This window comes from Seriola aureovittata, chromosome 14 (genome assembly GCF_021018895.1).
Source record: "Seriola aureovittata isolate HTS-2021-v1 ecotype China chromosome 14, ASM2101889v1, whole genome shotgun sequence".
Classification (NCBI taxonomy): Eukaryota; Metazoa; Chordata; class Actinopteri; order Carangiformes; family Carangidae; genus Seriola; species Seriola aureovittata.
Genome location: NC_079377.1, coordinates 8590703 through 8708769, shown reverse-complemented (window position 1 = coordinate 8708769; position 118067 = coordinate 8590703). Strand labels below are relative to the sequence as shown.

The following is a 118067-nucleotide window of genomic DNA, read 5'->3' as shown; positions in this document are numbered from 1 at the left end:
TCTGCTACTCTCACTTGCTGTTTGCTTCCAAGACAGCTGAGAGAAGGAGCCCGACAGCTCCCGGGAGAACAAAAACCATCCTGGGATCGGTTAATTCAAAGCGCTCAAGAGTTCCTAAAGGGCTGGGGCTCCACATTAAAGCTTTGGCATACTGAGAGATTACCAGTGAGCAGAGAGATCCCGGGCTGACTTCTACCAGGAGGAGGAGGGAAAACTGTGGGAGACACGTCACTTCTTGGCAAGCCATCAACGTTCCCAGGGTTCCCACACTTACTTAAGATACTAATGTTTAAGATCTTGCTTGGTGGAATTCAATTAGCTATAATCTGCAGCTTCGGGGACAAGGAAAGACATAACATTGGTCAATTTAAGACAACAGAAGGCAAATATTTACTCATGTTATAATTTATGAGGATTTTCAAGCCACAAATAGGCCACATACAATCAAGAATAAACAACAAGAACAGGACCACAAATAGAAAATTGTTGGTTTTATTACTGAATCAAGGTCAGATTTGCTATCAGGCATTATTTATAACATGTGGGACTGTATAAGAAACAGATGCACATTCAACCTTTACCAACATCGACACTCAATTCTATTCCCACTAATTTCCTGATGAACTCCATGATTTGTGAATATTATGATCAGCTTCTATTTAATACATTTATTACAAAGGATGAGAGGAAAAACATAAAACAAGGGCAAAAAAAATAATTACAAGACATTCCAGCTCTTTTGTGAAGCTTCACAAAAAAATGCAATCAAAGACAGAAGACACCCATCTGACAATTGTGCAAAATCTATCATAATCACGTCATAGAAATCTAGACATGGATCACACATCCTAATCACTGTAAACAACATTAGAAGAATACTCTTTCTGATGAGTCTTACATGGCACCAGATATCATTCAGGATGAATTAAGCAACTCAGTTTAGCCTCATTATTTTTTTACATATACAATTTAAAAAGTTGAACATTTTCATGGTTGTGTTTTTCAGCTCTCTGAGACCATTAATGACTCAAAGTTTAAACCTGTGTTTTCTCTGCAATGGGAGAGAAATGGTGCAGAAAAAACACACTCGGATCTCAAAGCTGCAGAGGTTAAAGCAGCATCCTTTTAAATTTCAAATAGTTTATCAATACTTGGTATGAACAAAAGTTATCACGGCTCAAATCGTGTCAAACATTTCATCCTGTTTCCCAAAGCTTTAACCAACACCTCGCATTGCAAATAAATCTCAACAGGCAAATGTATAACCGTTAAAATGAAAATAAATTTTTTTTTTTTTAACAGTGTAATTATGATAAATTTACATTTCAAACCCAACAGACCTATTTAGTAAAGTAAAACAAAATCTACAAATTATCTTTATTTTAAGCATGTTGAAAAAAAAAAATCTGCACTAATAAAACAAAAAAAAACAGTACAGGAAGACACAAAAATTTGAGGAAACACAAATATTTCAAATCAAAACAACATAAGGAGAAATATACCAGCACAGGTGACATTATGGCAACAGATGAAGTGAAAGTGCAGAGTCACAGCGATTTTGAATAAGGGGGAGAGATGAGGTCTGTTTACTTGGCCACATTCAGGAGGCACAGAGGTGACGCCGAAATTAGGAACACTATGAGGGAAATGCGGCGATCTGTCAGTGGAAGACCAAAATCAACAACCTGAATTTAAAAGCAAACGGGACAAAAAACACGCTAGTTGTGCATTTGTCTTGATGAAATGAAACGTCTTTGGGTCTGGATCCTGGAGGAGATGGGTCTTTGGATCAAGTGCAGACATACAGACAGACAGACAGAGGAATGGGTGTGTGGGAGGCTGACGCCGTCTGGTAGTGTTGTCAGTGATCGTTCTGGCTCAGAGAACGAGCCACAGGAAGGAGCATCTTTGGGGAGGTGAACAGATCGGCAGATAGAAAGCCGCCTGCCCACCTGTGGCTCAGTTTCCAGTATAGAGATCAACAGTGCTGGAGCTCAGTCCCCGGCTCTCCCTGAAATTACTGCCTCCCCGGGTCTGACAGAGAAACACGATATACAAGATAAGAAGTTTGAAACAGAACATTTAAACCTATACAGCAGATATTTAATCCAATTTGTACAAATTGCTCCTCACCTGAAATGGGTCATCACTGGTTTTGTTCAGGTAGTTCAAGGAAGCAGCTCGCTTCATGCTGTTGAATAGTAATATTAACAGTAAGAAAATAATGTTCATAGTGTCTGGGATCGCGCTTTACATAAAAAATACTGAGTACTCATGTAGCTGGGGAGGTTGTTTCCAAACCACTATGAGTCAGGGGAAAAAGTCATTACCCGAGAATGCATTTAACAGCCTCCAAAAGACATGAATTACTTCAACAAGAAGTATGATTTGCTTCACATATCCACTTTCCGTCATAACAGAGGATTTCTTCAGTTCTTACTTGGTGCTGCGAGGTTCAGGCGGTCCGTTGCCCTGTAGTTTCTTCACCAGCATCTCGCTGCTACGACGCAAAACGTCCCTGAGCTTCCCAAGAGAGCCGCTGCGCTGCAGGGCTCCACTGCCGTCCTGCAGATACACACACACACTCATCAACCCATCCATTCAGCACTGACCTTGCAAAGGAAAAGCTCAGAATTACAGGTCATTCCCTTAACTTGAATTTGAATTGTTACATATTTGTGTATATAAATGATTTAAGCTTTGAGACATGTTTTTGCATTAGATCTTGTGTAAATCAGTCCTGTTATAAATGGCTGTTTGCAGCCAATAGTGTGAGCATGAAAGCCTCACAACAAAGGTTCAAAAATTGAAATGTTTATCTTTAATAAAATCATAAAATGTTAAAAAAAAAAAACAATCAGTGAGATGGAATATGAAATAGCTGAAAGCTGAAAATATTTAGCTAAATATATAAATGTGAACAATGTAAATGTAAATATGTCTGCTGCTCTTATGTATGTATATAATATCATCCACAAGCAAATGTACCTCTGCAAAGTTGCACTAGTTGCATTAGAATCAACTTCATAACTTTAAGTATGGTTATTAGTGTGTGGGTCTCCTCGTGGTTCCATGGTCATGCTGAGTGTTATTATCCACAGTAAGTAGAACTACAACAATTAGTCCATTAATCCATCAGAAACTATTCTGATAGTCAATTAATTGTAAACTTACATCATTTTTAAAGCACAAATACTTTACTAAATGACTTAGTTGCAGTTTCTTAATTGTCAGAATTTGCTGCTTTTCTTTGTCTTTTATCACAGGTTCTTGAAACCCAGGAATGACTTTGAGATGTCACCTTGGGCTTTGGGATATTGTGATTAACATCCGTTACTATCATCTGACATTCCATAGACTAAATGGTTAATCAGTTTATCAAGAAATGAACTGGCAGGTTAATAACTTATTGTTAGTAGCAGAATGAACCGTTACCAAAACCAGAGATTCTCCTCAGACCTACATGTGTCAGTGTGTCACAGAAATGTATCCAACCATCCATTCATCCTTACATTAGAATCTACAGTTTCTAATGTAGAGGCTATACCAGCTATACTACATGGCGTATGTTTTAATGAGCAACCAAGTAAGAAACACGCTATGAATACCGTCCTCTGGCTTTGGAGGGACACCAAATGGAATACTGTATTTACAATGTCTAGGGTGTTAAATTATGCAATACAGGCTCATCACCAGCAGGGGGAACTGTGGGTTAGTCTGAGGATTTAGACAGAGCTACCAAAGATGAAATATTCGCAAACCACCGAGTGGCTCTGCAGCCGCTAGCAGAGATGAAACACAGAAGAATCACTGTTTCCACTGATGACACATTAATACAGACGTCTCCATCCGGTGTAGAGAAAAGACAAAACTTCACAAATGAAAAACTTTATTTGAGAATACCAACAAGTGTTGATGCAATAATTTTCACAATGCAGAATGGTAAATATGATGCAGTCCTACTTACTAAGATAGTGCTTATAGACCTTACCATTTATGTTCTTCCACTTTAGGAAACTGAAGTCACACTATATATGTCAAGAATAGACAGTTCAATAAATAAGCATTCCACTAACACAACAATATTGTCATAATTATGTGATGAACATAGTCAATTCTTTTGTTCAGAGTTGCATTAGAAGTATAGGTGTACTCATTGGAAGGAATGAAGAATCAAGGCAAGTAGCATACTGAAAAGCCGTATAGTGAATGCACTTGTCAAATCTATGAATACAGCCTACAATTACACTTCCAAGATATTAAAGTCATTTTACATTCAGTTAGTTAAACATCTGAAATAAACATGTTGATCTTGAGGAAACACTCGCACTGAACATTTGGTGTCTAAAAACATGATTCACCAAAGTGACGATGTTTACTTGCAAACAACTGTGTAAGAAAAAAGGCAACACACCCCATTAAGCTTTGTGTTCAAAATACAGTATCCATAGCCAGAGAGGGCACTGTGACTGTACCACCAAAACATACACAAACACACACTAAAACTACTGTGGAATCAAGGCTTCCATTGAATTAGAACATTACTCCTACACCAACAAGTAAAGGCAATCCTGGGCATTTATGACCATTATTTTGAAATCTATTATTATTTAGCAATCTTTCAGGTGGCCAGTATCTGTGCTAGATGCTCTTGCTGGCTTCTGCTGTCATACTGGCTTCACAGCATCAGCCAACGTTGCTAATTCCCTTTGTAAATGCGAGCTGCACTCTACATACTGTGCCAGCGTGGAGCCTGTGTGAACACTCTAGCAAACCAAGGACAAGGAGCAACTTGAAATTAAATTACCATGGCAACAACAGCTTGATGTGATCTGACCAATCTGCTGTAAGCTTTGGCCTAAATGATGCAGAGCATTCTGGTCTTTCACAACAGGTAAACACAATAGCATTGTTGACATACTACTGCCTTTATATTCAGCCACAAAATGATCAAAAAGCATTAAAAAATGTAAACAAAAAAATCATACAAAATTAAAATGAATAGGAAATATATCTATAAAAACAAAAATGGCAATGCTCCCTTCTCATTTCCTGCCAACTAGGCTGAAGATGTTAAAAGGAAATTATGGTGAATATCTTGATTGGCATGTGTAACTTTACAGTACCATTTTAGGCATTTGATCTCAGGCATTAGTTTAAACAGAAAACGCACATAAATGAACCAAAAGAAGAACAAAAAAAACAGATACTACAATGGCTAAATACAGGCAGGTTGGAAGCTAGCTTTGAGGTCAAGAAGAAACAGGCCGAGAGTGCTCAAGGCAACAAACAAATTCAGGGTGAGACCAATGCAGAACAACCGTGGAACTGAATTTATTTTGTATAATATTCAGTCTAGTATCAGTATCCTTTAATCTGACTGTGGGTTGGAGTGATGTCTGGAGCCTAGTCTGTTGTCGAAGGTGACACTGAACCTCAAAATCATCTTTCAGCATTTCCTCTGTATGTTTAGCCTTTTTCCAATAATTTATATTTCCAACTTTAATGCTCTCCTTTCCTGCCAAATAAATCTACTATACACCTATGAAAAATTACAAGTGGGTGTTGGAGAGAGGAAAAATGTGCGAGTGACTTCCTCACAGGGAAAGATTACACACCCAATGACTTTTTCAATGTTAAGTGAGAGAAAGAGTTGAAGTAATGATTTCTGACATGGAGGGCGACACAGGGTTAGTGAGAGGGAAGGATAGAGAGAGTGAAAGAAAGAGAGGGGAAAACAGAGCAGAGAGATGAGAAGACCAAACGTCCCAGCAGCTGTCAGTTGAACAGGGGACAGGGGTGACAGCCAGGATGGGGGCTTTCTGAGTCTTTGCTGGAGGGGGCGCCGGGAATGGTAGTCGGTTTGTTGGGACAGAGAAGGCCAGAGGGAACGACAACACACATCCTTTTGCTATTGTGTTGGGGAAGGAGAGAAGGATGGAGGAATAATCTTGATGGCTTAGGCCTGATAAAAGAGAAAGAGAGAAACAGACAAAAAGACAAAAACAGCACACATTGTAAGATTAAGAGCTCCGGGGTTGGGTCATCTATGCAAGACACCTACACTTTTCTACAATAAACTGCACTGACTGTCCAGCACCAGGTTTATGTATGTGTATTAACAGCTACAACTTGGGGTCTGGTTATAGATTTTTGTGAACCCCAGTTGAGGAATACAACACAAACAAGCTGCGTTTCTCTGAAATTTTGCAGCTGTTTAAGGTGCTGCACTAAAACAAGAAGCGGGTCAGTGATGCAGTCGGTTGGTGGCTGCAGTCACTGTGACTCAGCTATTTTTCTTTCCTCTCTCGCTACCAAAAAGTCTGAACTTGGCACACTGCACCCATCAAGTGACTGTGCACTGCAGATGTGAGACATCTGCAAGCATCAGCACTGAAATGGCCATACTCATATAGCCATTACACTGACGATAAGAGGGACTGATGTTATGAATAATATCTCTATCTAAAGCACTTTGAATTCAAACGTCCTTCGTAAAGTTTAGCAGTTTAAAATTTCCTAAAGCCAAATTTGCATCTGATGAATGATGAGAACATAATCCTACTACTACACACTACATAATAATACTAGCCTTAGCTTGCCCTATGTTGTATTACCTTAACAGATGACTAATGAACTAATTACCTAGCCTATTTATTACATCACTACATACCAACCCACACAAGCGTCTTGTGTGGAATGACAGCTCAAGAGGGAGAGTACAATCCACTGAGTGAGAAAAGGAAATTTGATTGACAGGCTGATTGGTTGCCATGGCAAGAGTAATCAACAAGGAAGTAGGTTAGTGACGCATAGAAAAAGGAAAAAAGGCAAAGGATGAAATCCAGGAAACATGCAAACTAACAGGCAGCACATGAAAGCGTACAGCACAAAGCAGTTACAGACACACAGACACACACACACACACGAGTCAAATCATGCATTTTCACGCACATACATATTACTAATTAAGCTGAACACAACCACAAATTTGCTGACAGCTGTCATCTCCTCGCTGTCGTCTACATCCACTGGTTCAACACTAACCAAGTAAGTGAGTTCCTTAAACTAGTACCGTCTAAATGATTCCATAACAAAAGAGAAGGCATTTATTCAAATGCGTAAATTTGAGTATGTAAACCACATCTATATCCTCAGTGACATATCAGACTTTCTGAGAGCAGCGTGAAGACATGTTCAAGCAAAGCTTTACAGTATGTGACTGATAGGTCACTTTATCTCTCAGCAAACATCTACACAGAAGCAGACAGCAGTTTACAAGCCTATTTTCTAACAAGATAGCTAGGTTGTATTTACATATGTTTGCAGCTTTGTAGATGAATGGATGGATGGAAGTTGTTAAACTTTTAGTCAAAAGCTCAAAAGTTTTGTGACAATTTCGCTTTCAGAAACAATCTTTAAAAGCATGAGAATGTCGTGAGTATATTGTCTGTTTTGATCGTGTGAATTTCATCTCTACTTTTTGTGGCTGTGATAATGAAACGCTTGCACACAAGCAGTAATCCTCTGCATGCTATCACATGTTTCAAAGACAGACAGGTGCACACTCCGATGAATACACATGCCGTTGCGTTTGTTGGAGTGAATTCTGAAGCGGTTTGGAGTTGCTGTGTTATGCGTATGAACATGTGTGTGGAGAAGCATTCACACTCATACAACAGCCAGCAAACATAAACCCCACCTCTCAACTAAATGTTACTCATTCAGAGAGCAGCAGACATCAGGTTAACAGACATTTGTCAAACGTGTGAAAACAGTGAACACATATGGTCCATTAGTGTGCATGTTAAGGGGGAGCCCAGCAGGCTGGCATGGCTACATGCATGTTTGGACTGGGTGTGTGCAGTGAAGGGCGTGGCTGCACTTAAGTGAGGGGAGAGGCACAAGCTCAGATGAGGCATGTCTGCTGGCACAGTCCTGCCCTCTGGCTTATGTAACTGTGACCAGAGGGCTTCTTCAAGCTGGGACACAGCTTTAGTAGCGTCTGTTTAACTGCAAACAATATCCTGTTTTCAGCACCAGCCCCTTTAATAACAAGGAAAGGGATTACAAGTCCAAAGGGAAGCATCGTGCAGAAATAAAACCTGTACGGTGGAATGACACTAACGATTGTTGGTCTGGGGGAAACACAACCAGGATGGACATTATAATGAGGCAATAAAATGGCAGAATGAACTGCTGTGAATCAACTGCCCAGTATACTGCAGAGAAGGACGAGCGTCAAGGATATTGGGAATCCTGTCAATTGTGTTTAATGGGGGAAACATGAGGCATCCTAATGCGGATTTAGACACGCTGCATCTTTTGAGTCCCACAAAAGCAAATACATATTTCATATGTTGCCAGGCTGCCACAGAATGAGCTTGTGCCTTTTTGTTACCACTCCACTTGTGCAGAAGCATTGCCAGCAAAACAACAACCACTTATTAAAAACAAAGCACTAGAACTTCATTGTCAAGCAATGAACAACATAAATGTGAACTTCTAGTCCAAAGCAAACTCATGCTGTCAAAAACAACAGGTCAGCATGCCAAGACACTCAATCAGCTTTACATTTTTAAAAATGGATTTCCTGGTTATCCTCATGGGAAGGACATGGTGATGTGCATCTACTGCGAGCTGATGGACTGGTACAGATACAGTTCACTGAGTGCAGCCAAACCAAGAACTGGGAATAATCTGCTATTCTACTGATGAATTTTTAAAGTAGATCGAAATCATTTTGTGAGAAAGCAGGTGCAGTTCAGACTTCACTCAAGTTTGGTTTATGATGATGTGCAACACTGACATCATAAAATGGATGGCTCCTATAATCTAGATAGAGGAGCCAGAGGACTTCCTAATCATCAGTCCACATCAGTGGTCTAATCTTAAAAACAAGAGTCCTCTTGTCTCACCTTTCAGTTTAGATAACAAATCAGTGTATTTTATTATGAATTCTATTAATATATGGGATGGAGTGTACCAGTCCACACTCCCTGTGATATTACAAACACCACCTCGTTCTTCCACTGAGGTCACTGGCCATGTTGACTCAACTATAGTGGATTTGTACTCACCCCGTTCCACTCCACGCCCATACTCACTTCCTCGCCAGTCTCAGAGCCGCTCTCATACTTAACGCTGGTCAGACTATCCCTGCTCCTCCGCCTATCGCCATCTGTGTCCTTCAGGATCTCCACCATACGTGTCTGGTGGATGGGGTCGATGCCCTGATGGAAACAACACACAGGTACGACACACAAACAAACATATTACAGTCAGAGTCAGCACAGAGGTAGACAGTAGCTAGTCGATATGGGTGATAGTGCAAAGTTATATGGAGGAATTAAAGTGGCTTTATGTTTCCTGTCTCCTTTAATGCATTGACATTACTGTCACAGCATCACAGAGACAAGGGGACATTTTAAATGACTGTGAGATGGGAGTGATGTTAGGGGAGAGAGGTGGGGGCTCTATTGGGGGGGGGGGGCTATCAGTTGGAGACCACTTACTGTGTTGCTCTGGATCCATAGCAATGTAGAGAAAGGGAAAGAAATATCATGAGATTTGCTGACCTAACACGGGGCACACATTTCAGAATTGACAAAAATAGGACCTGATAAGCTATCTGCATGCAGAAATGGGCATTTTCAGTTAGGAAATGCTGCTGACCTGCTTGCGAGACCTCACTGCACACTCTTCCAGGGTCTCAGCAGCCTCTAGCTTGCCCTGTCGGCGGTACAGGGCACCCAGGTTCCTCAGGGTGGTGTTCACTGTAGGGCTGGACACAGAAGAGATACGTACACTGAAATTTACTCGAAGGTCAAACGAGGAACAGTCTTGTCTGAGCAAACTGATACTCTAAACCCTGGAGGATTAGGAAAGCTATTTATAAACTAATCCTGATTTAGTCACATATCTGTGAAAAATAAATTAACAAATTCTACAATATACTGAATTCACACATTGATAAAACAATAAATCTAATGTAATTCCATTTCTGGACTTTAACAAGTGACTTTATTTATAACCAAGCTGTAAAAACAGGCTTATCAGTCTCTGCCTCACCTGTTGACTTTGCAGGCCTTGTACCAGCCTCCGTACTCTCCGTAAGGAGTGTTGTCTCTGTGCTTGCCCTGGAAGTAAATAAGGGAGAAGAGGAAGAAAAACAAGTGAAGGGAAGCTGTGGTTTAAACTGGATCAGCAGCATTTTTCTGATGTTTACATATAACTATCATTTGCCTGATTGGACTCATATTGTGTGTGTGAAGGACAATATCGTATTTCACGTTGCAGGAAGTGAAATACACGGACCTGTTTTCTGCCATTTCACAACCTTGCATGAGAAGAGCCTTATTGAATTTAAAACGTTTTCCTTTGCTCTGCTCTTGTTCAGAATGACATGGAGATGATTACACAAACCCTCTCACCTTACTCATCTCCTCTCTTTCCTCTGCATGCATCCAGATGGGCTTGTTCTCAGCTGCAGACAGACACACAGGAGAGGTGGTCTACACACAGTACAACAGGACTGGAAAACAGCTGGACTGGTTGTCCTCAGACTGACGTTTTATTAAATCCACGTACACTCATGTTCATCTTTTTTGGGTTGTATTTGGCTGAAGACACATCTGAATGATAAATTAACCACAGTCTGTTTTGCCCTGAAGTTTAAAAATATCAACACTGGCTGAATGTACAAGATAGTTGTTAATAATATAAAGACTGATTGCGCAACATCTGTTCCTGAGCTTCTTTAGTAGAAACAGTAACATACAGTTTGTGTTTTAAATCTATAATAAGCATTTTCCAGACTTTCTAAAATAAAATAAGGATATAAGTGTATAGATCTTAATACAGAAAACAGTATAAATGCAATACAGACAATCAATACACAACTTGTTTCTCTCATAAATAAAAGTAATATAGAATCATTCTCATCACACCATTTTCACATACTTAGACTAAACTTTAACATTGTCAAGTAGTCATTATTATGCATGAATGTATCATGAAACCCACAAACATATTCATCATTCACGTTCATCATTAATGGTTACTGCTGTGTTGCTTCCCTTTAACCTTCAACTCACCAAGAGGTTTCAAAAAAAATTTAAGCACAGACTATTGTCAGTTTAAGAGAAATGAAAAACGAACCTCTCAGAAAAATGTGAGATGCCTTTGCTCAAAAATTGTCAGAGCAGTGCATTGTGCCGAGTCGCTTTCAGTCTTTTGGTGGAAAGCCAACAAAAAGCTTAGCTTAAACTAAAAAGAGAAGAAAAATTGCGAGAGCTCATCTTTCAGAGAAGTAAACTCTTTATTTCTTCAAACAGTTTCTGTAAAGATTCCTCTGAATGGTTGAGGTTGGTAACCTGCTTAGAACATCGTCCACTTTTTAATCACCTGTCCGTCACTGACTCTGCTCGCTGGTGTGAGACAACAGCAGATAGAGCATAAGACAATAGTGGAAGGAAGTTGAAAACAAAAAGCAAATCTAGTCTCTATATTCTGAGGGGCAATGTACTGGAACTCACCACCATGTTTCTTGGGATAACGTGGTATTTATTCAATGTGTTTATAGGTTGATTGAAACAAGAACCTTCCATCATATAGAAATCACCTTTTAAACATGTGCTGCCATATACTGTAAATCGTAATATCTACTTTGAGGCCTTACCATCAACAGATCCAAACTCTTTCTCATGAGCACGAGTCAGAATCTCTTTGTACAGAATCTCAGCCTCCTTGTATTTCCCCTGTTTGAGGAAGCAGGATGCCTGAAGAAGAAAAAGGAGCGAAAGCACATTTTAGTGTTGGATCAAATGGGCCTATTGACTCCCAATGTGTCCCCTGAGACAGCAAGAGCAATCCGTCTGCATATTTCACCTGCACACTGTGCTTCACGTAAAACAATATAGTACCACAGAGCCTCCGTTACTGTCTCCACGCAGCCTTTCAATCATCAGTGAGACAGGACAGAAGCAAGAAGGAGGGCCTTGGAGAGCTACAAGAAGCAAGTCAGCAGACAATGGTATCCTATAAGCAATGCTAAATGAAACAAAGAACCCTCTGAAGATGACAACTCTTGTACTGAAAGAGTAAAATAACATTATATTCTGCTGCCTTTCATAATTTTTAGTTACAAAAAGTATGTTGAAAAAAAATAGTGGCTCTTTTGTCACGTCAGGCAACATCAGTTGAATACAAAAAAATTTTGAATCTAAAACTAAAAGACATTTTAGTAGAAGCTTTGTAGGCAGAAATTAGCAACACCTCCGCAGGGACCAAGCTCAGGCTGACGGAGTGATTATGGTCACAATAAGTACGCTGTGTTTGCCTTGGCACATCAATAGAGACTGTAGTTCTTGACGAAATGAATAGTATAATGAATAGTGAAGGGTTTGAAAGGAAAAAGATGATGTGGTATTGGTAACTTATTTCTCACCAGGTTGTTCTTGGTTTTGGCCACATTGGGATCATCTGGGCCCAGCCTGCACTCGTAGATCTCCAGGGCACGGCAGTAGTAGTACTCCACCTCTTCATACTTGCCCTGGTTCTGACACAGCAGAGCCAGGTTGTTGAGCTGTTTGGCCACATCTGGGTGGTCCTTCCCCAGGACCTGATGGAAATCAAGATGTTTTTTAAATGTTTTGAATTAACATTTCCCTTTGTGCCTCAGAGCTTTCAGCTCCCTCCTGCATCTTTCCCTTCTGTACCTCCACCTCCTCTTGCTGCTTTTGCCAGGCAGCACGTCTGCCTGCTGCAGGCACTCAGGAGATCTAATAAAAGGTTGGCTGATCAATAGAGAGGGTACGGAATAGAACTTTCAGGCAAAGAGAAATCATTGTACCCTGCTGAGCTCTGTAGCTTTGTCATGCTTCCTATATGTCTCTTTCCTCGCTCCCCCAACACCTGCTATCCATTTTCAGCTGTGCTCTCAATTAAACCCTCCAATTCCCCACCGACATGGAAACGGCCCCCAGCGGAAACTTCACAGACAATTTAAGAAAATCATTTGCTCTTTTCCCTATTTATAGTCCGTTTTCCGCTGGTGTTACTTTAGGTCCAACTGACATTTTGGATACATTATCACTGTTAATTACTTTATTATAATGAGCTAATTGTTCACTGGTTTAGCTGTGCTGTGGACTGCTCTACTGGTTCAATCCAGGGATGTGGCCTACCTTTTCTCTGATCTCCAGAGCCCTCTTACACAGAGGCTCGGCCTCCTTGTACTTCCCCCTCTTTCCATACAGCACAGCCAAGTTGTTCAGCGTTGCAGCAACCTGTACATACAGAAACAGAGAAAACCTGAATAAGGCCACTTTCTTTCTTGACTTTGCTATTGTACTCACAGTTCAGCTTCACAGTGTCAAAACTTAACTGACCGTTGTCTAAAGGCCAAACACAGTCATAAAAATGTATGTTGTTCCATCAAGCAGTCTTTTCAAAAAGCTCAGGGCCACCTGAATTGAACAGGGTGGTAGTCACCACAAAGTCACCTTTGTGTTTCATTATTGTGTCTTGAAGATCAGACTGAGTGACAAAAATATGAGGCAAAGTGCAAATCCCACGGAGCAGCAGGGACTAACACTGTGCTTTCATAGCTTCCTTTAGGCTTTTAAAGCTGTTTTGGTGCCACACTGTAACTCAATTCTTACAAATCTGTTCACGAAGGTAATGAAACACGCAGTATGTTTTAATGCTTTCCTATTGATTGTTCTATTCCAAGCATTTTGTGATTTGGTTCATGGACGTGTGAGCAGATATTGAGCAGTTGCGATGGATTATTTTCAAGCCTGCAGGCACATGGTTAAAAATCCATACTTTAATAGCTGAATGAAGTCCCTACAGTCTGACTGAGTAGCACAGTAAATACAGTAGACTGTGCGGTTATTGCCTCCCTGTTGACAGAGTCTTTAAGCAATGATGAACCAAGACCAGATGACCAATCTGATCTATCTAAACACGGATGTGTCCACACGAAGATACAGTTGCCATGACAACGGTGGAGTCTTACAGCAGGATGGTCTTTGCCGAGGGTTTTCTCCCGGATGGACAGAGCATCGTTGAGCAGATGGGCTGCCTCTTTGTATTTGTTCTGATCCCTGCATGAGTGAGAGGGAGACACAGGATGACATGATGAGACGGAATGTTTCTGATTCTTAGACAAAATTTGTGTCGAAAGGAAGGCAACACGACACAAGTCAAATAACAGTAGAACTAGCTAAAGCTCATGTACGGGGGCTTTTCTGACCTATAGACCAAGGCCAGAATGTTGAGCATGGTGGCCACGTCAGGGTGGTCGTGTCCAGAGGTCTTCTCCAGGTCCTCCAAAGCCTGCTTGCAAAGGGGGACGGCCACCTCGTACCTGCCCTGGGAAGCATACTGGATCACCAGGTTGTGCAGGGTTCTCAGACGGGCTGGGATCTCGTAGCCTCCCTGCTGGGCTGCAGCCACGGCCGCACTGTTGTGTTGGTGCTGCACTGTGGGGGTAGAGAGGCCGCACGCACAGGGCAAAGGTCAACTTTGATGTCAAAAGGAGAAAACTCTGACCTGATTATATCACTAACTACATTTGCATGCACACAATACTGTGATTTCAGGAAATAAGATTATGGGGATAATTCAATTAGTGTTTAATGGCCTGGCGCAACATTACCTCCCCCAGTGTACTGGACTTAACAGACAGTCAGGTTAACTGACTCAGGGGGCTGTGACCGCGTATAATTGGACTAATATCAAACCAAGTGTGCTAATTGAGAACTTTACTGAGGAGTTTTTTCTAAACTAGATTTTTGCATTTAATCAGAAACATAAGAGTTGTTTTGACTGGAACAAAAATGTTACATGTTATACTTACTAAGGCTAAGTCTTAATTGTTTTACTATTCCAATAATGTAATACGCATTTGTGTTATTCACATACTATTAATACATTTGGATAAACATGTATTAATATCTTTTTACTCTGAATGATAACTATCATTTTGGAAGCAAAATCCTGTATCACAGAGAGGCTCTGTTATTAGCTTTTATAGTCTTATGGAAGAGCAGAATTATAATGTCATGTTGAATTGCTGTATACTGTTGTTCTTACTTCCTTGGCCATGCTCCTCTTCGTCATTGGGGAAGAGGTCGTCCAGGGTGTCCTTCGGTGTTTCTCTGTCCTTCTCCTCCTGCTGAGAGGATGAAACAGACCTACAAGTCACATCCTCTGACAGACAGCAGGAATAACGGACGACAATTCAGAAATCAGCCAAATCAGATACGCAGAATAAACAATGAGAGGTAACAGACACAGCAAAGAAATTAAGAATGAAAAGCATGTTGATCTGAACTCCTTAAAGCGACCGTACACAACAAAATATCTGTCTGGAAACTTCATATTTATATGATTATATCAAAGTGGAGACACAACGACCATCAGAGATTTAATCTAACACTTGGCAACAATGGTATACAGAGGAGTATTAGGCCATTTATACCAACACATTCAACACTGCATCAAAATATACTTTATATTATGAGCTCATTATTTCACTTTGATGAAATAAATTAGATTTTAAGGATAAAGTGAAAGAAAAGATGTATCAATGTGGCCGCCTGCTAAAAGCTGGAAAATGGAAAAGATGCTTCCGGAGCAAGAACCAGGCTACTGGTATGATGGATTCCTGCTGAGTTAAGCAGATAGTGTATAGAGGCTATTACAGCCTCTTTTTGTGACTAAGTATAAGGTCAGAATGTGTAATGATTCATCTCCCCACTAGCTCAATGAGAACCTGACCGGAAAGGCTCATTCCTGGAAGACCATACAATTTCTTGTTCCAACAGCTCCTCTATTAGATATCATTGACAGATTGCTGCCTTTTACAGTTCAATCAGTGCTTTCAATGCATTTCCAAAATAAAATTGTTCCAACTTGGTTCATAGCCCAGGATTCTTATTAATATTTTCTGGGTTTTTCTGTCCCATTTTGCTTATGATAACTAATGTGATCTCATTTCCATTTCACTGCAGAGGTTGAATAATGAATGAAACTTGAACATAGTCAATTGTATTTTCCAGTCACAAGGAACAATAGATTTTAAAGAGTCCTGTTATGATGAGGACATTCTAACCACAACACAAAACAATGGTAGAATATAATACCTCAAAATGTATCAACCCAATCTCACAAAAATACATTAGCAAGGAATAATCTGTAGATCTGTAGAGGGGCTTCAGTTTTGATAAAGCTTAGCATCAGTGTACAGTACTTACAGTGGGTGAGACATCTTCATCGTATTTTTTGAGTTGGTTCATGAACTCCAGGTGCTTCTTCTCCTCCTCCAGCTGGGCCACGCTCTGCTCGCTCTTCTGCAGCTTCTGCTGGGTGTTGGCCAGCTCGTCCCGCAGCCACTGGTTTTCCTGGCAAAGCCTCCTCACCTGTGCACGCAGCTTCTGCTTCTCCGACTCCACCGCGTTCAAGTGGTTGGACAGGGCCATCATCACCTGGGATTGAGACGGCATTGAAGAGCAAAGACATTTAACAAGGACAAACTGTTGCAGCAGCAGCAAGGTCTATGGTGAATGAATCATAATCACCACACGAGCTCAGTATAGAATGAGGAAGCAGAACCACCCAAAGTAGAAGGCAGTAGCACATGGCTCTGTGGGTTCAATTATACAACATGTACTATATTGTTAGCCATTCTCTCTTTTTCTGTCAATTCTCATATTAAAAACTGTAACTTACTTTATTTTACAATTTCTTTTTTGCTCATATCATCGTAGTGACCAAACTCTATCTACTCATAAGCAGTTTATTTTTCCTCCCCATACTTCTATCACCCCATCTTACCTGTGCTTCTCCCAGGCCCAGTTCAATCATCTCCACTGACTTGCGGAGTAAGTTGGACTTCTCGTGCACCAGGTTGGCCTCTTCATCCTTCTTTAGGCACTTGATGGTCTCCAGGAGGCTGTGGAGGATGGAGTTGTGCTCATTCTTCAGGGCCTCGAGACCCTGGATCACCAGCTTGGTGTTGGAGATGATCTCCTCCTGAGAGAGCTTCTCGAGCTTCTCTTCCCGTGGATACACCATGGTGGACATCTTCTACGCAGCTCAGGGAAACCTGTAAAGAGAGAACGGACGATGTGGCTCAAGCTTAACCGAAACCCTCACAACATTTCTCACATTTCTTTCTTACTTTTCCTCTCTTTAATTGAAAGTGGCTTCTGTTGCAAATGATCTTTTATATACTATAAAACAGCTAAGGCATTCTCTGCTGGAGCGGCATTAAAGAAACCACTCTCCAGTCTCAGTTTAAAGATATCAATGTCCGACAGTGTAGAGCCCCGACGGTAACAGACACGTGTCATTTCTGTGCTAGGCCAATAAGATTGTAGCATGATGCTCCTGCAACATGACAGCCATAAAAGGGGAAATTAAGTTGTGTTTTATCACTACAGTTCAGATAAGGGATTCAAATTTCATGAGTGAGATAGGTCAGCATTTTTTTGAGCTGTTAACTAAGCTTAATTCAGAACGTAGTCAGTAAATAAAACATAAATTAAAAACACAATAATGCAACTGAGTGTGGGTGAATTTCTCAGCTGCAAGTGTTGAATGAATAGCCACATACAATTTAAAGACATGCGTAGAATGTCTGGGAAAGCTGAGGGGCACAGGCTAAAATTATTCTGGGAGGAAAGACTGCTGGGATTTGGCACCTTTAATAAGTTCTGGTTGGGAGTAGGACTGCAGATTGCAGCGTAACAGAGGGCACACAGATGCTGCAGTGTTGTGCCTTCTGGTGCCAACACTTTATCCAAACAGAGGCCTAGCTGGCTGCATGACTGTATGAAGAGTGAAGGAGAGGATGACTTGACAAAAGCCTCAGTAATACAGCTCAGCAGCTGGTCAAGTCACAGAAAAAAAAAACAAAACAAAAAAAAAACATCAGCGTCAATGATATTGTATTCTCAAGAAATGTCAGCCCTTTGGTGGGCGTACAGAACATGTGCCATTTTCCCCAAACAGTCTGAAGATAACCTATGACTCACTGAGCCACGTCAGTGCTGGCTACATCATGCAAATGTCAGAGCAGAAAGCGGCCCTGCCCTTCCAACTCGGCAATGTTGAGCTATTGCATTCTGTATTTTAGCAGCATCAGTGAGGATAAGGGGTTAAGGATGAACACCAGCTGAGAGCCACCTGTCTGGAGAAAAATATACTACACCATTAGTGAGCCACTCCCTGCTTTGAAATTGTCTATTAAAGCGGGGCAAAAACACAGCTGAAATAACTGCAACAAATAGCTTTTTTTTTTAATGGTAACAACAGAAGAGAAAATAGCAGCTCTGTTAAAAACCAGTGAAACATTTCTTCAGTGTTGAGTGAGGGCGAATCATTACTGGGTTAAGAATCAAACTACTTGAGACATCACAACATGATCAATAAATGGCTGCAAGGACCGATGATTTTATGACTGAAAACAATTAATTGTCAAAATGACTGCTGATGAATTTTCTGTGATTAAACTAATCGTTGCAGCTCTAATTGCTGCCAACCTTAATTTGTTAGCTTCATGTCCTAATACCTCTTCGTACACAACATTTGCTTTGCTTGTGTATTTTCAGCGGACCTTGGCTCGGCTTTACAGCTGACACTCGCAGTGGCAGAAACACAGACAACAAACCCAACTGGGTCTGTTGCTGGTATCCAGTAATTATGCCCCCCCCCTCTGTGATTTTATGCATGTCACATCATGTAATCACAGCTGGGCTCCGTTGTGGGGGTGTTATTTATGATGCTAATGTATTTCATGATGGACACTAGACAAGCAAACAGGGAAGTCAACTAGAAGCCAAGTGGATGTCAGACGGCCTGTGGAAATTAGCTTTAGTCAGGATGACACTGGAGCCTGTGTACCACCAGCTGGAGGCTCTGGGTTGGCAGAAGAGCAGCAATGATCAATAATAAAAAGTGTCAGATGACCTAACACTAATGAGAGCATGGAGACATCTCTGCTCTGTCAGGTGAAAACCTCTCAACCAAAAATTTTATTGGTTTTCCATTTTATCCAATTAAAAACTTTATTTATTTAGTTAAATGTCTGAATTCTCTGTGTTGTGAAGGAAGACATTAAGTGTGGAGTGAGCCTGAAGCAAAGCTGGTAGCATCTTGTTTAAGCTGTTCAAAGGCTGAAGCAGTGCTGACTGATTTATACTGAGCATATTAGACTGTAACACTGAACATCTCTCATCTGCAATTTAGTGCTTTATTGCACTTCATGTACAATCATCCCTTTCCTTTCTTTCACAGGAACAAACAGGAAACCAGCAGCAAATTCACTGAGACAGTGAATCTCTACAGCGGTGAGCGAGGTGGCAAGATCCATTTAGCATTTTTTCATCACATCAAATGACCCCAGTCTGATGAAACAAAGCACATAATCAATTGAAGAGTAAGATACGCTTGATTTGAACCACTTCAAATGTTTTCAGATCAGATATATACCTACATCAAAGTCTACCAAAAGTGTGACCTTGTATTTGCTCCTAGCATAAAAATCCTTCAACATAAAAAAAAAAAACATAATCAAGGCCAAGTACTCAAATAAAACGAATATATACTCATATATAACAAAACAAACGGCAAAGAATTCATTAGTACAAAACAGTTATAGGGAGGCTGTGTGCTTTAGTCATGGTATGCACACATTATAATGCCAAAAACAAAAATGACTAGAGGGCTTACAATCAGCAGTTACAAGAAGTGTATGACAGTAAAACAAGAGAGCAGTAAAGTCAACTTACAGGCAAGAAGTAACACGTTTCAGGAGAACTTACATTGAAGAGAAACAGACGACAGCACAGATAACTGAGGGCCATTTCTGTCCTGATAAAAAACGAACTAGCTACTTTACATGAAAGTCTATTCAAATGTCACAAACAAATAAGGCAGAGCTCTTATTAGCATGGTCACAGAGATGATGGTTTTGAATAAAACTGGGAGTTCAGTGACATTAAGTCTGTTTTCTCCCTGATAGGGTCTGACACCAAAGCTCGAATCTGCTATGAAGGAGATATGAAAACATCTCTTTGACTGATCAAACATATTCCCAGATCAGACAGCTTATTGCCCCCTAACAATTACTCTGAGTCTCAGCTGTTTGACACCTATATGGATGAAAGGCCTGCCTGACTAGCTGGGTATATACGCAGTAGCTAACAAAGAGTAGAAGTACTTTCATGCCAGCCAGGGGAGAAACAAGTTGCTTTGCCATGACAAAATACACAAGCACCTGTGTGAAGTACTTCTGCTTTCTCTAGATGGAGTTAATGTTTTCCAAGTCTTTACAGATATGAGATAAAGTCCAACAGGCCTGTTTTTATACTTTAAAAACACTTCACTTGAACTAATCTTTAACATTTACTTTTCCGCTGCTTTCATCTTTGCTTTATAAGTGCAAATAAAACAGGTGATAACATTGAATGGGAATTTAAAAAATAAAATACAACAGAATAACGAAATGAAATGACATACCAGCTAATTCATGGCGTCTGGAATACGACCACATATACTGCTGAAATGGGTCACAGTGCTATTGGGACAATATCAAAAAATGCACTCCCCATGTACATGGTGCACCTTACACCAGACAGCAGCACATATTCACTCAGTTTGGGCTTTTATCCAAATGCCCTCATGATCAAGTACAGGAACGATCAGGATCAAGCAAGGGTCAGGAGGAGCGAGTCAGGTAGCTAGTCACAAGAAATGCTGTTGGCTCACTTCTTCTAACAAGTAAAAGTAAACACAGGCACAGGGGGGAAACCATTTTCAATAAATCCCTGAGGTTAGAGCTACATGATGTACCATTTTAATACATATGCAACACAGATAAGACACGGTGCATTAACAGATGTTCCTGGTCCTAACAGATGGGAGTAGTTTACTACATGTAACTTTACAGTCAGGCTGTGATCTGAAACCATTACAGTGGCAGGTCTGTCCAAACATATGATCATTATAGAGGAAAAGCTGATTCTAAACACAGTTCACATGAAGATAAAAAAAAAACAAAAAAAAAAAAACTAGGAAACAATTGGCAAAAGTACAAATTACACTCTCCAAGAATCTTTCCATAACTGAGCACACTAAATGGCTGCTAAAGGCTTAAGCCATCTATCATTCACGCTGGCGATGTTTTCAGCTGCTACAGCCTGCTGGACCAGAAAACTAACCTCAGTTTCAGTGGCAGATCAGAGCCTCATAGTTTGGCACGGAGAAAAGCTGATGAAATAATGACTCCTCCTCCAGCAATAGTGTTATACATCAGCAAAGTGCATCATAAATCTGCTGTGCTAATCCGAAGAGATCCTTCTTAAAATGAAAAAGGAAATCTTCAGTGCGAGACAGAGGCAAATGGAAGTGAAACAGGACTGTAATGAGAGTGATGAGTGCTGATGCTGGGGAGAGGAGGACGGGAGCTGCCTGCAGGATGATGGTGACCTTCCTACTGCTCGTTCAGAACAACCAACACCATCTTGGGGCGCACATCAAGAGACAACCCCGCCCACAGTGGGAGGAAAACAGAGGAGTGCAGAGGAGCAGGTCGGATGGGGGAGGGAGCCATCCTGATCTAGACTCTGCTTCTCTATACTCATCAGACACAAAGGAATAGACCTAATGAGACACAATGGAATAGGCTAAATGACACTATTTACAGGCTCAAAGGGAGTTTCACATGTCACCAAGGCTGAGGGCACACAACACACTGCAAGGTTAAAACCTGTTATCGCATGTGTGTGGAAATATTACACTGCTTTACATATAACCCCTGGCCCTATGTTCTCGTTTTAGCACCAAGCAATAAACGTCTGTTAAATCAAATCATTTACCTAGTGCACTCCAGAAAGCTGTCCTAAAGCTAAACACCCAACATTTGAAACATGACACCTGAACTGTAATGATCATACATACCTCAGGAAATACTCCATTCATACAGATGGACCTTCTCTTCTGTGACGTTCACAGGTTGACTAATAAAGCAGTGTTGACCAGTTTACCACCAGTTAGTTTCTGATAACATGATTAAACTGGATTTCAGAAAAATCACAATTCAAATACCTCTGTATAAAAAGAGCAGCATTGACCTGAAGTGAAAAATCCATTCAAAGAGGTGTTCATTTATTTCACCGGTTCAACTCATACCCAAAGCTGGAATGTAGAGCATCTACACTAAAGCAATGTTGTATTTGCATTACATATAAGATGCTCAATTAGTGGACTTAAAAAAGTACAGAATGTACAACTTGGTTCACAGACAGAGGCATTAGCAGCATTAGCTACAAGCATCCATATAATGAAACAAAAAATAAAAACAAAACAGAAAATCATTTAATAGACAAGAGACCTAATATGCTGTTGTTTTCATTATGTGCACGAGGACTGAATTTTATGGACAAGTTAGTCTTGCAGGGGGATCAAAGGTCATACAATATCTTGACGCAATCTTAGCACTTCTAGCTCAGGAGCCAATACAAATGCCCGAGAGGTTTTCACAGTGTTAAGAAAGATAGTTCTGTGTTTAAAAAACAACTTGGTGAACTTGGTATTGAATGCTTCATTTCCCTCTGAGGGGTGGAAATCTGGACCATCTCTTGGTCATGATTGCCCATCCAGAGCTCCACTCTTCATTAGTCTTCATCTCCAGAGAGGCCTCAATCCTCACATTATCACATCTCCCTTTCCAAAACACCATCATCACTCAGTCCCCTGTTTCTCCTAATCTCTACCTACCAACACTGCACTACAGTCATTTAAGTCAATTAGGCTTTTTCCCACTGATCTCAAATAGTGGATCAACTGAATAACCCTTAATTGACATAAATGTGCATTTGCTACTGCAAAGTTTAATTGCACATTGGATCTTTGTGACTTCATTACAGGATAAAATTGGGTTTTGTTTAAAGCAAGCCTACAGACAAAAGTTGAAATAATTTTCTTATATTTTTATATAAAGAATGAACTGAAAATCCATAATGAGCAAATACAAAACATTGCACAGACTTTGGAGAACAGACATTTTGAGAAAGGGTGTGGTGCATGTTAATGTAATGATAGTAAAAAACTGTAGCATAGGAAATGGCAAGACTGCAGTGGGAGAATCAACAGACCAGTGGCCAATCTCTGTGCCACCTCCCCAGAGATGCATTTCCTGTCTACTTGATGAAGTTTGACACCACCAGATCACTTAATCTTCCTCTGTTTCCTGCACAAACAGCAATCCAACACACTGCTCGCACTGGCAGACACAAAAGAGAGTCAGCCATCAAGGAGGGTGTGGCAGGGCCTGGGACAACGAGGAGGGAAGTGCCACTGACACTGTCCAGTCATCCATCACTCCACTGGAAACAGCTGCTAAAAGGGCTGTTTTCCTACTCATAGGTATCTGAAAAATGTCTGCCTGATTATTGCCACTGAAGCAAGTACAGATAACAGGCAGAACATCTGTCTAAGTTAAGTTGTATTTTGTAGAAAATATGACACCTGTGTCTCCACCACTTCTCGACAATGATGTAGCAAATGCTGAAAAACAGTCCTTCATATTTGATTTAATATAGTGATAATTACATGTTAATGACTCTGCACAACCTCAACGTGCTTAGAACACAGACAGGCAATCTTCTGAATATTTGCAAATTACTTTAAACACATAAAACAAGAAATCATGTGGTTATCATTTGACATGAGCGCTGCTAATTACTGAGCTCAACCAATTTCATTTTGTTATGACTTTCGCAGTTCACAACGGAGCTATGACTTTCTACCTCTGTCTAGGAGGTTCTTCATTATCAATAAAGGCGGATCGTACACGTTCATTCCTTCACAAGATTTATTTTAACATTTTTCAGTATGTGCACTTGATAGTTTAGCTAACCTGTTAATAAGGCTTGCTTTTTGATCTGTTTAGCGCTCCCGTCAGCAACTAGCTAGCTTCGGCTAACCAGCTAGCGTCACCACTCCCTAGTTGTTCCGAGTTCACCCTGTTCAAATCGCCGAGCCCATGGTTTCTAAATACGGTGTTTTAAATTTACGTTACTTACATACACGGCCATATACATGATTCACGTAATTATAATATTAATAAGTACAAATATAGTTAACACTTACCGAGAGCTAGGACTGACGGCTAGCTCAGCCCCTTTAAATCCAAAATGTCTCCGGCACAGAGAGATACTCCCAGCAGCCTCTGCGGCTGAGCAGAGGTTAGTGACGTCATGTTTTGTTTTCGCCACTTTGGAGAAATCATCTGCTGCCACATTATCTATCTATCTATCTATCTATCTATCTATCTATCTATCTATCTATCTATCTATCTATCTATCTATCTATCTATCTATCTGTCTGTCTGTCTGTCTGTCTGTCTGTCTGTCTGTCTGTCTGTCTATCTATCTATCTGTCTGTCTGTCTGTCTGTCTGTCTGTCTATCTATCTATCTATCTATCTGTCTATCTATCTATCTATCTATCTATGTTTTTTTCTGACTGTAGTGGTGTCCATAAACAAAAATGTTGAGTATTATATTTCTCAAAAATAACACACTTTTTCTAAGATAAGGAAGATAAATATAAAGGATACTGCGGACATAATACTAAAAGGCTTAATTCTTACTTTCAGAGGCATAGGAGCACTCTTTAATTCCACCGCAGAGAAAATACCAAAGAGCTAGTGACATCTGGTGGTTAACTTGTGAAGACAAAATATGATTGAAAATTCTACCGGTTCAATGTCATTTCAATTCTCCACATTTCTCTAAAAAACAATTCTTCTCTGTGGAAAAATGAAACGACAAATATTCAATTTCTCTTGTATAATTACTCATTAAATTCATCGTGTTGTTGAAAATTTGATTTATTGTCAAAATAAACCCAAACAAATTATGATTATGAACACAGATCATTTTAGAAAAAAAGGCGGAGAATAAGTACAAACTCAACTAAAAACTAAAATGAGACGACTGTTCAATGAATTAACCTTTTTATAAACATTTTATGGCACGGATCCCATTTTGAACAGTCGGCTGCGTAAAGCAATAAAATGTTAGAAACCGCATCCAGTCAGTTACATTACTGTAATATATGAGGAGGATATTCTGCCACCTAGAGGCGACATTGAAGCCAGCACAATTTGGCACAATAAGGCAGCCGGTAAATTTAGCTAATGTTACCATACTCTATATATTATGACAGAATGACATACAATTCTTGTAAGCTATTAGCAAGAGAGTATTAATATATCACAAACGTACAACTTTAACTTCTACCATATGATGTAAATAAAGGAGAAAACTGTGGATGCCCGTGGCTTGCACAGAGCTCTCACACTACACGTCATCAGTGCGCGACTAAGCGTGTAGGACTGTGAAGGACGCCGAAGAGAAGCTTGGGATGAAATAAGTCAAAAATAAAGGTTGGTTTCATGTTACTGTTAAATTGGGTTACATAGCGAATTGTATACGAGACAAACGGCTAATTCATTTATAAAAGGATTAGAAAAGGGCAGGTTATTTAGCCAAGTTAGATGGATTGGTAGAGACAAGTTACGTTAGCTGTAGCTCATGTTTACGTGCCGATAGGTTACTGTTAGTTATGTTATGACCGTTTAAGCACAGCGGAGACAGAAATGTAGTGGGGTATGTTATTTTGTTGAAAAAAATGTGTAGATGTTGTATCACATACATTAAAACTAATGGCAGAGACAGGGAAGCTTTAAATCTCAGAGATGTCAACCTGCCTCCCCTCTGCTCTGCTGACAGAAGGACGTTGTGATGGCGATGTCGTGTCTAACTCGAGCACTGAGGTCCCTGACTGTCTCCCAGCCTGCTCTGCTCTCCTCGCAGGTAAATGTCCACTCCCTGTCAGTCAGTCTCACCACAGAACTGAATCATCACAACCACCAAACAAGCAATGTTTGTTTCTGTGTCGACAGGCAGCTGCACAGTCCAAGCTGGGAGCTCATATGCCCACCACAGTGGGTCAATGCAGAGGCTTCCTCACCACGGCCCCTCTGGAGCAGAACAAGACATTCTGGAAGCAGAGGGAGAAGTACACCATCAGACCAATAGGAATGAAAAAGACAGGAGGCAGAGATCACACAGGTACAGAGTTTGGCAGAACAGGATGAGTGGTAGTGTGTTTATAAGCAAGGTTGGCTTCTAGTCTGCAGGTCCTGATTTACCCATTGTTCTGATTTCACAAATATATTAAAAGCTTAAAAATCTCAAACAGAGTTGAAAAGAGTCTTTTGGTCATCAGAGTCTATCTAGTCAAGGTCTGACTCGCATAGAGTAAAGCAGTGAAAGTTTTTACACATAGAACAAAGTTTAAATCTGGCACATAGTGTCAAAAAGTCTCTAGACTGTCAATGTGAGTAAAACAGCTTTTGATGTAAACCTGTATCAGGGTATGTATGCTAGTCTTTGAAGTGGCAAAACTGTGAAAATGTCCTGTAGATTAAAAATTTGAAGTAGAGCTGAAACAATTATTTGGCTGGTCGATAGACAGGAGATTAATTGGCAACTATTTTGATATCTGACTAAGTCATTCTGGCTTTTCAGTTGTGAGAATTTGCTGCTTTGTGTGCTTTTAAAAAATGAATATCTTCGAGTTGTGGACTGAAAACAAGCAATTTGAAGATTTTACCTTGGGCTATAAGAAATGACCTTTTATTTTCTTCTTTTTTTAATGATGGTTTATAGACCAAATGATGAATCCATTAATCAAATAAAGAATTGGTGGAATAATCAAAAATGAACATATCATTAGGTGATCACCTAAGATTAATTTTCCCTGAAGTTTCCTCTTAACTCATTAATCAGAAGTCAGCTGTGATACTTGCTCTGGGCTACAGCTGAGTTGTGAGAGTTGCCCATCTCTTTCTCTCTCGTACAGGAAGGATAAGGACACATGGCATTGGTGGTGGTCATAAACAAAGATACCGCTGGGTAGACTTCCAGAGACTGCGCTATGAATCCGGCAAAGAGGCGCAACCCTTTGAAGAGAAGGTTGTGGAAGTGCGATACGACCCATGCAGGTCAGATTCACTCTCATCACACACAGGACTCTCATTAACATGTATACTAAGGATCATGAACATACAGTTGGTTATCATAATCTGTGTTGTCTGTATAGGTCTGCTGACGTTGCCCTGGTAGCTGGCGGCAACCGTAAGAGATGGATCATCGCTACAGAGAACATGCAGGCTGGAGACGTCATTAAAACATCTGGAGTTATTGGACGAATGGCAGGTATGAGATCCATCTCTCAAAGTGCCTTGAAATTATAAAGATTTGATAGATGTTAGAAATTGTTGGTCTTTGTAACCTAAAAATTATGTTTAACACAACATAATGTGCTTTTGTTTTACTTTGCAGTCTTAGCCAATGAAGGTGATGCCTACCCACTGGGGGCTCTTCCTGTGGGGACACTGGTGAACAACCTGGAGATACAACCAGGGAAGGGATCAGAGTACATTCGTGCTGCGGGTAAGATATTATTTTGAAGGGTTTGCACTTGATAAATTCTAATCTAATTCAATCTTTATGTGTCAGTGTGTACAGCTAAAGCTGCAACTAATGATCATTTGCAGGAATGATTAACCTTTCAACTTTTTTCATGAATGGTTTACTCTGTAAAATGTCATAAAATGGCGAAATGCACATCATATGATTTCACAGAGTTAATTCTGACGTCTTCACATTGAATCACGATGTTTTGTCCGAGCAACAGTTCAAATATTCAATTTACAAGGATTTAAAGCAGAAGAAAAGCAACAAATTGCTGCAACTTGTAAATTTGTCACATTTTTGCAAATGAATGATTCATTCATCAAAATTGTTGTTAAATCATTTTCTGAAGTTCAGTGACTCAACTTTGTTATTCACTGTAACTAGTTACTGTTATGCATACGTAAGGCAATATTTTGTCAGGGCTTAAAGCAAGGAAAATTTCTGTGCCTGAAATGTGTTCAGGGGTTAGCTGTAGGCTACAGGCCAGATGGATGACGGCTGTGGCGCATATCGTGACCCATTTCAGAAAGACAAGAACACCAAATCTAATTGTTTCTAAATGTGAATCCTCACGTTAACTTGAAAGGTCCAAATGGAAGAAAAATGCATTAAATACTCCTCACCCATTCCTCACTCGGAAACCATAGTCTGGTAATTGTATCCGAGTCCAAGCACAACTTTCAAAGCCATAAAGAATAACCTATCCAATACGCCTATCTCTCAAACTTTTCAACGCTCATTCCTCCGTTGGTCTTTAAACGGCGTATGCGGCATAATAGACCTACTGTTGTCAAATGATTGCCAAATTAGTCTATGATATGAAAACAAAATGAATAGCCTATTCATTGCAGTGCTTTTTCAAAGTAGCGCGGCCACGTGCATTATTAAACTGACACTTCACTGAGACAAAGTGTAAACAAAGGTTTTTATTAATAAAGTAGGTCTATGTGGTTAATACAAAATATAAGGTCCCTTATGACCTAATGTGCATGTCTTTGGACTGCGGGAGGAAGCCGGAGTACCCGGGGAGAACCCATGCAGGCACACAAACTCCACACACAGACAGGTCCTGGGCCCAGGGTTCCCATAACTTTCTTACTGTGAGGTGATAGTTCTAACCACTGCACCCCGTGCCACCCAATAAGAAAGTCATTGTGTAGTAAGGCATAAAAACGTCACAGTATAGTAAGGCATAAAAACGTCACAGTATAGCAAGGCATAAAAAGTCAGTTAGTGTTGCCAGTTAACCTACTGTGCATGTCTTTGGACTGTGGGAGGAAGTTGGAGTACCCAGAGAGAACTCATGCGGCCCCATGTTCAGGAATTCATAGTATAATAAGGCATAAAAATGTCATAGTATAGTAAGGCAAATAATCATGTGTTTTCCAGATGCCTTATGCACTTGAAACAAAGTAGTCTCTGTTAAATGTGGTTGCTATCTAAAAAGTAATTGTTTTTATTTTTATTTTCAGGCACAAACGGTGTTTTACTCCGCAAAGTAAACGGAACAGCCATCGTTCAGCTTCCTTCGAGGCAGCAGGTTCAGGTGAGGTTACCTGGATTAACATTATTCTGGCTATATTAAAACCATACTCTGAATTTAATGATGTCATCTTTCCCAGGTACTGGAGACCTGCATGGTTACAGTGGGACGTGTATCCAACATTGACCACAACAAAGAGATCATTGGCAAAGCTGGTCGTAATCGCTGGTTTGGCGTTCGCCCCTCGAGTGGTTTGTGGCAGAGGAAGGGAGGCTGGGCAGGACGCAAGATTAAACCGCTTCCTTCGATGAAGAGTTACGTCAACCTGCCTTCAATCGCAGCTAAATAACACAACAGAAGTCTGGGCTTGGAGATTGCTGTCTGTTGCTTTTCATCGCCTTGTAATATTATTTTGGGCTTTACAAAGCTCTGAGAGAAAATCTAAATAAAGACAAACTGTTTGTACAGAAGATTAAAAATTTTATTAAACACAACTGCTTGTGAGAGCATGGAAAGAAACAAAACAATATAAAAATCCAAAACATATTTACATCTATAGTAAAACATGCAGAGTAACCCATATTTTTTAGTGGTAAATTTAAAAATACTGTCATGTCATTTAAAATAGGGTTTGTGCAAAGACACTGGGTGGCTTTTCAAGTAACAGGAGCAATGAGATGGCATGTTGTAAATCTTTGTAGTTTGACCATCGATGAACAACATTAACACTGATGCTGGAGTTGATTTTTTGCAGTGCTAAATTATGGTGACAAAGTAGGCATGCCTGCTCATTGATCCAGCCTTGTGAAACACCCCCATGCTACCTCTAGATTTAGGGCAAAAAAAAAAGAGAAAGAAATCGAGGTCATATACATTGAAATCCACTTGTCATTGTGCCCATTTAGTATTCAAAGGGGCTAACTCACATGACAAATTCCCTCAAACCAATCTGCCCTGGCAAACACTTCACAGCCCGAGTTTACAAATACATAAGGGCTAGTTGGTCTCCTGACTAAGAGAAGATAGTGAACCCTTCAAAAAGCAGGAGACAAGAAAACTTTGACTGTGTAGTACAGGCAGACGGGTATGGTGGTAGCTGCAAAATAAGCTTTTCATCATCAAGTGGCAAAACAATAAGTAACAGACAGCCATGATGGTTTTCAGACCACAGAGGGCGCCTGAACCCATCAACACAAACAACATCCTCATGAAAAAAAAGGGTCATTTTTAAAATTGAAAAGAAAAAACACGGCCTTCTCTTGACTATAGGTAGTGGTTTACATTTCAAATATAACACCTCTAACACTTCACCTCAAATCCAAAGTGTGTCCCAATTTGAGTTAAAATGTGTATAAAACCACATGAAAGTGCATTACAAAGTGAGGGAAATGTATGAGAAATAACATACCTAATAGTGTTTACAAGTTCAACTTCATAGGTATGAGTTCTGTAAATATATTTGGTATTTATGTCAAGAAATAAAGGTAAGCTATTTGTGCTTTCAATTTAGTGGAAGGGGGGGTTTGCAATTCACAATAGTACATCTTGTGTATATTTATATACAATACTAAAAAAGCCAGCCTATCAAAGCTTGTAAGTCTTCACTTTATAAAAAGCAACAACAAACTCATACAGAAGGCCCTTTGTCCAAAGGTTTCCTCTTGCAAAAATTCCACGTAACACTATTCAGGGAGTACCATCAAACATATAGCACACCTACACAGACACACATAGGCAGTGACTTGGACATCTGGCAAGACTCCATACACTTTTCATCATATTTTAAAAGCTATTCAATACTTGCATTGTGCTCGACAATACTGTCAAAGCATGTTTCAAGTCAGACCGACTCATTCTTATCAAAATTTCCCCATAACACAATACTGAATGACCAACCTATCAGTATGTCTTAGGTCAGGTACGACTTGTATGTCCAGCCACGGTGAAGCTGTATTAAAGGACACAACGGTAACTGCTTTGTTAGGATGTGCACATGTCTTGTAAATGCTAAATGTGTTTACATTTGGCCAAATGTGGAGCACTAATCTGTAAGTTCCTTCTTTTTTTATCAAAATTAACTCAGTAATCTTAATACTGATCTCCACAGGGACCACAAATACATTAAATGTATATTAGTTTTAAGTATAACATAGTATGAAGTCTGGCCAAGCCTATAGCTCTGGTGGTTAGACTGTAAAACAAACTTGACTTTGGCACATCACTGCACGTCTGGAGCAATCCAGTATTCGCCAAGTTACTGCAGGTCTGTATGACGTCACATCTATCTGAATACGAGGCGGCCATGTTCACCAAATAAATGCTGTTATAACCTGACGTTACTCCAAGAAGGCCCCATTACAACAAAGGTGGAACTGTAGCTGGGAAACTGAAAAACTATTCAGGACCTTGAAACAATAAAGACAGTTCACACAGTCACAACTAAATTTGGCATTCAGCTACTGGGAGTTGAAATATGTTGTTTTGTGTGTCACGTTACCCTGCTTCTAAGTGGATGTTACTGTACAGTCCAAATGTACACCAGCATTGATACAAAATCTTCAGCACTTACATTAATTAACTAATTTGATGAACTGCTCACATGTTACAAATGTGTCATAGCTACATTCATTATAGCTACCTTCAAAAATACCTTGCTTGAGTTGTTTTTTTCAATTTGCTTTCGGTACACACTGTGCTTAAAAGCAACGAGGCAAAAAGAACTTTATGTTCTTTTCTATAAAAATTTACCTTTTTGAGAAAGTAAAGGGACGAGTAAGAAAACTGAGCACTGAGTTAGAAGAGAAGGATTCCATCTAAATTCACAGCAATATTCCAACTTTCAACAACAAACACAAACACGATCTCAATCTCACACACGCCACTGCACATCACCACCACACTCCTCCATTGTCTATAGAGTAACAATAAATGTAGGATTTCACAGAAATAATAAAATGTTAACAAAAACAAAGTGCAAACACAGCTGCCATTATCGAAATGTGGCAAATTGTCAAAAACCTCAAAATACCTCAGAGGCGGTAGCACAAATCTTACAAAATAGTACTTGTTCTTTCTGTAGTGTGTAAAAAAAACAACAACAACACCCAATAACATCAACATCAAAAACATCAAATTGACAACATGAAATTTGTGTATTGAACACGGTTGCGAGTCAGTAAGATTTCCACAGGAAAACTATTACTGCCGGGGGCCTGTTGGCTTTTCCTCTAATTCTCTGTAGCCTCTCGGTGAGACAAGTGCATCGGAGAGTCTGGTGGTGGTTGAGTTGATGGTGGCCGGTGTCACACAGGCTTAGTGTAACCAAAGATTCCCACCGGGAAGTGCTTGACATGTGTTGGCCACTGGGCAGCAAGCTGGAAAAACTTCACATCATTCCACTCCACTCCATCAATAGTGACTAAGGACAGAAAAAGGATCACGGTTAAATGGATGAATCGATGAATAACACAATTAACATGTGAACCCGAGCTTGACACTGTGCACTGACAGCTGTTTAAGAGGAGATCATTCATTATTTATATGACTGTTACTATGCAAGATTGTGGGTGAGTGATGGTGTCAGCACCAGGTGGCAGTGCAGCTTCAGCTGTGGGGTTGTTCTGCCTTTACCTCTCAGCATCGTGTGCTGGTGCTTCGCTGTGCAGATCAACCTGCTGATACCATCAATCACTTGGCTCTTAGAGTCCAGCTCTTTCTCCTTGGGCTTCTTGCTGAGAAAAATCACTGCAAAGGGAGGTAAAGAGTGAGAGTGAGTCATTTCCTTCACATATTCTTCTGTACTTAAAGGGGAACTCCACAGATTTTACACATCAAAGTCTGTTTACAGTTCTTGGGCAGTACTGCGGCATATGTGTAAAAAGTCTGAAACAGCCCTCTGTGGTTCCAGAGGGAATGCTGTGAAGTCTGATTAATGGCCTTGTGTTGTCGCTTGCATCTGAAGACTACAAGTTTGAAATAAGAACAAATATCTGGGGGAGAGGCGTTAGAAAGAAGTGCATTTACCTGGCCTGTATCCTGCTCCTCATCTCTGATTGAGGCTAATGGCTCTAGGCTACATAAGCTGCTACTAGCATAAGAAATCCAAATTGCAGACTGAACTGCTGGCTACCATGTTGCATTGTGGGCATTATAGACACCAGGTTTTGACAGAAGACAAATTTGTGGAATGAAAATGATATTTCTTTTTCTGCTGCGTCAATTTTTATCCTTTTTTTAAACTGTGCGTAAACAGGGTAAACAGAGTACTCTTGTAACTTTTCCCATTATAAACAAATATAACTTTTCCCAGCTCATCTCTCTTGCATGGACTATTTAGTTACAAAGTTTTGTTACATTTTGTGGGCACTAAGGCTAAAAAAAGAAATCACAAATGTGATGCAGCTAAATATCAAAAATGTTCATATTGCGCTTGTATGACAATCAATTACTAGGTACAATGTTTTCACTTTTTATTTCATTTTGCATGTGCGAGTCATATTTTCCAAGCATACCTTTCTTATTCTTCTCCTTGGTAACAACAGTCATGGCCATGCTGGGCGGAGGGGTGAGTTCCCCTCCACAGGGGAGACGGCTAACTTGCAGCGAACGGAAATTACTCTTCAGGGTGTTCTTCAGTCCCACGTCTCTCTTCTCCCCCTCTTTCTTCTTCTCTGGGCCTTGCCACGTCCAGTAGTCCACCTGGAGCCCCATCACCTCGTTGCCCGAACATGGAGAACTGACAAAAGGAAAAAGCAAAATCAGAAACACTACAGAGCAAGTTGGTTTTTTTTGTGTGTCAGGATGTGTTTGTATTTGTTGATAAGTGATGTGAATCTTGTCGTACCCAGCTCCAGACAGGGCGGTGGACACAGAGGGAGACTGTGGTGGAGTGCCCCCAATCTCCTTCCCATACGGACCAGCCGATGGGGGCGTTGGGGAGGACAGGATGCTTGTGTTGCCCCCCATCGCATCATCTGAGTCCACTGCAAATTGGTAGAAAAATAATCTCATGCAAAAAGCTTCAAAGTGAAACTAAACACTGTAAGAATACAGAATACTGTCGTCATAATCATACAACTGAAGTAAATATATGAAGTGATATTACAGTTATTTTAGGGTTATTTTTTTCCTTACTCATCTGAATTTGAATCCAGTCCATCTAACACAGAAATGACAATAAAATGCTGAACATACAAACCTCTCAAAATGCCACCACACCTTTTAAAATCCCCTCTTACCTGAGGTCGAGAGGCTTTGCTCCACAATTCCAACTTTCACAACCTGTAGTAATAAAAAAAAGCTTTCAAGGTTTGTAAAACAAATTAAACACAGAAAGAACAAACTAGCAATTCTGTCTGCCACTTTTGCATTGCAAAGACAAATTCTTACCCCAATAAATGGCACAAATTTCTGACAGGAGTCCTCATCAGGGCTGTAAAGAGAGAATGAATAGGATGTGAGTGAGACCAGAGTGTGAGGCTGAACACTTCAACACTCCAAAAAGGTAGACATGAATACTCAATGGTCCTGGAGGGAGGATTGCTGTGGTATGACCTGCACCATGTACCATCGCAGAGGAAATGGCACATGACTGGCTTGGGTGGAATGGGGTTATTTTGGGGTCACATTACAATGAGATGAATGAGAGGACTGCTCCTTACAACCAAAAGATGAAGGGTCTTTCCTATCAGCCAGTGCTGGGATAAGCTAATTAGCTAAGCTAATTTTATGCATGGGTTTTACAGTGATAGTTTGGGCCCAGCCATAGTAACCATGCAGCCTCTTTATCCTACTATTTTTGTGACATCACCATCACCATGACCTTTGACCACCAAAATCTAATCAGTTCATCCCTGAATATAAGTGAATGTTTGTACCAAATTTTAAGAAATTCCCCCAAGGCATTGCAGAGATATCACGTTAACAAGGCCAAAACTGTGTTTTGTGAGGTCACCATGACCTTTGACCTTTAAGAACCAAAATCTTAAGTGAATGTTTGTGCCAAATTTGAAAACATTCAATCAAGGTGTTACTGAGATATGGTGTTCACAAGAATGGGACAGACAAACGATCTGTAGCTGTATTCTGATTGATTAGTTGATTTGTAGCCTTATTGTGATTGGTTGATTTGTAGCTACATTCTGATTGATCAGTTTGTGGCTGTGTTCTGATTGGTTGATAGGTTGATTTGTAGCTGTGTTCTGATTGGTCGGTTTGTAACCTTAGGTTGATTTGTAGCAATTTGTATCAACCAATCAGAACACTAACTGTCACTGTGACCTTGACCTTTGACCTTTAACCACCAAAATCTAATCAGATCATTCTTGAGTCCAGGTGAACCTTCTGTACCTGTACTTTCTGTTACTGAGATATTGCGTTCACAAGGCTAAAACCGAGTTATGTGACGTCACTGTGACCTTGACCTTTGACCACCGAAATCTAATGAGTTCATCCTTGAGTCCAAGTGAATGTTTGCACCAAATTTGAAGAAATTCCTTCACGGCCTCACTGAGATATGGCGTTCACGAGAATGGGACTGACTGACAGACAGACAACACGGCCCTGGCTGTCGCTGGCGCAGAGGCATAAAAATGCACCAAAGGACCTGGCAGGGAAAGAGCTGAGAAAGTGTCATCTTTCTGCAAATGACCTCTAACACGCTGCAACCAACACTGCAGCTCCTAACCTAGTCGGTGATTCTCTCGGTGATCCTGCAAAATAGACTGCCCCCCACAGCAAACTACAGAAGGATGAGGAAACCTTCTGGCTCTTGTTCCAGTGCAGATACAGAACAGCAGTCCCCAGCAATTTTACCACCATGGTCTTCATTGCAGTATTATATAATTATATTTCAGTGATGTTCCATTTTGCAAGGTAAAGATTTTGCATAGCTGAAGAAAACACTGGTCGGTAATAAATTACTAACTATGAGTGTCAAAACCTTCCTAGGTTCTAAGTAACAATTCACTAGTGGGTCATTCTAAGTGACATTGATTATGACACTGATATTGCTGGATGTATGAGCCAGAAAACCATTCCACTTCAAATACTTGGATTGTTTTAAAGGTTGTTAGGCAAATCTTCACAGCAACAACACAGAGGACAAAGTAAGAATCAAAGTCACACCAAACCAAAGACACAAGTCAGGACAGGAGTGCAAAGTGAAGTTACAGTGAGTATCGAGTGTGGAAAGGGAAATGTTAGACACAGCAAGGAGGTCAAGCCAAATGGAGGAGAGAAAATAAGAAGGGCAAAACAAACCAAGAGTCGAATTAGATACCTGATGTAAAAATCAAAATACAAACTCCTTTTCCTTGAATGCAAATCAAAGGGGAGAGGGGGAAGAAGGAATGCGACAGTGTTAAAACTGCGAGTTGAATTTTGTACCTTCTGACCAGTAGGAAACCACTGTTACAAAGAGGGGAGGTTTGGTCAAACCTCAGAAAGAAAACAAGCAAATGCAAACAGAAATGCAACAGATTGTCTGCTGAGTGCGTCTGTGTCTGAGACGACAGGGTCTATGTGTCAAAACAGGCTTTCCCTGATCTGAATTTAATAATCAAGCATGAATGTTTTTATCAGACAGTGAATTTGAAAAGGACCAGAACCTGCATCGTTTATTTCGGAATAAAAAAATGTAACCTATTTAATGAAAACAACTTGTATGTGTGTGTGTGTGTGTGCCTGTAGATGCATGCTTGCATGCATATGCATTTAAATATCTTCCTCATGCAGTTTAGCTGATATTCACTTGAGGCGTTGAAGTCCTAATGATGGGCTGATCAGCTGTAGCCATATTTGTTCTAGGACTAATTTTCAATAAGAGAAAATAAAGGAACATTAACATCAGTACACCAAGTTAGAAATCATTCCAACAGAGACATGCATAGAGCACAAAAAGCAGAAAAACATACATGCAAACAGATGCAGTACATTAGTTTGCTCAAATAATCAAAGTTACTTCACCTCTTCTGTTTGTAGGTGAGCATGGCTTCTGAGATGGGGAACTGGTGGGACACGTTGGCACCGGCCAGATACTGAACGACTCGTCCTGCTACATCTATGTTATCTGCAGGGAGAAGAGAGACAGACTGTTAACAACATTCCTCTTTTCCATGTCTGACTAACGAGCTTCAAGACAACTGATGCAAATGCTAATTTTCACATACAGCAGATCGCTAGAAGACTATGCATTAATCATTTACATTTCACGGAATTAAGGAGACGAGTGTGCTGAGTGTACAATGCAATGAATTGTGGGTGAAGTCAGCCATACGACATACAAGATAAATTGTGTGTCACACAGAAGGCCTGTGGGGCACATGCAGCCTGGCATACATTTATGACAACTTGAAATGTGGAATGAGGCTGATTTTTAATGTCAATTTATTTTTGACCTATTGCCTCTCTGTAGTTTTAACCAACTCGCCTTGTGAAAGGAAGCACCCACAGCCATTTCTATCAAATCCTGCTTTTTAGACTGAGGTGACAGTTAATGTCAAGGAAATGAGAATTAATGGGGAATAAATGGAGAAGCAAGCAGTTTTTTTACATCTTTGATTTTTTTTCTTGCAGCCCCTTCTGAGATGATTCAACATAGTGTGTAAGACTATGACTCTTGCACCTATGGGGAATAAATTAAATGAATTAATGGGGTGGGGATGGGTGAAGAATATCAGGTACGTTTGGGCAGAACAAGTGAGAATTGAGGAACCGGATGGGAATAGAAGCTTAAACATGGATATGTGTTAGCCAATAATTGTACAAGTGCAAGTGGGTGTAAAATAAATTAACAGAAAAAGAACTTTAATTCCACAAAATAGTCCTAAAATAATCAGATAAATAATGCAAATGTCTTCATTTCAGATACTTGGATTAATCCTAGAATATATTTACTGGTATTTTTTTTTTTTTTTTTTATGGCAAATGGCTATAAGCTTTAACACTGAAACCAAAATAGACATGAGGAAAGTAAAAAAAAAAAAACACTAGATCTATTATCTCATGTTGATGTACATTTTTGAACAAGAAATGTCTTTGTTTTCAATATTACAATAAATTTTGACAACCTTAAATATCAGAGTCACAGTTCTCACAATCTGATGGTGCTCTTAGGCAGCAGGGCGGAGGAGTAGGGTCATGATGTAGAGCTTTTTGCTACACTAAAGCAGACTGTAGCTGTCTTTTGCAATTGGAAGAAATCTCTTCGTCCCATCCATCAGCCCCTGACCCACGCTCTGACCCCATTTCTTTCCCTTTCAAGTTGGTTGAACATTAGACACACAGACTTTCTTTGCAGCCAGACATCAGAGCTATGCACCCTACCTGAGGCGGGCCGTTCTGTCCTGCAGAACAGCTCCCTCCATGCAGTGTCCATAAAGATGTTGTTGAACTTGCTGTCAAAGGAGGCCACATACTTTGCCAGGGGATGAGAACCTGTGCAGAGCAAATGTTTATGTATACAATGAAGCTGAAAATATGGAGCCTCATAGGCTGATATATCCTATGAGGTTTGTACAAATCCTGGCTGATTTACCTATGGGAATCACCAGGAAGCGTATGTAACTGAGCCAGTCAGGTGTCTTGTTGGCCAGCTGCTCCACAAAGAACCTCAGGATGGTGCTGAGGTAACTCTGGTCACCTGCCACTGCCACCTTCATCGTCGGCGGTGTCTGTGCATTGCAGTTACAGCTGCAAGGGTTAAAATAAGGAGAGATGGAATGAGTAACTAAGAGAAAGAGAGAGATCCAAATCATTAAATATGTGGGTCAGAGAGGGTGCATGGGATAAAGTATGAGTGTATGAAAGAAAGATTTATATTTCAACAGGGTTTTTCCTGCTTTAAAATCTGTTTCACCTTTTTTGAGAGCCAAATTATGTTGTATGTTATCATTTTTAATACTTGGTACTTGCAAGTATCTGCGAGGCTCCTCAAATTAAACCAAATATTGCAACAGCTTTAGGGACTTCGCAGCCAAATGCTTCAGGATTTGAGATATTAAAAGGTTGTCCAATAGCAGAACGAGACCTTAATATATGTGGCTTTAAAAAGTTCTGTTTCGCTCAGTGATAACATTAGAGGAAAAACCCAGCAGCCAGCTAAAGCAGCGACAGCACTGAGCGAGCATGTTAACATCAGAAATGTGCATGGCTCTACATGACATGGCCCCAGCTGGAGTAAACAGGTTGACTGAGGAGCAGGTGTGGAAAAAGTTGAAAAGTTGCAGTTCAGATGGATTAAAGAGAAAATGGGTTTAACAGAAGCAGCATAGCAGACTGAGACAGCCTCGTCTCCCACTGACACGACTTCCTGAGGAGAAGGCAGCCGAACAGATGGATCCAAGAAAGAGGGAAGAACGCTGAACTTCAGCTTTTCACAAGAAAACAGACGCATTTTTGATAGAATGGGTTCACAGACAGAGAGCACTTCAGCAGCGTGAGCGATGGCGTCCCGGAATTCTCTGGCGGCGAGCCTCTACAAACATACATAGTTTGGCAAGGACTACTCCAAAATAACAACCAGCAAGATCACACTTTCTTGAATGACTTGTGTCATTCAACCAATGCGTGTGTATGTATGTATGTATGTATGTATGTATGTATGTATGTATGTATGCGACTCACAATCTCTGGATGCGAGTAACGATGGTGTTGAAGGCAGCCTGAACATCGGCAGCAGAGCAGGTGGACACAATGGGCTGGGCCTGTTCATGGAGCAACTCGGCTACATACTGCACAGAAATACACACATGAGAGGGACACGATGAGTTAATGGACATACAAGAGGCAGGGTTGATTGGGTTGGAAAGAAAGCAGGGAAAACATGCTACTGGGCTACACAGAGTGTAAACCCTCTTAACAATATTTTTTTGTATTTCTGTCTTTTTGCAATAAATGCTTGTAGCATGGCTAACATGCAAGCCCTATCCTGCATGACCAAGTGTTTCTACTGCATATACGAAGAAATGAAGGTAAGGGAGTTCATGACTGACGTATAGAAAAGCACACACCTGTCCTTGCCATTCCATGGTGTTGATGAGGATGATGCTCTCTGGTAGGCGTTCGTCAGAGATGAGGATCTGGTTCAGTTGGTCATACACAGACTTCCTGGGAACCTTTGAGACAAATGAGAAGCAGAGAGTCTGAGACTGACACACAGGACAAAAAACATCTGTAAAGAACACATCTGCAGCTTTATATTACATCTGTGTTGTTGTTTACCTGTGCTATGAGTCGTGAGTCTGGGGAGCACTCGCTCTCCATGCTGCTGGTCCTGTCGCTTTGGGCCTTGGAGTTCTGTCTGTCTTTCATGGAGGTGCTGCGAGGACGCCTCTGCAGCTTGTTCTCCACTTTACTGAGGAGGAGACATGACAAGGAGCTCAAAATACATGACAGACTTAGAAGTTAACAAAACATTTCAAACCCATGCACATACATTGTAACATAACACTACTTTGTGTCTACGTTTCCAGATGTAGCGGTGAGCGGTTTTACCTGGGAGACATGTGGTTTTGGGACTCTGTCTTGCAGAGCTTGCCAACAGTGCTTGTCATCCGTTCAGTGTTGACATCCCAGTTGCTCACCTCCCCCGGCCCTGGCCCATTGTCATCAGTCTCTGGCTCCTGAACCAAAAGGGGGGAGCAAACAGCAAACATGAGCCAAAAGGACTGTAAGAGGACAATGCTGGTGTTAATCATACAACACAGACAGTCATGTCCATTTCATCTACACCAGTTTCTTTCTCAGGCTGCAGGTACATTCTGTATTCTTTGTGTTTTCGTGTGTGGTGCATCTGCAGCCAGCATTTTAAGGACAAGAGTTGAAAGAGTGGAGGCACTGAGGCATCCTAGGTGTTGAGGTCAGAGATAATGATGTGATCCTGCAGCTCAGATATTCAGTTTGAACTGGGTTAGTGGAGCAGTGAGACGAACCGGCTGCCCGCTGCTCAGAGGGGGGCCGGGGTTAGATGAACAAGGTTAGACCGACCTGACAGCACAAAGACAACAAATAACACAAACACCTCTCTTTCGATCCTCATCAGTCGAGACTCATCCAGCATGGGGCTGCCTTCTCTGCTCTACTGATCCATAATGGATGACTGTGCTGTATGGTTTGCCTGCCCTTGCACACTCCCTTTTCTTGGAAAACAACTAAGACCCATGGGAGGAAAGGGCACTCAAGTGGAGAGGGAGAAGAAAAACCTGAGAAAGGAATGCTCAGGGGGGATTTAGTGAAAGAAAAAAAACTACCGCTGTCCCAAAAAAACATACCCCAACAGTTGTATCTGTGATGCTGTCATCTTGATATCGGGCCCCTTGCACTTTACATCTGTCCACGGTCAGAAAGTCTCCACTCTGCAGGGTAAACACACACACACACACACACACACACACACACACACACACACACACACACACACACAGACACACACACACCCCCACACACACACACACACAGGCACAGGCACAGGCACACACACACACAAACATTTTAACAATGAAGGTCACTTCTCTGGTTAATATAAATGACAAAAATCACAAAGCTCCAAATGGGAGCGCTCCATCTGCTGCTGTCAAGATTGACCACTCTTAGGATCTTTAACTGAGCAATTTCACAGGGGTGCCGCCACACCGCCGAGTTCGGTGACAGTGACAGAGCTGGCGAGTATAAATATCTCTAAAAGCTTCTATAGGTTTCACTCCAGCTGTGTGCTAATATATAAATCCCAAAAGCATTACTGACACATTTGTGCTCTCAAATTTACGCGACTCGATGTGTTTAAGTGCATCTTCTAACATCTAGTTGAATTCATTTCAATATTAGATCAAAGACTTTCCATTTTGCCTCCAAGACATGTTTATGAAGTTCAACTGGAGACATTTATTGAGCGAAATGGAGGGCTATAGCAGTCTGAAATGCTCCAGGCGGTTTTATTACGGGCTAAAATGGATTCCCAGATATTTATAAACAGCACTCCCTCTCTCACCATCAGACTCAACATGTCTCTCTCTCTCTGCCCTCGCTGTTTCCAATGGCCCATAAATCTCTGAGTAGGAGTTAAGGGATTGTTACATCCAATCGTCTTGTTGAGCATTGGGAGCATAGTTGTGTCTGTATGTGTGTTGATGGTGGTGGAGGGGTCATTCAGTGTCAGTCTCTATAAATACTGGAGGGCTATAGGGGTGAACGGGGTAAGGACCACAGGCCCCGTCCTATTTTACATGGGTGGGAGTTGGTGGGCTGCATAGCGCTCATGCTCAGAATATCTTGACTGTAGTATCATGGTCCTTGGGAATCCCTGAGCCACAATAAGCACAGACGGCTGCCAGACATTTAAACACTGCCCAGGGGCAATTCCTTTACATAACACTGTTCACAGAAAGAACCTCCCCTGCAATCAAGAAGCGGAACTTTACGGGTAAACAGTGGGGCTGAAAGGCATCACAGGGGTAACAGAGTGCCTGGTGATCGACTTACAGGACATGACAGCTCTCTCTGCTGGCTTTTTTGGCTGTGTATGCTTCCAATTTCCGTCTGGGAGCTGGAGTGGGACATCCCTTCAAAGAACGGCCTGAAAACAGAAACAAAAATTTGAATATGAGAAAGTACTTTCATGGCAGTTCCATTTGAAGGGTGAGTTACAATTTATTGGGGGGTGACTTCTTCAATACTTCCCCACAAATCTTATTTTAAATTTCACACTAAAACCATGTACAGGTTGTGAAAAGAAATAATTCAGGTTAAGTAAAGACATACTTGAGTTTTGGCTTGGGTGTGCTCAGGACGCTCTCATTGTCCTCCATCTCTGGCCCACTGTCACTCTGGTTGTATACCTCCAGACTGTCGTAGAGTAAGTCCAGATCCTCCTCCACCTCTTGGGTCTGGTCTACTGGGTCAGAGTCCAGGACCTGCCACACAGGATAGACACATCATCAACACATCAGCGCACTGTAATCAGCAGCTTGTAATTATGGCCATGGATTAAATAAGTGAAGGGAGTGACTGGTGCTGTGCATTAGCTAATCACTTTCACAGCTGGACTAATGGAGCTTAAAGAATTAATAAAATTAGAAAATTTATGCTATAAATACATCCCTGCCTTGGTCCTAAGCAGGCCAATTAAAAGGTAAGTGAGTGCTAGAGAAGAGCTAAGGTGCTAAGCCTTGATCTGCCAGCTGCACAGTGGGGATGTATATCATAGGTTCTGCACACAGCCAGGCTTGTGGACTAATCAGGTGATTAATGCCACTCCATAAGTGCAGGAGCTGGCAGGGAGCAGATAAACACAGTCTGTCCCCTCTCCTCCTCCTGGCTATGTATTTATAGAGCTGTATCCCTGCACACTGCCCAGCCACAAGGAAGGGATTAGAGACAGGGAACGTGATAAAAGATCATCCGGCCACCTGGAGCTTCCAGAACCATCCAGCAAAGCACAACCCAGGCATCACTAGGTTAAATCACTTACACAGGTCTCTTGGTGCTGATTGTTTTAGGTAAATATAAATCTAAAGGGGTGAGTGAAAAGGTAGAGCAAATCCCCATTCTGTCTGAAAATCTACACAGTTAAAAATAATCTTTGCTGATGTGATCGAAGGAGTGTTTTTGACATCAGAAAGAAGAGGAGGGAGAAACAGTAACTCCTCTAGATTTCACAGTTCAGTGGTAATTATTATCTTTATAATGGCGCAACACAGATTATGTTCTAATGGACATCTCAGAGTTGTTGCACACAAATGGTCGGCATCCTGCTTATGACCTGATTACAAGCTTTTATGTAGAATCCAGAAACATTTATTCACATAGCCTCAAGAACAACACAAGCCTAAATAGGAGAAGCATATGAGCCTACATTTATCATTAGATTAAACAGTAGAGAATAAGGCCGCTAATGGATTCTGCATATGAATCGCAACTAATGGCAATGTATGAATCATACATCCATGAGCACAGAGGTAATGCAGCCTAGGATTATAATGATGCTTGTATCTCTGTTGTGGCAGTGATTTTTTCACAGGCACTTGTCCTCCAGTCAGGAGCACATTAGCACTGATGTAGCAATATGCTGTTTAGACGGTCAATTCTGAGATTATTTTCTCCTGCCTTGAGGGCAATTTAATAACTGATATGTTTCACAGCTACTAAAGGCTCCAACAAGAGGACAGAGAAATTCCAGGCGGGTACACTACATTTTACCTCATTGTTTACTCTGACATTGAACATAGATCTCCTGGGTGTCAATCAAAACAGAGGCAATTATCCTTTTTGCAACTCACCTCATCTGTCACCTTGAACCTCTTTAGTAAGGCCACAAACTTCTGCTTGAAGTTAGGTTGCTGTAACAGGAAAAAACAAAACAAAAACAAAAACATGAAATTATGACAAAAAGAATCCCTTGACAGGAAATAGCTGTCATGATTAAAGCATGACAGCTGGGCTCAGGCTTATCACTTCTCCCAGTTACTGTCTGCTGGATTACTCATTCACAGCCACTCTATGTAAAGACCATTATAATCAGTCCAGTGAACCCACAGTGTTCATTTACATGCTCATCCACATCGTCCTAATGGCTTCAAGAAATGGAACACAATGTACTTTCTCTTAAAAGCTTGTACTACAGCAAACACAGGTCTCTTGAGTTATTCTCATAGTCAATGATTGGCGAGCATAAAAGCCCATGTGCCAGACAAAGGAGGCAACTAACCCTGGTCATTGAGGTGGTTCGGATCATTTTCCTCCGTGCCTTCTTGGGCTTCCTGACCTCATCATCTTCATCATAAAGATCCTGAAAAACAGAGAGGGCGGATGAAATATGTGAAATCTCTTTGTCAAAGTGACCCTGCATTTCTAAATGTATGCAAGAAAACATATAAAAAATTCCAAAAAAGGCAACTGCTTCTGACAAAATCTGCAGATCAGATTTCTTCATTACTAGCAGAACTATGCAACAGCACGTACTGTATGGCAAGAAGACGCTTAAGCTATATGACATTTCACTGGGTGTTGAAGATTTGTGTACACTTGAGTATTTTCTGACACTGACCTGGCCATGAACTGCGTCATCACTGGCTTCCTGCTCTGACGAGTAGCTGTCATCGTCCTCCTCAGAATAATTATCCATGTCTGGGGAGCGGTCTGAAGTAGGAGAGCACAGAAACACACAGAAAAACATTTCAATATAGGGATAAACCTCTAGCAATATATATTAGGCAGCACTACACCCAGATTACATACAGATTGCAAATTTCCCACAGACACATCTTTTTAAACAGAGCGAAACTCAATATGAAATCTTGAATCCTTCGGTAAATGTTGTTCTTGCACTGTCACTGAAAGGCAGAAGGTGTTAAATATGTAAAACAGTACAATTGTATTATAATGTAAATGATGCCTTCAATGTACTGTGTAATTTTCCCAGATATCAGGGTGAGCTCAAAGATCATCCTCTATCTTGTGTGGATAAAGTTGCTTAATTTCCGGTCCCATTCTACTCAGTTCATCAGTAATGACTTGTTTTGATGACTTCGCCAGAATAATGAACAAAATACATAATCATACAAAACATTTTCTAAGCATATAATTATAGGCTGAATTTGATTGCTGAAATGGAATGAAACTCTTATTATATGCAAATTAGACTGTAGAGCCCTTTTCATGATCCATGCCTAATATTCTGATTAAAATTTAATGACATTTCAGTGGTTGAAACATTTTACTGTGCTTCTTTTGTTTAATGACAGATTTTATTGGTTTGAACGGCCACATTCCTGAGGAGGTCGATTTTACTGCATGTTTGACAGCTGAGGACAAATCAAGTGATGGAAGATCTTTTTTTCTTAACGGCTAATTCAGACTTCCTTTTGCCTGTGAAACATCCTGTTCTATGTTCCTAGAAGGAATGGATGTTATTAAGGATCACTGCACAGAGCAGAAAGATAAACATCTTTCCTTCCCTCAGAGTGACACTAGTTTAATACTTGGTGCATGAGCTCATCTGTTATGTTTGAGCAGCCTCCTTAATAACATCCAGAACAGCAAGGGATCAGCATAGCAGGATGAAGGGGTGGAGTCCAAGCAGACCCCAATACCCCCCCCACTCCATCCCACCCCCCAGAATTAAAGCAGTGTAAGGTAATAGGCCCTACATCTGTTCAACTCTCGAATCAACATTACAACCATAGCTGAAGAGAATAACGGTCCACGGTTGGGAAATAAAAGCAATGTGGAAGGAGGGAAGAGAGAGGCCTGGGCAGGGGGGGCTGGCTCCAGGGCGACGGCTGAAATTACAGACAGGATTTTGACGGAAGGCAGCATGGGTACATGCCTGTCTAACAGACCCACATAGGGGGACGGGAGATGGCTGTGCCCACCTGAGGTTTTGGTCTTGCGGCCAGCTTGGCCGCTACCGTCCTCGTGGTCGATGGGCTGGCTGGACAGAGAGTACACGCTGATCTCTGCCACACGCACTGGCGCCTCCTTCACGTTGCTATGGAGACCCAGAATCTGTCCTCCGTCTGTCGGGTGTTGCATCACCTGGGCATAGGAAGATTAACATTGAGGCCGGGCATCGATTTTAAGAATCCATTCAAATAAAAAAATCTACTTATATAAGACACTTTAGTTTAATTCTATCCCTCCCCTGCATGGTCCCTGATAATATTATCTTTTCTTGAATAAATGCAACACAGGATTTGATACATGGATTTCATCTGTCTCTTTAGCTGAGATGCCTTCATGTCTTCAACCCTCTTCCTGCGTCTTTCAATCACTCAGAGCCATGTCGAAGCAGCATGGAACAAATAATATTTCTTCATCAGCTAGGCAGGATGGGAGAATCGTATCTCTCTCTTTACTGAGCCAATACTGATCCAACAGAGACTGAGATAGCTTCTGTTACACTGCATTATGCTCGCAGAGATTTACCGACTGATTACAAGCTGACAGCTATGCTATCTCTAAATAAATCTTCATTAGCACAATACTGCTTTCCCATTCCGAATGTCTAAATGAGCCAAGCCAATTTGCTCATATCATCCAGTCAAACAGTGTAACACAGTTTGCATAAACTGTTTTGAAATTAGATGAGAAGGGATGAGCTTCCATTCTAAGCACTATCTGGGGGGTACTTTCAATATTTCACTTGATGAATCGCTGTACAGGGAATAGCCTCATTTTGCTCAAACACTGGCAGGGGTGCACTTTAATGCACCGTGCAAAGTCCAATAAGGGACTTCCTCCCACATAATGCCCCGACAGATTCAGAATGAGGGCACGAGAGAGTTTACTGTACAGTAGATGACAACATAATTACCCAACGAGACCCAATAATGGTCAATCTTGTTTTATTCATAGAAGCCTGTGGGTTGTTTCACTGCAGCAAGCTCCAAAACAGCACAGCAGCTGAGTGGTATTTTAAAATGCAATAATACATTAGTCTTGTTTTCAGATGTCAGTCAATTCCTGTCCTAGGGCTATTGCAGGGAAATAACTTTGGCTGAGCATGGATCACACATCAGCTACTGTAATTAGCATTGGAGAAATGTTACCTGTGTTTCTCCATTCCAATCCATCCTGTAGCTCAATACATCTAAAGCCCTGTCTATCTCGATCTCTTTCACACACAAACACCAAACTAATTATATCCTGAGCAAGGCCTTTTAATCAATCAGTATCTGGTACATAAAGCCTAATTCCTAAACCATCACTGTGGACCGTAGTAGTACGCCTAATGTCAAAAACACTCCACTCTGCTCACTTAAAACACTAGAGGCCCCATAAAGTGTCTTTGCTAGTTTCAGGCCGATGCAGCTGTCATTTTCCTGTCCAGCACCTATGTTGTTTAAATAGTAAATACACATGCGCACATCTGAGCACCCATGGGCATGTTGGTCTTAAAATGAGGTGTGGTGAGGCGCATTGTTGGCGCATTGCTCTCTTGTAAGCATTTGAGTGGTTGATCAACAAAAACCTGATCCGAAGTCGATGGTGCAGTATTTCACTGTTATTTTAAGGGCACATTATGAGGATAGCAATATGCGCCAACGTGCACGTGTGTACACTCTGTCTGTTGAACACAAGCAGAGTGAGCTGAAAATGTGCTTCAGATGTTTGGATAAGTCAGGTGGAATACTACAATACAGCCTCAGAAGCATTCTGTGTGGCATGTTGTGTGTTGTACAACGGTGCCATGCGTCATTGACGTCTCTTGGACATAAATGAGGCTCTGCGGAGAAGCGTTCATTATTTACACTTAATAATATAACATAAAAGATGTCAAACGTTGTGATTTGTGCCGTTGCTTCCTTGTAGAGCTGTGCACGGCGCATTGATTCACTCAGGCCTGTGTCAGGACTGGGCTCACTGGTCAGTCAACAATATGTAATCAACTCGCCACAAATAGAATCTAACTCAGTGTGAAACACTACGCCATTATAAAAGCAATGCGCCAAGGTGCAAGCGTGCCTGGCTTTTAAAGGGAATGAGAGATGGCACTCTGATTGGTGTATTGCCTGTTATGCCCAAAACACTCCCATGATTAAATAAGAGATTAGTTCAACCATTTTGAACCATATTCCTTGCGCAGCAATCGTTTTTTCTGCAGTTAAAATAGCTAAAGTGATATGGACGGACCCTAAATGCACTTACGCCACCCGCTGTAGACCATGCACTTTAGACTGTTAAAATAGAGCCATAGTTGTTGCGAGTGAATGACCCATAGAACAGAACAATTCTGCAGCCAACACATTCAATTTGTGATCTCCACACTGACAATAGGCATCCGTACGCAAAGCAAGTAGAGCCACTTTTGGCATTAAAAAAAGGGGCCCAGTGGTGTGATGTAACTGATAAGTCACCACTGCATCAGGATCAAGGCCTAATAAAAAATAACTTATCAGTATATCTACATTAAAGAGCACTCCATGTTATATGAGCTCCTAGTCCATTACTTGTGCATAGCATGACTGAATACACTGCAGAAAAGTGCATATGAAGCCAGCTCCAGATGGCCCATAATCTCACACAGCAGTATGTGTGATGAGCATGAATCTGCTGAAATGATGTGTATCACAAGAGGCCCTCTCTTTGGCAACCAAGACGTGGGTACAAAGACACTAATAGCCTTGTCAGTCACTGTCAGAGAACAGCAGAATGCAATCACCAGCTCAGAGCAAAATTATATGTTTCTAAAGAGAAACGAAACAGCTGCCAATGAAATATGAAATGAAATGATTGAAAGTGATGCCCCAGTTGAGGCACTGTACAGTACCTCAGCCATATTGATAACTCCCACAGCCAAAGTTTTGTAGCCCAGGATGGTTCGATTCTTGTAGCGTTTCCTCCTCTGCAGCATAATCTGCAGTCTGTTGGCATCCCTCTTCAGAAAATGAGGGTACTGAAAAGAACAAAACTAAAGTCAGGTAAACAATGCAGACTGCATCAAACATTCATCAGCCTTTAGTTGGAAACCACCACACGCAATTTGATTTTGTTGCTCCATGAGTTAAATCATTTAATGAAGAAAAAACTGTGTATTCAGCCCCTATTTTTTGTAAATTACAGTTTTACTTAACAATACAACTGAAATAATGTACTTGAAATGTGTTCAAGTCATTCTTCCTTACATGAAAAAAACATGCTGATGGCCATTTATTCTAAGACCAGACAACACCTTTTCTTTGTGAATGATTTAGTGGACTTCATTACTTCAAGTGGCGACTGGTTATTTATAACGCACATTATTACCATCAAATGAAACATGGAGCGTGGCCAGGCCATATTATTGCCATCAGACCTTTGCAATGTTTCACCACCCAGTGTGCCTTACAATCCCTTTGGCTTGCTCTGACTGCCAGACAACAATTGAAGTTCTCCCCATTGTGTTCCATGAACTTATCCCGGTGTGTACAAACTGCTTCGCTGTTTCAGAGGATTTATCTGTAGTCAGAATGATGACGGCTTGGAACCGTGTGAAGTGATGATGTAGAGTTCACACAGATATACAGCCTCACTCAGATCTCAGCAACGAACCAACATGGTGGTTGTCACATTCTGCAATCTTATTATCTGAAATATCAAAAAACCTTTCTGTAGTCTGCCTGCTCAGCTGTGGCTGAACTGTTGGTGAACCTTTACCAAGATTCTGCACCTCACTTCACAACTTAATCTCTCTCTGGGACTGCATTTCATCCTCACATTTGCTCTTTTCATCCTTCTTGTCTGTCTCCTTGAGTCATTTTGTCTCTTGACTGCCAGCACTTGATCTTCACATAGACTTTTCTCGCCTATAATATTCACACAATAATAGATTTTAAGATCAGGTTTCACAGGTTGGCTGAACATCACTGCTGCAGTTTTCACGTCCAGCACTGCCCCTGCTTTTCTGAGGCTTCACTCAAGTGCAGAATCATTTTTAGCTATCATGTCTGTTCTCCACACCTTGTTCACCTTATTCTAGCTTAGATCAGCTCTATAGCCATCCAGCTATTCCAGTATGCAAACTGTCGGCAAGCATGTATTGTATCTGATTTCAAATCAGACACAATAATGACTTCCAGTGATGATTCATTGGAAAACCATCCTATTCAACAATAGAAACAACAGCAGCATAATCTGTCTCCTACAACAACAGTGAATACCTCATATGACCACAAAATAGTACAAATTTGTGGTACAGACTGAGTTTACATAACTATGCCTGATATAATCCGTATAAAATACATGCACATATGTGAATTATTTGATCTTAAAACTTTTTGCTATCAGAAAACAAGCTAACCAACCACCAAAGGAGTTAAGAAGGGGCACCAGTGTGAATAAACACTTCAACACAGTCCTGTCTGTCAAGTAACTGTCATATCAGTGTGAGAATTCACAGTATAATGTCAGATGCCTTGCCTGTAGTGAGAATGTGAGCTCCAGATCCGTCTCCATCAGTCCACTGGGTGGGAGGATGTATTCATTCGATCTAAGAAGACGCTTAGAACCCTGAAAGACAAAGCAGAGCAAAGTTTCATTGCAAGCAGACTTACAAATGCTCCACATGAACTATTACTCATAGGGAGTTCCAGGTTTGTTTTAGCTGCTAGCCTGAATTTGACATAAATCTCTAGTGGAATGAAAACAAGAAAGTAATATTATAATATTTGCTAAAGTTTGATTCACACTAAAACTGGTAAAGGATCTATTCACGTTTTAACCATTTGTTTCCACCACAGGAACGACAGCAGCGGAAATAAAAAAAAAACATTAAGATGCACTGTACATAAAGTAATAGTCAAGTTTGAGATATGATATTCACTTGGTTCTAACTAAAACGCTGTGACAACTTGTGGCCACTACATGTCTCTGTAGACCACAACCATGTCATATTAAAAGAATTTTGACTGGCTGCTCTATAGGAAGGGCATCTCCACATCTGTCTTGAACAAAATCTAAATATGAAGTGTCCCCTGCTGTTTTGCTGGGATGTACAACTCCTATGACAAAAGTCTCAAATTCAGTATCACATCTCTGAACCCGCAGGAGTCGCTGTTGTCCCAATCAAGCCGCCGATCGACCAAATCATCAGAAAATACTTATTTAAATGGTAATATGTTGACACCGAGACACTGACATGAGTGGCAGGCTAGTTTATAGCTTAAGAACTCACACATAAAAATAGTCATGACAACTTCACAATACATGGTTGTTTATTTATCTACACATATGTACACAGAGAAAAATATGAAAAAGGCTCAATGTTAGAAAAAGATTTGGGGAAAAAAGGACAATACAGATGCCTTAAATAGACACGCATAATGTATGTACACGGCAGAACTGAGTGCAGAAATAACAGCAGCAGATTGAATTACTGCATAATGTGAACAGGATGACTATCAAATATTGGATATGCCAAGGATAACTTACCTATTGATTATTATTTTAATACAGTCAAATTCCCAATAAAGCTGTTCTCATTTACACGTTTTTCTGTTTCTGTTGTCAGGCAGCAGAACACTTATGAAGTAGTGACTGAAACGCAGCCCATTAGACTACGTGTTAACCAACACTCACTTCCAAGCTGCTGCTCTGCTGCTACTAAATTCCTGATTTTATAACTGAGACATCCTCGGACAAAATCACCAAACACATAAGTTAAAAACAACAGCTGTGCTGCGATTTCAGTTATATGTACTTGATGATTCCTCAGAGATAAAGTTATAGGTGATGGAATATCTTACTTTGTCTAATACAAAGGGCACATCCTCCGTCTGGGTAACAAACTAATGTCCACCTCTCTGCCACTCACAACAGAGTAGAAGCAAAGAGAGGTGTGCCTCTTGCTTTTGGGACATTGCTGGCGACTCCACTACAGAAAGTAGTCAAGGTCCAAAAAGTTGCTAGGTTTGTTGCTAGGTGCTTAAAAAAAAAAAAAAAAAAAAAGTTGCTAAAGGTGTTTAAAAATGAAAACTGTACACTGATCCACTGATGACACAGATAAAAATAGTTCACCCCTAATCATTTTGAAAGAGCAACAGCCATTGGGAAAAGATCAACCAGTGACCAGTGCTTTTCATATGGAATTAGTAAAATGTTTTCTATCTCCTAGAACATAAAGAGGTCACAAATCTGTGGAAGGAGGAAGGTCACTGACAAATACATAAAAATCATTTAGCTTTCATGACTCATTTCGATTCAATATGCTCAATTTGGAATAGAAACAATCATCAAAAATCCCACATCTTATGTTGTTTCTTAAGCTCACATCTATCCAGACAACAGTTGCCGAGCAGGCAAGCCCTATTTTATTGCCAGTTTGCTTCACATTGACACATTTATGCAGATTCACACCTTGTGGGAGCCCAGAACAAACAATCCTCTACTCCTTCACTGCTTTCGGGAAGAACAGTGCTACTACAAACACTGAAACTGAGGTCAAATGGACTTGCTCAGGAACATCTTAAGAGCTGGTGTTGAATTTTCCCTACTTACATTTTTCTAAACGGTATAAAAAATTAAACCCAGTAACGACTTAATCACAAGCCTGCTTTACTTTTAAGCTCTAAGCTACTGCTAGTCTCAGCAGCATTTTAAAAACAACTGGTTAGGGTTCTTAATCATGTTTGGTCCAGGAGGGACCTAAACCTTAAAAAAGCATAAATGTATAAAAAGTCTTTTATTATCCATTTTCAACATATTGGAATTCCTGTTTAACAGCAGAAAATGTCAAACACCAGAGCTGTCCTTGATTACAACCTTAATTTGTTCAGTCAATAAGCGTGGAATAAGCGCAGTCAGGTCTGTGACTGTGTTCGGCCGTGTGCTGTCTGAGAGGGAATTTCATCGTAACTGGTGCAACGTCATGTTTAAGGATGTATAATTTTGATGTAAGTGAAGATTTTCGGTGATGGTATCTCCTTCAGGGCTTAAGGAGGAAAGCTGATACTTATTCATGTGACATAGCAAAGCATGTTAGCGGTCAGGGAAAGGTTCCCGCCACTGCTTGTAAACACAACTCAGAAAAACTTCAGGTAAGGTGTCTGCATTGTCGACTGAGGACTTCACCAAGATAAATCAAGTGCCTTTTCCCACAACACATGAAATAAAACAGGATGCCACTCTGCTGACTTAGATGGGTGAATGGATATCAGTTAACCTAGCGCTTGCTTTTTAAATAAAAAATATAGACATACAGGCAAACACCCACACACACCCACACAGACAGTCAGGTCCAAAAGTCTGACTTTCCCATTGACACCATCTTAAATATATATCATCAAGATATAGAGTTTATGAACTTGCCATTTTTTTCAAGCTGCAACTCGAAAGTAAATTTAGCTTTATTACCTAATGCTTGCTATTCTGGTTGAGAAAGATTCATCAGCTAAGCTAATTCTGGAAGCTGCCACAAAGTTGTTGTTGCCAAACAGCACAGGGATTTAAATGTCATGGGTTTTGGCAGTCTCTTCCAAATGCGAGGACACCACCACACAGTGTATCCTCAGAGGATGTGTCTCAGCCCTTAGCGTGTGTCTCTTTCTTGCCTTGGATTAAAGTCTGTCGTGTTCCCTCTCAAGTTATAGTTTAATTCTTCTACCAAGCTTCTTTTTCTACCGCTTACAATCTTGGAAACAGGGACTTAAAAGTGTGAACGTGAAAACAGAAACAGCTTGTCAAGTCTTGGGTTCACCATTCTATGTCAAGCTGTGCATGCTGAAGACAGACATCTGTTGTGTAATATATTTGGCAACTCATCAACGGTTGCAAAAATTTCATACGTCCTCAAAGCTTAGTTCAGGTGTCTGCTAAACCAACAGAACCAAGTAAGACTTTGAGCAGTGTGGAGCAGTAAGGATATCCTGTATCTGGCTTAATACCCTGGGGAGAAATTCTTTAATGGTCCGGTGCAGTGGGTACGACATTGGATCCTAATGTCATCAGAGCTGCTGAATCATGTAACAGATACCAAATGAAATGGTTGGGTGTGTGCTGAGGAATCATCACAAGATACCGGAGGGGCTTAGCTTTATTTGCAGCGATACCTCACATACATGAATGATTTAAAATAACTGATTGTACACATCAGATCTAAATGCATGTGTCATACCATCATTTGAAATTGCAGTTCATTTTCAGTATTTTTACTCCATTGACAGTTTTTCCAGATATAGCCTTTTTTGATCTAATCACAGCGGACACCTCAGAGCGGACAGATGACATAGCGGGCAGGTCAAGGAAAATCAACAGAAAGACAGTCAGAAAAACAAGGCCAGCAAATGTCCAAAGGGTCTCACCTTGCGAGCCACAGAAGGCAAGAGGATTACATGGGTCTCACAGCCAACAGAAATGACATAGAGTACATACCCACGCTTCAAATAATCAACACCCTCCAGTCAACCAAGCAGATTGCATATAACTTGGTGTGTCTCGCAAAACAGAACTGACACTGCTCAAATCAGTTTTCTTCTCCAGTGAAAATCAAAGATCATAGATGACTAAATGGGTGTTAAGATATTCTCCCAATTTCCAATTTTATCACTGGCAAACAAGTGGAAAAGATAGCACTTCCACTACTTTATCACCATAACACAGTAACACTAATACTGTTTACAGAGAAGTCAAATGGTGTTGCATCTGATGTCTCAATGTAAAACCTCCACTTCCGCTACCTCTTTTCCTGTCCCAATGGTAAACAACAGAAAATAAAGTGCACTAGCTCTTGGCAATGTGATCAACAATCCTGTTTTAATGCAATAACCATTTATGAAGCTTTTTAAAAATATACATTTATATGTATTCTCCCATTTCTTTAACAATTCCACATTTTTTAGACTGAAAGCTTTCAAGTCTTAGACTACAAACTTAAAAATACAAGCATGCAATGCTCAGAGATCATGCAACAGTGTGCTCTAGTCTCCCTCACAAAGGACAGAAAAGTTTTAAAACAACATTTACTGCAATGTCAAACGTTTAAATTAATGAAATAGAACTATGCATGAACAATTCATGAAACAAAGCTTTGAACAACTAAATGAAACATGGGAATAAAAAATATCTAGCTTTTCTGAATCTACAAAGCATTCAGTTGTAATAAGCTGTTTATCCTCACGATGACAGAACCTTGAAGGTAGCTGCAGCATTAAATTTGTATATAAAGAAAAAATTAGGATAAAACTCTCTCTGAGTCTGACCTTGCCATTAACTTGAGGTCCACAAAGGGGCCTTGTATGTGCTTTTTTCTCATGCTCAGTGGCTGGTACAATGAATCAAGGCACAAAAGACTAGCACTCTCAAACTGCCTGACATGCATTAACAATACAGAGCCTTGGCAAGGAAAGCTTGTACTGAATGTCCTTTGGCCCCCCCTTTCTCCCACCCTCTCTCCCCTGCTACAAGCTTCTCTACTGTCTTTCTGGGGCCAGATGGGGAATGTTACAGACCCTCTACCACGCTCCACAAGCCTGTGGGAAAACAAGTTCAACTTTACACTTCTTCTTAAAATTACTTTTTTTAAACATGTTAAATTCTCTAAATTGGCTCCCCTGTTTGCAGCGAAGACAGGAAGTGATCCAGGGACAGAACAAGAGCTCAACATGGAGTTGTGTTAAAGAGGTTTTAAAGGCGTTCCGCGGCTTCTGCTTTCACTCAACACACATACACACACACATACACACACAATTGGATCATATCTGAGTGTACTGAAAATGGAAGTGCTTTGGACAGTGGCTTGAGCTGAAATGCGGCTTGCACGCCTTTCCTATCATAATCCAGCTGACATCAATGTCTGGCTACAACCTCAAGCAACTGCATTCAGAAAAGACAGGACAAAAAATGCATAATCGTGTAGTACACGTGCAGTAGCATACCACACTGTAACCCAATGTGCAGAATGAAGCAAGGGCTTTTGTGAGGAGGCCTAAGCTACTTGAAGTGACCCAGCGGTCTCCAGGGTGAGAGACAGAAGACTATCTCCCGGGGAACAGAGCCTCCTGCAGACTAAACTGCAATCTCATCATCCCTACTGCTGCAGCTTTGGGAGACCATCCAAATGGTTAGCCATTACTGGGGTTGTGTGTGTATGTAGGCCATCTAACCTGATGAGACCCAGAGAGAGAAAAGAGATGCTCACTGTATGCAGAACAGGGAAACAATGACATGCGGTAATGAAGCTTTGTAATTCACTGTCTGAAAACAAAACCCTCTTATTCCTCTATCATCTCCTCCAACTGCCTCTTTATCCCCTCAGTGCGTCTGTGTTCTCCCTAACCAAACCTGCTGGAAATTGCATTTAATGCTCCAGTTCCGGAGCTGTGGTGAACAGAGCTTTGCTCAGCTGTCCTCCGGGCGGCTCAGCAGAAATTGAGAGATTTCACGCTCTGGAGACAATGTAGCTCATGGATAAAGCCACACTTGGTTGGTTGCTTTCTCCTTCAGGATTACAGTAAGGGTGGGTGAGGGATAATTTGTTTCCTTTTAAATTCAATCACCCAATACTGCATCAAAGTTCAATTAAATTTCAAAATGAGGGGGACAATATTGACAGAGGGACAGAAAAAAGCAAATTACTGAGGCATGAGAAAGAAAAAAAAAAGGCTTTCTGGATTGAAAGTTTTTGGTTCCTCTGTCCCTTGGGCCCTTTATAAAGTATGTTATGTATATTACACATTAGGGATGTTTGTAACGACTAATTTCCCTGTCAATTAAATGAATATTTAAATTTAGGCTGGTCAACTAATCTAAAAGAAAACACTCTTAAAACAGTTAAAATTGCCATGATAACTGCATTACCTTTTCAGACCAAATGGGATCACACCATCTGCAGGCTAACAATATCATATTGGTTTGCCGACTGTCGCTAAGGTTAGCAGTGCTAGCAGCAACAGCCTTCTTGCCTTGCAGGTTAACACCCACATGCATGTGCTGAATGTGGTTACACATTGCTCCGATTGAGTGGTTATATGAGACAGCCTACATACAACCTGATTTTCATTTTCTAGATCGAAACATTGCCAAACCGTGCTGGTTTTATGAGATATTATCCTCCCTACTTTCGACTTTGCTTGTTTACGACGTCAAGCTGTGTAAGATCTTAGATGCAACAGGCATTAACTGGCATTGTTCGTTAATAAACTATTAAAAATGAATTTAACCGACTATTTCCGCTGGCCACTAGCAAGGGTAGCATCGTTTAGTCGACGAATCACACATATCCATACTACACATTCCAGCAATGCTGCGTTACGAAAGCAGAGAGCAGTAACCCCAGGATGCATCTTATTAAAGCAACTGCAAGATGCTAGATTCTCTCTGATGTATGGGAAAATCTTTTGCTCTATTAAAGTCGCACTGAATCTTTCACATACAAATTACAAACTCTCCTTGCCTCTAGGTGAGTATAACGCTCAAATTAGATTTTCTGAACGTCAGTGAAAAATTTTGAATGACTTTTTCCTTGGAGAATTATTTCCACATGGCCACCTCACAGCACTGTGTTCCTATGTGTGTTTGAGCTGCACTTACTGGTCTTAGTTCTCACTCAGAAGCAGCTGTTCCAGAAGCATTGGACCATCATCTCTACAACCACTAGCAGGTTTACTGCTGAGTGTGTGTCTTAAAACTGTGAAGCTTGTCTGCAGAACAGAGGCAGGCTTTCAATGCTTTGCCACTACACATTAGGGGTGGGCAGTACACCAGTTTTCTCACCATCAACGGTGCCACAAGATTGATTTTGCAGTACCGTCATTACCGTGATAAACAAACACCTATACGTTTTGGTTTCAACACACACACACAATATTGTAGTATATACTACACTATTTTAGATCAAGGCCAGGGGTATCAGTTTCCATTAGTATGATGTAATTCAAAAATAAAAATATTACATAATATATAATATCGTGTAATATCAAATACACAATACTTTAATATCGTGATGAAAAATCAGTTTACAGCCACTGTTTTGCTTTTTTAAAAAAACAACAAAAATGTGTTTGTGCCTTATTTTTCTCCAATATTTTGTTTTTCCTTTTCCTTCTCCGTCTCTTATACAAGCACAAACACAAAAAAACACACACACACAAGGACAGTGATGGGTGCAGGACATTCACAAGTCCAAACAACCTCTCTGGTTCTTTGCCAACATTATGTCAGTAAAGCTAACATTACTGAATCCCACCTTTCCACAGAGCTCACTCTGTGTTCTGGGAATAATCTGAGATCCATATAAAGGATAACCGTTGAGCAGGAATGCGTTACTACAGTGACGGCAAGAAGGAAACACAACTGACCTCAAGTCATCTTTGCAGTGATCATCCCACTACTCTTTTAACTCTAATGCAGAAACATTGTTCATTCGAGTACAACATAACAACATATAAGCCTGTTTAGTGAGCAGCACTGTTGTTCACACTGAAACATACACATCACTTTATTTTACTTCATTTCCATTCATCCAGCCAACTGCTGGTTGTTGCAATTAATTATTTAGATGTTGCTTTATCTAAATATTATTGGGAGTCTGTGTTTCCCGTAGTCACAGAAATGTACAATCAGTCAATGTAAGATGCACAATCCGTCTGAAGGTGCTAATGCTCCTGCTTAGAGTAGTAATGCTAGTCTGCCATTTAAAGCACCTGAGTGGATGTGACTCACAGAAGCTTCCTGGGCAGCTAAGGAGATTTTTAATCAATCGACAGGATTAGCAGCATGTCTTATCATCATCTGTACTTTGTGATCATGTTCAACAGCGTACTGCCTGAACAAAGGATTGAAAAACAGTGAGCCACAGACTGTGACATGCTGCTGTGAAATATTGCAATTGAACTTGTTACTCCCATGACACATGGGATATTAACCCACCCACCTGTATTTTGACAGCTATAGACAGGGAATTCAGCTCCTTATCCAGTTCTTTGAGGACAACCAGCTTTTTCAGTGTGAGGCTGCAGAGCCTGTGGAAAGAGAAACAACAAGAGAGGGGGAGAAAAAAAGAAACAGATTAGTGCCATGACTAACATAATTCGGGTACACCTTCATGACATTCTGTAGCACCTGGGAATGAAAGGTATTGATGACAAAGCAGCACTCACTGCTGTCCACATTTGATTTCTATTTGTGTCTTTATTCTTCTTTTGGACTGCAGGTATGATAATTATATCAACAACAGGCAACAAGGAACCATCAATGACTGCACAGAAAGTGAGTGAGCAATAAAGGGAGCATTGAGTAATCAAACCCGCAGCTATTGAGCTTTGTGTCCTTTGTCATCAAAGAGAAATCTGTGACTTTTTGTGAATGGATGATGCACCTATATCAGTGCTACTAAAGTGCTACTAAATAAGGAGTCATGCTGTCAGCATTATTGGAAAATCCTTCATGGAAGGTGACAAAACACAGGTGCTTTGACAAGCCATAATGCAGTGAAATGTCCTCAGTCAGCACTTTTTGAGAACGCTGCTCCATTTTAAAAAGTTGAGCGCAGCGACTTACTGCCATCTGGTCATCATTAAATAAAACAAGTGAGAAACATACTTGCATACACCACCACCATATACCACCATTTTTTTTTTTTTTTAACATTTTAGACTTGGCTTTTAATACCAAAGAGCTGTCACTGGGATCCAGAATGGGTGAGGTACAAAGACGATTCTATCTCAGAAAAACACATGCAGGTCCCATCTCTCAGGTCAGCTCTATTTTATGCAACACTGAGGTTGTTAGAAAAATCCTAAATTCCACAATACAATACAATTAGTGACCTTTAAAAATCCCCCTTCCTTTCACCTGCACAAACTTCCCCCTTCTGCCTCTACAGAAAGACACTCCACAGAAAGTCAAAAACTCCCAATCCAAGTTCACTAAACTTCCTCCTGACCCACTTTTCCCAGCAGTCCTGCTGCATTAAATTGTGATCAGCCTGAGCCTGAATCACAGGGGTGGAAGAAAGACAAAGCAAACAAATAGTCACCCACTTTCCTTGAGAGACACTCAGCAACACTCACTGACTTCATTCAGGCACTCCTAGCTAGGCAAGTATGATTCATAAAGACTCATCACATTCAAGTACAAAGGAAATTGTAATGTAACGGACGACAACAGTGGGGTGGTCTGTTTACAGATAAATATTTTGGGGCATGAAGAGGACAAAATGGTTTGTGCATGTGTAGTATGGTGCATGCTGTATTTTCACTGTTCACAATATTTAAGTTCTTTGTATTCTGAAATGTGTCACTTCTTAAAGTAAAATTTAAAACGCTGTAAGGTAACTTTTGAAAATTTAGAAATGAAGAAATCACAAAGAAAGGAGCAGATCACGACAACACAAAGGTGTTTTAGACATTAATCACTTATCACATTTTCAAGGCAGCAGTGGAGACAGGGAAAGAGGAAGAGCAGAGTCTTAGCAATGTGCCCTGCAGCATAAGTTCACAGATACACTAAATGCAAAGATGAATATTGTTTGGTTTCCAAAAAATTTTACTGGTAAATCAAAAGTTATGAGGTTGACTTGATGTTCTGTAATTTGGTAATGTTGTTAATTCATTGTTATTGTTCATAGTTTTTACTGACGATATTAACAGCAAAAGGAAAAGGAAGGAAGCCAGCCAGGTCATTAGATCCCAAGAGAGCTTTATCCAAGCAGCCAACAGAATATATATTTAATGATGTCAATATAACATTTTTAACAATGGGAATGGGCCGGGAACTTGGTGTTCCCGTGCACAATCTCCCTTTGGCCCAAATAGGTGAAAACATAATTCATTGACATTTTACTGGGGGAATTCGAGCGTAAATTGCCGGTCCACTCGGCTGCCCGATTAAATAAGTTACCTCGTATGTTAGAATAACGAATGCAAATCTATTTCGGGCTGCAGTAATTAAATGTTAAACCTTGTAGATGGCGCCTGCATTCAGCTTGCCTTATGGTGAGGATGAGTCACCAGTCAGCTACAGCTCTGTCAGGAAGGAGAGAGAGTGAGACACAGAAAACAGGGGTGATGGTTTAACAACATCTCTATCCCGTCACAGCTCACTCTCTCTCTTTCTCTCTCTCACTCTCTCGCAGTAGACTGGGATTCACATGTAATTAAAAAGGCTGCAGGCGCTGAAGAGGTCACCTAGGGAACCAGGGATTTTTTATTATTAGACAGAGGTGTTATCTCCACTCCTGCCTGCCACTGTGTTGTGTTGTAAGTGAAACTCATGGCCATCTGTTCTGGCCTGGTGCCAGTCTGTCCCTGTGCTCCTACCCAGTGCCAGTTCACTTTGCCACCCAAACAGTGACTGCAGTGACAAGCCAGGTGTCGCACCAAAGCACTAATCGCCGTGTTAAAATAGCTGGAAGAGGCATACACTGAGTGAAGAAGAATTCAGCTAGCTTTAGAAAGGATTGTGAACATGAATATACTGTGTGTTTGTGATAATAGGAAGATAGGGTGGGGGCTGTTGTGGAATGGTCTCTCCTCCACTCAACAGACATTGGCAAAGACCCAAGATCAAAATAGGGGCTTGGAGAAGCCCCTCTAAAGATGCATTAATCCTCCATTTTGGCATGTCATTCCCACATTCCCAGAGAGAGCCTGGGGTGGGATCACAGCACGCTTCACCGTGCCAAAGAGGACCAAAACACAACAGTGTTATCAATCCACAGAGAAGTACGTGTGGGTGGAGAATCTATACAACAGTCTCCAGTTCAATATTTCTGTGAACAGGCAGTGGAAAGCAAAGATAAGTGATACATTTTCTGTCTGTTTCCCAGTTGATAAGAGCCCATGGGGGAAATCCCTCTTTCAGTTTCAGTGCTTGTGCTGGTTAAGCCAACTCAAAGCCTGCCAAGCTACTCTGATTGGCTAATCATCGTTATAGACGTTATTGATCCTCACATGCATGCTAGTATCCTGGTTATGAGTCCTTTGTTGATTTTTATCATACTATGGACACGTCAGTGAGGGGAGACAAACTACAGCCAGCAAAACTGCAAAGTTGAACCAACACCTCGTTGAAACAGTTTCAATAAAAACGGAACATTTTGACGTTCGTGAGGGTAGAATTTATTGCAAGGCTGCTCTATTAAACTACACTTGATGCAGCTTTACTTAATAAACTGGCACGGGTGTGCAGAATCAACTTCATATCCCACATCCTACTTTCTGATTGTCTGCATCCGTCAAGCGTTTCAGGATATGACACATTCTCACTCTTACACACACACACACACACTTTCATTGTGTATTAATCTATCATCTATTTTCTGCATTCATGAATTGTTTAGTCTAAAAACTGTCACAAAAATAGTAAACAAATGCCAATAAGAATTTGACAGGGTCCAAGGTGACGTCTTCAAATGTCTTGTTTTGTTTATAATGATATAAACTGCAAATAAGACTAAAAAAAAGATAAAAACAGAAAATCTTCACATTTGACAAGTTGTTATCAGCATTTTTGCTTGATACATGAAACTATTAATATTTTTTATTAAATAAATCAAACTATTAATTATTATCAGTTTGTTGCTGATTAATTTCTTTGGACTAATTGATTAATTTATCAACTACGTCAGCTCCAGTGGTGCCTCGTGTTCAGATTTTGAAACAAGCTGTGGTTTTTAAACTGTCCTGGCTTCACTCAGCTCATGTTTAACCTTTTGACACAGAGAGGGCAGTAATAACTTTAGGCTACAACTGTGTCAGGAATCAGAATCCCACCCTACCACAAGCCAATTATAGTAAACGTGCTAATCTTTTTTTAGACGATATCTTCTATTACTGGCATGGACATCTAAAGCATTGGACAGTGGTGTAATTTCATGTCACAATGAACAGTTATTGACTGCTCTGAAGGTCGGTGCCAAGTCGGTGCCTGAATACTCTATAGCTAATAGCTTTAGCCTATATGGAATCACTGACAGCAGAATCAGAAGTGCTGCTCCTTTTAAGCCCATTAGTGAGTACAAGTCACTCTCTGTACCGTCACTAACTGCTGACCTTTTTGGCCTATAAAGTACAACGAGGCCATTAGACTACATGGCCATTTCCCTCTTTTAGATTATACACAGAATGCTTCCTGTGACATAACCATATTAATAAGGAAATGAAAAATATGGAGGCTTTTTGTGTTAAGTGTGAGGAGAAAGGCTTAGACAAACAATCTCATATACAGAGAAAAAAGGGCTCTGTAGAACTATCCAACTTGAGCAGCTTCTCAACCACAGACATTGCATACAACATAACCCTGACAACCCTGGCACTATAAACACACAGGTTAATAAATTAACAGCGATGCCCTGACAACAACATCAGAATGAAGTCAACAGGACTTTGGATACAGTGATATAAAAAGCTGTACCTTACAGTGTTATGTCAGTTATGTCACACAGTAATGAATGTTGGTTTAAACCTTAAACCGGTCATCATTACTTAATGTTATTAGGTGGAAAATGAGAGACACTGTTGAAGTCACTGTGTTATGAAAGATGGTCCTTCTGTGGCCAGGCTCGAACCCTTTCATGTTTATCTGTGCGGGACAAACAAAACAACTTATCAGGCAGTTCACTTAAACAGCTGCGGCCAAATATTTGGTTTCAGATAAGAGGCCTGTGATTGTAGGTTATATGGCATGGTGCAATATCTTAACTCGGCTGCTTCATCCATTTTATCCACCGTAATAACAAGATGTCTTAAGTAAACATGAAGCTTTCACATTTCCAGCGATGTACAAGTTTAACACTTCATCACTTAAGCATAAAGCTTTTTAGATCAACTGCTAAAACGAATGTATGACATGTGTGCAACTGCTCCACTTCACCTACATATCATACACACCAGTGTTTTACAACTGACTCAGGAGACGGGCACACTGCCACGTCTCAACAGAGCCTGTCTCTCCCTTCCCTCCCTTGCTGTATTGAAGTGATGCTGGAACATCAGATGAAACCAATTGTGGGAGGTGGATTAAAGGTGGGGAGTCAGGTGGAAGCCGGAGACACTGCACAAAGGATTATCCTTTTTCTTAGCCCCTCTCTGACCTCACCCTCCCCTGAGTCGAGCTGGCTTTCTTTAAAAAAACACACACACACGCACGCACGCACGCACGCACGCACGCACGCACGCACGCACGCACGCACGCACGCACGCACGCACGCACGCACGCACGCACGCACGCACGCACGCACGCACGCACGCACGCACGCACACACACACACACACACACACACACACACACACACACACACACACACACACACACACCGCAGGTTCGTCTGCAGTCAGGTCTCAAAGACAACTTCTGGCCAGACACCAAGCTTCAGTCACTCCCTTCTTTGAGCTTGGCTCTTTGGTGAAGTGATATGTCTGTCTAAGGACTGCTTATGTGACAGCAGACGGTTTATATAACACTGACATCAAAAGGTATTTAAAAAATGTAAGCCCTAAATCTGAAATTAACTCCCTAGGCCCTTAGCCTCGGCATCAGATTTGAGAAAACTAGTGCAGTGCCCGTTCAAAATGTGCTTGTTATGTCATTAATAGTTAAATATTTTACTCAATCATCTAATCATTATCATCTAATTTCCCCATCAGTGCTGTGTTATAATAATGATAATAATAGTAATAATAATAATAACAGACCCTATTTGTCAGATAATTTATTAGGTACATCTAGATAAAAACTTATGCAATATAATACAACGGGCCTGCAATAAATCCTCCATCATAAGGATTATGATGATTTTAATTGAGTCTGTTTGAGAGAATTGTTGATTTATTTTAATGGTCATTTGGAGGCTGTAATTTGTGGTGCTGTTATATGGGTATGATGAAAAGGGTTCCTAATGTATTGTCAATCCCATTTATATGAATTAAGGATGACAGAGATTTCTGCATTTATTAGTAGGATGTGAGTGGAAGCATCTGAGGAAAGTCATTTAAGTTGAAGGCAAGAACACTGACACCACAGAGCTTTCTCTTTGTTCATTCCTAGTTTTTAAAAAAGTCATGACAAAGCCAGAATAGAGAGAGCTAATTAACATACAGATCTTTCTTCATATCATAAGAAGGGGGTCCAAAAGTCAGAGACCATTTTCTCATTTGAGAGAATAGGAAATTACTGTGCTAAACTAGGAGGACACTGAGACAGACTGGCCAATATCAAACAACATACACCAGAGAAAAAAATTCAGATTCTTAATAAATGATCTGGATCTTCCCCATCCCACCACCAAGTTTAGTGCAAATTGGTTCAGTAATTTTGAGTTATCCTGCTGACAAACAAACAATCAAACCAACCAGCTAAATAATCCTACACGTCTGCAAACTGAAAGTAGATCTCAACACCATAAATATATCCGTGCCCCATCCCTGCACCAAGTTTGGTTCAATCGGTTCAGTAATTTTTGTGTAATGCTGCTGACAAACAAACATTACATGCATATCACAACATCACTCAAGAGTGTTTGTCTGGACCAGTGTCAACAAACACAAATCCCATCTGTTTAAGATATCCTGGTGTGTAAGAGCACACATGGCTACTATCTCCATGCTATTCCTGGACCACTTCAGTGACAGCGGCATCTCAAATTACTTTATGATAGAAACACTGTTAAGTACAAGAGCCTACAAAGAGGCAGCAGCTACAACATGCTGGCGGTTGCAAGAATGAAAAAAGAAATGGCTGCTCACATGTGTGTCATTGGGTTTTTTTCAATTTGTAAGTGTTTTACCAATGCTTAAGTTCACATTCAGTTGGAAAGATTGAAGGATCAGTAGATGTTTTACTGTTTCTACTTTGCACAGTTATTTCTACTTTCAATAAAAATGAAACATCTCAACATTCATAGGGCCATAAAAAAGTTTATCATGCCAGCATAGACATGGGTCCTGACAGACTACAAATGAGCATGCACGCCATTGAAAGAGAGGCCAACAAACCCTCTGAATTGAACGATATGCTGCCTAAACAAAACCACACTTTTGTAATTCTTTCCCCCTGGTCAGCATTCTGGTTGATGTTTTGCCAGTTCCATGACCTCGGATCACTGCACATCAATTGTCAGAGGCACAAAGCAGGGGGAAGTGGAGGATGGAGGATGAGTGATGTAACAGAGGGCTGAATGAAAAAGAGACTGTCTATGTTTGGTATGTGCTGGGGGGGCTTGAGGGTGAGGAAAAAAAAGACTTCAAGTCATGCTTTTAGTGCTTTCAATGTACTATTTCTTGTATTCTCTTCTTGCTTGTGAATGTGGTCACATTCTTTTAATAAAACATGCTTCACCATAATGCTCTGTATGAAATTCTTAAGGAATCTGTGTATGCTACTGGCTTGTATGTGGGAGACAGACAAAAAAAAAAAACCTTTCTCTGCAGTAAAGGCCCTTGCTTAGGAAAGCCATAGCACTTTGTTCTTTCATAACGCTATTATTTGTTCATGTCTAGTTGCATAATTTAGCCCAAATAAAGGGTCGGCTAGCCTAAAAGCTACTACTTCTTAATATTTCATTCACCTACAGGAAGGACGGAAGCTGGTCTATTCACGGTGAGGACTAGCTTATGGAGCGAGCAGCAATAAATAGAGGTTTCCTTTTATTTATTTATTTTTAGATTTTATTCCTTTTTTTTTAGCCCTACATTATCAAAAACATACCCACATCACCCTCCTACATGTTCTTAATAAATTCTTCCTTTTGAATTTTTGGTTTCAAATTCATTGTTTTTAGACAAAGCAATGGAATTTCCGCAGCAGTGTAGCTAGAGAGGAGGCAGAGAAGTAATAAGGACAATAATGGTAGGTAATTTGGAAGTAGCTAAATTAATTTTTGAATCTAAACTACATTATGAGTGACTAAGGACTAATCCAGAAGAATGAATGGATCAGTTTTAACAAGTTCACACAGTAGGATGTGCCATAAAAGCTTAGCCTGCACTTAGGCTTGCATGCAAAAGCGATTTTAGCCCCCAAATATCTGGTTATGTGTGCCAGATGGCCATATGCTGGTTGAGCTTTAATTCCCTGAATGAAATCTTCTCAAGGCCACAGTGAAAAAGGAAGAAAAGGCTGTGGCCACGGTACACAAAGAAAGCAAGAGCAAACTATTAATTTGGCAAAGCCTGAGTTCTGTGGCTGTTTATGTGTGAGACACGACCTAATGGTCACAATAGGACTGAAGTCAGGCAGACCATTGGATAAGAAAGTAACCTTCTTAGTAACCTGCTTCTGATGTGCCAAAGAGGTTTACAAAGCCACAGTCAGGGCTTGAGGGGGGGCCAAGTCGTGTCTATTTTGACTGTTTGATGTCAACACATTGCTGAATGTCAGAGGTTAGCACTGGAGCTGAAATTACAAATATATCCTTTAATCTTCTATAGTTGTAACAATGAACATTTTACATCAGACATTAATTCTCATAATGCAAAACAACAGATGGTACACACTTATTAATCAAAAAACACAAAATAGAGCCCGTATGTAGACATGGATTAAATCTTTTCAGCAACAAACACTAAACCCCTATGGGCTTGAAAGGTTGCTTTAATTGTCGATTCCGATATTGCCCGATGTTTTATGGTAGTAAAAAGTATCAATCATCTAATAAAACATCTCAACCTTATCCAGGGTGGATAAGTTTGTTCAGTACATTTCATTATTATAAGATCAGCTTTTTTTGAAAAATGTAATCCAATCACTAATGAATTATACTTGTTGCTACCTATTGTGAACCCCTGCGGGAGTAAAGGCACTAAACTATTAAATAAATAAATAATAAACTATTTTTATAAGACTCTGAGTAAATGGTCGGTTTGATTGAATACTGGTGAGAATTGTGGCGGACTGGCAGAAATGATTCAACCTGGCTATTGTATTTTAGATGCAGCCACACAACATCTCTCCTTCAACATGTAGTTTGTTGTTAAGTCGTTCCGGGGATGGATTTGAGCTTCGTCTGGCCACCTGGTGTAGAGACATGTGCTGCAATGGAGCGATTTGGTGCAACTGGGAGGCAGGACAGGTGTCATCAGTCAGGTATGAAACCACCTTGAGGGACGTCTTATGAAAAGAAAAATAGATTGGGGAGGAGATAAAACGATTGGTTCCGAGAATGTAAGAGTTGGGGACGTAATAGGTGCACTCATATCGTCATAATACTCTATAATATGGTCTTTGTGAACTCTGTGGTCCTGAGGCTCGCCAGAGCTGTGGTAGAATCTGACTGTCTGACATTTTATGTAATACTACACAGTGCTGGTGCATTATCTCAGTGCCAGATTTTACCTCGTTTGGTGATTTAAACCAGTGTTTTCCCACAAACACACATTTTGAAAAACAATTTGTATCTGCCAAGTGTGAATCAGAGGTTTGACCAGTATGCTCTTGTTGTGTGGGTGTGTGGAAGAATCCTTCAAAGCATTCTCTCTGATAATAAAGGGTGTGCTAGCAAGTTCTGTATGTTTTCCTATTGAGAAATACGGGGCAGAAGGGAAAAGCCTTGCTTGAGTTAAACCCAACAATGTAAAGCCTGCTGTTCAATGACAACAGGAAATGCAAGAATGGGGTAAACCTGTCCCCTTATTTTATCATCAAATCCAGCACACGCTGTGAAAAAGACTCTCCCAGCCCCACTGGCACCAAGCCAAATTCACAGACAAAGTCGTCTTAAACTTCAGACAAACATGATGACTCAACCCGATGACAAGATTTGTGAATCAAAAATCACAGAGCACTGTATTCATAGTTCAACATGGTCTTTCCCTTTTAAACAAATGCTTCCAGACGCACGAGCTCCCACCAAGGTTCATCGGACTACTTCAGCTTCATTCTCAACTCTTCAGCCTGTTTAATACCAATTAAATATTCAGGGACTCAGTACAGAGCTGTCATCCTTTGTTGCTGTTTTCGCCGTACTAAACAGCTCCTTTGTTCAGCCCTGACTACAAACTGATGAGGTCAGCAGGTCCATGTTTGTAGTGGCCACAGAAGACAAGATCAGACCAGGCATGGCATGTTTAAAGGCAAAGTCTGAGCTAAAGACACCTTGACCCAATCAACTACAGCTCATCACAACAGAGATAACATGACAGATCATATCTCTCTAGCATTCAGAAAATGATGAAATTATTGGTTTAACTACTGGAACCTACAGCATAGCCTCTTAATAAATGTAAGCCATCTTCAAGTTCATGCCTATTGCATCCAGTGAGTTCACAATGAGTCGACAGCAATCATTCCTACAAATACAGGTAAATCCTATGAGTGTCACATCCTTTGACAAGGTTATGACTGAGCTTCAAAATCCCATTAAGGTGCGTGGTCTGCCTGGCAGGAATGTTCTTTTGCCTACAGTCTACTGGTAGGATCAAAAGCCCAAGAGCAAAGCCTCGTTTAAAACAATCTCTAGGTGTAACCTACTGACCAGGAAAGTTCAAAATCCCTGACAGAAATCAGACATGGAAGAAAGTACAAAAAATGTAAAAGAAAGTGTGTAAATGTGACAACAATTTATTACCTCTGCCAAGGAGGTTATGTTTTCACCTGTGTTTGTTTATTTTTCAGTAGTACCATCAGTCCAAGTGTTGGACCGATTCGCATTGAATTTGGTCAAGGGATGGGGTATGAGCCAGGGGAAAACTTTAGGGTGCAGATGCGGTTCATTTACTATGAATTTGAATTTTTTTCTCTGAAGTCTGGTGTATGTTGTTTGACACCGGCCTTGGCAGAGGTCTGTGCTCTCTGAGTGTCCTTTTAGTTTATGGGGTTATAAAGTCCAGGCACACTTAAAATGAAAACATTATCCTGTCAGTTTAAAAGTTGCAGAACAGTTACTTTGCTGCCAGAGGTGGGTGAATAATGACACATAATGATTACTTTTCTCAATACTGAGCAAGAATAACCGTCAGTTCTTACGAGGAAGTATTTGGAATTGTTAAACAGTATGAATAAATTATGTCGTAGAAACTATGTCACGGTCAAATATTTATGACTTGAGGAGCCGAATTAGGTCTTTTCAAAAAATTATTTAAAGTGACTAATCTTAAAAGGTATTATATGTAACATTCAGACTAGGGATGGGCAAATTTCATTATTCAATCATCAGGAAAATTATCGATTCATTATTAATTTTTTGTATTAAAAAACGCCTATGGCAGAAAATATTAAAGAAAGCATCTTTTTCCTCAATTAAATCTTTATTCCAATAAGAAATTATAATCCAACGACAATCCTCTTAAACAAGGCAGTTAAAGTTAATTGTTTAACTATTAAACAGAACAAAAAAGATATGCAGCGCTCCTAATGGCAGCAGAGCCCGAGGCTCTGAGCCAAACCTCTCCACCAACAACAAGCCAAAGCGGCGCTTATACACAGCATTGCGATGTTTGCATGAGCTTTGTTATTTTTTAGCCCGAAATGTTCCCGCACCAAACTTGACTATAAACCATATTTTAGACTATATTTGAATCTCTAGTACATGTGGAGATGCAAGACTATAGTTTGACTAACATGGAGTTTGTGTTGGAGTGTGTGTTGAGTTATTAGAAAATGTATGAGCCAGCAGAGATTATACCTTATCCTATTCAACTTGTTAGGTGTTGATTTATAGTGCTGACATCTCATCAAAAGAAACTATTATATATATATATATATATATATATATAAAAATAATAATACGTTTTAGAATAAATATTTCATACAGACATATGGTGCCTCTGATTAAACTATTGCGACTACCACGATCATTTCTGTTTTGCGGTAACTGCGCACACAATACAGGGTATGGTGAATCGAGATTAGCAAATGCTGCTTTAGGGAGAAATATGGAGCATGGTTGTGTGTTGTCAATGCTAATGATACTAACTGAACTCAAAGAGGCCTTCCATAACTGTGCTCCGACTAAAATCTATTTTCTGCAATTTAGACACTTCCAGAAAGAAAAATAAAGGGCCATTATGAACTGGGAAATGGGCAACTGATGAATATACAAGGGTCACCATAAGCAACTGCTTTATTTCCGGAAGAAAATGCTCAAACTTCCCAGGGGCGAGGGATACTTAAAAGTTTATTTCTGAAATATCCACCAGTGCTGATAAAACGACTGGTGCATGTAATTATACTGTTTTTGCACATGAAATGAACAATGGCAGCCCAAAAGTGCTTTATGGCTACTCCCCCCAAGTCCATTTTCCCTAGCATAATATGTCAAAATGACAAATGTGCTGAATGTATCAGAGCTCCAGCTTTTCCAGATTTCCTGTATACACACCATGTCTTTCTCCATTATTAATTCTAAGATCAGTGATGCCAAGCTGAATGAAAACTGAAAGGTCACAAAGCAAATGGTATCCTGCAAAATTACAAACACCCTTTAAAATATATGGTGTGAAAGCAGCTGCTGCAGAGGTGGACAGCAAAAGCCTTGGAGCTTTTGCACAGAAGACGAGAAGAGTGGCACATTTGTAGTGTGGGCTAATTGAACAAAGGCACATGGAGAGCAAGAGGGCTCCAGACAGTTCAGACTCCTTAATCTGTGATTAGACATGTGGGCAGGGCATCCAGCTCAATGCTATTTGAGAGCTGTCACTCTAGGGACTGTTATGTCCTCAACTAGACAGCAAAGGCAAAGTGATGATTCTTTTCTTGGGCAAGACAATGACAAGGGCAACATTTCCACCGAGTTAATGAGAACAGCAATGAGATTAAATGATCAAATGATCTCTGAGTGGAGCCAGAAGTAATTATGAAATTTTACCATTAAAAAATCATTTGACTGATTTTTATCATTTAATTTTCAATAATTTAGTAAATCTGAGTTCACTGATAATAGATAATGCTGACTACAATGTTAATTTTCTCCATCACACCCACCACTACCTGTGTTTGTTTACAAGACCACACTCTGCTAGAATGTAGCACAGTATCTCTGACTGCCATTATGACAATGCTTCATGTTTTCAAATGGTCCGTCATGTGCTCTCATTCATCCGTGCCATAGTGTTTTGTGTCTGAAATAATGGTCTGTGTATTGCTGCTGGCACATACAACTCAGGAAATGCCTGAATGGGAGAGGTGGGAAATAAGTAGAGCAAGCACTAGAGTGAAAATGAGTTGAGAAACATTGTCCCAAATGTGCCTATTTTGACAGGATCCTCCCTGTGTCAGTGGACAGTTTCCTCGCCTCACTTGCTGGCTCAGGAAGTTGGATCTCGTCACTCGCTGAGACCCCTGTATCCACCCACAGAAGAATCTGGCCTTTCTCCCATTCTGAGGTCCAAGCAGGGGAAAGCAAACCTTTCCTCTTTTTGTGGGGAATTCAACATGAGCATTCAGCACGTCACCGTTCACTGTGTAGCAGTTGAGCAAAATGTGGGCAATCTACAGCTCCAATCCTGCTCCCCCTACCCATCCCAGGTTGTTGGTCAACAGCAGAATACAGAAGGGGGCGGAGGGCAGAGTGAAGAGGCCTGGCCTCGGCTGCACCAGCAGCTCTCTAGCTGCCAGGAATGTGAAACGTTTCCCAAGGAAATTCCTCCTCCTCTAGGAAGGCAGGGAAGGAAACCATGAGAATTTTGACACATTTCAGGCAGTGGGAGTGAGCATGAAAAAGCGGGGAGTGAGGGTGCTGATTGGTCTACTGTTAGAAAAGTGTGTGAACAGCATGGTGGGGCAACATCAGTTATTAATAAATTTTCCCAAAATCTGAAATATCTTTAAAGGACCTACAAAAAATTACAAAATATCCCCAAAATTTGTTTTATTACTCTATATTAGCTCCATTAAAGAACAAATGCAATTGCACAGAACAAAATTCAATTACCAATATTATTGCTTTCAGCTTTTAGCTGCTTTAGAAATACAGCTGCCTATCAATGAGATATTATCCCTTTAAGTTAAATTATCTGCACTTTCCTTTATCCATGGTTGAGCTACCTCTCCAGTACCAACCCTTTAAGACTTAAAGGCCTTTAAGACTTAAAGGGTTGGTTAGCATTTGACTTAAAGTTTAAGTCAAATTCTACAACTCTAGCATGACTATCACACATGAATATTATGTCACTTAACTATAGGGATACCTTTCCAGCATAAGAGCAACAGCTGATTATTCCTTCACTTAATATGTGCCAAATATGGAACAATACGTATATTATTTTCCCCAAAAATTGCAATTCAACTTTGAAGAAAAGTCATCAGATAATATCAAGAGCAAGAGTATGATTAAAATGTGACAAGATCTTAAAGACTAAGCAGCAGTTTAACTTTGACATCACAGTAACACTGACATTTCTATACCTGTACACACTACATCAGTTGTCAGTCATGTTGGTGTAGCTGTGCGAAGACTGCAAACATGACACCGGCTGATGTAGAGTGCTATGCACTCGAGATGGCTGATGGGACTTTGTTTATGATTCCAAAAGGAAGCAGAGGATTAAGCAGACAGTGTCTGTGTGTAGCATCAGATTACTAGCTCTTCTTTTCCTGTTATGAAATCAGATTACTGCAGCTCCCCTGCTAGGAGAAACAATATCCAAGCCTTGAGATGGAGGGGTTATCGAGGAGGTGAAAGGCTATAGTAAGCTCATATTATGTGAGAGACAGACCTCCTATTCTGATTTAGTGTTTACATCTATGGTTTAGAAATGAACATACAGAGAATTAGACATTAAATCTGAGAGATTAAGGCCAGGGAGGTCACTAGAGATTGCACACTAACAATTCAAACTTCAGGATATAATTGTCTGTATACATCACAGTATAGGGGATATGTACAGACTTGTAGCCGACGGCTTCATCTCCACTGACCTAAAACAAAAATGACACAATAATATTTACTGCAGTCCAGGCTTGAGTTTGTTTTTGTTTATCATTTTCATTTGCTGACATACACGGCACACATCAGTTTGATACACTGTACAGAATTGGAGCAGAAGAAACAAACATCTGACCAAAGCCTGCAGAGTTCACTCAATTACTATTGAGATATGGCTGTCACTCACGAGAGAATAAGGTCATCTTGGGACTCACATGAATCAAACAGCCAGAAAGAAGGATGCTCTGGTCAGCTGAGATAAACATCAGAGGAAATGAGGAAAGGATGTTGTTTTATAGCTTATGGGCACACCTGTAAGATAACTTCACGTCTTTCAATCTATATAATGAAACTTTTAAATCAGATTTATATACTCAGAATAAAAATATCATGGAATAAAAATGCCATGGATGAAAAATCTCCAGATCTTGAAAATATTTTTCGTTCAGTGACCCAAATAAGACTGTAATGTTTATTTGGAAAGCCTGTAAATTGCTCACAGATGTCTACCATAACAACTTCCTTATCATTCTGGAAACAATGAAGCCTGGTGAGCTTGTATGGCCAACATGACCAAATTACTTGGTTGCTCGCATCATGTTAGTGATGGAGGGTAAATGTCACAACTTTTGACTCCAATTTGTAAAAGACCTTTGAACTTGGTAAGAAGCCAACCCTGTTCATGTTGCTACACATTCTTTATAGTTAGTAAATAAACATAGCACCATCCTGAACTCTGCATTTGTATCATTCCTGCAAATACCACATTGTTCCCTCAACAAATGCCTGCCTTGCCACAGATATTAGGCAGGCCAGTTGGATTCCCAAGCATGCCGCTAAACCCCTCATAGATAATGCAAAGTCATTAGCGCTCACCATTTTTGTTCTGTTGACAAAAGAGACAGCTTTCGTGAGAGTAAAGCCATCGTACCTAAATATGTGTATAAGAGATCAAGCTAGTCTTATATTTCACACTATTGTGTTTTGAAGTCAGAGCAAGTCTACAGAAGTTGAAATATGCCACCAAACCATTTCCACCATCTAGATCATCACCACTGCATTAGGCATGGATAAAACCTACGAGTATATTAATTTTCAACAAAAAGTTCTTAACTTATTGTACCACATCTAGGTACAGTGGCTCTCTCTTCGCCTTTTTTCAGAAACCTAACCTCATCAATGTTTGACGTCCAGTTTACATGCACCCAACACACAGTGCATACAAGTCTTATCTTTTAGAAAAAAATAGTTAATTAATCCTGTAAGTAACATTAAAGAACGTTTCAATTGTTCTCCTGTGCTCTCCTTAGCTACTCTGGTTACTCAGCAACAATATCAAAGCACTGATCAGCTATTTGTTGAGGGCAAAAATAGAGAAAAAGTAGGGTACACTTATCTGGCAGGTAGAACCAGTCAAATACTGTATCACTCAGCAATAAAACTGTATGCAATAGCTAATAGCTGCATTCAGGTGTAACAAACAATTGATAATAAGTGCAAGAGTAAACAGTTCCTTGTACAAATAACAGATATAACAAATATTTACATGAATCTAGTTTGAGCTCTGTACTAGTCAAGATGTACAAAAGAAAAAAGGCAGAGAAATAAGTCCATTACTGGCCCAATGCCATAGGTGTGTCAACAGAAAAACTGTCAGGAACCACAATCCCATGCTGAGGGGGCTACGAGAGCTGACAACATATTTTCCGTTGTGAATAAAATATTTTCCCCTCAGCATGGCCTTCAGCAGGGCTGCAAGGCTTTGAAGGATCAATTTGGTAAAATACAGTATCTTGCAATTATTAACAAACAACAGCTGTGTGTGATGCTTTAGAGTACCACAATAAAAAACCATCAATTCCTGGCAGCCCCATGGCCTCATTTGAAACCATGCCACTTAGCTGGACACCCACATTTGCTACAGGCTAGTGGAGGAGCAAACAGCTGCACACAAAACAGCCCAGCCCCTGAAAGAATGCCAAGGCAGAATCCCCAAAACAGGCTTGGGGTGGGGTCCATGCAAGACTTTTCACACCAGTCGAGGATAAGTGGTGTAAAAACACATGAGGCAGAAATAGGCTTGGCATATTACTGTGAAAAATGCTGTGAACAATGTTAACTCCAAGCCATCACGTCCAACAAAAATTTTTCAACAAGACTCTTTAGCCTAAATAAACAACTGTGTGTTATATCATTATCTAAGATAACTTCTAGTCCATTACATATCAAATCTAACAAATTATCCCAGTCAGATATCAACAAGACTTGTGTCAAGCAGCTACTGCAGTCTGCTGAACAATGACTGGTAAGCATTTACTCTATACCTCATTAATTATCCAGTTCATCCTCACCCTTATTCATCTTTGATACCACAGCCTGTATGTCATCCTCTATAGAGAGGAAGCAGATAGTGTAGAGGCAGAGATGTGGGAAATCAATGTGCCGTGTGTGGTACACTCTATAAATGCACTGACATGTCCCCTGCTTTTTCTGCTAGCCAGTAGCCTTAAAACTTAATGGACACAGCTATAGAAGCACTCAAAGTCTTATCTTAGATCGCCTCACTTGTAGTTGCTTGTACAGTACATCAGTTTTATCTAGTTGTGACTAAAGAAAAGACATTACATCACAGCTAAACATCAATGATCTTATTGTTTTTACTGTGGCAAATGTGAAATAAAGGCAGCAAAATCTAACTGTCCTTTCAAGAGCCAAAATAAAAAAAATAATGGAATCATATTTTCTCAAATGGGACTTCAATAAAATAAGGTAGCAAACCATTCTCAGTGTAGTTAGCTTCAAATGAGCTCAGTTACAATGGACAAAAAAAAAATTCAAACAAGGATTTGAAAGATTGCTATCATTGTAAATTATCCATGTTTTTCGCATGCTATGACTCCATTCACACTTGCATCCTTATGCAGACACTAAAGAGGCAGCAGGCAAACACACACGCATATCGACTGTAGAGGAAACCCTCCCCTTGCAAGCCCACTTCTCTCCCAATGAGTGGAACAGATCTAGGTCAGCACTGATTAATGTGCCCACAGATCCCAAGAGGTTTCTGGTCAGGTGGCAGCAATGCCTGCTCACTGACGATGAATACTAATGCAGAGTATTACTGAATATTACTGCTGTACTCGATATTCAATGGTGTCATCAGAATAACATCAATACACTGCGGATGGCTGCAAGTATATCTGCATACAACAAAAGTGACAATGAAAATCGTTTACTCTCTCCTGTTGTGTCAACACTATGAGTGGTGATGTTACAGCTGTATGTGACCAGTTAGACAACGTTGAGCAACACAGGACTACCTGAACATAAACATAAACCAGCTCACAGCACATGAACCCGAAAATGATGCGGATCCCAAGTGGCCAGCCTGCTTATGAAATGCCAATTTGCTCAGACAGCTCATGACACACAGTGCTGCTAAAGGATGAAAATGATGCATGTTACTTGTGAGACGAACGGCATCCATGCCCACTGTATTTATAGATAGTTATGTTGCTATTAGGTGGCATGCATTCCGTAAATCGGTTCAAGCATAGGCCTGCTCGACACAAGAAAATATGATATGGGCAAAGCTTTAAACGATGTAACCACAAAGCAGAGGACTAACCGATAAACTAGTTGTCTGAACTTTTGTAAGCTAGTTGTCATAACGGTCGAAATAAAATTGAGCACACCAACTGACAACAAAAAAAATTACACACTTTGCGACAACGTCTAAGTTATTGGTGTATATGTGGCAATTTATCGTTTGGCATTTTGGCCAACTACATCTTTACTTAGAAAAATACGAAATGAGTGGAAGGCTTTTAGCACGAAACATGAGTAAAACACCAGTGCTATTTGCTAGGTAGCTTTAGCATTAGCCAGCTTGCTAGTTAGCATGCTGGTTAGCCTACCCAACAATGTTTTGGAAATGTGTTGCAGCTCGTCTCTCTTGCCTACCGTTACAGTCACCGAGGGCGTTGTTTGTCCAACGTTAGCCTAATATTTATTAAACGATGTGGTGATTTGTAAACATTGTGGTTTGTGGTATTTTACGCTAACACAACAATGTTAACGTTACCTCGGAACGCAGCTTGGGGATGATCGGTCTATCTCCCAGGTCGCAAAGAGGTTCATGGGTACAGGCATGCTGCCGGAGCCCGAGCCCAGGACCACAGCCCCGGCTAACGCTCCGGTCGGGAGGGTTGTCGGTGCTGGTCCACCACCGCCACCGCTGCTCGGGTTCAGGAAAGCGGCCCGGACGCCTCCTCTCTCTACAGCCGCCGCCATCATCACCTCCACTGCCTGGGGAGCAGCTCTAGCTAAGTGTCGGACGAACGCGGGAGACGCTGAACTCTGTGCTGCCTGCTCCTGCTCCTCCAGACTCCCAGCTACTCTACGCTGCCTGGAGATGCTGATAGGCGGGGCGGGGCATGCCTCTACTGATAGAGGGCAGCACGTCTGCTTTTAGGGTGGGACATCTTTACTATTACCCAGGCATCAAAATATACTATACTCATTTTACATGTTTACCGATAAAGATCCAGGAAACATTGAGGACGAATGTGGAAAAAATTTGCCTTGTTCATCTTCTGTTTCTTGACGCTTTGAACTGTTTGTGAAAGCAGAAATGACATGAAAACAGTTATTTAAGGGGTGCTTACATTGAAATGCTATACAAATATCTGAGAATGTGATACGGGCACTATAGAGGAAAGCTTGCAAATGTATGGTTTTAAACACTTATTTGTGAATATGTATAGAGGAGATCATACATTACCACCTGAAAATAGTCCCAGAATTTTCGATCCCACTGTGAGTAGGATGTCTGCATCTGATTTCACTGACATTAAAATGTTAAACATTTGAATGAAATTAAATTTTGAGAGTTTGCAATATGATATATATTTCTTTAATATCAGTACACAACAGTTTTGTGTGTCTGATTACTTACTGCACTTTTCTGTCAATAATATGTGTCAAGGTGGAAAAGCACTCAAGCAGCATTTGTATTTTTCATCATCTGACAAAGTTAAAAACAACTGTTTAGGAGCACCTTTAGAATTTCTACTTCTGTCTGTGACACAGACCTGTTGGGGTGCATTCTCCAGTTACCTTATGAAGTAACTGTAGTCTTTGGCCAGACACAGATGTCATCAGGTGGTACCCAACATTCAGTAAGTGTTTCAACCATTAACCATGACACTCTCTGGTTGGTGGGCCAGCAGTGGTGACCAAATCACTGCCCACCTGCTCCTGGCTTCCAGCTCCCCTTCTGTCACCTACTCCATATCCAGCTAGACGGTCGTTCTGTCTCCTCCTCATCCTACAAGCTGCTTGTTTCTTGCTCGATTTTTCATCCAGGCCCAGAGTTGACAGCAACTGCCTTGTTGATTTTGCTGGGAATCCTCTATAGCCAATCTCTACAGGGAACAACAATGCTTGTCATCCCTTGCACTCCTGACCTAAGAGTTGGTACTTCAAGGGCTTTCTCTCATGGGACTCTTCACATCCCTCCTCCCATTGCAGCTCAACCAGAATTATTTTCCTGCCTTCGGTTGAATACAATACAACGTGCGGGCGGGGGGTTGTGTGCACCACCTGTGGGAACTGCAATCTCCTTCCCACGTCAGCCCTCATCTCCCAGGACCTGTCAGTTTGCAGCAGACTGAGCTTTGGTCTTTTGTTTGAGAAGGGCCTGGTTCCCTCTTTGATGAAGACGATGGCCTTTCTTAAATCTGTGCTGAATGGCCTCTTCTTGCATCGCTCCCACTCTAGTGTATAAGCAAGTGACAGATGCACCTTATTATGGCAACACCTATTCTGTCCTTGAGTTAGAGACAGACTGTGTGCCAGTGTCCCCTTTTGACCACAGAGCTTGCAGTGTTTGTTTTCAGCCCCCATGTGTGCAGATGTGATGGCGAAGGAAGGGTATCAGACAAGGATCGCAAGAGGAGGGAAATATGGAATGACTCCAGTCTCCACAGCTCTGACCATGACATCTTGCACTTTGGCAGATCCGATTTTGAGAGACCCCCTGAGACCCTTGTTCCACTGCCTTTGACATCCACTTCTCTTCCTCACGGGTATGCACTTGTGCCTGAACCATGTCTTGCCTGTTCCTTAGATTTGCCTTTCCACACCGCTGGCAGTGTGCAGAGCCGCGGCCTTGGTGCCAAACGCAGGGGTTGCTGGTGATATAACGCAGATTCAGAAAACTCAGTGTTTGCTCTGTGGCTGCACTAGCTGCCCACTTGCGCCCAGATCTGGTTGTAACACTTGGTTGCTTTACCAGGTCGTCATTGGACTCTCAATGTCCTCTACAGCGGTCATGGGGCCTCTTAAATTTGCCTGGTAGTATGGATTTGTCGATCTGCTTCAGCTATTGATTGGTCTGCTTCACAACATTGGTGGCATTTGCTCCATCTGTCAGTGATGCATTGAACCACTTCACTAAGCACTTTATGGAGTTGTCCTCAATAGATGGGATGACTAAATTCCATCTTGCATGGACATGAGACACAGTTGCTATTGTAATCTTGTACATGAACCTTGTTGTACCGGCTGGATCTTGCCCAACTGCAAAGCAGGGCTGTGGGTAATGTCTTCTGCTGCTGATATCTTTATACCCATAATAAACAGTTTGGGGGAGATGGTGCACCATGTTGTAATCCTCTTCTGGAGGCCCTGCCAGTTGTTTGTTAAATGGGCTGATGCATATATGAGATTGAACCCTCGTTATTAGCCAGTGACCGTGTGTTAATTGGTCAATTAATTAACAATTAATTGGTTAATTTAGTAGTAATTAGAGTCCTTATTGGATGAGATCATGTGAGATTGACCTGTAGGTGTTTGCGAGGTCTAACCAGACAACTGTTAGGTCGCCTTTCTTCTGCTTAGCTTCTCAGATCAGTCGGCTGGTGATTGAGGTATCCAGACACCCTGAAAAGCCTGGGATACCACCTTTCTGGATGGACGTGTTGATATAGTGGTCGATTATGGAGGAACCCTCTTCCTTTGGAACAAAACATCCCTCTACCAATTTTCAGCTAGATGAAGTTTCATGTCCATAATAACAGTATATTTGACAACACGTCTGTGCTCCATAGACCTGTAAATATACATCTGCTACATAAACCTGATTGATGTATTTTGAGTATACAAATATACCTTATTTTCAGACAGCAAAAGCACAAATACAAATATTGGTGTGTCTTGTTGGATAAAGAATTGCAAGCATAGATGATGTATAGTTTCTATTCTTTTTGATTTCTCTTAAATTGAGCATTTTCTAAAAATTCATGCGGCTGTAACACCTCAACAATGATCAGTGTAATTCAGTGTCGGTGTCTATGAAGAAGGAAGCTTTCATGTAATGTTGCAACTTTCAGTTTGAAATGGGAAAAACCCAAACTTTATTTTTCCCAGGGCAATTTTGACAACAACAACAGGGGTCCAGTATCTATACATGGTGAACACTAGGGTATTTTTTTCTGCCTTGTTTTTATTACTAATGCTTACCATTACCTACAAACCTTACAAATGTCATATAAATATGTTCTTCTAAATCTGTTTCTCAGTAAACCTTTACAGTAAAACTGGGTAGGGCATGCTTTGGTACTAATTCCACGTTATTCATCATTTGTCATCTAGTCCATGGCCACATAACGACACCTGATACTTGATATGCGATTCAGTCATTGTTCTCAAAATGCACATATTGTGAAACCCATTGACTGGAAATGTGACTAAGGTCTTAAATAAATGACATGACTCGACATGCTCAGGAGGGTTGGGTAATATGTCTGATAGCCTGTTTAAACCGACTGAAAAAATAAAAACACTTCCTGATTTTGTTAAATCTTGATGTGTTTTGCCCAATCAGTGAGCTGATGTAAAGGTAATGAATCATTTGGAGAAAACATTCTCTTCTATCAAGTCATCCCTGCTGGCAGGTTCAGTTTCGCTTTATTGACTTTTTTTTCTCTTTTCTGCTGTTTGTTCAGACTTTCAACAAAGAAGTAAACCACTGGGACGCACCACAGCTCACGCAGACACATAAAGGTGAAATACGTGATCAAAGATTTCTTTGTGAAAATAAGTTATTTTGTGAGAATAGACTCAACACTTTGTCAGTTACAATCTCATGGGATATAGTGTTGCCACTGCAAAGCGTGCTGTGAGTGTAAGACATCCAATCTTTAATCATAGGCGACTCTGTGCACCCACCTGACAACATTTAATCTTCCAGACTGTAACAGTGGCAATATTCCCTGGGGTTGTTAATAATGATGGCGCCAAATACAACACATATTTATCATTCATTAGCTCAATATTCCTGATTCTAACAATACATTTAAACGAGCTTAGGCTCACATTAGAATTTGCTGATATATTTATGGCAAGGTAAGGTAAAACAATACTTTTTGCACTTTTTATACAGAGAGAAAAACTCAATCTGCTTTACATAAAAGGGAAAAGAAAGAATAAAGACAAATAATCTATTTTGCAGGAATGACGGTATTCTTAAAGGGGGAAATCATTGCGTTCTCTTTGGATACCAAGATGCCTGGATATGGAAATTTTAATCAGAGTCAGTTTTTTTCAAATTGAATCTTCAATACTTATAATTTTATCATCATTTCCTTCCTTAGATTTTAGAAGATACTACATAGTGTGAGCATGATGACAGCAGTGGTAAAATATTAAAAGTTATGGAGTGCATTGCCACCCAGTGTTTGAAAAGAGTGTTACAACAAAATGTGGGATATTTAACTTACATTTAAACATTGTGATTCATCCAATAGATGGCAGGCTGTCTGCATTTTTCAGTCGGATGTTAAAAGAACAATGCTCTCTCTCTCTGTTTTCCTCTCTCTCCTGCTCACTCTACCCTCCTGACTGAACCTCCTCCTCCTATAAGTGTGAGTGGGTGGATGCATATATTGTCACACTGTGACACCATTGATGTTTCCACAACACAACAGTCTGACACTTTATAAGCCAGTCTTTCACCTTTATTGAATTCTGGAGAAGAGAACAAAATACCCATGAAGCAGTTTGTCACGTAGAACCTGCTCAGTGGCAGGCATCCTCCCACAAAATCAAAGAAACTGCTTGCATCTTAATGTCAAGTGAAGGAAGGTCTGGAGCAAAGATAGGCTTCTGATGTCATTAAAGCCAGCTGATGGTCTTTGCAAAAGGCAAGAGAGGGAGCATTGCAATGCATCTCTCTGACGTAAGCACATAGGCAATGAACAATACCAATTACATACTTCATCTGTTAGGTAACAGCGTCTTATTCTTTCTCAGATCTTGGAGGATTGGAAACCACAGAGCTTTCATAATGCCGGGATGACAAAAAACAAAACAAAACAACAACTGTTGTTTCCAAGCAGATTTTTATTTTTAGGTGTAATCTATTGTTTTAGGCTTGTGACATTGTTTGCATGCCACCTCCTCACCCATCAAAAGTCAAACATTTTTAATGAGCAAGCCTTTGATAAAAAGCTAAAAACAGCACTTTTCTGACTCACTGCACAGGGCTTATGAATTGCAGTCACGCATGTTCTTATTTAAAATTTAGATCTTAAAGGGCATAAGGTCTTTGTAATGTTTATGAAAAATTGAACGCAATGAACAATGAGACCAGTGGAGTAAAGGCTCTGCCTTGAACTCGCTCCAAGAACTGTCAGAGCTACCAGATTTTTCTTTTACTCTGCTAGATTTGTCTTGCAATTTAGCAACACAGCACTAATGAACCAAATCTGATAATGTTGTCATTGTTCAAGCAGAAAGAACATATTAGCACTGTCAATCTGTTCACTGTAGGTACCTATATGGAGCGAAAGTTGGACCATATTGACACAATGATGAGAATTGTTTAGGGTCTCTCCTGAGAGGCACAGAAGAAATTATGTGCAGCCATATGTTGACCCCTGAGGAGTGTAGGGGTGCCGTGCTGCAGATGAGTGTGAATACTGTGCACTGGAGTCGCATGATACCTGCAGCACAGGGAGTAATTGTCTGACTCTTCCTCTGGAGGCAGAGTCAACATCTGCATACTTTGTTGTGATGATGACTGTGATGAAGACGTTAACCGCACAAGATTAAAAGAGGAAGATAAAGACGTTGTCATTTTTACCACTTGAATTGCATCCATGCATATTTGAACAGTGTTTTGTTCGGGTCTGAATTTAAATCAAAGCACATCTTCTTGTTAATTTCATTGAAGTCGCTATCTGTGTCAGCTTCCACTGAAGTGTCTCACCAACAGATGACAATGGGGGTGATCGCTCAAAGCTGCGGTGACAAAAAAGGGTTAAGTTTCTGGTCTATCAAAGCCAACCCATTTAACATGAGGTTAAAGGGTGTTCTCATTCATCAGGGAAACTGTGCACCGTGTTACTGTTATGTTTCTCATTTCGCACTCATATTACAGGCGGCTCCAGTCGCAGCTCAGAGTGATTGGTCTCTGGTGAGCAGTCAGACACAATTTAAAGGTCCTGTCTATTTGTAATCTGTTGGAAAGATTGCCACATGCCCTGGTACAGTAGAATAGATCAATCCAAGGCACATCTCTTTCTCCCTCATAAGCCCTCTGTACACTTTTCACCACTAATCACACTTCTGCAGATAAGCTGCTGATCTAATTAAGGTTTTGCAATCCTAGCAAATTAAAGATGTTATGTCTCATGGATTATATCCTTAGTTTCGACACAATCGATGTACAATTTCCTGCATTTTGATTCATCTCAGGTATTATCATCATTTCCTTGCATGGTTTGGGCTGTGAGACAGATTAAATACCGATAATATGAATGAAGGCAGCATACTGTGAGGGAGGTGAAATTGAGGCCCGCTCAGAAGAAGAGGATCTCTGAGTGACAACTGCGAACAGCAAGAACAAAGTTATACCTCACAGTTGTGCAGTTGAAGTCTAACCCAAAGCTCATTCCACTCAAAAGATACTATAAAATCCTGTTTGAATTTATTGGTAATGTTTTCTTTAGTCATAGGAAGATCTTGACCAGTCAGTGTAGTTTAAGTTAAACACACAATTTTGATATAAAGTCAGGTTAAGCAGTCAAATATCTGCTCTTATATAACACTGACATATCTCACTTTGAAAACCATCTGTCTGGCTTTATGGGCTTTGAATTCCTCTCCTTGAAATCTCTGGGGTTCACAAATTGTGTCAAATATATAGAGTGTAAGATTCTTTCTTTAGTAAGTATGTTCTTCCCTCAGAAGATGACATAGACCTTAATGATGCTGCCAAAGCCTAGTATGTGTTTTAATTTCTCTTGTGGCTATAGGATTTCAACACCTACCGGCAAAATGACGTGAAAATCCCATTTGAGAGGTTATGGCTGAAAGGGGAGATTCCTCAACACAAGCCCTTTATCATGTTACAAAGAAAGCGTGGCGAGAACACATCTGTGAATAGAGCTTTCTAGGAACGCAGTACATTTAATGTATATTTGCACATGAATGACACTGAAATTCCCATTCTGTCTAGCCAAGCTGCCTGTTTATGGAAACTCTCCTCACACAGAGCACAGCATTAACATTTTGAGCCAAATAAAACCACCTCTCTTATTTTATTTTCTCAGACATCTACAGATTTGCACTGATAGCAGTATACCGAAGAAACACAGATAGTGGAGAATGGAAAGAGAGGATAAAAGAAGAGAGACGGCCAAGGGAAATGAGAAAGTGATGGAATGAGTTGATGAAATCCTATTAGAACATACAATATGCAAATCAGGAGAGGCATCGTGTGCCAGCTTTGAATCTCATCTCCATCTCACAGTACATGAACTCTGCATAAACGCATTCATGACTCTCATCCATTCAGTGGTACCAGCGCAGCTCCATTGATTTCTGAAGAATGTACGAGCACATTCCCCTGACACTCATTGTGTTTCCACTCTGGACAATGCAGCCTAGAAAGACAAGAGAGACGGAGCTATGAAATCCATTTGCATGAAATGCCGGAGAACAGAGACTAGCAGGCAAGACAAAAGCCCTGCAGGAGTCTCAAAGACCTACAGCATCTCCTGTGAGGGCTGACCAGGCCGCACTGCACTGCCAGGTAGCCTTAGAAAAAGACAACTTTGGACATGAGCCAGTATTAGGGGAAATGTTCTGTTGCCATTAAAATTACTATTAAAGTAGAAGCAGGATATGCACCTGCCAGCCTGCTCTCTTTCCGCCCCTCTCCTTAATGCTTTCAGATGGGAACCTTTGTTGAAAGGAATCATTTTGCATTTAGATTTCCCAGAGTAAAAAGAGGCACAGGGGGAAACTCCCCGCCTGGCGACGTGTTTCTCAAAGAGAAAACTCTTCCTAATGAGTCATTTTAAGCTTAGCTGATTATTTTTTGGCTTTGGAGTTGTAGCTGGATTGCTAGTACATGTTTTCTCCGCTATTAACCCAGATATCCAAAATGGCAGCCCCGGGGTGTGTTTGATTGCTCTTCCCCAATCCTTTGAACTCTGCTGCAATCAGACAACCCAAACTTCGGCTACTTTTTGCCGTGAAATTGAAAAGGTATCTGTCTATCACAGCGTTCCCTGAAGTCACCATGACGAGAAACAACTCTTTGTCCTGAAATGCCATCTGTGAACTGGGATGCCATCGGAGGCTACGCCTGCAACACGACCTGAAGATCCTTTTTTTAAACATACAAATGACACAGCAGTGTTGATGCAGAGAGGGCAGAGAGCTGGTGTGTGTTCATTCTCACAGCAAAGTGTTTATCACGCTCTTCCAAGGATAGGCCACAATACAAAGCGTGAGCTGTAAAGACTAATCCAAGATCTTTTTCTGTTGAAACAGAAAAACCTGAAACGAGTTGAAATATTTTTCTATGATGACGGACGGATTTTCATTCATTATACTGAACTATTCACTCAGAAAAATAGAACATTTGTTTTACTTGCAGGTTTTTATTCTTTTGTTTCTACTGAAAAAATTACAAATTATTTGAATGCCATATCTGATACTTTTGAACAGCGAAATCTCTTGTACACTTGACAAAGCCTTTTTTTCCTCTAAAATAAAACAAGTACAAAGAGGAAAACAGGCTTAAAAAAATTTAACTTATCAACTTATTTCAAAAAGAATTGCAGTGGTGTAAGCTGCAGCTAGCTCGGTGAAGAAGAGCTTCTTTATAGGCAGCACCACAACTTGACATTTCTGTGTGGCCTGAAATCACTTGACATTTTGTGGTTCTGGAGGAATGTGCAGTTGGATGTTAGATTAGCTTTTTTAACTTCTCATGTGTGCAAAAATGTGTTTGTAGGTGGGAAGCCAGTGAGGGATTACATCGAAGATCCCTCTGAGATTGTAGCATTAGTGATGAAGATGACAAGAACACTTAGAAACAAACACACAAAACACACGGGAAACTAAAATCATGGTGTCAGTGACTCACTAACACGATGTGAAAAACCCAAACAGGAAGCCTGCATGACTGGACCATGAAGTTCCAAACAAATTTACTTTGATGTGTGAATGGGTGGACTTGCTTCAGGCCCTCCAGCTCATCTGTCCATACTTATTGAACTGTGGTAAAAGGATGGATGGGCACTTCAAGGAAATAGCATAGCTGTGATAAAGTCTGACAGGTTGTTGCTGTTTTTCTAATACCACCCACACTGTACTGTAGATACGATGCATTTATCCAAGCTGCCAGTGATGAGTGATGAGGAAGCCACTGGACGATGCTGCGGCTTGTCGCCACATAAAGTGGTCATTATATTGCTCATCCTTGCTTTAGGTTACCCTTGAGCAGGCAGTGAGCTTTGACAGGATGCACGCAGCACATTGTGAGTGTCAATATGCCATGCTCTGACCTCACCTTTGTCCGTTGCTTGTCACAGATGTCGCTCACTGCTCTACCTACGCACACTTCACGGTAACGCGGAAAACTGACATATCTGATTTTACCAACAGAGCAGAACAGGAACAGGGAAAGGATCACGTTGCAAACACTGCCCCGAGGGCCCAAACAGAAAAACAGCACTGACTTTATCTTGTCGGCGAGCTTTAAATGTCAGGAGCCTTTTCCCTGACCCCTGTCAAAACTAAACGCCGTCAAAATGAGGCTGTGCTTTGGTGTGTGACCTGTATGCTTTCAACGTTAAATTCTGAGAAAATAAAAGCAGCGCATATTTAACTAAGACTTATGTTTTGGGGCTTGTGCCATATAAAGCTTGAAATAAACTGCAAATAGTAGCTGTCAAAGCGGATACAGTAAAACTGACCAAGAACCACATCATTGCCTTTATTTGACAAAGCACAATATATACAGTACCTTTAAATAAAATGCTTCAAGATACGTCTTGATCGATGGACATTATGTCAGAAAATATTTGTGGATGTGTAAAATAGATGCCTTGAATATATAATCTCATTTGTCTGGATTTACTTTATTTCCACATTTTCTTGGCTCATTGAATTCGCCGTAGGGTGAAAAAACAAAACAAATCTTGGGCCAATTAATACAGGAGATGACAGGGAGATGTCCTCATAATGTATTGTTATTATCATTGTGATATAACACTGCCTCAGTAATAGACTCACTTTTCAGGAAGGCTGGTTTACCAACAATTTACACATTGTGACACATGGCTGACTATCCCCGGAAACTGAACCGAGTAGAAAAATCAAAGTAGTCTTTCTTTTAGAAAACATAACTTCTCAGTGGGATGTTTGACCCAGATATGTGAAGAGAGTATCTGAAGCTGCAGGCTATGTCAAGCATGGATCCAAAGTATACATTTATTAAATAAGATTCTGTTGAGTCTACACAGATGAACTGAAATAACTCTTCACCGCTACAATATCGAAAGGTGCTTCATTAATATGTGGAGACACCCACCCACCTCATCACATGCTACAATACGGCTGCAAGGTTGTTGCGTCTCCAGCTGCAGGCTGGATTCTGTTCCCATCAAGGGTAACAATCATTTTCTTGATTTATTTTGTGCAGACTTGGTTAGCTCTGACAAACAAAAGTTCACCTTCAAGAATGTTTTTTTCTCTTTTTTTGGTTGTACTTTGTCCTTGTCAGTATTTTTCCATGTTTACCTACAACGCTGCTCAAAGATATTTCAGTTGCAGTTTTGCTGAAGGCAAAGTATAAATAAAGTAAACAGGCACATGAGGAGCTGTGATCTATAAAAGAAAATAAGTATTCTAGTGTCTGACAAAATACTGAATGGACTTTTCAATTATTTTCTTATTTCGTAGAGCTGTCACTGTTTAATTTTGGAAGAGAGAAAAATGGCAGAGAATAAATTTATTTCAAAGCACACAGATGAAATATCTTCTTTCACCATATCAAAAATAGTGAAAAGGAATGCTCTCAATGTTAAGGTGCAATTTTAATTTCAACATTCGTTGCGACATGGTTGCAGTAACTGCACATGACAGCAGGTCTTTATGTCTAATGGCTTGCATTACATGGTAAAGTAGAAATGTGAATATTGAAAGCCAATTTGGAACACAGTCTTGGCTCACCGGTAATATTCAGGTCATTTCAAGCCTGTATGGGAAACAGCTGTGCACGCTTACACAGGCTTGTTAATTTTCTGAAGTTTTGGGTTCGAGAAGATTAAGAGTTTGTTTATATGTGGCTGTGCGGATGATTACTAGGATGGCTCTTACTGCCTGGGCCGAGGGATTAGAAAAGGATAAGAAACTGAAATGTAAAATGGTCTGTTATCTCATGCCAGGAAGGAGTGTGGGGACCAGATGTTATCTTTATGTGGCTAATGGGTTATCACATATTGGGGCACAGATTGCAGATTTATTGTCCTTCTCCCCCTCTCTTAGATATTATTGAAGTTTTCATTATCTTGTCCCCACACTGTCACCTCAGTGACTCAGCTCCTTCTCCTCAGCCCGATGCATAGTCACAAAGCAGCTTAGTTTCCTGTCACCTCATTTACCCTCTCACACCAATCTTAATAGCTCTTTATCACCATAAACATATCACTGAATTCCAGCAATGACTTCCCGGTTATTAACTTTCATACTGCAGTGCTAAAGCTGATAGGAAGATGGGGAATTTATATGGCCATTTGGCCAGATAGAGGATTAGAAATGGTTAATGGTTGTTTGGCTTTAGCTTCTTTGAAGGAGATTGTGATGACTTGACAGATGCACTTATCAAACAGTATGAAAGATACTGAGTCAGATGTCAAAATATAAGAAAGAATCTGCAAAGACAATCAAACCAGAGGCTTGATTTGGTCCGGTTCATTTAGCCAGTGTCCTCCCAAACAACCGTAGGGCCACACAGTCACATTAACATCACCCAGCAAGTACAAAAGAGGCTGAGCATCACATTGATAGACATGTGAATTTTCATGCCTAATCACAACCATTATCACCTTCAATTATCCTTTTATTTAATCAATATGAACGTCCCCACAGCTGCCGGCTTAATTACTAAACGAACTTTAAATTGGCGTCGACTTTCTTTGCCTGTCCTTGCTTCAGCCACCAGGGAAACACCAGGGGAATAAACCGGGATTAAAATATATTGTGTGAGCCCATGTGAGCTGTCACATTATCATGCACGAAAGTGAGTGGGATCATGCCAAAGCAGTGGGGATGCTGATATTTCTAGCTATGTACTCACCCCCAGAGCAAAGTCCAAAAGCATGCAGCTCTCTGAAAAATTCAGTCCTATATATAGTGGACATTAAGTCTTGCATATCCCTAAGACTTGAGTTAATATGTGCTGTGGTTTCAACAAGACTGAGAGTCTACAGTCCTGCCAGCAGCTCCGTGAGGCTGTTCTCAGGCACAGTTCATTTACTGTGTTACCATGCTAATATTTGCTATTTAGCACCGAACACAAAGTACAGCTGAGGCTGATGTGAATGTCATTAGTTTTTGGTCATAAAACAAAACCAAAGTACTGACCTGTTGATGGATGGAGGCGGTTATATTCCTCCTGAGGGGAACATGAATATCTGAATCAAATTCCGTGGCAGTCTATTGAACAAATTGTCAAATCAGTCGGATTCATCCTCTGGGGAACACGAATGTCAATACAATATTTCGTAGCAGTTCATTTAATAGTTGTTCAGATATTTCTGTCTGGACTAAAGTCCTGCCATCCCTCGAGCCATCCTTTAAAAACTGCAGGACAACAGTGAGTGGGTGGAAGAAAAAAATCCATAAAAGCCAAAGGTTTGTCATAGCATGCTTGGCTGTAGCTGTTAGCTACAGATATGTCTCTTCTGTCAATGCAGTGGGGAGATAATGATGTCACAGATGCTGCAGATAGAAATAGTTTTTTTTTCTTTTCCTCTAAACAAATATGGCAAAACAAAAGAGCTGTGCTGATGAAAAACAATAGATTATAGGATTTGAAGTTACTAGAGCTTACAGGCGGCAAAGTGCGATGCTTGTTGGACTCATACATCATACTATAGTGCTTCAACACAGCACGCCTGATGTTCAAAACATTATAAAGTAAGCACATACACAACAGAAGTTTTGTGGAAAAAATGAGGAACTTGAGTTTATCTAGGTTTCTCTGAACAAAAACGAAAAAAAAAAACCCACCACAAATAACAACAGTTGCATTGGAGACCCCCCGTGGAGGAATGTGGATGAGATCTAATACACAGCATGTCCTGTCCATAAGATCTGACAAATGCACCATCACCTATTGATCTTCATACTGCACACATCCATCTGCCCATTCCACTGCCCAGCACTCCATCCAGCAGAGCCTTTCTGTCATTTATTATTGAAAACAAAGCCTCAGCCTTAACACCTGAAGAACAGCCACTCCTCTGTGTGAGCTTGAGGCCAAATGTCTGCCACTGAGTTGACATTTGCTTTTATTTGATCTGAGACTTGTGTCATTAGAGTAGCCTCTTAGAGGTTGAAAAGTTTTGGAGAAAGCTAACTAAAAAAAACGAGCTTCCAGTTTGTTCTCACAGTCGGGAAAGACTTCGCAGCAGGAATTTTCATAAGAGCAGTTACACGCGTGGGTTTGTTTTAACTGATAAACGAGTGCACAGATAAATCAGAAGTAAGAATCAGGATTAAAATACTTCGATTAAAAAACAGACCTGCAACTCTGTAGACAGGCAAACTGGTTGCGCTTGCTGCCCGAGGCCCTCAGGGGGCCTTGAGGTCCAAGTTCACCATGCAATTAGTGTGTATTGTGCAGAGGGGGCCTTGAGTTGAAGTCAGGTTGGAAGACCTTTATTTCAGTTTATATTGTGCTCACTTGGTGCACATGCCTAATAAAAACTTTTGCTTAAAGGGGCACTCCACTGATTTTACAAGTGAAGACTGGTTTAATAGTGAAGAGGAGCGTTATTTCACTTGTGAAAACAGCTATTACTATTGCACAGAAAATGAAGGGAAGAGGGGGATTGCAGGAGCTCACAGTTCATTTCATCCCAGGGACCCATTTGAGGATTAATCCCTCCCCTTGTCTGTTGTGCCTCCTGGAACAAGACTCACCAAGTGTCTTTTAAAAACTGCGTCTCAGTTTGGGAGAACTTTTCTCATTTTTCATTGCGCTTCTATTTAAATTGATGAGTATCCAGCTGCAAACTGCATCTGTCCTGCACAAATCCATATTTATAACTACTCACCTTCACTTGGAGAATTTCATCTCTCTGACGCAAACAAACACGGACACCTCACAGCACAGATCGGACAAACACGCCATCACTTGTTATGATGTTGGCAGCATTTCCAATAACACAACTCCTGATATTTCTCAGACTGTATTTGCATGTTACAAAAAAAAAAAAGCTTGCTAAAAATTCAAAATGTCTCAGCAAAGCAGAACATCATGTTGATGGATAAACAGGCCATGCAGCACATTGGCTTGCGGAAGACATAGCCTTTTACCATGTCTGTGTGTGCGTTTATGTCCCTATCACACACACACACACACACACACACACACACACATGCACACGTACGCGCAGACATGATAACAGGCTTACCAAAGCAATCTCATCCCTGTCCCTCTTTGCTCCACTCAAATCTCAGTCTTGTGCTCATCTTTTCCTATTATGGAGCCTAGAATGTATAACGGGGTGTGTAATTTGCCACGTGCTATCTGGCTCCTGTTTCTCGGGAGGATGTTTGCTGTCCATATGCAGTCAGATACGCACTAATTTCAAAAGCAGTGGCAAAAACTCAATATATACAGAGGGATCGATACCAATGGACTGTTATTAGACGTGATTTGAGGAGGTAGTTTGGGGACTTTTCAGCAACTGGATAACTCCCCCCGCCCCTTACACACAACTGATCAATCTAAAATCACCACACGGCAGATGCAGTGAATTTTCCATCTTTCTCTTATCCCACTCCATGATGCCAGGTTGCTCTGCTGTGACCACCCCCTGTGGAGGGAGTCTGAGCTCCTACCTTCGGTCTGCAGATATAAACTTTCCACTCTGAGACGAAACAAATCTGCTTTGTTTCTACAGCTTTAGCAGGATGAATCTGAACATATGATCTGCGCAGTAATACGGATTTCATATATTTGGCATCCAGCTGTCTAGATGTGATGTTATCTTCCATTTGTACTGTGACTCTTTGCTTGTCCCAGCGAAGCAGCTCCTTTGGCTTTCTGTGTATATATATATATATATATATATATATATATATATATATATATATATATTTTTTTTTTTTTTTTTTTTTTTGCCTCACCTCCAAGAATTCAATGCACTGGAGCTGCATATTAAGAAGTGCAGTCGTAGACTCACTGTCATGAGGAAAGATGCTGGCTCAGACTATAAAGGCTCACAGTATAATGGGTACTATGAGTATTACATGTCACAGCACCCGCTCTGCTTCGGAAAGGAAAAGGGAAGGGGGGTTAGAGAAAGGGAAATGCACTCATCTGTCACTAGACTCATGAGGTATCTTTGTTTAAACTGTGGAACATTCTCTTTAATTGCTTTGCCAATTAAGACATCCTTTTTCAAACTGGGGTTATTTAAAAGAAAGCCAGGATTAACACCCTCCCTTCCTTCTTTTCCTAGATAGAAAACACACACTGACATCAAGGTGATGAAGCAGGAGAGGAGGCTTAGTACAGGCTAAGTGAAATCCCTTTCTCACATCAGACACATTGCAGACTTACAGAACCTCGGTCAATTGAATTCACCACACTTCTGTAATGAAAAGCATTTTTTTTTCTCTTATTGAGCAATAAAACGATTCCACTATCTAATATGGTTTATGTTGAAATTAACCTGAAACTCTTTTTTATTAAACCCTCTTTGATCTCAAATACCATGCTTGGAAAAGGAGACCTGTGAGGTTAGAAAACAAGTATCTCACCAGTCGAAAGCTACGGAGCCCGGTGTGTTTGTGTCATACCGCCGTTTTATGACAGCACGGCTCTTACTGCACCTTTTAAATGGTGATAATAGCTGAATACAATTGAATGTAAAATGCAGTGTTACTGGGCTGAGCTATGAAACCCCCACAAGGCAGATATCACATGCGCTCACACTACACATAATCCTTTCCAACACATAAGATTACAATATTTAACAACAACAAGCTTAAACCCAGTGCACAACAGTATAACTGAGCTGCTTCTTTATCTAAAGGCATCGTAAAGTGCTTAATGTAAATATAAGGATAGTAAAATTAGAGATACTATTTACGGTTGGATTTTCTTCCAGCCATTCAATGCATTTACATTCAGTAACTGCTTCTATGTGGTGGATATCATTTTTAGTGGCGGAGTACTGCCACTGGACTGAAAATTGCCTTCACATGCACAAGAGGAATAAATGTAGTCCAGAGTCATTTTATCAGCCTCACTGTTTACTGTTCTCGCTCTTTACACCGCGCCAGCGCTGCATTAAGTTACTGCTAATACAAATTTCCTGCTGTTTCACATTAAAAAACATTAAACCGGCGTGACACATAATAGCTTTTATTGTGAAGCCGCCGCAGAAAAACACACTAACTGCAATCTTTCATCAATTTACAGCGGATCAATTTTCAATATTGCAGAGAGTAATGGAAGAAGAGAGAGCAGCATATAAACACGTTGGCCAGTGGCTCCTCTGTGGCTGCTCGGGATGTGTTCGCAGGCCCCCAGCAGTTTGGGAACTGTAGTATTAAATCCTTCACCCTTAACCCCGTGTGCTGCCACATCAAGCAGGACTAACAACTTTAAATGGTATTTCTACAGAACTACAGAATTATTTAAACACAATATAAACAATATGATACTTAGCCTTTAAGTCATTGATGGTTGCATTATGATTAAACACATAATCCAACAATGCTTGCATAATAGAAGATTTTTTAATGTAATACAACTAATAAATCAAATTTCTCTGGGACTGGCTGTCACTGTATATTTCAGAAAATAAAATAAAATCTCTGTCCAGAATGAATGAGACAATGAGAATGAGCTGTCATGTGTAATCAAAGCAGGCTACACTATCATCCACTGCTCACGCATAAATGATTTTGTTAACTTGTTTCCCGAGCCAACGGCCAACATTTCCAAACTTCAAAGAAATGTTTTCACGCCCACATTCTACTGTGAATCAAATAAGAGATAGACTATAATTGCCGCGTATGAATAATTTAGTCGTGGGATTTATGATAAGACAAAATTCTTATCCTCAAGGTCCTGCAGACTGCGTTTCCCATTTTGCATGGCTGGCTGCTCGTACAAGGTTCTGAGGTCTCTATCTTCTCGCTCTCTCCTGCCGCCTCTGATGCCCACCAGGAGAACAAAGTCAGCACAATTCGCACAGACTGACACCAAGTCCCTGACAACAAACAGGCTGCTCGCTCCGCAACAATGTGGCTCTGCAGATTAAGACTTCACCCTTCAAAACACACAACATGCAGGAGGTGGTTCTTTTGCGTGACTCATTGAAATATAACACCAATCCGTCTTTAATAAGCCATGTTTACAGTGAGGAGGGATGGGGTGGGGGAGTGGGGTGGTGGGCTGAAAGGGTGCAAGCAGAGAATGCAAAGTGGAGACACAATTTACAGGAAGCCTGATGCTGTTTTGAATAATTCTTATAACTGCATTGTAAATAACAGCAGGCAGAACAAGAGACAACATTGTGCAAGACAGGATAACAGCTGAGGGTTTTTTTTTTCTTTCTCTTTTTGAACACATCCGTCCAGAAAATAGGGATCTGCAAAATCTTTAGCATTTTAAAGCACAACAAGAGACCTCCCTTGTGTGCTCAGTTTTTGTAAGTGCATTTAAAGCATGTAAAGTTTTTTTTTCCTCCACTAAATCTCTTGTTGTGAAGCCTATACTACAGGGTTTAACAATGACCTCAGTATACTCCTCTCTTTCTCTGGCACTGTGTGACTGCCTGTGAGAGTTAAAATACTTTGCAGCTTACTTTACTTCAGAGCTGTCTATCCTGGGCTTATATCAAAGGGAGAGAGTTTCTTAACTGCTGCCCAATTTTCTCAAAAAAGAAAAAAGAAAAAAAAAAGAGAAAAGAGCCTCCCCCTACTATTCTCTGCACCAAAAAGTCACCTCCAGATCTATCTCATACACATCAAAAAATGAAGGTGTACTTCATAAAAGAGGAAAGGAATGATGTGCTATCGTTAAAGTGCGTATGCCTATCTTGAACTGATAGATGAGACAGGTCTTCAAATTTAACATTCAGTATTTTCCCTTATATATCAAATCCATCCTTGTCATCTAAAAGTTTGCATTCCCCCGCGATGATAGCCCATTGCTTCAAGGTACTCCTGGGAGATCATAGACAAAGCTGAGTCAAAGCTGGGTATTAAAAGGACTCAGGAATCCATTTTACTTTTGGCACTGTCTGTCAGACATCTTTGTTCCGATATGAAGGTGTGACCTCGGCAGTTAAGTGCCTGAACTCACTGTGGGAGTCAGCGCTTTTAGAAGTCTTTGTCACATGATGGGGGGGGGGGCTTTGAGGACGTCTGTTTTATGTGTAAGGTTGCCTCCTCATTTGGCCACTGCCCCACATACACAGAGACACACAGACATTGGACATACAGATGATTGTTTGATGAAACTAGCCCCCCCCCCTTTCAGACCCACTGGCCCCCTGAGGAGTCTGTGGTGATGCTACGTGGAGACTTTGATCTCACCATAAAATACCTCATGGCTCAGAATACCCTATGCTCTTTATTTTACATTATACCTCCAGTTACAAATATAGATTTAATTGTCCTTGTCCATCAGTGTCAGTTGCTTTCTATTGACCATTATTCAGGTAAAAACTCTGTCTGGCTTTCACACTGAAGCAATGAAAGAGATTGTGAATTATTAAAATGCGTTTCATCTTTATGTCGATTAAATATGTACGTGAATGTGAATAAATCTGCCAGCCTTGAGTGAGACGTTCCTTTCGTGAGTGAAATGTTAGTTGTAAAAAAGTAAGAAAAAAAATCTTCATGGTGTGACATAGGTATTCATCTGGAGCACAATATTCTCAAAATGAGAAGCAGGAAGTGAACAGTGACCTTCTTTGACAAAGAAAAGGGTTTTGCTATTTTTATTTATAATGCTATTTTTCTTGGTATGACAGTTTCGCAGATACAGTGGTAGAGGAAGGTGGAGGAGTGCTTATGTCTCTGATGTAAAATGACTTTCATCATGCCAATTAACAACATCACAATTAAATTGAATGCCCAGGCCCAACTCCAAAATGTCATTCAACCACTTCCTGTTTGAGCTGATGCCACGTAGCTTTATTGTTTCTTTACGTCAGAAAAACAATAGCTACTCTTCCTGGGGTCCACATGAATGCTTTTACAACACAGTGCAACAATAGTGGGGATATAGGTGACATTTTAAAGTTGGTTAAGATGTTGAAGGGCCACAAAGCAAAATCTCACAAAGACCCAGGTCAGCGCTGATTCTATTCACCACAACGGGCAGTTCAGAAAAGGGTTTTCACACATGTCTGGGGACATCAATATTGGAGCAGGGCCAGCAACATGTCAAACTCTTTGCCTTAGCCCCAGGTGGGCTCTTGTGCTCTGCAGGGTGTCCCACGCCGGCAGACAGTTTACGGCTGCCGTCAGACTTTATATGTCATTCTGATGCCTCTCCTGCCCGAGGTCATGGAGGCAAACGCTGCTGTTTGCTTTTAGCACTTCAAGGTCCTCTGGATCCCCCCTCCCTAAAAGTGAAGAGCTGGAAGCCTGAAGTGTTGACCTGTGTTGGTCCCTGGCTATGCATTTGAAAGCACCTCCTGCCTATGCAGTGTAATCCGGTGACAGTGGCATTCTGGGCCAGAGGCCTTGACGAGAAAGGGCTTGATCTCCCGTGACACTGTAGCTTTCATTATCGCTCCGATACTGTGCTGTTCACCTGACCCCCTTACACAGAAGACTGTAATCCCAACTTTTCCATTACCAACTTTACAAAGACACATGCCACATTCACAGCTTGTCTTCTGACCTTTCTGTCCTTCATGCTTAAACGTCAGGGATGCTGAACTCCCTGCACCAGCTCAGAGATAACCACAAGAAACTCCTCAACTGTGCAAATGACAACCCTAATGATTTTTGACCACATAACAGGACAAGAGAGAAATATGACCCTGAATCCCTCTTATCTTTCGAGGAAAAGAGAATATATATAGACAATATCCTCATGATTTTCTGTGTCAATACATACAAGTGTTCATCATATAAATGATAAACCTAGACATTTATCAAACCGGTTGAAATATTCAGGCTTTTTCCTTCATAAAGCCTTTCAATCAATTTTTTTTATCTGTTTATTGCTTCAAAGATTTGTAAATGACACTGACCCTGATCTCTCCGCAGAGTACCTGTTGATAGTAAAATCCAAGCATATAGCACATAGCACAACTTCACACATGCCATGGTAACCTTTAAAAATGTGAAGCTGAAGATGTCTCTGTTTTTGTTTTCAAAGTGAATGTTTCAGGTGCGTAGGTTCAAAGTCTTGAACCAGAGACAACTGAAAGGGATCCGTACACGCTGAAAGAAAGAAAACAAAATAGAGGCCAGCTGATGAAAAAAAATGCAGCTTAGTTAGTGACAAAAAAGTGCAAAAAGAACGAAAAGGCTGTTTACACCAAAGGTACAGCAGGCTAGATGACTCCTGACAGTCAAGAGAAATGAGGAACCACTTGATTAAAATGCTAGTGCTTAAAAATAAAGAAAGAAAAGTTGCTTAGATTTAAACTCAAATAACCACTTTAAAGTTTTCTATTAGTCATCTTCAACCATTCCTCTAATCTGCAACATCAAAGCGTCTCCTCTAAACCTGACAGTCAAGCTTTCGTTGTCTATCTCCCCAAACCTTTTTTTTTGATGGACCACAACAGCGGGGCAAGCCCTGTAATCGGGAATGTCCATAACAGAATGACTGACTGAGTGAGTGACTCAGTGAGTGAGTGAGTGATCATAATTTCACCATTGCTCAGCTATATGCCACGTGACTGCTTTTGTAGTTTCTCAATTTGCACAAAGCGGCGGAGTAAGAAGGAGTTTGTTACCCAGACAGAGAAAAAATAAGGCGAGGCAAGGCACGTTTACTTGTATAGCACATTTCAACAAGGCAATTCAAACTGCTTTACATGGAGCACAAAAGGCATCAAGACATAATATAAAAGCAACATAAGTAAAAAGACATTTAAACACAATTAAAAAGTGTTGAATTTGGAAATAAAAAGAAGCTGGAAAGGAAGAAGACGGATAAAACAGGAGAATAAAAGTTACATGGCTGTGTAAAATATCAACTCTGAAATTTGGTTTAATAAAAGGCAGTGGCAAACAGAAAAGTCTTCAGCTGTGATTTAAAAGACCTGAGAGTTGCAGCAGACCTGCAGTTTTCTGGTATTTTGTTCCAGATATGTGGAGCATAAAAACTGAGCGCTGCTTCTCCATGTTTAGTTTTAACTCTGGGGACAGAAAGCAGACCTGTCCCAGATGACCTGAGAGGTCTAGATGTTTCATAACGTAGCAGCAGATCAGAAAATAAATAAGATATTCCGATGCCTCTGACTTTCTCTCTGAGTGATAATTTTACAAGTAAATATTGCCGAAATCAAGGCACAGTCTTTATCTTTAGAGGTTTGGTGATTTTGTCAGATGACAATATCAAGGTTATAAAATCACGATTTTAGCAGCAGAGCAGTAATTGGAAACTTTTTGTGTTACAGCAGTTGGGTAGAAAATAAAAATATAACAAAGCTTAATATGCAGAATAGAAAACTAAACAACAAATATAAAAGTAAATAAACTAGCTAAATAACCATAATAGAAAAATAAGCACAAGAAATAGCAGAATAAAAATAAAACAAAATAACTCAATATATAATAGAAAATAAACAATGAATAACAAAATAGAGTAAAATAGCTCAACATACTTAGTACAAAAATAAATACAACAACTACGTTTGTATTTATATTGACCATAGGGTGCCATATAGACTAGTATATGGCTGGAACGTATGGCTTTGACCTAGTCTTGTTTAATATGTGATCAGAACTGGAAAGCTTCACTCCACCCTCTCCTCATCCTTTCTAAACATCCCACATCCTCCAGTAGAATCTCTGATTAAGAACATTAGATTTGTATTAGCAAAGTAAACAGTGATCAGACCTAATCAGGTCATACAACCCTTTTTGAATCATTCAAATGGTAAACAAAAAAGGAAAATGGATCTGAGTCTACACAAATTAATATTTCACAGTCTTACATAGGGTTTAGGACAAAAACAATATCAGTTTGATTCAGCTCTTTACACAGCTGAGCTGTTTCTAGTTAACTGCAGCGTCTTTACTTGAAGCCATTTAATGAGGAAGTGTGATAAAAATACAGAAGCCTCTCATGTCTACTGATGGTGCAATAAAAGACTCAAATCAATAAAGACACACTTCTTGGAGGGAATCCAACAGTCAACCACATCGCTTGGCTCAAGTCGCTCTGACACAAAAAGTTATGAGCAGAAAGCAGTCCAAAGAGAAAGCTAAGGTCATGTCCTATAAACAGTGTATTGGCTTTTTGAGATGAATGCTTAAACCCATGGACTTGGACAGACAACAACTAAGACTGGGCAGCCTGTTTAAGAGTCTACTGAGGCTTTTTAAATACACAAGTAATTAATACACAAGGGTTAACGGTTATTATACAAAGGCTCACATTTATTTAAGATGCCCCTTTAAAATTCCCACACTTAAACCCCTTCAAAACACACACTGGCACATATTCACTCACTTCACAGCCGTTGGAGAGTAAAAGGGAAAAACTTCAAAAAGATTTAACACTTGGCATGAATTGTAAGTCTCGTAGCTGGTCTGCAGGGAGATGTATGACATACAGCGTAACAACTATTAGCATTTAAGGTGGCAAACTCACGGATCATCGTTGTCAGACACGGTGGAAACGGATGAACTCCCTGCATGTTAATGGAAGCTCAGCGGAGGATAAATAATTAAAGACAGAATTACATAATGAATGAACTTCCTTCAAATGAGCATTGTTGAGTGGCTGTGGGTTGAAGCAGGATGAGAGGCAAGATGGCCCTGTGAGAGTTTGACAGTGCAGGGGCCCCGTGGGACTGACATGGCCCAAGTGTGCCCAGGGCTTTGCATTGCAGGCAGGAGATCAGAGGAACAAGTCTCTCACATGAAGGGGGCACTGGCACGAGGAAAGGGGGGCGGGAGGGAGAGGAAAGGAAAGAAAGGAACGGCGAAGAGACTCAGAGGTGTTTGGCTGGGATCTTTCTGCCTGGTGGCTGGTTGGTTTTTCATCCGAGTTTCTCACCTTGATTAACACTTCAGGAAATTAGCAGGGGATGTGTGCGGGGCCTTGGGGCAAAGGAGCCAATCAGAGACCAGACAGTCTGTCTGAAATTTGAACTATGGATATATAGAAAAAAAAAATGCTCCTGGTAAAATAACGATAACAAATTGGATATAAAAACCTTGCTCCATGGCACCCACATCATGTACATGTGCATGAGCTTGAAAATAACCAAGTATATTTATTTAAGTGGACTTAAGTATAATTTGGAGGTACAGTAATAAACTTGAGTATTTCCATTTTATATTACCATATAATTCTACTTCACTACGTTTTGGTAAGAAATATTACGTGTCACTCAAATACATTTATTTCCAACTGTATCTAACATTAGCATTAACAGCTGTTTACTTACCAGTCAAGAAGAAATGTTAAGGGGTTCAGCAGTGAAAGCAACAGTAATGTTAACTCATGTTTCTATCACTTCTTTTCCTCTACTCAAGTTAGCACTCTAACCAGCAAGCCCTGGCACATATCAACCCGTCTCGTCACTTTTTGATAGCAGCTCACTGAAGCCTCCAATCTGCCTGAAAGACGTAGCGCTGCAGAGAAAACTTCCAAATAGCCCCTTTAAAATTGCAAAAGGGAGCTACAGTGTGCAGACATTTATTTTTCTTTCTCACATTTTGTGGGAGGCGCGTATCGATTACCCAGGAGCATCTGAAACCTTCTGTTAACATTTTAAACTAATTCCTCACCTAAAAACTAACACCACTGACCTGAACTTTTGTCCTTTTTGGTAATACCTTTGGGCATAGCTTGCTCTACCAAAGAGTAAAGGTCTGTGCGATATGTTCTTAATGCATCCTCATCAAAACTCTGATTATGACTTTTTCTGTTTATCCGGCGTCTAACAATGTGTTTTCTATTCTTGCTTATTTCCTCTTACACTTTTCTTTCTATCACTTTTTTTCCTCTACTGAAGTTAACCATGTTAGTCTTGGTCCATGTCAACCTGTCTTGTCACTTTTCGATAGCAACTCTCCGTAGCCTCCAATCTGCCCTGAGGATGTAATGCCACTCAGAGGACGTATTATAACCTCTTGCATTATTAAGACAACAACAACTGAAGCTCTTGTCAAACAACAATTACCACCACCCGCTCCCAGCAAGAAACCACGTTCAGCGGTAGAGAAAACTCACAAATAGCCCCTTTCAAATTAGCACCAGCGACAACATTAAAATGCTGTTTACACATTAATGCATTAGTAGTCCAGTACCTCTTCTAATATTACACTCAGAAAGAGACTGCAATGCCTAATGAGTGCTTTTGACACTTTACATTTTGCTGATTATACTTGTGCAGTCTTTGCATACTAAACTTTCATTTGTAATTGAGGATTGCATATTTTGCATTTCCTTAAAGAAGCAAAATTTTTATTTATAAGAACCCACTGCGGCAGCAGAAAAAGTTTATTTGTGTACTTCGTTGAATTTCACTGCAAGGAGGAAATGGTCGATACTAAATAGCAGGTGTTGTGCAGGTCGAGAGATCAGACAGCATGTCTCCTATTTGGATAACAGGTATAAACATGCTCCTGGCATGATCACAATAGAATATGGGATATAAAAAGCATATTCTATAGCATTCATATCGTAGTTCTCCCATTGTGTAGATATTGAAGAAATTGCCTTGTGCAGTAAATTGTGGGTTCGTTGTTCTGCAAAAACAGCAGCTTCAATTTCCTCTGCTGACCATACATTCAGGGGTGAAGCTGATGGATGCCTGCTTGGTATTATAGATTGGATCAATCCTCTGTCCCTGACAAAATTTGAGATATGCTTTATATAAAGCATGCAAGTGGAATATAAAACACGACGCACATGAAGCAGGAGACACAGAGATACACACACCACACACCACTAACTAACTGAAGATCAGGTCATAATTGTCAAAAATACTTATTGAAAGGTACGATGCCAGTTTTCAGTCGGCTTGTTTGTTTGACTGTTTTTTTCTGATCATGTTTCTTTCATCGTCCTCCATTTTTATTGTATTTGATACTTAAAAAAAAACAAGCTGTCTCTACAGATTCTGTACTGTGCGATTTCCCGTACTTAAATCCTGCATCAACTTGATATTTTTTTCTTTTTCAAGAGGCTGCCGGTTGACTTAATGGATTTGGATATGTTTTATGTCCCTTTCTAATGTGCAATTTCTTGCTGATGCTGCAGCTTCCAGGAGAAATAAAAGACTAGTTTATGTTTCAACTGCTATCCAAGAATCTCCAATATACGCAATGTTACTGTTTAAAATATAATGATTTGTTTTGTCTTATAAAGTAAAGAAATCTCTTTTCCTTCATTTGAGGTATGTCTCTGTAGTCTGCAATTGCTTCTTTGTTGGACTAGCTGCTTAGCAGAAGGATAAGACCAGGTTCACAGCCTGAAAAACCTTATTGCCTTTTCATAATTAGTTGACACATCCTGTTTTAGTGTAATCAAACGGATGAATGAGCCCTCAACGGCCACTACAAGAGCACCAGTCTTTCTTGAGTATCATAGTATTCGCGACCATTTCACTGGTTAAATGCAGTTCGATAGAGTATTTAAAAAATGCTTGCCTGTGGTGAAGTTGCCAGGAAGTGGTTATTTTGCAGCCGAAGGGGTCCAATGATATATGTGTGAGTGCTTGTTTTTTGTTCTGTTTTTGTTTTTTTTTACAGAGAATGTGTAGTAGAGTAGTTTTCCTTTCCACAGTCACATTATTACTCTAATGTTTAGCAGAGCAAGAATGCCTAATGATGAGCAAATAAAACTCTAAAATGTTTTAGTGGAGAATGAATTGCTGCAGAACTGAAAAGGTCTGTGAACCAATGAAGACCTGTAAGGGGAATCATACAAATGGTAAGAGGCTGTGGTTCCTCCAGAAAAGCGAAGCTATAGAAGCCATTTAAAGACCAGGTCACGCTGATCCCCTGAAATCTAATTTCCCCTAAAGGGAACATCAGCATTCTTCTCCAAAAGCGCTTTTTTCTAATGAACTGTAATTACCTTTCATCCACTTTCTCCCCCTCACTTCAGGTGTGGCGTACAATTTCTTTCATTAAACCCTCACACTTTCATTCTGCATCCTTTGTGTAATTAACTATGACCTCTGCTCTACAGAATACCCTTCAGTTTCACACATGTAACTATTAACCCTCCAACTTCTCAACGCCAGATACACTGTGTGTAGCCACTAATGAAGCCGAGGAAAGTGAAGGGAGTGCTGGTGAAATTAGTATCCCTCTGTTTTCTTTTAAGACTTCTGATAATTTGGGTCTTGTACAAATCTTTGTATTTTTTTACTGAAATCACAGGGAGTCTTTGTGAGAATTTATTCAGACTTTAAATTTTATAATTTTGTAAAGTTAAACGAATAAGGGATGTGTATGGTCTGCACCTGTGCCAAACAATTAATTAGTGGCCAGCATTAGCATTAGCAGCTGTTTACTCACCAGTCTAGAAGAAAAGTAGCAAGCATCAACCTTCACTCCTTTACTAGCCAAGAGCTGCCTGCAGCAGTGGAAAGCAACGCCAATGTTAATTCTTGTTTCTGTCACATCTTTTCTTCTACTGAAGTTAGCATGCTAATCAGTTAGCATCGGCCTGTCTTGTCACTTTCTGATAGCAACTCACTGTAGATAGCGCTGCTCAGAGGGCTTATTATAACCTCTTATCTTGTAAACATAACGATGGCTGAAGCTCCCGTCAAGTGACAATCACCACCACCTGCTGCCACCAGGAAACCATGTTTGGGGGCAGAGAAAACTTACCAATAGCCCCTTTAAAATCTCTCACACTGTGCAGGTTAAACAAATGAGAAAGGCTTTAGGCTAGGCTAATTAGTCAAATTTGGAGGTGCTGGTAAGACTACCTGTTTCCCATTGCTTTCAAGTTTTAAGCTAAGCTAAGATATAGCTTCATTCTTAACAAGTCATGGTGTTAACAATCTTCTTATCAAGAGACTGGACAAGAATGTGAATAGGCATATTTCATAAAATTTCAAACTATTCCTTTAAGTTTCAGCCAAAATGTAATACTGCAAAGTGTCAACATTTTTTCTAAGATTTCCTTTTTTTTTAAATGGCGGATAACGACTTCAGAGGGAGTCCGGTGGTTTGAGGAGCCCTGGAGTGTTGATCCTCGGGGACTGTGGAGAATCAGTCTGGCATGCCTGCAAGCTGCACTGTGGGGAAATCAGATGATGCTGTTCTGCATGTCACCTCTGCTTCACTGGGAGCACAGGGAGGAGACTGTCTGTATTTCTTTAGCAGTGCCCTGCCCTCGCTGACTTCTTTCCTGCAACAATGTGTTGGATTGTCACAATAACAAGTGATGTGATTAGCAATTTGATTCCCAGCCTGAACGATTAGCTGTGTGCAGTCACAGACTGTATAAATATATAAAGCTTCACAAATTGAGAGTCGGTAGAACAAATATGAAACTCTGCCTAAATGTTGTTTGCTGTGCGTCAGTTCTCTCGAACATCAAGAAAATGCTGGTTGTCATCTGATTCCCACTGATTTCCTTGATAAGATTTCAACCCCAAAACCCTCCCTCTAGTCTGACAAGCATTCCTGCACAGCACGGATGTAAGTGACTTATTGACAGAAAAATTATTTAGAAACAGAAGATGATTTACCGTCATTATGTGGAATGATGAACAACGTTTAATCTTCCTGGCACAGAATCATGAACACGTGGAACATTCTCTTGTGATGAATTATTGATCAGAGGAAAAAGGGAAAGATAAAACGAGAGATATGTTGTTCTACAAGTTTAATAAGAAAAACATACTTGTGTTGCCAAAAGGCTCAGAGGTGTAAATTATTTACCTAACTGCTTTTCCCAATATAATCATGTGTAAAGAATAAGGACAAGGAAGCAGAATCTTTGTCAGCGATTGTAGAGATCACTGTGAATTTTCTGAGAAAAGCATAAAGGCCATCACACTGACACTTGCAAATCATAAAACAGCAAAAGCAGCATTGCTCAGAGAAATTAATGCATGCCTTATCCATCCACTGAAAAACCAACTATGCTGAAAATGCAGCTGCAGTCTTGAACCAAAGTAATCCAAACAGATTACACCTGTCCCTGGACCAGTGCATTGTCTTCAAAACAGGAATCAGATATGCTTGTCAGATACGAGCCAGTGAGGTCTCTGAGATCATCCAGCAGCACACGATACAGTCGAAAAGAGAAGAGAGAGGGAGAAAGCAGTTTGTATTCCGCTGTCTGTCAGACAGCTAAACGTTCATTCTTTAAACAGACAAATTACAGGTGCAATATGCAACTTTTAAAACCTACAACGAACAGGCTGGCCCTGTGTACAGAAAAACATCACTCCACGGTTATTTGCTCTCTGTGGGAATCACAGCTCCACACCAGCACCAACGTCTGAATTGCGTCACGTACTGCAGATCATCATTGTTCACCGTCGTTGCCTGTGGTGTCTTTATTGATGCCACTTACCTCAGCCTCAGGCTAGATGCAATCATAGGAGACAGTGTGTCAAGATGAGTGACAGGTTTTAAGGCGGGACCTTGACCAACCGAGAGGGAGGAACTAAGGAAACGCCTCAAGGTGAGAAGATGAATATTGTAGATTTAAACTTGTCAAAACAATAACAACAAAAACATTGTTGAGAATATTTTTTTGTCTTTGCGTGTTTTTTGCCCGCAATGCATAAGACATGAGAGATAGGTAATGTGATTACAGAGTGCACAGTTCATTCCTTTAATTCAATACGAGTATGACAAGTGTCCTTGTGAGACAAGGTGGGACAGTATATCAAAGTCCAATAATTCACTCATTAATGCTCAGTTATTTCAGTGGTCCTGGCTGATTTACAGTTGGACCTTGGTTTCAGCTGCCGCCTCTGTTTATTAAGAATGAACTCATATCGATGCGATGCAGCTGAAGATCCTATTATGTCATGAAGATATGGCATTTATTGAGGAGACCAGTGGGCAAAGGAACAAGTCAGCTAGAGGGGGAGAGAGAGTCACCGCTGCCTGTACTTTTTATGCATTAGTTAATGAGCATGTGGCTCTGGGTGGTCAAAGGAGGACCAAGGTGTGAGCCACTGCACGCAGTGATACCCAGCAGATGCCTCAGCAATGACAGCTGGCGAGGCAAATGGTCCAGAGTGCAAACATTCAAGGTAATTACGGAGTAATTATCCAGCATTGCTGCCATATGGAAACCAACTGAGTGCCATACATCTTATTTTCTCCCTGAGATGGCTCAGTCTTTAATATATCACGAGGTAGCATCTTCACAGACAATTTGCTGTAGTTGTGATGTTTGAAGAAACACAACCTCTCTGTCAATCTATTTGGTGTAAAATCACCCAGAAAATTTGCAAAAATTCGAAATGTGTGTTGGTGGTAATCTAAGCCTGTCCCCGTGCTGCATGCCCAGATAGATGAGTCAGTTATGCTAAATAGACTGCTCCCAGATGGACAAATTATTCATGTGAGCCTTAAGTTTTGTCGCAGTGGGAGGATGCAGGATGTATGGTCATGCTGACAGCAGGTCTGTGTCTTCATCAACAGGGGAAGAACCAAAGAACACACTGTCTGTCTCATGTTAACAAATAGCGTCTGAAATTATTTTTGACATTACTTTTCTCTCAATCTCAAAACACTTGGAAAAGAGCACATTGTAATTAATCAGCCGTTCCATTTTTAAACTTTCCTCTCCCTGCCTTTTCAGTGACCTCTTCTCGTCTCCTGCAGGCCCTTGTCTCATGTTTACCAATGAATCTTTCTCACATCAAAAGTGGACATAATGAACACACCACATCAGTGCTCTGATTCATTTTTCACACTTCTAGCAACAAAACCTCCTGTGAGAACAGCTGTAGATGTAACCCCTATCATTGATCTTGCAAGGCGTAGCCGAAGCTCCCAGCTCGCTGAGTTTTTGATGCCTCTGCCGTCTCTCCACGCTGCTGAAATGCCTCCTGCCTGCGGGGCTGAGGAATCACCTGCTCCACTGAAACCAACACATAATCGCTTATCTACACTTGTCATGCCAGGCCTGCTACCTTTGCAGCTATTTGTCTTAAGATCGTCTTGGATATCAGTTTTTTGACGGCACTTGTTCATGCTCTCACGGCAAAGCATTCTTGCTGCTACACCTGCACACACGCACACACACACACACACACACACACACACACACACACACACACACACACACACACACACACACAAACAAACTCATGCACATAATGTAATATTCCTTAAGGCTTGAATTTGTGTGTTGAGATGCATGTCCTGTATCAGGTGAAATAAAAAAAAAACATTGGTTGAAGGTAATGTTTTTTCAGGCAAGAGAGTGAGTGTCTGACATTTTAAAAAGTAGTGGATAAGCCCATGGAGGAGGTTTAAGGTTATGAAAGCACCTGTACTCACAGAAACTCTGCAGTCAGCCGCTGCAGAGTATCTGCAAACACTGGTGCATGTAAAGATGAGAGATGTAGGCCCAGCATTCCCTTCAAATGTCCAGCTCATTCTCTTTTTGTGAGTGTGTTTGCAAATGGATCATTAGTATTTGGAATTCCAGTTGATTGGTAATCATAAAATGTCCTGTAAAAAAAACTAAAACATTTGGCTTGTAAAAACACAAACATATGCCAACTTTTCTCACTTTTGTATACCCTTTAAGTTTTCCTCTCCTCACAGCTCATGATTTTCATTGTTCTTTTTTTTCCTGAAGTCATAGTAAAAAGAGAAGGCGCAACTCTCACTATCCAAGAATAGATTTCAATTCATTATTCAAAATTGTAAGTCAGACATGCACAGCTCAACAAGAACCCCGTAAAACAGCTTTTAGCGACCAACCAAGATCTAGATTCTTACCCCTCTGGCAAGCATGAATAAACAGCTCACCATTTATTATTTAATCTTCATGAAAACACAGAGCTTGCAGTTGCTTATTTGGGAAAGGTATCTATGTACAACACGTCTCATATGTTCATAAGAACTGCTCATCTGTTTCAAGTCAGAAAAATGTTTTTTCTTTGTCAAATCAACAATCAGCCGTGGGCTGAACCAGATGGAAAATGTTTGGAATGACAAGTAATTTCACCAACCGTTCATGAAGGTCTCTTGCCTTGCAAAGTGTTGATATATTGTATTGAGCATTAGACTCGTGAAAAAACTGCGCTCTCTGTTCACTGAAGCTTTCTTTGTGCGCATTCATCACAAGTACGCTGCAAGATGCCGGCCTAGATTGATAACTGTTCATAAAGGATGGAGTCCAAAAACACGTAAGTTGTTCACTGAGCGAGCCCTGGGAGGCCCCTATCTGATGAGTGAGAGAAAGGGGACAAGCAGAGCAACTGTGTGAGTTCAGATAGTGCTGGAGATACTGCAGGGTTATTGATGTGCTGCAACAAAGCAGCAGGGGGCCTGTTAGTACAAACTTAAGAGCCTGCCTCCATCTCCTTAAGACTATCAATCATAACTGCATTCATAGTCAATTAACAGAGGCTCGTTACATCAAAGCCAATGGATTATGTGACAGTTTTGTCCCCGAAAATGGCTATTTCTGGAAAAAGACACACTTTAATAACTTTCATTTACTCTTAAAATGTATTTGTACATGAATAGAAAGTGAGCTGTCTGACTCAGTTGATGTGGATCTTCAGTACTGTCACAGTTCTCCCTCTGGGAAAGGCGTCTCACTTAATATGCGAAAACGGCAGTGAGGCCCTTGATCTTAAATTGTTAATAATTAAGTAATTAATTCTCATGCTATTCAACTCTGCAGTACTAATAGATATTGCATGAAAAGACGAGGAGGCAAATAACTCAAAATACTGGATGGGTGTCAGCAGGGTGGGAGATGAATTACAGGCTCATGGGAACTATGAATTTTAGGCGCATATATATCGATCTCAACAGGCTGTGCGCATCAGATCAGAAAGTGCACACGAAACTGCAGAGAAAACAACAGACATTAAACAAAAAAAGACCCCGAAACGCTGACCTCCCCTCCTGTGATACCACACCAGCGTCAACATTACAACCCACTTCGTTTAAAGTGTTGGTAAAGTCAGTCAGTCATTGCTTTATTAGATAACTGCTTTGGAAATCAAATCCATTTAAGAAACAAAACAGAAGATCTTAGCAGTATCTGGTGGCCACCATGGGACAGTGGAACAAGCTGAAAACACAACATTGACATATTGCACATGGAGCAACATTAGGATTTAATTTGGAGTTGTGTTACTGGATCATCTCCTGAGGGAAATATCTGCCTCTTTATCTGCTAAATACTCCAATATGCTCACCAGCTTGTTGCTAACTTCGTCTGTCTCTTCTTTGGTGCTGGGCAGGGTCTAAACAGAAATACTGTCAAGACAGCTTGGCAGCTGCTCCAAGTTTAACTGCTCTGGTGTTTATAGCGCCCACATTTCCTTTTGCAATGTGTTGTTACTACCTTATTTAATAGTGTGGTTGTTCTCAGGAAATGTCTTTGGATAATGCGTTATTAAAAAGACCGACCCTGTTTACATTAGGTTTTATTACCTGGTCCAGAGTGGTTGAAAATGCTGAGGTCAGACAGAAATACAAAACCTTTTCACTAATTAACATTTTGATTAAACTGTTGATAAAACACTTTTTCTTTATCAGTCGACAAGTGTCTCTGTTTTGAATTAATGTGGATCAGGAGTCGAATCGCCTCGATGGGAATTAACCAAAAACTTTCTTGGAGAGGACAAGAATCAATGAGTCAGTCACTCTAGTCTGGGACTCACGATCGTTCTGAGCACATAAGGGCACACAAGGACATCTCCGGCGCTTTCACTGCAGCGTTGTTCAGTTTTCTGGATGTAGTGATACAAGTGAGATTGTGGTCTTCCTGTGAATGGAGCTATAAGGAATACTTTTCTATGTTGCTTTTATACTTTACCACTTGTTGGCACAATATGGGAGGAATGTGGACCTCATTTATTCCAAAATATTAAACATCAAAAAAAGCTGTTTCTCCATTGTTTGTTCCTCTATCTTCTTGGCACCGTGGCTCCAACCTTCAGATTAGTTCCTTGTATTATCTCTCTTAAAAATATGCAACCATTGTCTGCTGCTGTACTTACTGAAAAGGCGTATTGAGACTTTTTGTAAGAACACTGATGCTCTGCGGAGCTATTACTGAGACATTTGAGTCTGTCCAACAGTTTAGGTGATAACTCATTTATGTCTGGCCCATAGTGCCGGCGCTGCTAATTCTAATGTTGCCCTTTTGGATAGTTATATCTTTTTATCAAAACAGGTACTGGTATTTTGTGATAGTTGGCTGTGAACCATTAAGGAGCAATATGTTTATGTTGTGGTTAGGTCAAGAAAAATCCTTGTTGAATTATAAGATGGTGTCTGAAACTAGAATATTAGAAAAAAAATGTTCAAGGTTAGTGACCATAGGAAAAAAAACTTGCACAATAGAGAAGTAATAAAACACAAAATGTACCCTAGATACAATTATTGGCACCTTTTGATGAATTAAATTAGTGTCTCAAATATAAAACTAATACCATTCACCTGTGCTTAAGTTTCAGTGGCATGACCTGAATTAACCAATGAAAGATGGTTTTACTCCATCAAAAGGGGTTGATTGCTTACAGTTTTTTTTTCACAATGCCGAAGACGAGAGAGCATCAGAAATGCTTTTATCAAGAAACATAACAATTCCAAAGGTTACAAGGAAATTGCCAAAGATCCTGAAATCCCTGTTTCACAGTCATAAAAATGTTAAGATGCTTACAGGATGCGGCGCTAAGAAGAAACTCAATTAGAGAAGTCTTTTAAGGTTAAACACCACACAAGACCACTGAAAGAGCTTCAAGCTGACCTGCAGAAATCTAGAGTGCTGGTTTCAGCCCGTACCATACAACACACACTAAACCAAGTTGGGCCTCCAGGAGCGAAGGCCGAGGAGGACTCCGCTACTGAAAGAAAAGCATAAAAAGGCAAGACTATATAATAAGCCAAACTCTTTCTGAAATAATTATTTTCTTTGGACAAATGAAACCAAAGTAGAGCTCTTTGGGAATGCAGTGCATCAATTTGTTTATAGGTGATGAAATGAAGCCCTCAAGGTGAAGAACACCTACCTACAGTAAAACATGGTGGAGGTTCAATCATGCCGCGGGGCTGTTTGCTGCCTCTGGTATTAGAGGCATTGAAGGTATCAAAGGAATGATGAAATCTGAGGCATTTTAGAGTGAACCGTGTTACCCACTGTCAGAAAACTATAGGTCTGAGGTGAAGGTCTTTTTCAGCAGGACAACGACCTAAAGCTCGCATCCAGCAGCACAAAAGAACGGCTGAAAAGGAAAAGATGGACTGTTTTAAACTGGCCAGCAATGAGTCCTGACCTTAATCCCAATGAAAACCTTTGGAGAGAGCTGAAATCTGTCATTGCACAAATCTGTTGTGCAAACTTGAAATAGCTTGAACACGTAGCAGTGGAAGAAACTACCTGCAGACAGGTGGAAGAAGTTTCTAGAGACTAAAAGAAACATTTAGAGGCTGTAATTGTTGCAAAAGGTTCTGCAACCAAATATTAGTGAAGGGTGCCAATAGTGTCTGGGGTTTATTTTGTGTATGATTTCACTCTTATGTAAGTATTGCTTTTTTCTTGTTCAGTAACCTTGGCCTTTTTTTTTCTTCACAAAATCAGTTCCAAATTGGTTGTACCTCAAATTCAGGGTTGCCAGTAATTTTGACAAAGGCTTCAGATGTTATCTAACAGCATGTTGTTGAAACAAGTTCATTTCAAACTTCACTTTGTTGCTGAAATCAGTATTTTCTAACTCCAACTACTTTTAAAGATATTGCATCCCTGTCTCGCAGAATTTACATTTATATAGTAGTAATTTGTGTTGCCAGTTATATTGCGGTGGAAAAAGTTATTACTGCCAGGATTATGTTCTTGTTTTTGCACAGTAAAAAGGTCATAGGGAAGTGGTCAGGGTGGATTGTGGATGGAAAAAAAATGCAAGAAGTTAACAAGAAGACTCCAGAGACTCAAGGTGCAACCCTAATCCCTGACCGTTCCCTAACCTTGAACAAATGCCTAAACGTAAAAATACTTTAGCAGCTATGATATATTGTATTGCCAGAGGATGTATTAACATTTTTTTTTTCATGAAATTTGGTGAAAAGTATTTGCTGTTATTATGTTTCATATCAAACTGTAGTATCCATCCATCCATCCATCCATTATCCATACAGCTTATCCCCATAGGGTTGCAGGGATGGGGGGTGGGGGAGATAATCCCAGCTGACATTGGGTGACGGCAGGATATACGCTGGACTGGTCGCCGGTGTATCACGGGGCTGACATATAGAGACAAACAACCATTCACACACAAGTGAACCTGCATGTCTTTGGATTACGTGGCTCTCGATTAGCTTCGTCACTCCTGTCTTCACCTGTTCTGACCCAAGCTGCAGGTTGTTGCCCAAATGTGGGTTTTTCTGAGCGCAGTAACTGAGCAGTAACCTCAGCTTCAGGCTTCAGGAAACGTTCCCCTCTGAAAGCTGTGGCTGACGTTACAGACAATGTTTCCTACAGTCTAAAGCTGGGTGGTCAGACTGTAATGACATATTGCAGGAGGGACAGGGGTCTCAAAGTGCTGCCGTTATATCAGCTCTTTCTTCTATGGACTTGCTCAAGTCAGCGCCAGCCCTGAATTTTTAGGCTCCCTCTTAGAGATCTAACAGAAATGTCTAATGAAGATATAAATCATCATGTCAGTTTTAAAGCACTGCTCTAACTTTTGGCTTCTTTCAAGGTTGTTCAGCCTTTGTAACTGAAACATCTTGTCCTGCCAGTTCCTTCCCTGCAGCGCCGTCCTCCCCTCGTAGAGCGGCTGAAAAATGTGATTAGGCTCCAAAATGGAGCATAACGTTTGGAAAGTGAGAAATGTCAGCACCTGGCCAAGTGATCCTCGAGTCACTTGTATTGATCAACAACTCTGTCAGCTGCCCTGCAGATGGATGGCGGTCATTTAGCGCTCTGGGCCCCGTAAAAACTGTAGTTATTGCTCTTTAAAATGTGGCCATCTACTTCTGGGATCAGAGGCGGTCTGAGAGAAGTTGACAGAGAAAGGGAGATTTCACAGAGAATCATTGTGACATTAAGATGTGGGTGAGTTATGAAAGAAAAGGCTGGGAGGGAGGGGAGGGGTTAGAAGACGGGCTCCTCTACTCAATCGATGACAGACTGTGACCTGGTGTGTCAGGGGGCTGGAGTAGGAGGGGTAACCACTGACTTTTTTTTTTCCTGTTTATTCTCCCTTTGTTAAACCCCTACAGTGATAAATCACACCATAGATTCAGTAATATATTCTGCTATTTTATGAGTTAATCTATACCTGTAATTTTTTATTCTGTCTCATTTACATCCAGCATGTGCATACCTAGCATACAGTAATAATTGTAGCCTTCAGTGCTGTGTGTCAATTTATTGTCGTGTGTGTGTGTGCGTGCGTGCGCGTGTGTGTGAGAGAGAGATCTAGAGGGACTCACACACTCCCATCACAACTACCAGCAGGACTTCTTTGACAAGGGCAGCAGCCTATAATTTATTCTGATGGCTCCTCCCTCCCTCCACGCCACTCTGAAGGTCATCTTCCACACTGATAAGAAAGCTGAAAGAAAAGCATTTTCACAAGTGATAATCAACTGCTTATTCCTTCAAATGCCATGTCCGAGAAGTGGCCGGCACAATTTCGCTGTAATACAAGCTGTCAGGTGGTTCTGTGTTGCCGGAGGCGGGATTTGCTGCTGTAAGGTTTCATTCACAGAGCGTCAGGCTGACAAACAGAATTGATTGAGGTTGTTTCGGCATTAGAGAAGCCCAGAGAGCACCGATACCGGCCATAAAAAAAATGATAAACAATGGCCGAGGAAAGGAGCTGGCATTTCACAAAACAGACAAATTCGCTGAAATATATCTCTGACGATTTATTCTGAAGTGTTTGTGTTTGGAGGCCAAACTCCCTTGGTTAGTTTTACAGCTGATGCCACATTTATCCTCATCCTCACTCTATGCTCTTTTGACAAGTTATGGGTTTCAGAAATTTGGTGGGCTATCTGAATATTTATTTATGTGCTGGCTGAGTAGTATATAGTGTGTTTGAATTCTCCTTTGCAAGGCCAGTCTTTTCTCTGGACTAAGTCTAATAGTGGTGAGAGTAGAAGAAAGTCTCTCACAGCAACCACAACTGTACGCATTCGATTGACGATCGACTGCATTGAAACCACAAAGCAACAAAGCGCCTTCAGAGAGGGAGGCAGATGAGCTATGTATATAGGATAAGAATAATAAAGAAGCAGGGAAGAGGAAGAGTTGCGGAGGAAATTGATTGGATGCTGTGGATACTGGGAAAAACACACAAGTGCTCGGATTACTTTGACTTCATACGCACATTTTAAAGTAGTTTTTACCAACATTTTGAAACCACCTCGGACTTGGTTTAGATAATGTTATCTTCCCATTAACATCATGTAGGTTCGCTCCCACTGCTCACAGCTTCCAGCTCCAAGCTTTTCATTTCGGTTAACTTAGCTGCACTCTCACATGGCTCCGCTTCAAGAAACTTTTGAAAGTCTCATGAGGTGAAAGGTCACACAGACTGGAGCTCAGTTCATGGCCGCCTCATCGATGTTGCTATGGTGACATCGCCTCTGACAACAGGCGAAAGATCTTTAGCAAATCCTCATACCTGTGAGACAGAGCAGGTCATTTGCGAGTGCATCCTAGAAGTATTTTCTGATCCGCTGACCCCTGCGATGAAGATCTGCAGAAGTTTAGGACAACTAAAACTTTGTGGACAGTTTTGAAACTCTTTACATAATGCATTCTGAAAGCGGTAAAGCTGCAGATCCTTTCTTTTGCATTTAATGTTGATATCAGTAGTGACAGGTAATCTTTGATGTGGTGTTTTTGCATTGTGCTCGCCACAAATCCTTCATCAGTCAAAGCAAGGTCAGTACTGTCAAATTAAAATAGTGGTGTTAAGGCATTTCCACGTCATTTCACCCTCTCCTGTTCACTTTATTCCACGACATAAGAAGGAGTGAAATTCAATAAAGAAGAGGATTGTTTAAACCTGGAGCTATTCCAGGCAATATTAATGAGAGCTTCATTGAAAGGTGCTAAATAAATAACGTTTACATTTCAAGACTTTATCAGGGAATCAAAGACATTGCTCTAGACTTGAATAAAACTTGAAATGCTGAATTTCACTTCCTGTGTACTTTAGGGATCCCTCCAGGACCTCAACAGGAAGGTTAACAGCCAATATAAAAGCAATAACGATTCCACACATTATTGTGTTGCAGTATTTCAGCAGGGGATAACGAAAAGCAAACGGATAATTTACTCATTTGAAAATGTCACAGATTACGCCTCTGTAGTGCAGTTATTTGGTCTTACGTTCCATTATTTTACAGGCAGTCTTGATGAAAACCCGCGGGAGGTTGCTCACGCATTGATTAGCGCTTCTATTTGTGGTCATTAAGACTCTCAAGTGACTTCCACTTACAGTTTAACAGCCCAGAGAAAGGTCATTACTATCAATTCTGATCTCATGTTGCAATTATTACAGCATGCAGTGGGACCTTTCATTTAATTATCATTAATAGTTTTGCATTAATTCATCTTGATATCCTATTGATAATAATGCTTAGAATGAAATGCACAGTATTGTAGCTACAGCACGCCTCCCGAGATCAGTCTGCAGACATTTCAACTGTAATAGACTGAAAACCTATGAATTTCTTTTTCAACTGTGCTGGAGATCAACATTCATGAATTTTCACCAGTTTATAATGGAGCTTTTAGACCACATAGTAAATGTCAACTGTTTCCATTGTCACCTTTGATCAGATAACATTTTTCT

General features: G+C 40.6%; 3 protein-coding genes across 12 annotated transcripts; 1 reads left to right on the top strand and 2 right to left on the bottom strand.

The window, feature by feature from the left end:
* Nucleotides 1–476: 476 nt before the first annotated feature.
* On the bottom strand, nucleotides 477–24239 carry klc1b (kinesin light chain 1b). Of its 8 annotated transcripts, none has more exons than XM_056395048.1 (17): nucleotides 24166–24239; nucleotides 16846–17116; nucleotides 16266–16496; nucleotides 15103–15184; nucleotides 14261–14489; nucleotides 14024–14111; nucleotides 13188–13289; nucleotides 12449–12622; nucleotides 11681–11780; nucleotides 10434–10486; nucleotides 10072–10139; nucleotides 9676–9784; nucleotides 9516–9524; nucleotides 9081–9233; nucleotides 2441–2565; nucleotides 2134–2191; nucleotides 477–2034 (listed from the first exon to the last, which is right to left on the bottom strand). In XM_056395048.1, the coding sequence occupies exons 2-17, from the start codon at nucleotides 17092–17094 to the stop codon at nucleotides 1960–1962; spliced, it is 1905 nt and encodes a 634-aa protein (XP_056251023.1). In that variant the 5' UTR covers nucleotides 17095–17116; nucleotides 24166–24239; the 3' UTR covers nucleotides 477–1959. The 8 variants fall into 8 exon arrangements, with proteins under 8 accessions (XP_056251023.1, XP_056251024.1, XP_056251022.1 ...); XM_056395049.1 differs by lacking the exon at nucleotides 24166–24239 and adding an exon at nucleotides 21234–21482 and having other exon boundaries at nucleotides 15103–15181; XM_056395047.1 differs by lacking the exon at nucleotides 24166–24239 and adding an exon at nucleotides 21234–21478.
* Nucleotides 24240–25329: 1090 nt separating this feature from the next.
* On the top strand, nucleotides 25330–29539 carry mrpl2 (mitochondrial ribosomal protein L2). The gene is made up of 8 exons (XM_056395371.1): nucleotides 25330–25464; nucleotides 25811–25894; nucleotides 25984–26152; nucleotides 26946–27087; nucleotides 27186–27301; nucleotides 27428–27538; nucleotides 29035–29108; nucleotides 29185–29539. Exons 2-8 carry the CDS (start codon nucleotides 25823–25825, stop codon nucleotides 29392–29394), a joined length of 894 nt encoding a protein of 297 aa, XP_056251346.1. The 5' UTR covers nucleotides 25330–25464; nucleotides 25811–25822; the 3' UTR covers nucleotides 29395–29539.
* Nucleotides 29513–79092, bottom strand: LOC130181300 (phosphofurin acidic cluster sorting protein 2-like). Of its 3 annotated transcripts, XM_056395369.1 has the most exons (25): nucleotides 78392–79088; nucleotides 59383–59470; nucleotides 50937–51026; nucleotides 49309–49434; nucleotides 46412–46574; nucleotides 45085–45176; nucleotides 44746–44826; nucleotides 44318–44377; nucleotides 42801–42952; nucleotides 42522–42615; nucleotides 41315–41398; nucleotides 40539–40666; nucleotides 40266–40398; nucleotides 40055–40159; nucleotides 39669–39775; nucleotides 38581–38735; nucleotides 38370–38480; nucleotides 37011–37113; nucleotides 36325–36357; nucleotides 34434–34476; nucleotides 34283–34325; nucleotides 33889–34027; nucleotides 33557–33780; nucleotides 32676–32789; nucleotides 29513–32463 (listed from the first exon to the last, which is right to left on the bottom strand). In XM_056395369.1, exons 1-25 carry the CDS (start codon nucleotides 78601–78603, stop codon nucleotides 32348–32350), a joined length of 2796 nt encoding a protein of 931 aa, XP_056251344.1. In that variant the 5' UTR covers nucleotides 78604–79088; the 3' UTR covers nucleotides 29513–32347. The 3 variants fall into 3 exon arrangements, with proteins under 3 accessions (XP_056251344.1, XP_056251343.1, XP_056251345.1); XM_056395368.1 differs by having other exon boundaries at nucleotides 33557–34027; nucleotides 78392–79092; XM_056395370.1 differs by lacking the exon at nucleotides 36325–36357 and having other exon boundaries at nucleotides 78392–79085.
* Nucleotides 79093–118067: the final 38975 nt, after the last annotated feature.

What these genes read in the sequence shown, in the direction of transcription:
- LOC130181300 (XM_056395368.1), bottom strand. Translation starts at nt 78,603, where the DNA reads ATGATGGCGGCGGCTGTAGAGAGAGGAGGCGTCCGGGCCGCTTTCCTG. An exon ending in AGCTCACATTCTCACTACAG is followed by an intron (nt 49,435 to 50,936) that starts GCAAGGCATCTG and finishes TGTTCTTTTCAG; the next exon opens with TACCCTCATTTTCTGAAGAG. An exon ending in CCGCAAGACCAAAACCTCAG is followed by an intron (nt 45,177 to 46,411) that starts GTGGGCACAGCC and finishes CTCCTACTTCAG; the next exon opens with ACCGCTCCCCAGACATGGAT.
- mrpl2 (XM_056395371.1), top strand. Translation starts at nt 25,823, where the DNA reads ATGGCGATGTCGTGTCTAACTCGAGCACTGAGGTCCCTGACTGTCTCC. An exon ending in AGGAGGCAGAGATCACACAG is followed by an intron (nt 26,153 to 26,945) that starts GTACAGAGTTTG and finishes TCTCTCGTACAG; the next exon opens with GAAGGATAAGGACACATGGC. An exon ending in AGTTATTGGACGAATGGCAG is followed by an intron (nt 27,302 to 27,427) that starts GTATGAGATCCA and finishes TTTACTTTGCAG; the next exon opens with TCTTAGCCAATGAAGGTGAT.
- klc1b (XM_056395048.1), bottom strand. Translation starts at nt 17,094, where the DNA reads ATGTCCACCATGGTGTATCCACGGGAAGAGAAGCTCGAGAAGCTCTCT. An exon ending in AAAGAGAGGAGATGAGTAAG is followed by an intron (nt 10,140 to 10,433) that starts GTGAGAGGGTTT and finishes ATTTACTTCCAG; the next exon opens with GGCAAGCACAGAGACAACAC. An exon ending in CCTGAACCTCGCAGCACCAA is followed by an intron (nt 2,192 to 2,440) that starts GTAAGAACTGAA and finishes ACTATTCAACAG; the next exon opens with CATGAAGCGAGCTGCTTCCT.